Source organism: Bubalus bubalis, chromosome 6 (genome assembly GCF_019923935.1).
Source record: "Bubalus bubalis isolate 160015118507 breed Murrah chromosome 6, NDDB_SH_1, whole genome shotgun sequence".
In the NCBI taxonomy this organism is placed as follows: domain Eukaryota; kingdom Metazoa; phylum Chordata; class Mammalia; order Artiodactyla; family Bovidae; genus Bubalus; species Bubalus bubalis.
Genome location: NC_059162.1, coordinates 9,328,882 through 9,453,225, shown reverse-complemented (window position 1 = coordinate 9,453,225; position 124,344 = coordinate 9,328,882). Strand labels below are relative to the sequence as shown.

Below are 124,344 nucleotides of genomic sequence, written 5' to 3'. Positions count from 1 at the left end.
AGAGAGAAACACAACTAGGTGAAATAAATGGAGAAATCACAGCCTCTCCACAGTGCTCTGGCAGCACATGGAGGGGTTCAAGGCAGTGGTGATGGCATTTAGAAAGCTGCAGAGAGGAGGCACTTGGGCAGCAATTTAGAGCTCACCAGGTGTGGAAGCACAGAGCCAGGAAAAGGCATGGGTCACGTTTGAGAACTGTAGGTTGTTCAGTGTGCCTGAGCCATAGGAACTGAGGCAGTGAGGCTGGGGCAGGTCACAAAGATGCTTGGGTGGCATGCTAAGCAGTCTGGGCTCTGTCAGTGGGCATGTTGTAGACCAAAACGAGTAGTCTTACAGGCTTCTAGAAAGGATCTCTGTGTGCTAGGGAGGTACTCCAATTCCCTGGGTCCTCATAGGCAGAATTCGGGAGTATGGCAGAGCTGCTGGATGTTGCTGGGAAGGGGCTGAATCAGCTGAGCGTGGAAGCGAACCTGCAGGAGTGGCGCCTGAAGCCAGCCTTCTCCCCTCACTGTTGGCCAAGAGCCTGTCTCCAACGTGCGTGAAGACAGCAGAGATGGAAACGAACTGCCCATTTTCAGAGTCCTAAGCGCTCCTCTTAGTTTCCTGATAGAACTATTTACCTTTGCAAATCCTGCTGAGAGGAGGTGATTTTTCTCGAGGTTTCTCTCCCAAGTTCCCTCAGGGGGCTGTTTGGGGTTTGGGGCTGTGGGGGAAATAAAGCCCGCCGCCTTCCCTCCACCACACCCCTCCCGGTTTGAGCTGGAGAAGCTGCTCCGTGCTGGCGGGAGCTGAGCACAGCTGCCACCATCGCCTGGGCCCACGCCACGCCTCCCTCGGCCAACAGGTCTCCCAGCGGACAGAGTACTAAGCTCCCTCATCCTGCTGGCAATTTGGGGAAGTGGGGAAGTGGCTGAGAACCAGTGAGGGGGCTGAACAGGGAAGCAGAGGGTTGGGAAGAATCAAGGGATGGGGTGGGCAGGAGAGAAGGATACAGGATGTCAGTCCCTGCCGCCTAGGGAGGAATCTGCAGCGAAGCTTGTCTTTTGCCTTCCACACTATGCCTACCCCACCCTCCCTCCTCTCCCCGAAACTTACAAAACCAAAGAACATGGTTTGTGGGCTCCATGGAAGGGGCATAGACCCTCACTGGGGTCCCCTCTCTGAGACCACAGTCTGACTCCTCCCCTGGCTCCTCCTGTGTCCTGGAAACCACACAGGACTGACCAGCAGCATCGAAAGGCCACAGACTTAACTCCTTAGCCTCCCTCTTCTCTCTCGGTCCAAGGCCCTGCTCAGTCCTGTGCCTTCTGAAATTTGTCATCCCCTCCCCGCACCTTGCCTCCTTCCCTTCCCTGCCTGCATCCTACCCACTGCCAGTTCACACTGCGCCTCCTCCACCCAACCCTCGTGCACAGTTGAGTAACTGTCTACCCTGCTCCGGGACCCAGTCTGTTCTGTCTCCACTCTGAGACTCCTGGTCCCTGGAGACTAGACCGAAGGCTTTGCTCTTCCCTGGTTTCTCTTCCCAGCTTCTCCGAGTAGAGGGTTTACTCTCCTGTTTCCCACATCCGGGTCACTGCTCCCAGAGGTGCACCCTGGGAGGAGGTATTCCCATCCAGAGTCTAGTGTTCCACACCAACATCCCACCTTGTTCAAAAGGACTTTGTTTCTTCCAGGGACCATATACTAAGACCTTAGGAATTGTGTTTATGGTATAACTCATTTGATAGATGGAGAAACGGCAGCTCAGAGGAGTGACGTGGCTTGCTGAAGGCTCCACAGCATATTAGAGCTGTGTCAGACATTTCTTGTATCTGCACTGGCAGCTACAGCGGTAATAAACATTTATTGAGCCTGACAATGGGCAAGGCACTCTGTCCCAGCATCATAAAAGGGTATGAGATACGGCACCTTCCCATAGAGACTTGGGATCCAGAGTCTTGATGGCAGCATGGGATAAATAACCAGGCCAGGCAGCATTTGCTCCATGCAAAATCAGTGCTATAAACAGGTTCTACCTGAGTTCAGAGGATGGAGGGTTTGCTCTGGGCAGGCTTGTAGGGAGGAGTTTCAAGTACCTCCCGTGCTGTGTGTGACTGGAAAGGGCACTCCCCTCTCTGGGCCCCAGTGTTTTCATCTGTGTGCAGGCTGTCGTCTGAGGCCCTGCCCTGCTCTGGCCGCCTCTCTTCCCTTTTCCCTTTAATCTTAAACCCCTCAGGGCAGGGGATGGCTTGAAGGGTTGGCTGATTCGCTAGCTTTCTAAGGTAGTTAGTTCTCCCTTGGGAGAGTGAGCCCTCGGCGGGGGCCGGGTGGGGGTGGGGGGCTGATTGCCCTCTAACACGGAGACAGATGACTGTGGGTAGTGGCGTGGCGTGGTAGAAAAGCCATCCTGAAACTCAGCCTCCCCAACTCAAAACAAGCTTGGTGGGGCTTGCTGAAGTGACCTTTGGGAAGCAGAGAGCCTTGGAAGGTCAGGGTCAGGTGGGATCTGATTTCTTCCGGAGCCCCACACTCAGAAGGTAGAGGGGCTTGCACTTAGCTGTGGTGAAGGGGGCAGCTGGAGTCCCTGTCCCCATCCGGAGAGGCCATGGAGGCAGGAGGGGAGTGGGCACCTCAGGAGGCCTGAGGAGATGATGCAACTGTGAGTAAATGTTACCAGCGCTGGCTCTGGCTGGCTGGCTGCTCAGGGGCTGAGGGCCGGGACCCCAGAGTCCCCTCCTTCTTCCCCCATCAGCTGAGGAGGAGTTAAGAGAAACTGGAGGGAAAGAAGGAACAACGGAGCCGAAAGGTTATCTGGGAAAAGAAGAAAGGAGGGAAGGGCAAGTGGCAGTAGGCAGTCCTCGTTGGGCTGAAGGAGGGAAGGAGCCGGGGAGCCTGCGAGGGAGCTGAGCCTGAGGGGAGAGAGGCCGGGCGGGCGGGCGTGGCCAGGGGGAGTGGGCGCAGAGCTGGTGGTGACAGATGGGTGGACACAAAGAGGAGGGCTTGGGGGAGACAGATGGATGGGGGAGGGGGTAGGAGAGGCTGCGGGGGGCGGGGGGGTGGGCAGTGGTCGGAGGAAGCCCTAATGAGATTGAGGATGGGCTCGGAGCTGGGGAGAGGTGAGCGGAGAGGAGGGAAGACAAAGGCGACCAGGCCTAGGGGGTCGGGGGTGAGAGAGGGCGCAGGGGCTTCCAGCGGGCTGGCGGCAGAGAAAGGGACAGATTGCTGTCCGCCAGGGTGGTGGAGACCCGCTGTCACCTCGGGGCACAGGGGTGGAGACAGGGAGACAGAGGGAGAGCTCCTGGAAGCAGCCAAGGGAGGGAAGGAAGGAAGGAAGGAGATCCAAGACAGCCGCCGCTTCCCAGGCACACCGGCTCCTGCCCGAGGCTCCTGTGACCCCGAGCACAGCTGATAACAGCCCCGCCCCCCAGCCACTCCTGGGGAAGGGTCCGGCGGTGTGGCACAGCGAGGGTTAACGCCGTCTGCTCTCCCTGCCAGTCGCTTGCCTGGTTGGGTCCCCAGGGCTCCCCACATATGTCACCCCCTCTCCTGCCAAACCCACGGCTTCCAGCTCCTCCAGGCCCTACCCCCACCCTCAAGGAGCAGGCCCCTGCCCCTGTGTCTTCCCTACCCCACCACCCCCCCTTCCTCCCCCACCACCTACCTCACAGGCCTGCAGTGCGGTGATGAAAAGAGATGGTGAGGAACAATCTGAAAAAAGTGAATGCCTTATAAAATGCAAAACAGCAATGAAGCCACAGAGCCACACTGACCCTCCCACCCCCATCCCCATCCTCCTGCCCCCCACACAGCAAAGGCCCTTAAACAGCTCCCAGGGTTCTCCTCCCCACTCAGGGCCTGGGGCTGCTGGCAACCCAGGCTGACCTCCGCGCTGCCCCCAGCCTCCCTCAGTCATCACGCCTCGTATACATGTGCAGAGAAGCTTCTTGCCACCTTTGAGTCACAGTGCACGCCCTAAGGGCTTAGGGGGCCGTACACTTCCCCACGCGCAGGGGCACAAAGCCCTGTGAGGGAGGTGACACTGTCGCCCTTTCACAGATGACAACGTAGGTTCAGTCAAGGTTAATGATGTGCCCAAGGTCACCAGGACTCGGACCCCGGTCTGCCGGCCCCAAGCTCAGTAGAATTAGTAGCTCTGCCCACCACCGCTTGTTTTTAGCTCCTCATCATCGCGCGGTGGCTCAGCCGGTAGAGAATCCGTCCTCAGCACAGGAGACCCGGCTTCGATCCCTGGGCCGGGAAGATCCCCTGGAGGAGGGCACGGCGACCCACTCCGGTACTCTTGCCTGGAGAATCCCACGGGCAGAGGAGCCTGGAGGGCCACAGTCCTCAGGGTCGCAAGAGTCGGATGTGAATTAGCAAATAAACCACAATGACCATCTCATGCGCATGCGTACATGCTAAGTCACTTAAGTCCTGTCCAACTCTGCAACCCTGTGGACTGTAGCCCGCCAGGCTCCTCTGCCCGTGGGATTCTCCAGGCAAGAATACCGGAGTGGGTCGCCATGTCCTCCTCCAGGAGATCTTCCCGACCCAGGGACTGACGAACCCGTGTCTCTTGTGTCTCCTGCATTGGCAGGTGGGTTCTTTACCACTAGTGCCACCTGGGAAGCCCTCTTTATCACATGCTTATGTTCTTCTTAGCTGCTCTCCCAAGGAACAGAAACTGATCTCTGAGTGAAGACTGGGGCTGGAGGCTCCAAAGTGCAGGATCCTGGAAGGACAGCAGAGGAGGCAGAGGTGGTCCTGGAGCACTCTCTTGCCCATTTGTGCCCTCAGCCCTCAACTCACGCTGGGCACAGCCTGGGCGGGTGCTCCAGGGATGGAGGTTGCAGAGCCACTGTATCTGAGCCAAACTGCCTACAAGGCGGGAGGCTGGGAGCAGGATTTGGTTTCTGTCTCCCATCTCCACCCTACCACGGTTCCTTTCTGCCTCTCGGGTCCTTCCAGGCTCTGCTGTTCTTCTCGCCGTCTCAACCTCGAAGCCAGGCCTCACCATGTCAGTAATGTCCTCACTTTTGCTCTGTTTGTCCTGTCTCCCCGCCTTGTCTCCCTGTCTCCACTCATTTTTTTGTTTCCTCACAACCCTCTGCGCTCTGCCTCCCTCGTGTCTGTGTATCTCCATGCTGTCTCAGAGGCCCTCAAGACTCTTTCCCAGCATCAGTTTCTGTCCATCCCTGAATATGTTTGTTCTCCATATCTGCAGTTCACCCAGCTCTGTGTCTCCCTAACTGTCTCCTCTTTTCATGTCTCTCCCCACATCTCTGTCCCCCTATATCTTGCATCCCTGAGTCTTTCACAAAGCCTTGGCAGCCTGGCAGCTCTGCTCCCATCTTCTCTCTTTGGTCTCCGTCCCCTTTACCCCTCCATCTCCCCATCAGGAGTCTTCCCACTCCTCTGCATCTTTCCCGTGTCTGTGCCCTGACGACGCTGCTTTCTCATCCTTTCTCTGTCTCAGTGTCTCCCCATGTTTCCCGCTTCCTTTCCTCTGTCTCCTCTCCATTTCCCAGTCGTTCTGTATCTTTCCTCTCCTCCATGACACTCTCTCCTGAATCTCTTAGTTGCCCAATTTCCTTGGATGGGGTGGAGGGCAGGAGGGTGGGGGAGGTAGGATTGTTGTTGCTGGGGGCTCATTAGGTAGAGATTGGTTTTTAATCAGCACCATGGCAATGATGATGCAAGAGCTGAGATGCCACCTGATCCCCTGCCCCCCAGCCCCCCTCCTCAAACCTCCTTTCCCCTCCAGCTCAGCCCATCTGCTGGCGCCTGGGCACCTGTCTGGGCCTGCCCAGGTGGGATTTGGCACCTCCCAGACCTGGGAGTGGGGGTGGTGGTGGGGGAGCTTGGGAAAGAATTACAGGACTCCCCTTTGGGAATGCCTTACCCTGGAGAAAGCCCAGAAGAGGTTGATCAGCAACAGGGAAATGGCAGGTGCTTCCAGAAGCCTGAAGGTAGGCTGTGCGCCTACTAAGGTCCAGGCCCATGACATGCATTATCTTACTTAATCTCCCTGGCAACCTAAGCGGCAGCTATAGTTAACCCCATTTTACAGAAAAGAAAGGTTGAGGCTCAAGAGGGTTTCCCAGGTGGTGCTAGTGGTAAAGAATCCACTTGCCAATGCAGGGGATGCCAGAGATGTGGGTTCAATCCTTGGGTCAGGAAGATCCCCTGTAGAAGGAAATCACAACCCACTCCAGCATTCTCACCTGGAAAATTCCGTGGACAGAGGAGCCTGGCTGGCTACAGTCCAGAGGGTCGCTAAGAGTTGGACATGACTGAGGCTCAAGAGGTTAAGTTACTTGTCCAAAGTCACACAGCCGACAGAGCTTTCTTCACTGTAGCATACAGTCTCTGGGAGTCTTCCCAGCCACGGTTCATTGCTGGATCTTCACAAAGGTTCAGTGAAGACGTTCAACAGCTGAGTGGGGAAGAGAACTTTAGGTATTGAAGCATAGCCTACTGCCTCTCTGTGGTGCTTCCCTTGCTCCCTTGCTCCTGCCACCCTGCATCACACACACACACCCTCAGATACGCACACACATGCACACGCAGACTGGAGGCAGCTGAGCTATTGATGCGAACTCAATCAATGCCCATTTGCATATTGTTTTATAGCTGGTGTTCTGCATGGCTCATCTGATGCCCCAGCATGCTTGCCGCCTGCCTGGGTGCTTGCCCTCCTCCGCCAGTGTCCTTCCCACCCTGGTTCCTCCTCTCTCGGCACTCCTGTGCTCTGCTCCTTTTAGCCTCACCTCTTTCCTCCTGAGAGTCCCCAATTCCCAGTGGGTCCGATGGGGCCAGCCAGCCTAGAAAAACTCTTTGTAGGATCTGCGTCAGGCATCTGACCCCACTCCTCCTCTCGTGATGGGGTAGGTGGGAGGCTGGGGGCTGGGATAAGAGGGTGCGGTGAGTCCCAGGGGGTGATGAGGGCAGGGGCCTGAACAGTAGTCCCAGGTAGCCTGGCAAGGGGGCTGGTGGGAGCCAGCCTTACGAAGAATGAGAGCTTGGTGAGGGTAAGGACTCTAGGGTTCTCTTCCGTGCTTTAGTGCTGTCCACTTGCTCTTTTCTAGACTTCCCTGTTAGTACCTTGGGGAGTCTTTTTCCCAGGGAAAAGGAGACAGGGGAAGGGGCTATCATAGTCCAGCTGGGACTCAGAATGGGACCATGGTTTAACCTGGCTTGCCAGGGGCCTCTGTCCCTGCCGCCTCTGGTGTGAGAGACTGAGGGGGTTCATCTGTGATCCTGCCCTGGCTCTCGCCCCAGCCCCACCCCTTCCCCAGCTCTCCATTTCTTGCTTATGAAATATGCATGGAGAACAGATGTCCCTGCTCCCCCACTCCCCGCCCCCCTCAGGGCCAGCCCCCGCCCCCAGCTCCCAGGGGGGTTCCCAGATCTCTCTGCCAATGGCTGCCTGGCTTGACTGTTTAATATTGATGAGAAAGGGGGGCTGGGCCAGCCAATGGAGAGCTGGGGGTGTGTGTGTGTATCTCCATATATATACATAGGGCTGGGCCAGCTCAGGTGTGTGTCTGTGAGTGTGTGTGTGCATGTGAGTGTGGGTGGCCCCAGTACCTGGCTAAGCTCACCACCTCCACCTGGGCCCCCTATCCCCAACATGTGTACCCCTCTCATCTGCCCCGGAGCCTGTACAGCCATGCCACGCTGCCCTGGAGAGGTCTAGAAAGCTGGTCAGTAACTTTGCAGACGGATGAGCTCTGAGCAGCCAGAGGAGACTGGGGCTGTCAGCGCTGGCCCCCTGTCCTGCCAGTTTGGATCCCCTCACAGGGTTCTCCTAGGTAAAGGGGGAACCACGGGCTGGGAAGGCTGGGCGTGTCCCTCCCACTCTCTGGCTCAAGTCCCCACCCAGAGCCTCCCTTTAGTTCTGTCTCGTGCTGTGTCTCTCTGCATCCCTGGACCTCCCTCTTACCCACTTCTCCCCTTGGACTCTTTGTGCCTATCATTCTCAGTGGGGCTGGGGATGGCAGAAGCGGGGCAGGAAGTCCTTCCCTGGATGCTTGGAACTGCAGATCTTCGGAGCCTGGAACTTTGAGAGCAGAAGTGGATTTTGGGGCGAGGACTGACTTGATGGGTAAATAGACGCTGCTGTGCAGATTGGAGTTGGGGAGGACAGTGGGGCAGGTGGAAATGGGACTGGGGTCAGATTGGGAGCAGATGGAGTGGGCTGGGGGAAGGAAGGGTAAAGTGATCAGGGATGAAGGAATGTGGGGGCCAGGGAGAGGGGGAACCGGGCTGTGACTGGTGTGGAGAACCCGGCACTGAACTCCTGGAGCATGGAGTGGGGAGTTGCAGCATTAACACATACTGTGAGGTGCTGACTTCAGGGCCTCCTACGCTGTCGCCTAAATTTCAGCACTCACCTTCTGTTTTGTGTTATGGTTGTGTGTGTACATGCATCAGATGGTGATGATCTCACACCCCTCAACCCTCAGAGCTTACTGTTAGTGAGCTACTCGGTTGAGCCTCTTTTCTGCACGGTGGGGCGGGGCAAGGCTGGCGAGTCCTGACCCCTGTGAAGGTCTGCTTCAGGCAGGAGAACTCAGGCTGGTGAGGAAGGGGAGACGGTGATGGCGAAGGAGCCTCTGTGCTTCTGTTTCTGGAAGTTAAGTCCGCAGAGCCCACAGTGAGCGATCCGCTGTTTCGGCCTGATATTCCCCCAGAGCGAAGCCCTTTCCTCAGCCTTTCCCGGGCCATGTTCCAGCTGCCTCTCCCTGACCTCCTCTGCTCTCAGAGACAGACAAACCTTAGCCAAGCCCCAAACACAGGTCCCTAAAAGCTATCCCTATCCTCCTCTGCAGACCATCTCTGAACTGCCCTTGAGCTGGGGGAGGATGTGGAATGGAGAGCTGATTACATTCCCATTCTCCAGTCTTCCTTGCACAGTTGCCACAAGGGCCAGGGAACAGCAAGGTCGAGAGTGTTGATGACAGAGCTGGAGGAAGGGGCTGTCTTGGGCAGGGGGACTGTTGCCAAAGGAGCTACGTCCCCCTGATTCTAGTGGTCAGGGTGGTAGGATCTGACGTCTGCTATGGTCCTGCTGTGTGGGGTTTGGGGGCTGGGAAGGACTGAGCTGGGTAGCAGTGCTGAGCTCCATATGCCCCAGTCCACTCTACAAAGGGCAATCTGCGTGCTTATCACCCTCACCCCTCCACACACACGTACAGAAGCAGCCAGGGTGGAGAGGGGCCCTGGGAGGGAGGGGCTGGCAGGGCCAAGGCTTGCAACGTTCCCCTCACAAGTGGGAGAGGTTTAGAGCCATAGCCCATCTCTCTTGGAGCTGTGGCTCCTCCAGTCTTGCTTAGTTCTCTGTCCTTTTAATTATTAAACAATTTTATTGTGATAAAAACACATAACATAAAATTAGAAATTTTAAGTGTATGGTTCAGTAACGTTAAGTATATTCATGTTGTTGTGAAACAGAGCTCGGGAACTTTTTCATCTTGTAAACCTGAAATTCTGTAACTTTTTAGCAATACCTCCCATACTCCTGGCCTCAGACTCTGAAGCATCATTCTACTTTCTGTGAACTACTTAGATGCATCCTAGAAGTGGAATCATAGGATATTTGTAATTTTGCAACTGATTTATTTCACTTAGCATAATGTCCTCAAGGTTCTTCCATATTGTAGCACTGGTGATAGGATTTTCTTCCCTTTTAAGGCTGAATAATATTCCATTGTGAGTACATGCCACGTTTTTAATCCGTGCATCTTTTGATGGGCGTTTGGGTTGTGTCCATATTTTGGTTATTGTGAATAATGCTACAGTGAGCAGGGGGTGCAGACATCTCTTCAAGATCCTGATTTCGATTCTCTTGGACATATACACAGAAGTGGGATTGTGAGATCATGTGGTACTTCTATTTTTAATTTTTAAAGGAAACTGCATACTCTTTCCATAACAGTTGCACTATTTTACAATCCCACCAATAGGGCAAAGTGTCCCAATGTCTCCCTATCCCTGTTATGTGTGTGTGTGTGTGTGTGACAATAATCATCCTAACAAGTGTGAGGTTACATCTCATTGTGATTTTGATTTTCATTTCTCTGATGATTAGTGATGTTGATCATCTTTTCTTATGTTTGCTGGCCATTTGTATATCATCTTTGGAGAAATGTCTTCAAGTCCTTTGCCCATTTCTTGGTCAAGTTTTTTTTTTTTTTTTTTTTTCATTGAACTGTGGGAGTTCTTCATAATACTCTGGATATAAATCCTTTATCATCCATATTATTTGCAAACATTCTTTCCCTTTATTTGCAAATATTCTTGCCCTTTCAGTCTGCTGATTGTGTTCTTTGATGCCCAGGCGACTTTAAGTTTGATGTAGTCCCATTTGTCTATTTCTGCTTTTGTTACTTGTTCTTTTGGTGTCATGTGTGAGAAATCATTGCCAAGTCCAATGTCATGAAGTTTTCCCCCTGCGTTTGCTTCTAGGAGCTACAGCGTTAGGTCCTACATGTAGGTCTTTAATCCTCTTGTTTAGTTTTATCCTGCCCTGTATTCTTCTCACCGGTTCTCCTCCTTTCCAGTTGCTGACTTTCTGGGTCTCCTCCCTTCTTTCCAGCTTTCCTCTTACTTCTTTACACTGGGGCCACCTCTCCTCTATCTTGTGCCCTCCCCCTCCCCCAAATCCTCCCCATGTTCTGCTGTCCTTTCCCCAAGCTTACAGTACCTTCCCCCTCCCAGCCCATCTTAAACCTTCCTCCTGGCTCCGCATCTCTGAGCTGTCCCCTCCTTCCTGCCTCTGACCTTATTCATTTCCTCTTCTTTCTTCCAGACTCCCGACCAGAACCCTGACCATGGAACCCTGAAGTGGCTCTGACTTCCTGAGCTCAGTGGCAGACCTCCCCACCCCAGGCCCTTCCTGCCCCTCCCACCACCAGCTTTTAGGCTCCCAGAGGGAGGGGTGGGGAGGGGGTCCTGATCTCACAGGGCGGGGGGTATCCATCATGATGCTCAACTCAGACACCATGGAGCTGGACCTGCCTCTCACCCACTCTGAGACCGAGTCCGGCTTCAGCGACTGTGGGGGCGGGGCGGGCCCTGACGGGGCGGGGCCCGGGGGGCCGAGAGGGGACCCGGCCCGGGGCCTGGAACCTGGAGAGCCGGGCCGGAAAGACCTGCAGCACTTGAGCCGCGAGGAGCGCCGGCGCCGGCGGCGCGCCACAGCCAAGTACCGCACGGCCCATGCCACGCGGGAGCGGATCCGTGTGGAAGCCTTCAACTTGGCCTTCGCCGAGCTGCGCAAGCTGCTGCCCACGCTGCCCCCGGACAAGAAGCTTTCCAAGATTGAGATCCTGCGCCTGGCTATCTGCTACATCTCCTACCTGAACCACGTGCTGGACGTGTGAACGCGGCCTGCCTCCCCGCTGGGTTCACCCGTCTCCCCGGGCCTCGCTGTGGTCCCTTCTCACCCGCTCACTGCTTAGAACGGCCTCTCCTTCCTGAGCCCCTGTACCTCGGCATGGCATGTACCCACAGGCCCTGGGCCCAGGCAGAGTGCCCACTGGTGGGTCATGAAAGCGACTTTCTTTGACTCACCCAGGCACCCAGAGGGCTCCTTTCATTGGTACCTTCCACGGTTAGTGGTTGGGGCCCAGCTGGTTAGAAAAGTTTGCTGGGGTGGCGGGTATAGTCTTGGCGTCTCCCCCTTGGCTCGCTCATGGGCTGCTGCCTCTTCTACTCCTAGTCCCAAATTTTCAGAGACTTCCCTGCCCCTTCCCCAGACCCCAACTCTGCCTCCCACCCTCTTTCTACCCCGTTCCAGCTTCTCCTGCCCATAGTAGGGAGGGGGCATGAGAACAGGAAGGGGGAAGGCTGGGATTAGAGTGGGGTGGGCATTTTCTTAAGCATCTCAGTCTAGCCCTGGGAGGCAGGGGCTCGGGGAGTTAACTCCTCTGAGGGGCATCTCAGTAGCTGGGAACTGTGGGAAAACTCCCTGTTTTCTATGTCTCTCCTGAGGCTTAGCATATACAAACCTCGGTTCTTACTTGGTAGTGAGTGCCTTGCCCTCTCTGAGCTATTTGGCCCTCTCCCTTCCCCTTCCACCCAACCATCCCGATTTGCTTCTTCCTTGTGTGCAGCTAGAAGAAGGGAAACCTAGATCTTGGGGTAGGGGAGCATGTCCCCAGACTCAGCCCAGAGTATCTGCAAAAGGGCCCGGCAGTGGGTGGGCTGGATCTCATGTCTGCTTCCTCCTCCCCCGCCCACCACAAAGATGTGAGAAGCCCACACTGATTTCTCTGTCGGGTGCAGGGGTTATGCCCCATTATTGCCCTCTGGGAAAGCTCAGCTCTTCTGCCCCATGACTTGTTTATTGTATTGTTTTCTCTTTCCTTAAGCTGCCTTTAGCAGGGGAGAGACCCCTACCCCACCCCCACCTTGAGGCCTTCTTGTCCCCGCCCTCCCCCCAGGTTGCTGAGCCCACCTGCTCACTAGCTGGGGTCAGTGATGGAATGAAGGGCCAGAGAACCTGTGTAGAAGAGATGCGATCTCACACTCCCCATGTTCCACCTCCCTCACACCAAACTCCTAGCTCTACAAGGATGTTATTTATTTACGTATTTATTTATTCATCTATTTATTTACTTATTTATTTATAAATATTGCTATTTATTGCCGAGTCGTGCACTTTGGGGTAGAGTGAGGAGGCTCCTGGCAGCCCTCGCCTGGCCTCTCTTACTTCCTCCCTGGTTATTCCCTTCCCTTTCTTGTTCCTTCTGCAACTCCAGGTGTGTGGGGGATCCCTTTCCCTCACCACACCCATATCCCCTCCTAGGACCCATCTGTCCTGATACCCTAATCCTTGGGATGATACCCCCTTTACCTTTCCAGCACTCCTGGATCCTTCTTCAGCTTCCTTCATCCCCAGACAATCCCACCCCAGTCCTGCCTGCTTCTTTTCTCTTTCTAACCTTCCCCTAGGATCCTCACTTCTTCCTAAGAACCTCTCCCCAACAGTGGGCCCTCAGGGGTCTGTGTCCCATGTGTGAGTCCCTCCTGTTGAAATTCTGATTTCATATACAAGGAGAAATTAAAGTGACCTCATTCTAGCACCAGGTATGGCTGTGGATCATTCGACCGGGTTGGGACGCTGGCTTGCAGGTTATGGTAGGGCAGGCATTGAGGGTCCCAAGCTTTGAAGACTTCTTATGGGGTCACGAGAGCTCATTATGGTGGGAAAATGAAAAAAGAGAGAAGAGGGGTGCCAGAGTGTGTAGGGGAATGTGTAGCAGGTCCTAGGCTCCTCCACCTAGAGTGGAGTGCCTCCATCTTGATCCCCATCCAGGAACACCTACTGACTCTTCTGATGTTGTGCTTCTGCTCCTGTGCTCTGTGGATCAGAGAAGGAGCTGAGTGTCCTAGTGAAACCCATGGTAAATGTGTGTCTGTGGGTCCCTGCTGCTGGGCTATGCAACAATTCGTGCCGTGGCTATGAATCATTATTGCCTCTGAGCTGGGTCAAAATTCCTCGCGGTCACAGTTCTTGGCCCATTTTGTGTTCCTCAGCTTTTGGATGCCGGAAAGAACACAGTGGAGCCCCCGGGACTAAGAGGGAAATAGGGGCAGGGATGCAAAGGGGAGCTGAAGGAATAGCAAAGGAGTCCTGGGAGCAGCTCTAAAGCTACCTTATAGTTGAGGGAACTAGAGTCCAGAGAGGAAAAGAGCCTTGCCTAAAGTCACACAGCTAGTTAGGGGAAGAGAGGAAGTTCACACCCAGATTTTTCTGTGTCCTATACTGCCAGTACCTCTCTGTTTCTCTGAAGTGACCCAGCCTGCCAGGTGCTGCTCTAGGGACTCCTATTTTAACAGGAACTTCGATAAACTAGAGAGTATTCAGAGCTGTGTGGTCAAGAAGGCACCACACACTTCACGTCTGTGAAGTCTGGAAATAACTTCACAGAAGGAACAGGTGAAACACGGAGGATATGTGTCTTTACAAGTGTAGAAAAAGTGAATGTTGTTCAATTGTGTCCAACTTTGGTGACCCCATGGACTGTAGCCCACCAGGCTCCTCTGTCCATGGAGTTTTCCAGGCAAGAATACGGGAGTGGGTAGCCATTTCCTTCTCCAAGGGATCTTCCCAACCCAGGGATTGAATTTATTGAACAATCCAGGTCTCATGCACTGCCGGCAGGTTCTTTACCATCTGAGCCACCAGGGAAGCCCTTTACAAGTGTGGACTTAGGGATAATAGGATACCCATCTTCAAATATTGAAAGAAAAACAAAAACAGACATTCTATGAGGCCCCAGGAGGCAGAATGAAGACCAGCAGGTGGAAGTGACAGGAAACAGATTTTTAACTCCAAAAAACTTTGCAACATCTGGAGCTGTCCAGCAGTGGGAGTGCCTGCCTCAAGGAGGAGGAGTCCAAATAGGCAGAATTACCAGTGAGCCATTCCTGCCCAGATGAAACACTGGCTAGGTAGACTTGAAGACCCTTTTCAACCATAAGCTTGCAACACTGGGTGGAAAATGCTGGGATGTCCTTCAGCACGTGATAGGTGCTGTTGTCATCTCTGATGGGCAAAGGATGACATCAGCAGCAGGAGCAGTTTGAGTTAGACTCAGGGAGGAACTCCCATAGAGGAAGAGGCTGATATTTAGAGGAAATGTGTTCTGCCTAGAGCCCGGCAAGAGGGAGGGCTGAGCAGAGACCAGGGAGAATCTGAGGACTACAAGGGGCCAGGGCTGGAAGGGAACACAGAATTTGCGGACTCCAACACCCTTGTTAAAGAGCCAGTAAAATGCAAAGGTGATGGAACTCCTCCACGATGGTGGATTTAGAACCGGTGTCTTCCATTCCTGGCCCCGAGGTCGTTGTGCTTTCCCCTGCACAGCAACCTCAGTCCCCTGAGCGCCCTGCCTCTCTCTCAACACTGTGTCCCGCTGGAAAGCAGAAGGGGTTACTGGGCCCCTCCCCTCAAGGATCCCTGAGGGCCTGGAGGTGATGAGAGGGGGCAGCTGCAGCTGTTCTGCTGCTAGCTCCGAATTTCTTCAGATAATCAATTGGCCTCGGCTGCTGCTCTGCTCCAAGGGACTAGAGATGGAGGAGGTGGGAGTGGGAGGGGGAAGGGAGCAGGGGACCAGGCCCTGGGAGAGGAGACTCTCAGGGAGGTAGAAGTCCCTGGATGAGGGGAGAGAGAGCACTCTGGGGCTAACATTCAGGGAGCGGGGAGGAACAGAAGGTTAGAAGAGGAAGCATCTGGGGGGTCCTCATTTCACAACCTCCAAAATGCAGCACGTGGGGCCAGTGGGTGGGCAGGGCTGGTTTGGAGGCACCTGGCAAATGGGTCTTACCCATTCCTCCTCCAGCCCCTTCCCATCAAGCCCCGCCCCTTTCAGCTTTCCAAGTCCTCTGCCATCCCCGGTTGACTCCAGCCTTGACCCTCCCGTGCTGTCTGTCATAATTACTCCCCTCTGCCCTTTTATCCGTAAACTCCACCCCTAGTGACAGACAGCAGGGCCTCAGGGGTTTGAAAGGATGAAGGGGACCTCTTAGCCACTCCTCCCCTCCCTCACACACACACACACCCACACACACTGTGTAGGCTGCCAGGCATATGGCCCCTTTGTACCCACACAATGGAGACCCTGCCTGTGCCCCTTTCATCTGGGCACAGGGCTCCTCTCCCTCTTTCACTCACCTTCCTTCCTTCCCAGTGCGGGGCTGGCCTTCTTTGCCTTCTCTTTCTGACTCCTGCTTTCTTATGTCCTTTCCATAAGCTCTTGAAATCTGATTGAGTGAGGATTGGAGGCAGGAGAAAGAAGCTGACAGGAAGGTCACAATCCCTGAATGCTAGTTTGCCAGAGAGAAGAGGGAAGAGAGCAGAGAGGGAGCTGGGGAGAAGGGAGGTGGTGTGGTGGCCACAGCAGAACCAGCAGCGTTGTGCCGGAGGGGAGAGAATGCCCTGTGGCCTAGCCCCATCCTCGACTTTTATGCTTTGTGCCATAATGAGCAAAGCATGTGCCTCCCTGCGCCTCAACTTCCTCCTCTGCCACATGGGAAGGTAAGACCTGCCTCGCAGGGATGCTGAATCATCACTGATTCAATGGACACGAACTTGGGCAAACTCCGGGAGATGGTGAGGGATAGGGAAGCCTGGCATGCTGCAGTCCATGGGGTCGAAAAGAGTCGGACACGACTTGGCCCCTGAAAAACAACACAGGGATGTTAGGAAGGTTAAATGAGATCATCCTGGCGGTGCTTAGCATGATGAAGTGAAGTGAAGTGAAGTGGCTTAGTCGTGGCCAACTCTTTGTGATCCCATGGACTGTAGCCTATTAGGCTCCTCCATCCATGGGATTTTCCAGGCAAGAGTGCTGGAGTGGATTGCCATTTCCTTCCCCAGGGGATCTTCCCCACCCAGGGATCGAACCCAGGTCTCCCGCATTGTGGGCTGACGCTTTACCGTCGGAGCCACTAGGGAATACGTGCTCACTTAGGGCACCTCAGGGGCTGTAAGTAAGAGGGCCGACCTGTACTGTTGCCCGGTTTGTGCCGTGTACCGTGTGCCAGGCCAGAGAAGACAAAGGGCCACCAGACTAGCTGTGCCCTTGGTGCCAGGGAGGATGCATGGCTCCTCCAAGAGGTGGCCTTGGAATCAAGCTCCCTGTGTGGGTTCCTGGGCATCAGTCAGGAGTCCAACCAAAAACTCGAGAGTCCTGACCATCTTGGAAACCATGATAGAGTAGGAGGGGACTAGAGACTTGGTGGGGGGCACTAGAGAATGGGATCCCTTAGCCCAGGCTTCTCTGGAAAGTTGAGTAGAGCCAAAGTCTGGCATCTGCTAAACTGAGGATGGAGACAGTGCCGTTGAGGAGAAGAGGGAGTGGGTGCGGAGGAAGCTGAAAAAGAGGAAGTCCTGGGTCAGGGAATATGATCAGAACGCGGCGTTGGTTGGACCTCTTGCTCCTCCTCTTCCCTGGTCTTCACTTAAAGCAGGTTTCTTTAAGCCAGTTCTGATTGTTTCTTGTGGAGCACTGCCCCCTACTGGCCACAGTTAGGGAATGTTCTCACATTTATCCCTCTGGCTGGGACCTGCTGTGCTGTGCTTGGTTGCTCAGTCTTTGCGACCCCATGGACGATACTGCAACCCGCCAGGCTCCTCTGTCCATGGGATTCTCCAGGCAAGAATACTGGAGTGGGTTGCCATGCCTTCCCCCAGGGGATCTTCCCAAGCTAGGGATCAAACCCAGGTGTTCCACATTGCAGGTGGATTCTTTACCATCTGAGCCACCAGGGAAGCCCTTATAAATACACATATACATGCTGTGCTGTGCTTAAGCGTTTGAATGTGGGAGCTGCTAAGAAACAGGAAAAGAGAAGACCATGCTGGACTGGGGACAAAGGATGAAGGAGATGTGGTGGGACCTGCAATCCAAACTCCTGTTCTTGCCAGAGGTTTCTGGAAGGTGAATGTGGGTTAATTGATGTCTGGGGATAAATAAAGATAGAAATTCATGGGTGTTTCATTTACATATAACAGTGCTGTATAATTTTCAGATTGTTTTTTCCTGTGTTCCTTTTTATTCATTTTGTGTGTGTGTGTGTGTGTGTGTGTGTTTTCTGTGTCTGCGGACGCTTGGCTGCTGCTTTGGCAGCTGTATGTGCATGTCGGTGTGCTTGTTTTTCTGTCATTTTTCATATTGGAATCTAAGTGACAATTATCAGGTACGGTGCAGAGGCCCGAAGCTGTTTAACTTCCTCTCCTTCCCTCTAGGTCTTACTTCTGCCTCTCAGCTCCATCAGCCTCATGGTTATTTACAGGTGACAGTCTTCCTGCCCTGCTTTGATTATTCCAAGCAGGAGAGCCTTGTGTTGCTTTAATCTGGGACTCTTGGGTTTCACCTGGTTCCCAAGTGAAGTGAGAGGGACCTAAGACGAGTACCTCTCTGCCATCCTTACTGGCGATTATACTCCAGCCTTCTTTTATAACCTTGTAGCTGTCTCCTTCACGAGTCAATCCCATTTAATTCAGTACATTGTCCGTTTATTAGCTAGCCAATGTGGGCTAGACACTGTTGTAGTTTCTGAAATACAGGCCTACACTCTCCTCACTATCTGCTGGGGCGGCAGACATGGAAACATGCATTTCCTGAGGATGAAAAGCCTATGCAAGGAACAGAAGTCAGGCTTTATTCAGAGGGAGTGTTGATGAGGAAGGAAGCAGGTAAAATCTGAGCTGGGTTTCAAAGACTGAAGGGGATTTGCCAGATCTATGAAGGTGCTTGCAGAGAATTCTGCAGTGTGTTGCCAGGACCCCCCTTTACAAATCTCCTCCTTCCCTGGACAAAGCGTTCGCCTCCCCAGATACAGCAGTGTTGACCCACAGCCAAGCCTGTCCAGAGTTGCCTGTGGAGGAGGAAAGCCATCTTGCTTCAGGCTGCATGCCCTCCCTAGGCAGTGTGCACGCAAGGGCTGCTTGGTGTGTGGGTTCACACAGCCCCCTTCCAGGGACAGCCATGAAGGGCTAGCCCAGCTTGAGAATCCCCATGGGATTGCCGGATGCCTCTTCTGCAGTCGCAGTGTATTTCAACTTCTCTTGCAGCTTAATCCAGCCTCTCTCACACCTAACAGGTATTCCCGAGTTCCCTCCGGGAAGCGCCCTCCTGCGTATACCTCAGTGCGTAAGAATCTCTTTTCCAGGAAACCCAACTTGAGACAGCGGTATTCCAGGTAGAAGGCACTGTGCGTAGGAAGGCATGGAGGCCTGAAGAGGCCTTGTGAGCAACGGTACATTGTGAACAGTCTGGTATTGTTAGGACTTAAAAATACAGTGGGCTGGTGTGGCAGGAAGTGATGAATGGCAGTGGTGTTTGTTATGCTAGGGAGCATGTCCTTTGCCACATGGAGATGGGAAAATAGTAAATGCTGTCTGTGAGTGTGTGTTCAGTTGCTTCAGTTGTGTCTGACACTTTGTGACTCTGTGGGCTGTAGCCCACCAGGCTCCTCTACTCGTGGGATTCTCCAGGCAAAAATACTGGAGTGGGTTGCCATGCCTTCCTCCAGGTGATCTTCCTGACCCTGGGATGGAACACGTGTATCCTGTATTGCAGCCACCTGGGAAGCCCAGTAAATGTTATCTAGCAGGGTGGATAAACGCTCAGATTTGCAGTTTAGAAATATCACTCTAAGGTCAGTTCTGAAGGCAAACAAGCAGCAGTAGGCTCTGTGCTGTGAACAGTTTTAGAGGGTCAGGTGAGAGGAAAAGAGAGTCTCTTTAGGCAGTGGCAGAGGGCATGGAGAGGAGAGGACAGATTTAGGAAAGCTGTTTAAATGTAGATTCAGTGGGACTTGGTGATTTATGAAACGTGTTAGGTTAGGAGACAGCTGCCAGGTTTCTGGCTTGGGAGCCCGAATGAACGGTGGTACTACCTTCCAAAACCGACGACGTGGAGGGAGGGACCGTGGGAGGCTGCGGCGGGGATGCTGGCAGTGGTGGTGATACACTAAGGGCACGATGAACAAGAGCTGCCGAGGGCGGACTCCCTGGCGGGTCAGGGGCTAAGGCTCCACGCTCCCAGTTCAGGGGGCTCAGGCTGTCTCCCTGGTCAGAGAGATCCCACATGCGGCAACTAAATGTTCGCATGACACAACCGAGAGGTTCCCGAGTGCTGCAACTAGGACCTGCTGCAGCCACATCAATACATAGTTTTGTTTTTGTTTTAAGAGCCTTTGAGGAGCTGTCCAGAAAGAAGCTAGTTCTCTGGGTTTGTGACTAAAGAGCTGGGCCTCTTTACTAGGATAGCTCCCAGAAATCTCCACCTTCATAACCCTAAACTGGCCTCCTTATTCTCTCCACCCCTCAACCCAACTTTTCCCTTGGTATTCTTAAATGAATAATGAACCATCCACATGCAATTGCCCTGACTGTCACACTTTTCTTTCCTTCTGCTCCCACCTCCAATCCACCATCAACATCTATCCATTCTGCTTTCTAAAGCAGACTTGGAACTGTTTTTGTATTTCCACCAGTACCACCCCTGCTTTTGTCTGCCTGGACCATGGCAGCTGCCAAGCTGTTTCCTTGCTTCTTGGCTTCCTTTCCTTAAGTCCACCCACCAGACTGCCACCAGTGATCCACCCCCAGTGCATATCTAATCAGGACAGTTCTAGACTCAGATCCTTTCAGTTCAGTTCAGTCGCTCAGTCGTGGCTGACTCTTTGCAACCCCATGAATTGCAGCACGCCAGGCCTCCCTGTCCACACCAACTCCCTGAGTTCACCCAAACTCATCAGATCCTTTGGTGGCTCCCTATTATTTCTAGCAGACCCATTGGAAAAGACCCTGATGCTGGGAAAGATTAAAAGCAAAAGGAGAAGAGGGCGGCAGGGGATAAGATGATGAGATAGCATCACCAACTCAATGGACATGAATCTGAGCAAACTCTGGGATAGTGAAGGACAGGGAAGCCTGGTGTGTTGCAGTCCATGATCAAAGAGTTGGACGTGACTTAGAGACTGAACAACAACAACATTGTTTCTGGAATAAAATCCAAATTCTTCAACATGGCATGAAAGTCCCTTCATGGTGCAGCTCCTGCAAACCTTTCCACCCCAACTATTAATACTATCCCATCCTTCACACTTTGTGCTCTGATGTTCTAAGGAAGTCTCTGACACATTCCACATCGTTCCCAGCTTCTGTGCCTTTGCTCGTGTGGTTTCTCTGCTTACTGCACCTACGTCTGTCCTACTCATCCTTCAAGACAACAGAGATGTTTTCTCTTCCAGGACATCCCAAACTTGGCTCCTCCTGCTTCCTCTTACTTTCAATGCATGTTTCTGTGCACATCTCAATCACCAAGTTGAATTGTACTGAGATCATCTACCTACTATCACATGGGTTTTGGTGTGACCTGGAGTGAGTTACTTGAAATCTTCAAATATCTGTATTCTTATTAGAGATAACACGTAAAGCGCTTAACCCCATGTTAATGCATAACAAAGGTCAATATGCAGTGGTTATATTAGGAGAAATTATGCTTTTATTGTTGCTATATTGTCTGAACATGCACCTGTTACCATTTACCTTGAGAATATGTATTCATCTATTCCAGTCCATTTGACTTTTCAGATGAAGTTCTCATAAGTTATTTTCTATACTATTTCCAACCACACACGAGTGTACATTTCTTCATACCCTTCATAGCAAAGGATATTATCATTCTTTTTAAATTTTTTCTAACTTTATGGGCAAAAGAAATCTCAAATTTTTCTTCAACAAGAATTTTCCTTATCTGAGGTTGATGATAATTTCATATGCTTATTAGATGTTTGTGTTTATTCTGTGAATTGCCTGTTCATTTCACTGGCTTATTGAAAAAAGCTTCTTCATTTATCTTTTAAAATTTTTTATGCAATATTTTTGCTTTTAAAAATACAATTGAGGACTTCCCTGGTAGTTCAGTGATAAAGAATATACTTTCTAATGCAGGGGATGCAGTTTGATCCCTGGTTGGCGATCTAAGATCCCACATGCTGTGGGGAACTAAGCTGCTGTACTGCAACTGAGACCTGAAACAGCCAAATCAATGCATAAGCATAAAATAAAATAATACAGTTGATTTTAAGTAAAACAAAAATGTTTCTGTTCTGCTTTTGTTCAACTGCAATGATTTTATCAAATAAATGCCTCAGTTTGTGGCACACTGAATGATTTGTCCATGCCCCACTTTTTGTTGCACCCTCTTTCCCCATCCTTGACCCTATTTTCCTTGCCACCCCTCCCACAGGAATCTACGCATTTACTTAGTGCATGTCTTTGAATCTCCCTTTCATCCCCTTATTGATGCATGAGTGTATCCATGATCAGTGCATTACATTATTTGCATGTTTCTATATTTCAGGACAATACTGTGATGTATAATATATCTTATTTTTTTATTTTTACTGAACATTGTGTTTTAAAATCCTATTCCGCTGTTCCTGTGAGATGGAATCTAAAGCTCAATATATGGGCTTCAGAAAGTGAAGAGGAACTAAAAAGCCTCTCGATGAAGGTGAAAGTGGAGAGTGAAAAAGTTGGCTTAAAGCTCAACATTCAGAAAACGAAGATCATGGCATCCGCTCCCATCACTTCATGGGAAATAGATGGGGAAACAGTGGAAACAGTGTAAGACTTTATTTTTCTGGGCTCCAAAATCACTGCAGATGGTGACTGCAGCCATGAAATTAAAAGACGCTTACTCCTTGGAAGGAAAGTTATGACCAACCTAGATAGCAGATTCAAAAGCAGAGACATTACTTTGCCAACAAAGGTCTGTCTAGACAAGGCTATGGTTTTTCCTGTGGTCATGTATGGATGTGAGAGTTGGACTGTGAAGAAGGCTGAGTGCCGAAGAATTGCTGCTTTTGAACTGTGTTGTTGGAGAAGACTCTTGAGAGTCCCTTGGACTGCAAGGAGATCCAACCAGTCCATTCTGAAGGAGATCAGCCCTGGGATTTCTTTGGAAGGAATTTTGCTAAAGCCGAAACTCCAGTACTTTGGCCACCTCATGTGAAGAGTTGACTCATTAGAAAAGACTTTGATGCTGGGAGGGATTGGGGACAAGAGGAGTAGCGGACGACAAAGGATGAGATGGCTGGATGGCATCACTGACTCGATGGACATGAGTCTGAGTGAACTCCGGGAGTTGGTGTTGGACAGGGAGGCCTGGCGTGCTGCGATTCATGGGGTCGCAAAGAGTCAGACACGACTGAGCGACTGATCTGATCTGATCTGATGGCTCAGTAGTAAAAAAATCTGCCTGCAGTGCAGGTGATGCAGGAGACACGGGTTCGATCTCTGGTCAGGAAGAGCCCCTGGAGAAGGGCATGGCAACCCACTCCAGTATTCTTGCCTGGAGAATCCCATGGACAGAGGAGCCAGGCAGGCTACTGTCCACAGGGTTGCAGAGAGTCTAACACGACTGAAGTGACTGAACATATGTTGAACTAGTTCTTTTTTTATCTGCATATGCCATATGCATATACTATTGATACCATGTATTCATTATATAAGATCTTCCCCCAGTTTTTTCCTGCAATGGATATCCTTGAATATATCAGTTTATTTATCCTTTGCAGGGTCATTTTTGGTGATTATATCCCTAGGAATGGAACTGGGTTATAGACTACACACATATTTAATTTTATGAGACACCTCTAAACTGTACTATAAGATGTATCAACGCATCTTCATACCAGCAGCTTGTGATGGTCTCTAATTCCTACCACCTCACTAGCAAGTGACATTATTCTGCTTGTAAGTTTTGCTGTTCAGGTAGAGGTAAAGTGGTAAGTATTGTTTTACTGTTTTGTTTGATTGTTGGGGATTTTCTAATTGATTGTAGGATTATAGGATTGTAAAATCTATGGAATTATAGATACTAACTATTTTGCCATGCAAAACATTTTTATTTAGTCAAATTTATAGTTGTTTTCTTTTACGGACTCTGTATTTAAGCCTTGACCTTCCCTGCTCCAAGATCATAAGATAAAAAAGAAACTCCATGGCTTCCTTCTAGTATTTATATTATAATTATTGTTTTAGTGTTGCTGCTGTTTACCTTTGGCCCTTTGATCTACCTGCATTTCATTAGATATAAGAAATGAGATAGTAATCCAATTTTGCTTTTTCCCAATGATTAGCTAATTATCCCAATGCCATTTATTGAACAATCCATCTTTTTTTTAATTAAAAGAGCAATTTTATTTATACCTTTGCAGTATTTTTATATATCACTTCTTTTTTTTAATTTTGAGAATTATTTTTATAATCTGGATAAATTCTTTATCAAATATGTGATTTGCAAATACTTCCCCTGGGTCTGTGACTTATCTTTTCACCTATTAGATGTGTCTTTTGAAAGCACAAGTTCTTATATTTTGGTAAAGTCCAATTTATCATTTTATATCTTTTAAGGATCACATTTTGAATGTCATATCTAAGAGCTTTTTTCCCATCCAAATGTCACAAAGATTTTCTCATACATTTTCTCTGGAAGTTTTATGTTTTACATTTAGTTTTGTGATCAACTTTGAATTAATTTTTGTGTATGATGCAAGATATGGATTGATGTTCTTTTCCTGGATATGTAGATACCCAAATGCTCTATATTAGAAAGACTATCCTCTGCATGTTTATCAACGATCAGTTGATCATATGTATGTGGATCTATTTATGAACTCCTTATTCTGTTCCACTGATCTATTTATCTTTTTTTGCCTATGCTCTACTGTCGTGATTACTGTAGCTTTATAATAAATATTGAATTTATATAATATAAATTGCTCAAATTCATTCTTCTTTTTCAAAGTTGTTTTGACTCTTCCAAGTACTTTGCATTTCTATATCATGTTTAGAATCATATTGTCAGTTTATATTAAAAAAGATTGCTGTGATTTTGTTTGGGGTAGCATTGAATATTTAGATCAGTTTTGAGAGAACTGAAATGTTAACAACATTGAGTCTTCTGACCCATAAACAATGTTTATCCTCCCATTTATTTAGGTCATCTTTAATTCATCTGAGCAATGTCTTCTAGTTTTCAGTACACATCTTTTCTCAGACTTATCTTAAATATTTTATATTGTTTAATGCTATTATAGATTATAATTTTAATATTTTGAGTGTTCTTTGCTAATGTTATGGGCTAAATTGTATCTCACCCAAGAGTTATGTAAAAATTCTAACCCCCAGTTCCTATGAATGTGAACTTCTTTGGAAATAGACTCTCTACAGATGTAATTAGAGTTAAGATGAGGTCATACTTATTAAGTAGGGTGGGTCCTTAATCCAATATGGTTGGTGTCCTTATAAAAAGAGGGAAATTTGGACACAAACATACAGAGAGGGAAGATAATGTAAAAATCCACAGGGAACAGATGGCTATGTGAAAACAGAGGTAGAGATTGGAGTGATGCATTTATGAGCCAAGGAACCCATGGCTTGCCAGAAAACAACAGAAGCTAAAAAAGGCAAGGAAGGATTCTCTCCCAGATCCTTCAGAGGAGACATGGATGTGTCAACCGCTTGATATCAGACCTCTAGCTTCCAGAACTGAGTTGTTGTTCAGCTGCTAAGTGAAGTGAAGTTGCTCAGTAGCGTCTGACTCTTTGCGACCCCATGGACACCAGGCTCCTCTGTCCATGGGATTGTCTAGGCAAGAGTAGTGGAGTGGGTTGCCACTTCCTTCTCCAGGGATTCTTCCTGACCCAAGGATCGAACCTTGGTCTCCCGCATTGTAGACAGACACTTTACCGTCTGAGCCACCAGGGAAGTGTTCAGCTGCTAAGTCATGTCCAATTCTTTGCTACCCCATGGACTGCAGCATGCCAGGCTTCCCTGTCCTTCACTATCTCCCAGTGTTTGCTTAAACTCATGTCCACTGAGTCAGTGATGCCATCCAACCTTCTCATCCTCTCTCACCCCCTTCTCCTCTGGTCTTCAATCTTTCCCAGCATCAGGGTCTTTTCCAGTGAATCGTCTCTTCACATCAGGTGGTCAAGGTATTGGAGCTTTAGCATCAGTCCTTCCAATGAATATTCAGGGTTAATTTCCTTTAGGATGGACTGGTTGGATCTCCTTGCAGTCCAAGGGACTCTCAAGAGTCTTCTCCAGCACCACAATTCAAAAGCATTAATTCTTCAGTGCTCAGTCTTCTTAATGGTTCACGTCTCACATCTGTACATGACTACTGGAGAAACCATAGCTTTGATTATATTAACCTTTGTCAGCAAAGTGATATCTCTGCTTTTTAATATGCTGTCTAGGTTCGTCATAGCTTTCCTTCCAAGGAGCAAGCTTCTTTTAATTTCGTGGCTGCAGTCACCATCCACAGTGATTTTAGAGTCCAAGAAAATAAAATCTGTCATTGCTTCCACTTTTTCCCCTTCTATTTGTCATGAGAAAAGAGTTCCAAACAATAGCAAGGAGAGATAGAAGGGACTTCTCTGGTGGCTCAGATGGTAAAGGGTCTGTCTACAATGTGAGAGACCTGGGTTCGATCCCTGGGTTGGGAAGATTCCCTGGAGAAGGAAATGGTAACCCACTCCAGTACTCTTGCCTTGAAAATCCCATGGACAGAGGAGCTTGGTGCAGGCTACTATCCATGGGGTCGCAAAGAGTCGGGCACGACTGAGCAACTTCACTTTCACTTTTCACTTTCATGCATTGGAGAAGGAAATGGCAACCCACTCCAGTGTTCTTGCCTGGAGAATCCCAGGGACGGTGGAGCCTGGTGGGCTGCCATCTGTGGGGTCACACAGAGTCAGACACGACTAAAGCGACTTAGCAGCAGTAGCAGCAACTCTGCATATGAGTTAAATAAGCAGGGTGACAATATGCAGCCTTGTCATACTCCTTTCTCAATTTTGAACCAGTTCATTGTTCCATGTCCAGTTCTAACTGTTGTTTCTTGACCTGCACACAGGTTTCTCAGGAGGCAGGAAAGGTGGTCTAGTATGCTATCCCTTTAAGAATCCTCCCCAGTTTGTTGTGATCCACACAATCAAAGGGTTTAGCATAGTCAATGAAGCAGAAGTAGATGTTTTTCTGGAACTCTCTTGCTTTTTTGATGATCCAGTGAATGTTGGCAATTTGATCTCTGGTTCCTCTGTCTTTTCTAAATCCAGGTAGTACATCTGGAAGTTCTTGATTCATGTACTGCTGAAGCTTAGCTTGAAGGATTTTGAGCATAATCTTACTAGCATGTGATATGAGTGCAATTGTGCAGTAGTTTGAACATTCTTTGGCCTTTCCTTTCTTTGGGATTGGAATGAAAACTGACTTTTCCTGTCCTGTGGCCACTGCTGAGTTTTCCAAATTTGCTGGCCTATTGAGTACAGCACTTTAACAGCATCATCTTTTAGGATTTGAAATAGCTCAGCTGTTATTCCATCACCTCCACTAACTTTGTTCCTAGTGATGTTTCGTAAGGCCCACTTGACTTCACACTCCAAGATGTTTGGTTTTAGGTAAGTAACCACACCATCGTGGTTATCTGGGTCATTAAGATCTTTTTTGTATAGTTCTTCTGTGTATTCTTGCCACCTCTTCTTAATCTCTTCTGCTTCCATTAGATCCTTACTGTTTCTGTCCTTTATCATTCCCATCCTTGCATGAAATGTTCCCTCGATATCTCCAATTATCTTGAAGAGATCTCTAGTCTTTCCTACTCTATTGTTTTTCTCTATTTCTTTGCATTGTTCATTGGTGGTTCAGACAGTAAAGTGTCTTGCTTACAATGCGGGAGGTCTGGGTTCGATCCCTGGGTCAGGAAGATACTCTGGAGAAGGGAATGGCAACCCACTCTAGTACTCTTGCTTGGAAAATCCATGGAGGAGCCTGGTAGGCTACAATCCTTGGGGTCGGAAAGAGTCGGACACGACTGAGTGACTTCACTTCCACTTCACTTCTTATCTGTCCTTGTTATTTTCTGGAACTCAGCATTTAGTTGGATAATCTTTCCCTTTCTCCATTGCCTTTGGCTTCTCTTCTTTTCTCAGCTGTTTGTATGAAGTGAAGTGAGTTGCTCAGTTGTGTCCGACTCTTTGCAACCCCATGAACTGTAGCCCACCAGGCTCCTTGGTCCATGGGATTTTCCAGGCATGAATACTGGAGTTAGTTGCCATTTCCTTCTCCAGGGGATCTTCCCGATCCAGGGATTGAACCCAGGTCTCCCACATTGTAGGCAGATGCTTTACCGTCTGAGCTACCAGGGAAGCTTCAATCTTACTCAGCTGTTTGTAAAGTCTCCTCAAACAATTACTTTGCCTTGCATTTCTTTTTCTTGGAGATAGTTTTGGTTACTCCTCCTGTACAGTGTTATGAACTTCTGTCCATAGTTCTTCAGGCACTCTGTTTACCGGATCTAATCCCTTCAGTCTACTGGTTACCTCCACCATATAATCATAAGGGATTTGAGAACTGTGAGATAATACATTTCTGCTGTTTGAAACCATCTCAGTTTGTGATATTTTGTTGTTTTGACAGCTTTAGGAAATTCATATAGCTAGTATTCAGAAATGTAATTTATTTTTGCATATTGATTTTATATATTGAAATCTTGGTAAATGTAGTTATTAGTTCTAATAACTTTTAAAAAAGATTTCATTGAATTTTCTTTAAAGATGATTATGTAAGACAATGGCAACCCATTCCAGTACTCTTGCCTGGAAAATCCCATGGACAGAGGAGCCTGGTAGGCTGCAGTCCATGCGGTCGCGAAGAGTCGGACATGACTGAACGCCTTCACTTTCACGCATTGGAGAAGGAAATGGCAACCCACTCCTGTGTTTTTGCCTGGAGAACACTATGGGACTATGTGACTACGGGGTCGCACAGAGTCGGACACCACTGAAGCGACTTAGCAGCAGCAGCAGGAAAAATTATTCATTTATTTATTCCTTTATTTATTGACTGGGCTAGGTCTTCATTGCTGTGTATGGGCTTTTCTCTAGTTTCAAAGAGCGGGGGCTCCTCTCCGCTTTCAGTGCATGGGTTTCTCATTGCAGTGACTTCTCTTACTGCAGAGCATGGGCTCCAGGTGTGTGGGTTTCAGCAGTTGTGACACATGGGCTCAGTAGTTATGGCACACAGGCTTAGTTGCCCCATGGCATGTGGGATCTTCCCAGACCAGGGATCAGACCTGTGCCCCCTGTACTGGCAGGCAAATTCTTAACCACTGGACTATCAGGGAAGTCTGATTATGTCGTTTCTGAATAAAGACAGTCTTACTTCTTCCTTTCCAATCTTTCCAATGCTTTTTTTTTTTTTTGCCATATTACACTGGCTAGACTGGGAGGCTGCAGTCCATGGGGTTGCAAAGAGTCAGACACGACTGTGCGACTTCATTTTCACTTTTCACTTTCATGCATTGGAGAAGGAAATGGCAACCCACTCCAGTGTTCTTGCCTGGAGAATCCCAGGGATGTGGGGGGCCTGGTGGGCTGCTGTCTATGGGGTCGCACAGAGTCAGACACAACTGAAGAGACTTAGCAGCAGCAGCAGCAGAACCTCCAGCATAATGTTGAGCAAAAGTGGGAAGAACATACATCCTTGCCTTTTTCCTGATCTTAGGAGAACCAATCTTTAAATATGATGTTACCCATAATTTTTTGTAGATGCCCACTATTATCACTCCAAATTTATTAAAATTTTTTTGAAATTAAAAATTGATATTGAATTTTTGTCAAATGTTTTTTTGATAGATATTGAGATGACCATGTATTCCCTTTGCCTCCTTTTTAATCTTTTAAAATGTTTTCAATGTCTCAAACGTTAAATCCACCTAGAATTTTTTGGCCCAGATGTATTATCCTTTTTACATGATGTTGGATGTGACTTGCTAAAATTTTGTTAAGGATTCTTCAACTATTTTATATTGGATATTGGTCTGTAGTTTCCTTGTAATTTGTTTGTCTTATTCCAGGGTGTCAGAGTAATGCTGGCTTTATATAATGACTTGGAAAGTATTCCCTGTGTTCTACTTTTCTGGAAGAGCTTGTATAAAATTGATATTGTTTCTTTTTGAAATATTTGGTAAAAGTCACCAGTAAAGCCATTTACACCTGGTGTTTTCTTTGTGGGAAGGTTTTTAACTACAATTTAATTTCGTTAATAGTTACAGGGTGGTTCAGAAAATCTATTTCTTCTTGAGTGAGTTTGACATATTGGTACTCTCAAGAGATTTTTACATTCATCTAAACTGTCACATTTATTGGCATAGAGCCACCTTAATACTTATTTTCTAATATCCTTTTAACATCTTTAGAATCTGCAGTAATGCCATCTCTTTCATTACTGATATTAGTCATTCATATTTTTTTTTCTTGTTTTTCTGATCAGTCTGGCTAGATTTATCTATTTTGCCTATCTTCTCAGAGAACTAGCTGTTGGTTTCATTGATTTTCTCTATTAATTTTCTATTTCATTGATTTCTGCTTGGTTTTTATTACTTCCTTTCTTTCACTTACTTGGGGCTTAACTTGCACTCTTCACCTAATTTTGTAGAGTGGAAGCTGCTATCTTTGACTTGAGGATATTTCCTTTTCTATTAATAGGCTGATAAAGCTGTAAATTCCCTTTCAGTACTGCTTTAGATACATCCCACAGATTTGATTATGTTTGTGTTCCTATTTTCATTCAGTTCAAAAATTTTAATTTCTCTTTTGATTTCTTATTTTATCCATGAATTACTTAGAAATGTGTTACTTAGTTTTCAAATATTTCAAGATTTTCCAGCTATCTTTCTATTATTGATATATAATTTAATACTACTGTGGACAGAGAATATATTTTGTACCGTCTGATTCCTTTTAAATTTATCAAGCCTATTTTTATGGCCCAAGATATGGTCTATCTTTGAAAGTCTTCCATGTCACTTGAGAAAGAAGCGTATTCTGTTGTTGTTGAGTGGAATGGTCTATAAATGTCAATTAGGTCAAGTGAGTTGATAGTGATGATCAAGTCCTTTATATCTTTATTGATTTTCTGTCTTCTTGTCTTATGAGTTGAGAGATGTTTATTGACATTTCTGATTATAACTGTGTCAATTTTTCATTGTGGTTCTATCAGTTTTTGCTTCATGTACTTATTTCTGTTACTAGGCATACATGTGATTAGAATTATTATGTGTTCTTGATGAATTGACCTCTTTATTATTTAAAAATGATCCTCTTTATTTCTATTAATACCTTTACCTTGGAATCTACTTTGCTGCTAAGTCGCTTCAGTCGTGTCCGAGTCTGTGTGAACCCATAGATGGCAGCCCACCAGGCTCCCCCGTCCCTGGGATTCTCCAGGCAAGAACACTGGAGTGGGTTGCCATTTCCTTCTCCAATGCAGGAAAGGGAAAAGGGAAAGTGAAGTCGCTCAGTTGTGTCTGACTTTTAGCGACCTCATGGACTGCAGCCTACCAGGCTCCTCCGTCCATGGGATTTTCCAGGCAAGAGTACTAGAGTGCGTTGCCATGGAATCTACTTTAGCACAGTATTAATATAGTAACTCCAACTCTATTTTGATTAGTGTTAGCATGGCATATATTTTCCCATCCTTTTACCTTTAACCTATTCATAACTTTATATTTAAAGGTGTTTCTTGTAGGCGGTATATAGTTTAATATCACTCTTTATAATTCAATCTGACAAATGCTGCATTTTAATAGGTGTGTTTAGACCATTTACATTTAATATGATTATTGATATAGCTAGGTTTAAATTCTCCATCTCGCTATTTGTCATTTATTTGTGATATCTTTCCTTGGTTTCTTTCTCTCTCTTTTTCTGCCCTTTTCTCAATAAGACAACTGAAATTCAAAATAGAAAATATGGTAAGAGAGGTTCAGAGAAAAATTTAGGACTTTAGAGAGGGGAGAGATTAAATTGATCACATTGGTGGTGTCAGGAATAACTTAACAGAGAAAACAGCGCCTGAATTGGACCTTGAAATATTTTGGATAAGGGTGAATGTAGTGTAAGGTACGTGGGATGAACAAAGGGGATGGAGGCAGGAAAGTATGCATCTGGTTCAGGGAAAAATAGATCATCCAGATGGCCTGAGGAAGAGTGGGGGGAGTAGATGTGGAAGGTACTTGTGCTGTTGCCAGCTTCCTATAGATATCCCCACCCTGATGGCCTGCAGACATTTAAGACACCTGTCAAATGAGACACCTTATCTACCCTTCAAACCTGCTCTCTCAGCAGCTCCTAATTTGATGTGTGACATCACCATCTTCCTTAACATCTATACCAGAAACCTGAGTCGTCTTAAATGCTTCCTCTTTTCTCAGCTCTGTGCATCCCACCTGCAGGTCACATCTGAAAGCTGGACTTTCTTTTCTATCCCCCTACTCTTGCAGCCTGCTTGTTCTGTCTCACTCCTCAACTACTGCATTAGTCTTCCACTGGTCTCTCCATTTCTAGATTCTTCTTCCTTCCAGTCATCCTCCACTCAACCACTAACTTCCTGAATCCCCTGAAAATGGATGTGAAATCCTATGTGCAATTTTTTTTTTTTTTTTTTTTTTTGGGGAGAGAGCCTGTAGCTTTCACCAAAGTCTCAATGAGAGCATGGGTCCACAAAAAGCTAAGAGCCACTGCCTTGTAGCTTTATTTCAAGTGAAACAATGAATATTCAGTTAATGTGGTACAGTTGACAGACTACTGAACAAGAAATCAGGACATTTAGTTTCCAGTTTTGGTGTTGCCATTTAATTTGCTGTATGATTCTGGTACAATGAGTTACCTGCTCCACCCCTATTTCCTTATCTGTAAAATACAGAAAGATCCCTTTGACATCAAGCATTCTAGTTTATCTCCTCTCATACTCTTCTCCTTTCTGTTTCACTAGACAACATTTACTGCTGACTCTAACTTACTGAGCCAAGTTCTGGGTGTCAAAAGATACATTAGGCACTGCTTCTTTCACTCCAGAAGCTCACAGACCAGCAGGACAGAGAGAAAAGTAAATAGAAAATTACCATAGAATGTCGTAAAATGCAGAGCTCTGGGAGTGCAAAGGAGGCTCTCTGGGGAAGGGAACATCTAATTCTTGTCAGGAAAGTAGAGGAGGAGTCAACAAGGAGACGTAGGGCATCCCTGAAGTCTCCAGTGGTAAAGAATCTGCCTGCCAATGCAGGAGATGTAGGAGACGTGGGTTTGATCCCTGGTTTGGAAGATTCCCCTGGAGAAGGAAATGGCAACCCACTCCAGGCTGTAAGCGTTGGACACAGCTAAGCACACGTGCACAAAAAGAAGACCAAAGCCGAGTCCTGAAGGACATACAGAATCTCTAGGCAGAGAGTGGGGGGATGAGATATCAGGCAAAAAAAAAACATGATGTAAAGGGAGTACTTTGTTTTAGTTGCGAAGACTTTTGTGATACCATGTAAAGGCAGAGGCAGTAACAAAGCCTCAAGCTGGTAGATCAGTTGGTGGGTCTAGTTAGAAAATGTGCATGTTGCAAGTTTGAGATTTGAATACACAAGGAGCAATAGGAGATAAGGCTGGAGGGGGAGACTCAAGGTCCTTACACGGAGCGCCAAGAAGTTTTGACTTCATCTTGTGGACAGTGGGGAGTCACTGAATTGTTTTAGGCAATGGAGGGGTAGACTGATTTCTCTTTCAGAAAAATCACACTGGCAACAGAGAGAAAGATAGAGTGGAAGGGAGTGATCCAAGTTTGGAAGTGAGAAAGGTCTGAATAAGCCAAAGGACTTGGGATGGGGGAGGGAAGATAATATGTTTCATTTAAACCTATTACATTTAGTGGACCCAAAGAATAGGCAAGTTAAAATCTCCTAGAACTATGAGCTTGATGTTCAGAAGAGAGATCTGGATTTAGGAGCATCAATAAAAGACCCTGATGCTGGGAAGAATTAAAGGCAAAAGGAGAAGGGAGTGGCAGAGGATGAGATGGTTAAATAGCATCATCAGCTCAATGGACATGCATTTGAGCAAACTCCAGGAGATAGTGAAGGACAGGGAAGACTGCGGTGCTGTGTCCATTGGGTCACAAAGAGTTGGATACGACTTAGCGACTGAACAACAACAATAAGTAAGTACTGATTGAAGCTAAGGGAGAGAATGACATTACTTCAGGAAAGCATTTAAGGTAAGGAGTCAAGGGGCCAAAGGCTGCATTCTTCGAAATATAGATATGTGAAATCAGGAAAAGGGGAGTTATTGAGAGGAAGGCTGGTTATAAGGAGCTGAAGAGTGAAGGATGGGGGTAAGGAACCTATTCTTTTTTTAAAAATTGTAATCGGAGGATATTTGCTTTACAGTATTGTGTGGGTTTCTACCATACAACACGTGAATCAGCCATAAGTGTACACACAGCCCCTCCCTCTTGAACATCCCTCTCACCTCAAATGCCATGCCACACCTCTAGCTGTGACAGAGCACCCTGTGCTGTAAAGCAACTTCCCATTAACTATCTATTTTACATATGATAATGTGTGTGTTTCAATGCTACTCTTTCAATTCATTCCATCCTCTCCTTCCCCCACTGTATCCACAATTCTGTTCTGGGTCTGCATCTCTATTCCTGCCCTGCAAGCAGGTTCATCAGTACGGTTTTTCTAGATTCCATATGCATGCATTATTAGTTTTTCCCTCTTTGATTTACTTCACTCTGTATAACAAGCTCTAGGTTTATCCACCTCACTAAAACTGACTCAAATTCGTTCCTTTTTATGACTAATATTCCATTGTATATATGTACTACATCTTTACCCATTCATCTGTTGATGAATATCTAAGTTGCTTCCATGTCCTAGCTATTATAGATAATGCTGCAATGAACACTGGGGCACATACACCTTTTTTGATTACGGTTTTCTCAGGGTATAGGGCCAGTAGTGGGATTGCTGGGTTATATGGTAGTTTTATATGAAACAGAAAACTCTATTTAGTTTTATAAGAAATAGAGGAAAACCATAGAATGGGAAAGACTAGAGATCTCTTCAAGAAAATTAGAGACATGAAATGGGAATATTTCATGCAACGATGGGCACAATAAAGGACAGAAATGGTATGGACCTAACAGAAGCAGAGGATATTAAGAAGAGGTGGCAAGAATACACAGAAGAACTATACAAAAAAGACCTTCATGACCCAGATAACCATGATGATGTGATCACTCACCTAGAGCCAGACATCCTGGAATGTGAAGTCAAGTGGGCCTTAGGGTTAATCACTACGGACAAAGTTAGTGAAGGTGGTGGAATTCCAGTTGAGCTATTTCAAATCCTGAAAGATGATGCTGTGAAAGTGCTACACTCAATATGCCAGCAAATTTGGAAAACTCAGCAGTGGCCACAGGACTGGAAAAGGTCAGTTTTCATTCCAATCCTAAAGAGGGGCAATGCCAAAGAATGCTCAAACTACCGCACAATTGCATTCATCTCACATGCTAGTAAAGTAATGCTCAAAATTCTCCAAGCCAGGCTTCAACAGTACATGAACTGTGAACTTTCAGATGTGCAGGCTGGATTTAGAAAAGGCAGAGGAACCAGAGATTAAATTGCCAACATCCACTGGATTATCAAAAAAGCAAGAGAGTTCCAGAAAAACATCTCCTTCTGCTTTATTGATTACACCAAAGCCTTTGACTGTGTGGATCACAACAAACTGTGGAATATTCTTCAAGAGATGGGAATACCAGACCACCTGACCTGCCTCCTGAGAAATCTGTATGCAGGTCAGGAAGCAACAGTTAGAACTGAACATGAAGCAACAGACTGGTTCCAAATCAGGAAAGGAATCCATCAAGACTGTATACTGTCACCCTGCTTATTTAACTTATGTGCAGAGTACATCATGAGAAATACTGGACTGGATGAAGCACAAGCTGGAATCAAGATTGCTGGCAGAAACATCAATAACCTCAGATAACGCAGATGACACCACCCTTATGGCAGAAAGCAAAGAGGAACTGAAGAGCCTCTTGATGAAAATGAAACAGGAGAATGAAAAAGCTGACTTAAAACTCAACATTCAAAAAACTAAGATCATGGCATCCGGTCCCATCACTTCATGGCAAATAGATGAGGAAACAATGGAACCAGTGACAGACTTTATTTTCTTGAGCTCCAAAATCACTGCGGATGGTGATTGCAGCCATGAAATTAAAAGACACTTGCTCCTTGGAAGAAAAGCTCTGACCAATCCAGACAGCATATCAAAAAGCAGAGATATTACTTTGCCAACAGAGATTCATCTAGTCAAAGCTATAGTTTTTCCAGTAGTCATGGATGGATGTGAGAGTTGGACTATAAAGAAAGCTGAGCACCAAAGAATTGATGCTTTTGAACTGTGGTGTTGGAGAAGACTCTTGAGAGTCCCTTGGACAGGAATAAGATCCAACCAGTCCATCCTAAAGGAAATCAGTCCTGAATATTCATTGGAAGAACTGATTCTGAAGCTGAAACTCCAATACTTTGGCCACCTGATGTGAAGAGCTGACTCATTGGAAAAGATACTGATGCTGGGAAAGATTGAAGGTAGGAGGAGAAAGGGATGACAGAGGATGAGATGGTTGGATGGCATCACCGACTTGATGGAGATGAGTTTGAGCAAGCTCCAGGAGTTGGTGATGGACAGTCTGGTGTGCTACAGTCCATGGGGCTGCAGAGAGTCGGGTATGACTGAGTGACTGAACTGATGGTAGTTTTATTCCTAGTTTTTAAAGAAGTCTCCCACTGTTTTGGCTATATCAGTTTACATTCCTACCAACGTGCAAGAGAGGAACCCATTGTTTAGAGAACACAGGATGATAAGAAAATAAAAGAGAGGGCTGAAGCAAGAAGAGGCTGCAGAGTGGTGGGAGATGTTTTATTTTGCTACTAGAGTTGGAAGTTATAATCGATATAGGAGAGCCTGGGGATAAGAGTTGGAAATGGGAACGGACAGGATCTAATGAAATATGGAGGGATTAGTCCTAGGCAGGGGAGGTGGGGGCATTCATTGTGCCAAGAAAGGAGGAAGAGTATCACAAAGAGTTTGATTTAGTGGTTCTCACATTAGTATCACTAAGGTAACTTACCTGGGACTTCCCTTATGGTCCAGTGGTTAAGGATCTGCCTGCCAACGCAGAGGACATGGGTTTAATCCCTGGTCTGGGAATATCCCACATGCCACGGGGCACCTAAACTATGTTTTACAACTACTGAAACCTAGCACCCGAGAGCCCCGTGCTCCGCAACAAGAGAAGCCACCGCAAAGAAAAGCCTGTACACCACAACTAGAGAAAGCGCTCATGCAGCAACAAATGCCCAGTGTAACACACACACAAAACTGCTGATAGCTGGGCTACAACCTGGATGTTTCTGGTTTAATTAGTCTGGCATGGGTCCTGGGTATTGGTATGTTTTCAGAGCTTCCCTGGTGATTAAAATCTGCAGTCACGGTTGAGAACCACTGGTTTAATTATAGGCAACTTTTAAAACTGGTGATAATAGGATGGGATCTGAGGAAGCTCACACTTGATAAAGATTGGACGAATAGGGAATAGTAAAGCTTGGGGGTAGGTGAGGAATAGAGGGGCTTCCCAGGTGGTGTTAGTGGTAAAGAACCCTCTGGCCAATGCAAGAGACAAAGAGACGTGGACCAATCCCTGGATTAGGAAGACCCCCTGGAGGAGGGCATGGCAACCCACTCCAGTATTCTTGCCTGGAGAATCCCGTGGACAGAGGTGCCCGGTGGGCTATGGTCCATAGGGTTGCACAGACTCGGACACGACTGAAGTGAGTTAGCACACACATGTGCATGTGGAATAGAGAAAGAGAAGGAAAGTTAGATGGGAAGGAAACCAGTACTAACTTAGTGACTTTTATGTGACATTCATGTGGATATGAACGAGGTTTGGTCCTTGTTCTCAGAGAGATCAGGAGCTTATCTGAAAGAGACTCCTCACAGCAAACCTATTACATCTCACAGTTCTTAATCAAGTATGGGCTTTTTATTAGTTAGTTAGTTTGTTTCCTTTTTCACCAAAAGTGAAAAAAATCCAGTTATTTCACAATACAAACTGGGTCTGGAAATACTATTGTAAGCACTGAGACTAGCCTTTCTAGGAAAGTGGGTGCTGGGGAGAAAGCACGAGATAACCTGGGAGATTGAACTGTCTCCAGTTTTATCAACAGGGTTAAAAAGATGGTGGTTCTGGTCCTGCATGGGGTACATTACTGGGGTTCCCTGTACCTGGGAGGTAGCTGATATTATTAATCACAGACACTGGAAACCTTTGATGGCTATTCTATAGGCTGTGAATTCCATATCTGGTCAAGATACTAAGGATTCCTCTTTCTAAGCAGTGAAGCTGGGGAAAGGCCCTACTTTTCACCAAAACTGAAGACCTAACCTTTGCCACTCTGGTACGGGCCCTTACTTCCAGCAACAGCTTCACCTGCACGGAAAGCACACGCTTCTTCAGCGCTGACCCTTCCTTGGAGAGTGTCCACTGCCATGTCTTGAGCCCTTTGCATCTCTGCTGGAGACTCAAACTTCCAGGGTTCCGGAGGGGCCTGTGTCGGCCTGCCCCAACCCTGCTGCCTCAGGCCCATGAGCTGGTAAGGAGTTGAAAGGATTACTACTGAGGACCCTGGCTTTTGTCTGGATGCCCCCTTATTTAATCAAGATTCACCAAAGCACCAGGAATCCCCGAGGCACATAAGAGAATGGGGACGTTTGGCTGGGTGTGGACTGGGGCACTATGGCTTTGCTCGGGGGTTCCTTCTGTTACCTTATTAGTTCTATTTTATATGCAGAAGTTGAGGCTTGAAGAAATTAAGAAACTTGCCCACGTGCTCCAAGTTAGGAGCTGTGCATTTGGAGTCCAGTCTGCTCCACTCTGTTGTCCTTCAGGCTCCTGACCCTCCTCTGTCACTCTAGGTTGACCTCTTTGGGAAATCCTGTCACCTCAACATTCTCCTCCCTGCTAAAGAATTAGACTAGTTCCCTTGGGCCCCAAGGTGCATGGGCCTCTTCTTTGGGTCTCCATTTCTTCATTCTGTGAATTAAGGATATGTGAAGTCCAGATGGGCTTCCATCCTAGGGGTTAGGGTGGAGGGCAGTTCAGAGCATAGACACATGGGACACACACACACCAATCAGATTTAATGTCGGACCTCTCCTCTGTAATCCAGTGGTTTCGTTACAGAGCTAAAAGTGAAAGCCCCCGATGTCATCCTCAGAGAGAGAAGAGGGATGGAACTTATTCCAGTTTGATGCCTGATTTCTGTTAATCCTGAAGCTTCATTTGTTGACATCCTGACTTAGGTTTCAAGCTTTAGGTGGGAAGAAACTACAGAGTTATCTGTAATTCTGGCACCAGAAGTCACGTTTCCCATTCTTTGGGCCCTTTGGAGGTCTGTGAAACAGGCTACTGTCATGTTGAACACAGTTCACAGTAAACCTGCTGGATAGTCAGCCAGGGCTGTGGCAGCTAGGGCAAGCCTAACACTGTGTCAAATTACACACTTGCTGCCCAGCACGGGGGTGTGGGGGGTGCTCTGTGCAGAGCTGGTAGTACCCTAAGCCTACCTCCCTTTATCCTTCCCCAGCTCTCCTGCCAGCTATCCCCCATACAGCTAGCTGGTCATGGGCACTGCCAAGGCCCCCAGTGCAGCCCAGGGCCTGGCACGTGATAGGCACCCAGAACATGAGCACTCAGAGGCATGCAGGGACTTGGGTACCTGAAATGATGAATCTGCACATTTCATGTAGTCTTGGTGCTGAGTCACTTGCTGACCTGTGATGTGGGAAAGAGGATGAAGAAAGGCAAGTGTTTGGGTGAAGAAGGGAAGTGTATCCTAAGGCTCTCTTAAGACCTAAAGAATGACATATTGGAATGGTCACAGTGCAAGGGACAAAGATGACTCTGTTCTCATCTTTGGTCAGGTTAGAATGGATGACCAAAGGGAATGAGATTAAGTCTCAAAAAATTTTTTCATCAGAGAGGAGAAAAATCCCCAAACAAGTCAGGTACAGAGTCTGGGAGTCTCCTACTCTGAGACTTTTAATCACAAGGTTGGGTGAGAAGGTATCAAGATTGGAAGCCAGAGGATGTTGAGATGTGGAGAGACCTTGCCCTGCTGGAGAAGTGTGCAAAGGTGTTTTGAAGTATTACTATTCTAAGTAAGTGGAGAATTGCACACAATACTAATGATTTTGTAACAATACTTCCGTTTTCACTCACTCCAAGGGCTACATAGACTTCTCACAAACCCAGACTTTTATAATGGGGTCAGTCTCTTTGGGTTCAAAGCTGTTATGACCCAACTTCATGAACCTAACTGGTTTCTTGGCGTACTCTAAGGCAGGAATGACTGATTATGTTGGATACTGGTGATACCCTACAATCCTTGGTGTAGTGCTATGAACTCCAGGATATGTGAAACCCCTGGGGACGAGAGCCTTGCCTGCTTGGGGTTAGGGACCCGACAGGCCAACGCATTTTTACACTTGGAGGTTTCCTGGGAGAAGGGCCTCTCTCCCCGCCATCCAAACTCCCGGGCGCCCTCGTCGTCCCCCCCTCCCCCACTCCCCAAGGGCAGGGTTCCCTTTGTAATTAATCTCAACGCTCAAACCAGAGGGGAGGAAAAAAAGTGTTAATGAGAGAGCATCCCAGACTGACTGGGCGGTCGCCGCTCGCAGCTAGAACACCAAGTAATTAAATTATTTTGGGAAGCGGGGGGGACATGGTGGTGACAGTGTCAAAAAAACTCCCGTAGGAATGGCAAGAAGGGAGCGTTTCTCGCCAGTAATTAAAATCAAGGATGACTTTCTCTTCTCGCAGCCCTCGGGGGGTAAAACTCAATCTTTCCACGTCCCCGATTCCACTGCATTTCGTGTAGCCGGGTCTGTGGCACTAAGAATTGAACATCGCCATCCCCGAGGGTCTGGGGGCTAGGTCTCCCGCAGGCGGGTAGAGGGAAACAGCCCCAGGAGGGGATGCGGGCTGGGCCCAGGCCAGGAATCGAGGCATCTCCCAGACCCCGTCCTGGGCCGGGGTCACAGCCCCGCTGCTGATTCCCAGGATCCTGGGGGGCCGCCGGGCATCTGGATGCGAAAGGCTGGGGGGGAGGCGCCGACTCGGGGAAGAGCGGGGCCGCAGACAATGGACGCGGCGGCGGGCGGGCCGGCGGCTGCGGGAACAGCCGGGAGGCGGCACCCGGGAGCGCGCGCTCCCCCGCCCCCTGCACCCCCTCGGCTCCCGTCCCCTCCCCCTCTGCCCCCTCCCCCTCCTCCGCGGGCTCCCGATCTGATTCCTGATCCCTGATTCCTTGATCCGTGGTCCCGCCATGGGAGCTTGAGCGCCCCCCATTCCCCTCTGGCCCCCTGCCCCCGGGGCCCTGAGGGGGAAGAGACAGCGGTCTGGGACGGAAAGGGGGCGACCGGACTCAGGAGCCCCCCTCTACACCCCCCAACGTCCGCGCTGCCCGTCTACGAGCGCGGAGTTCGGAGCGACCCGAACGCTGCGGATACAAAGGCGCCGGGCCGAGCCGGGCGCCGGCCGAGCCCACCCGGCAGTTCGCAGCGGCGGGTGAGTGCCGGGCCGCGGGGGCGCGAGCAAAGTTTGAAAAAAAAAAAAAAAAGAAAGAGGGACAATCATGCAAGGGGCCAGGGGGTGCCCAGCCGCGGAGCGAGCGGGGTGGCTTATGGGGAAAGGGGGCGTGGGGTAACCCCCTTCCGGTCCATCCCCCCACTGCACAGCGGAGTGCCCCCCAACTTTGGGGAGAGGAAGGGGCGCTTGGGGAGGGGGCGGAGCCCGGGCCTGGAGAGCCGGGGACTTTCCTGGGCCCGGGGCCGGGGCGGGGGCCTCAGTGTTCCCAGGGGAGCCGGTTGGAGCTGGAGACTCGGGAGTGTGTGTGTGTTGGAGGTGGAGGCAGAGGCAGTGCAAGGATCGCGGTCTGGAGGTACTGGAAGGCGAGGATGTTTAGGGGTGCATACCCACCTCAGGAGTGTGGGGAGGACCCCGGGCAGGTATGCGTTCAGGGCATGAGGTGGAGTCCCGGGAGCCGCCCGAGGAGAGTGGAGGGGGCGTGTGTGTGGCTCGAGGATGGGGCTGGAGGCTGGAGACCCCGGCACTGTGTTCCGGGGCCCAGAGGACAGGCGCCGGCATCCTTCTCTCCACTTGTCTTTACCCGTCTAAGGGGCTGTGGGCTCTGCATCTGTGAGTTTTAGAGGCTTGGTGAAGCATCAGTGTGCGTGATTCTTTTGTTTTTGTGTATGTGTGCGCCTTGACATGCTGCGTGTCCCTGCAGGTGGGCCCCTGGATTTGGAGATGAAGGTGTTTATCTGTGCCTGAGTGTGTGTGCATGCAAGGAGCAGCTGATCATGCATGTGTGGTGTGTTTGGATATGTATTTATGGGTATACTCTGGGGAAGGGGTGTGTGTCTCTGTGTGTGAACTGGGGAGGGGTTTATGGGAAAGAGGTTCTGAGGAAGGTGGGTGTGTAAGAGCAAAATAGGGTGTACCTGGGTAGGTGTGTGTACACCTGTGTACTAGAAAGAGATGTGAGTGAATCTGTGTTCTCTTGTGTACGACCTGTGTTGATAGATAAGTGCCACCGTGTGCCTGCTTTAGGTGGTGTGTGTATTTCTGAGTGTGTGTTGGGGGTACTGCCACTTGGCTCTGCAGGCGGATTTTCTTGGCAGGGAGCCCAAAGGGAGGGCTGTCTGGAGGGGTTCTGAGGCTTCTTGGATGCCCTGCGCTAGTTTTGAGGGTAGTGCCTTAAGTATCTGAGACCCCTGAGGTACCTGTTTTGGGAAATGGGCTTTTCTAGATAAAGGTTGTGTGTGTGGTGGGGAATACAGAATAGGGATTTGGGTTGTAGTCCAAGGGGAGTCTGAGGGGTTGGAGAAGTCAGGGGAAAGAATCAGAGGGATATCCTCTTATTCCACCTTATAGGTTGGGTTCTTGTACTTGGAGAGGCCACATTCTTGGCTTCTTAGCCCATGTTCAGCTCCCCTCAGGCTCCACTTGTCCTATAAAGCCACCTTGGAGTTGGCTGCTTCAGAGCCCACTCAACTCTGCCCTGCCTCTGGGACCCTACAGTTCCTGAGGAGTCTGGGGATTCTGGTATGGGATAGAGGCGTGGGAAGGAGCACGCCTGGAGGGATGAGACCTGGTCCGGACATCTTCGGTTCTCTGTTGCACGGGGTTCAGAAGGTGGCATGGGAGGTCTGGGGAGAGCAGAGGGGGATGTTTTTTCAGGAGTTTGTACAGATTTATCCTCACAGTTTTCCCCTTTTTCCTGGTGAGAAGCATGATTGGGATGGAGATGCGATCTGGGGCCAGGTCTGAGGGTGATGGATAGGGGGCTCAACTTGCCAGGAGGGCGGTTGTCCCTATGTCGAGGAAGGGGCAAGCACCCACTGAGGGCTGTTTTCTCTCTGTTATTATTTCTCTTTTGGGATGAAGGGGAAGGGTAGGCATGCATGCCTTGTTTGCACATCTCACACTCAGTCATTTCCCTCTTGGTGCCAGAGGAACTGGTCAAGGCATCCAGCTTTAGAAGCTGAGACTGAATGCACAGGCCCGTTAGGGTCTCTGGGTAATTCCATAATGGGAGTCCTTAAGGGGCATGTGCAGTTGGAATGTTTGCATTTTAGCCCCCAGGGCTCCCCACCTTTCTTAAGTCCCCCTGATAAGAGCAGTAGGAGTTAGAAAATGGGTGGGGCAGAGAAGGAAAAGACTGGATTAAAGAAATGCACGATTGCCCCAAACCTGACACCCGTCCGTTGGGTAAGGTCCCCAGGGGCGAGTGCGGCACTTGTATCTGGACGGTGTGCTCTGGGGTGCCTTGTTTGCTTCTGTCCTCTGATCGAATGCATGATATATTATACTGGTGCGTTTGGGGGGTGGGGAGCTCTTCCAAGGAGGAGGACTTGTGGTCAGACCTTAGGAAAGGCTGCCTTTGAAAGTACTTCACACTGAAACTAGTGGTTGAGTTGGCCCCTCCTCCCACATTGTCTTGCTCCTCCCCTCTCTCTCCCTAATTCTTCTGGGGGCTGACCTCTCTGGTATGCCCCCCTCGGCTCCTTCTGCTTCTTCAAGATCTGAGAAAGGGTACCCTTCCCTGGCTCTAGAGCAGGACAGACTTTTATTTGCTCATTTGGTTTCCAAGACCCCTTCCCGTCAAGAAGGCATGAACTTGACTTATATAGAAGCTTCCAGCAGAACAGGGAAGACATCTGGGACCCCCACCCCCATCCCCTGAGTTTGCGGATCTCCAGTCTTCTTTGCTGTTTTTCCCCTGAGCATCTCACACTGTGAGGCCAAAATGAAGAGTCCAGCAGAGTTGGCTGGAATTAGGACTTAGATGTGTTAGGACATTGGGCAAGTTCTTAAAACCCATTCCTTAGCCTCTTAGATGTCTTAAGACACCATCTTCCTACCCCAGATTGGGCCTCGTGCCTGGGTGTCAGCTAGCTGTTAAATTCTGGTTTTGCCACTTCCTAGATCTGAGACCTTGGATAGACTAGATAACTTTTGAAGCCTCACCTGTAAAACGGAGTTAATAATAGGCCCGTCCTCTTAGGTTTATGAGGATTGTGCGTGTGTGCTAAGTCACTTCAGTCATGTCTGACTCTTTGGGATCCCATGGACTGTAGCCCACCAGGCTCCTCTGTCCATGGGGATTCTCTAGGCAAGAATACTGGAGTGGGTTGCCATGCCCTCCTCCAGGGGATCTTCCCTACCCAGGGAAGGAACCCGTGGCTCCTGCAACTGCTGCGCCGCAGGCGGATTCTTTACCACTGAGCCACCAGGGAAGCCCATTTATGAGGATTAAATGAAGTAATAGAGAGCACTTCGCACAGTGCCTGGCACTTGGGATGCTCTCACCAAGTGATAACTGGAATGGTTCAGGTTCTGATGGATGATTAGTAAGGGAGCGGGCTCTGGGTTGGAGGGGAGAACTAGACTTTGGTTCTGCACTTCTGGCAGACCATGTTGGGCACTGCCTATTCTCTGCCAGGTGCTGTGTGAAGTACAGGCATGGAAAGGTGAAGAAGATGGGCTTTCACAGGGGAGATGTGCATAAACATGCTGATTCATTGTAACCCCCTGAGTAGTATATGGAGGTGTGTTGAGGAGGCTACCAGAGCATGGAGCAAAAGTGCTTGGTCCAGGTGTGGGTGGCAGGGAGACTTCCCAGGGGACATGTGCCCTTCACTGGAAGTTTTTGTTGTTCTGTCGCCCAGTCATGTCTGACTCTTTGTGACCCCGTGGACTGCGGCACGCCAGGCTTGTCTGTCCCTCACCATCTCCTGGAGTTTGCCCACGTTCATGTTCTTTGCATCAGTGATGCCATCCAGCTATATTATCCTCTGATGCCCTCTTCTCCTTCTGCCTTCAACCTTTCCCAGCATCAGGGACTTTTCCAATGAGTCGTCTGTTCACATCAGATGACCAAAATACTGGAGCTTCAGCTTCAGCATCAGTCCTTCCAGTGAATATTCGGGGTTGATCTCCCTGAAGATTGTCTGGTTTGATCTCCTTGCTGTCCAAGGGACTTTCAGAAGTCTTCTCCAGCACCACAGTTTGAAGGCACCAGTTCTTTGACATTCTGCCTTCTTTATGGTCCAACTGTTACAACTGTACATAACTGTACGTGACCACTGGGAATTTTTTAACTGAGGTGAAATTCACAAAACATAAAATTAGCCAGTTTATTGATTTATTTTGGCTGCACATGCAACCTGTGGGATCTTGGTTCCCCCATCAGGGACTGAACCTGCACCCTCAGCAGTGAAAGCACGGAGTCCTAACCACTGGACCACCGGGGGATTCCCTAAAGTTAGCTGTTTTAAAGTGAACAGTGGCGCTTCGTACACCTATAGTGTTGTCACTGCCTCTTTCTGAAAACACTTTCATTATCCCCAAAGGAAACCTGTATGCATTAAGAGGTTGCTCCCCGTTCCTTTTCTCCCAGCCCTTGACAAATACCAGTCTGCATTCTATCTCTATGGATTTACCTATTCAAGGTATTTCATGTAAATGGAATGGTGCAATGTGTGACCCTTTGTGTCTGATTTCCTTCACTTAACATAATTTTTTCATGGCTCATCCACATTAGAGCATCATAACTCCACTCCTTTTTGTGGTTGAATGATATTCCACTGTGTGGATCAAACTTTGTTATTCAGTGGTTAAGTCATGCTCGACTCTTTGCAACTCTGTGGACTGCAGCACGCCAGACTTCCCTGTCCTTCACTATCTCCCAGAGTTTGCTCAAACTCATGTCCATCGAGTCGTTGATGCTATCCAACCATCTCATCCTCTATTGCCTTCTTCTCCTCCTGCCCTCAATCTTTCCCAGCATCAGGGTTGTTTCCACTGAGCTGGCTCTTTAAGTCAGGTGGCCAAAGTATTGGGGCTTCATCTTCAGCATCAGTCCTTCCAGTGAAGATTCAGGGTTAGCCCTGAGGGTCCACCTTAGCTGGATTTAAAGGATGAGTTAGGCAAGCAGGGAGGGACTTGGGAGGGCGCTGCAGGTAGAGGCTGAGCACGAGTAAGAAGGAGCAGGGGTGCCAGGGAGCCACACGCAGTGGCTGTTACTGGATCCTGAAGTATTAACTGGGGGGTTGGCCTCAGTTTTCCTGCCTATGAAACGAAGCCTTGTGTGGTGGGTGAGGTTGGAGGTATTAGGGAGAGGAGAGGCTGGGATGTTATTGGTGTTCTCAGAGTCTGGGTCGCAGATGGGACTTTTAAAAACTTGCTTTCTTTCCTCCTTCCTGGGCAGCTCCCTCCTGTATGCATCTGCCGTCTTCCCTGTGGGTATCCATCTTCTTGTTTTACTGGGCACTGACTTTCCTTCTCTCTGAATTGACCTGAAATTTCTCTCACAGTCTCCAGGTGGGTAACCCTGTTCATGGGGAGATTTTGATAGCAGAGATGAAGGAAAAGGCCTGGGAGTAAATCCTACTCACACCCATTCCCCAGAAGCCTTCCCTTTTTTTAATCCTGTCTTTTGCTGATCTGGCTTGGGCAGCCTTCTGTCACCTCTTCTCCTGTGTTCTAGAGGGAAATGAGGTGGGTCAGGAAGAATCCCTCCATCCTTCTCTCCACCCTGCTTGGTACAGAGTAGAGGCCTGGTATGGCCTCTACTTAGTTTCCAAGAGCACTTTGGAAATTAGGTGTTGCTGTGCCTGTCTGATGCCCCTGGCAAGGCTGGTAATTACAGACATGACAGCTGGGAACGGGCTTGGGAGAAGCGGCTTAGAATCAGCAGAGCTGAGGATATCCTGGTAATCAGGGTGGGGCAGTGAGAGGGGAGAGTGGGAAGAAGCTGGGGGCTTGAGTGGGGCGGGAGGCTTGGGGGCCCCTTCTACCACTGCACACACCGCTAGGCTTAGCACCTGCAGGAGAGAAGGAGGTGATTAGAGCCCAGGCCCTGCCTCACTCTAAATGTGGAAGCAGGGAGGGGACGAGAGAGGCTGGGGGATCCAGGAGCCTCCGAGGAAAGAGGCAGAGAGTGGGATGAAGGGTTTTGGTTGCTCTCTCAGACCTGGGTGTGGTCTAGGTTAGAGAGCGGCCGTCATATAGGGGCTGAGGCCAACACGGTAGCCAGAGTGTTGGTTCCATCTTATTCTGGGTGGGGTCTTACTTCTCACAGTGAGGTTTTGGGAACAGGGAGTGAGTGAAAGGAACTGGCTGCTCACCCTCTATTGGAGAAAGAGGTGGGAAACTAACATTTTATTGAGCATCTATTACGTGCTTGATTCTGGGATATTCTGTGTACATTATTTTGTTGAATCCTCAACCTTCTGAAGTTGTCACCATTATCCCCATTTTGCAGGTGAGAAAACTGAGGTTTAGAGAGGGCCAGCGGCTCATCTAAGATTACGTAGCTCGTCAGAGGCTGTGCCAGGTCTGTCTGATGTCATTTCTCTTCCATTTCCCAAGGCGCTCTTTCCGCCTTTCCATCCTCTCGTTTCATGTGTTCAGGTTTGCTCATTATTGCCTTTATTCTTGAACTTGAATAGTTTCTCTGTCTCCTGAAAAGCAGACATGAGTCCAGATGTCAGCCTGAGTTGTAAAAGAAGTCTGTCCTTAGAGAGGGTGTCAGTCTGCTGGAAGAATGGGGGTCTCCCGGGTAGAGCAGCTTGCTGGCACAGCCTGGGGCAGGCCTGCCGCCTGGACAGAACGTCCTCGGGGGCTGGTCTCTTCCTCTCTGCTGGGTCACTTCGCACGTGGGGGCTCCAGCACCGTGACCCAAGGAGTCTTGTTTGGAAGGGCCTGGCTCTCCCTGGAGAGTTTTCTAGCAACCCCCTAACAGTATCCCCTCAGACCCCAGAGAGTTTCACCAGAGAGCTCCTGGCTCCCCAACTCTGGCTAGAAGAGAGGGTGTGTCTGTGTAGGGAGTCCGGGGAGTGGGGGTGCACAGAAGCAGGTGCTGAGCCCGAGGAGGCGTGACTGCAGTGTCTCAAAAAGCAACTGAGTATGAACAGAAGCACTGACTTTGTCACCTACTTGACTCCAGGATTGGGGTGGCAGATACAAGGGTTGGGGCATGTTGAGGCTCCTCCGAAAGAGTGAAAACCTCAGGTTGTGGGTTTGTCAAGATGGAGGAGGTTGGTTGGTGCTTGGGCCTTTCAGCTGGCACGGTTTTCCTGGATAGGAACTGGCTGATTTACCAGGTCAGAGGCCCTGGAATGAAGCAGGAGGAAAAGGTTTTCAGAATGGGGAGACCCGGGTCTGCCACCCCTGCCCCTAGTCACACTGCGTCTCGCACCCTGCTGCTTTTGCCATGCAAACTGGCCATTGTTGCCCGTGTCCCCACGCCACAGCTCTTCCCATCCACGTGTAGACCTAAGGGTGGCTGACTTCTCATCCTGAAAAACTGCTTTCTATTCCCGCTGACCCCACCCCGAGGCGGCGGCTAGGTGAGCAGGCTTTGTAGGTCTCAGGGTTAGGGGCGGTTGGGGCCCGCCTCGGAGAGCAGGCTGAGAAGAGGGAGAGGCGTGGCCTCTGGGTCAACCCAGCTTGTCTGCCCACCATGGTCCACCTTCTCCTGGCCCTGAGGACAACTCACGGGGCCCGCTTTCCTGCCTGACTCTTCCACAGCTTCCTTGGTGGGCACGCAGGGGTTGGGCCTTTGCTCCAGCTGAGGGAGGAAGAAGTTCAGAGCCTGGTGGGTGGGAATTAGGGGGCTGCTCATGGGTGAGAATTAAACAGAGGATCCAGCCACCTAGAAGCCCTGGTTCCCTTCTCGCCAGCTCAGCATCCGACTCCCTTCTGGCCTGCCCCTGGGAGAGATGCCAAAGGGATTACTCACCCTTTCTGCCCCATGCTCCATCCTCCCACCCAGGGTTCCCTTCCAGACGGACTGGGAATGGGTCTGGGGGAGTCAGGGAATGGACCGCGGTGGTGTGTGTGCAACATGCGTGTACTTGTGTGCAGTGCTTTGGGAGCAGGGCTTTGAGCGCCGGGGTGGGGGTGGGGGTGCTGGCGAGAAAGCGGAGCAGGTCTCTACAGAACCTGCCTGGCCAGGGCGGGTGGAGCTGGGTGGGGCAGTCAGGAGCCATTCCAGGTTTCCGAGGGGGAATATGAGTGTGGGGGTGCACGTGCGTGTATCTGTGTTCAAGTGTGTTTGTGGACTTGGAGGGTACTCAGCCTCCCCCTTGCTTGAGATAGAGGGAAGTGAGGGAAATAGATGGAGAAAGGCCTGCCTCTGGCTCCCCCAGCTCCTTTCAGCTAGAACGCCAGCTTAGGTATCCTGGCCAGGAGCCCAGTCTGAGGCTCCCCCACCCCCCTCCCTGGCAGGCTCCTTGCACCGGGGTCTGGTGGTGAACAGCCGCATGGGCTGTCTGGGTGACCCAAGCATAGGCCTTCCCTGCTACTCAGCCCAGGGAGGAGAGGGATCGTGCCCCCTGCCCCAGGGCTCTCAGGATGGTGAGCTCATGTCTGGGGCTGCCCTGGGAGAGTGCTGGGTTTATAGGGCGGGGGCGGGGCTCGGTGCCAGCTTTTAGACTCCTGGGTCCAGCTCTTTCTTACCCCTCGGTCCACTGAGGTCCAACTGTTCTCTCTGGCCCCCTGGACGGTATTGTCACTTAAGGACATTGGTGTTTTTTTTCAGGGTACAGGAATGAGGGTGGGGGGTGAAGCCCCCTTTTGGTCTAGGGCTTGGGGCTGGTCCTGGCCCACTCTGTGCCTCAGCTGTTTTTGTAGTAGAGAGAACCCAGCATGGGCCTTCTGGGATGGAGGGCTTGTCCCCAATGCACGGCTAGATGGGAATGACGAGGAAACGTGGAGATCCTCAGGCAGGAGTGGTTGCTGGGTGGGGAGGGGAAGGGGCAAGGGGCAGGGGCTCTTCAGTCTCAACTATCTCAACAAGCTGAGCCCTGTCCAGTCTCTGTCCCTATGTCACTGGAGAGAAGAAGGGACAGGGCAGGAGCCAGTGAATTCTCTCCTGTCCTGGCCATCTTCTAGTCTTGGCTGTTTCAAGAACCAGAGTCTGGAAGGAGTGCCAGGGAGAGACCTGGTCTCACTCTGAGAGGAGCACGCCTGGGTCACAGTGTCAGTGAGGACTTTCTAACAAAGAGGCCAGAAAGGGCTGCCTCAGATGCAGTACCAGGCGCGAGCACCCTTTTTTCTCTTGGCCCTACCTTTTCATCTGTGAAACTTGGGGTCGCACCTTGGAAGGCCTCTTCTGTGTTAGTGCTGGAGCCTACCAAGAGTTGCATGGGTCAGCCCACTGTTCCTCCTGTGGTGGGTGGGGTGAGCATGGGGAATGATGAGGGCGCAATCAGACGCCCTGGCACTCCCCTCTCCTCTGTGGGAGTGTGTTAGGGGCTGCCTCCCCCAATCCCAACACCAGACACTTCCTGTGTCCACCAGTGTCTGAGAGGGAGGCCTGGATTGAGCATGCCCGTGAGACTCGGAGCGATGTGGCAAGGGGAGGACCAAGCTGGACAGTCAGCTGTGACTTGGAATCTGCCCTGCCTCCCACTAGCTGATGTCTTGGCAAGGGGCTCCGTCTCTGTGGACAGACATCTAGCTCCTTGGATACTGGGCTGGGAGGCGGGCCTTCTGGAGGGTGGGCATCCAGCATTTTGGGTGGAACTCACATTGATATCCTTGGACACTGAGGCTGTGGTGGGTGACGCTTAGGGAGCCATGAGGCTGGGGGCCCACATGGCCACACCTCCCATGGGTTTTAGTGGGGAAGGGGGTGCACGGTGCATGCAGTAAGACCTAGGTTCTTGTGTAGGAATCAGACACTTTAAAAAAATTGAAGTATAGTTGATCTACACTGTTGTGTTAGTGTCAGATGTACAGCACAGTGATTCAGTCTTTTTGAAGGCTACAGGAACCAGAGACCTTTCGTGGGCAAGGGTCCACAGACTCCTCTGCAGGAGGGGTCTGAAGGGGTGATCACGTCCATTTCCTTGCATTCAGGCAGGACCACACTTCTCTGTCCTGGGCTGAGGAGAGGAAGGCCATTTGTTTAAAAGATGGTCCGATCCAAGTGCTGCCCCTGTCAGAGGAGAACTTCTGGCTTCCTGTCCTCTTTCTCTTCCTCTTGCCCGCTCCAGCTGGAAGTTCATTCTGAACTCCTCTGCGAGTGCCTTCCGTGGCAACACTGGTCTGGAACTCCCAGCCCTGTCTTCTGTGTGCATGTCTGTTCTGTCCTTCCCCATCATCTTCTCCACCTGGTTGCCCTGCCCCCACGGTGCTTTCCCCAGCCCTGTCCGGGTGGTCCTCACTGCCCTCTTTCCCCACTCCTGACAGGGGCTGGGACTGGTGGTGTGGTGGCCTTGAGCAGTGGGGAGAGGTGGGGACCCGAGCCGCCTGCCTTCTGGTCCTCAGCCCGCGCCTGGCCAGAGGCTGCCGGGTCTGTGTCCAAGGTCTCATCCACCTAGGCTGCTCCTCTGGGTGGGGCAGTGGGGAAGGGTCTAGTCTTGGTCTGCCTTTTGGCCAACACCAAGCCCTCCCATGCCTCCCTGTCTACCCAGGGCCTTACTCCCTCTGCCTGTTGCCAGGTTCTGAGTGTATTTTTTCCAAAGGCCTCTGATTGTTTCCTGAAGAAACCTGATCCCAGAGCTTATACAAAAGCTGGGGCCGCCAGAGGAGAAACCCCATTCTCTCCCGCTCTGTCCCTACCCCCCCACCTCCATAACCTCTCTCGCTTTGGATGCTGGGTATGGGTTCCAGGACCTGGCTGCCATCACCTAGGCAACAGGGGGCTTTGGTTGCCATGGTGATCAATGTGGGAGAAGCTGGGCAGCGGGGACAAAAGCCCCCACATTTCTCCCCCCTGGTCCTCACCCCAATCCTCACGGGATGATACTGAGACACATTCCATTAATTTTATTTCTGAAAGGCCTTTGGAGGGGAGAAGGGTCTCCTTTTTGTGACAGACTTTCTCTTCCTTCGCTTACTCCTCTCTGGCCTGTTTTTAACCCCAGATAATCCATGGTTGGCTTGAGCAGGGGACCGAGTCTCTGTGTTTTTGTTCCTGAGGTGGGGTTGGGGGCATGGTGAAAAGCAACAGAACACATTCCCTTTTACAGCCTCCCACCCTTTAAACCAGGGCCCTCCCTGCCCTGGACGAAGTCCGGACTTCCCTCCCGGTCCGTCATGCCTCCCATATTTCCACTTGTTGATCCCATCCAGTGATCCCCTCCCCCACCCTCTTCCCTGGGAATGCTGCCCACCCGGGAGACCCTCCAAACCCTTGATTCCTGGGTCCGATTAAACAAGGGGAACTTCTGCCCTTCTCGTTTCTCACCTTAAGTCCCTCCCCATAGCCTCTCCAGTGCTTGGGTTAGATTCCTGGGGTGCTCCATGAGACAGTAGGCAAAGGTCTCAGAAACTGGGTTCATTTTTGGCCTCTCTGTTTGGCAGGGGAGGGAGCAGCATGTTTGGGTGCTTTCTGAGTACCTTGAGCTGGGGTAGGGGTGGGAGAAGCAGGCCAGGGGAGCCAGGTTTATGTTGGGCCTTTAATCAGCAGCTGGGAGGAAGGTAGGGAGCTCTAGGCTGGAACAGTTTAGAACAAAGGGTTGGGAGGGGACTGGCACCCTGTCTGGTTTGAAATTTATCTGTAGGGGAAGCACAATGGCATCAGCTTCCCTCCTGGCTGTGTTTGAAGTGGTGGTTCTGATCTGCTGTGTGTGTGTGACTTTAGTTGTACAAGCAGCAAGATTTATTTATACCACCTTTTTCCCAAGTCTCAGAGGAAGTGTCTGGGGATTGGAGCAGGAGTGACCCTGAAGTCAGAGTGTATTAATTGCTTAACTTATTACTTGCTGAGCAGTTTGTTAAAGTACTTCTTTTATCCCCAGTATACTTAACAACAACCCCATGAGGTATTGATGTAAAACATCATTTCCCCTGTTTTACCAATGAGCCTACCAGGCTGCCAGGCACAGCAAAGTTAAGTAACTTGCGCATGAGCACACAGCTCCTCAGTGGGAGAGTTAGGTTTTAAACTCAGATACTCGGGTTCAAATCCCAGGCTCTTTTTGCTCTTGAGTCCTCTGGCAGATGTGAGAATTCAGAGAGTCTGGGTTATTGTGTCTCTGTCTAGACTCGAGTCCATGGCAGTCCTTTTCCTCTTTATTTTTCCACTTCCCTCACCCTGTCACCCACGTGTTCTCTTTGAACCTCCTGGTGAAATTGAGCTTGTAGGTGGAAGACCAGAAAGAATGGGCTGAACCACAACAGGAGAGATACAGGCGATGTGTCTGAACCGTATCAGGGACGAGACCAGTAGAATGGGTTCTTGGGAGATGGGGTAGAGGAGTCCAACATAATTTGCAGATAAGAAGGTGAATAGGGCCTTGTTTGTGGCAAAGGTTTCTAGAAGGGTTTAGGGTGGGTGGGTTGAGATATTGTCTCCGTTGCCTGCCTGCGTCTTTGTCACATACTTGTCTTGATATGGGGCTGTGGACAAACATCACCAGGCCATGGAGTGTCTCCACATACCTCTGTGAGGAAGATAAATGAATGAGGTAGCATCTATTTCCTCTCCCTGCAGTGTTTGCAGTTTCCCCGAGAGTCAGGCGGTATCAGTTACTAGCCGTGTGCCAGTGGAAAGGTGGTGGATACAGGTCCGTACCAATCATGGTTCTTATTCTCAAGTTACTGATGGTTCAGTTCGGTTGGAGAAAAGTTAACAACTACATAAAGCAAATTCATTTTAGTTCTTAGCATAATTGACCTCGTGGCAGCGCTTGACCTGGCTGATTCTGTTCCTACCTTGAAACAGTAATTCTTGGCTGCATGAGAGCCCACTCTTCTGGTCTCCTTGCTCCTCTGGCCTCATGGCCTCACCCCTTTGCCTGTTCTGTGTCCTCGGACATGTTTACATGTTGGGGTTCTAAGGGACCCCCATTTAACCCTCTCGCTGGGTGATCCCATTCATTCCCTTGACCTTGCACACCATCCATACCTCCAGCTCAGACTCTTGTCTGAGTCTAGCTCCTCTGACACTCAGCTGCCTGTTTAACTGCCTGTCTCACAGCCGTGAACTCAGCATGCCGGAAACCAAACTCACCAATTCCTCCCCAGTCTTCCCACCTGATAATGGCACTGCCACCTCCTCTCATGCTCAGGCCAGAGATCTTGATGCTCCCCTCCCCCTCCACTGGTCCAATTAAGTCCTGCTGGTCCTGCCCAACCTGTGTCATGAAGGTGACCATTTCACACCTCCTCTGCTGCTCTGCCCCATCACTGCAGTCCCCTCTTTCCTCATCTCCCTACTTCTGCCTTCCCTTCTTTCCAGTCTCTGTCTGGAGAGCTAACACCCTTCCCAGGCTTCCCACTGAATGAACCCAGCTCTTCCCCCAACCCGGGGCTTCCCCGGTGGCTCAGCAGCGAAGAATCTGCCTGCAGTGAAGGAGTCACAGGAGACGCGAGTTTGATCCCTGGATCGGGAAGATGCCCTGGAGGAGGGCATGGCAACCCACTCCAGTATTCTTGCCTGGAGACTTCCATGGACAGAGAAGCCTGGCGGGCTATAGTCCATGGAGTCGAAAAGAGTCTGACGTGACTGAGCAACTTAGCATACACGCACACTTTCCCTGACCCATGGGGTTTGCAATACCCTGACCCCTGGCCACCTCTTCAGCCTCACCTTCCATTGCCTCTCCCTTCCTCACACCCAGTTGGCTCCACTGGGCCACCCAACTCTCTGCTGCCTTTGGCCTTCCTGTGGGTGGCTGTCTGCTCTGCAGGCTTTCCCCTCCACTCTACCTGCTTAGCCCCTGTGCTCCTTCAGGCTTGGTTGTTGTTCTATCAGATTTTCCAGAACCACTCAGTTTAAAGGAGCCCTGCTCCCCAGGCTTGTCTGTCATACTGTCCTTGTCCTTCTCCTTTCATCACTGATGTAGTTAGTTCTTTATATACCCCTGTTTACATGCACCAACCCTGCTGGGCCATGAATCCGGGGTTTCCTCCCCACTGTACTCAGGGCTTGGCAGGGGATATGGTTTCTAGATGGGGCCTAAGCAAAAGGCGATGACTCAGTGAGTGAAGGTGGGAAATAACTGCTCAGTGCCCAGGGATGTACCATTGGGTGCTGGGGGTGAAGGGGGCTTTTGTGGAGGGGTCAGGGCTGGGTTGTGAGGTGGTAAGCAGGGTTGGGTGAGAGTTAGGGAGGACGGGAGAAGGAGAGGTCCTCTCCTCTGCTGAACTGGAAGGTGAAAATGTAGAAGAAAGACGCTGCCCCTTGATCCACAGCCGTCAGACAAGCTCCTGACATTGCCTGGTTCAGGATGTCAGGTTTTTAGAGAATGGTTTCTGCTTACCTTCCCCTCCTGCCCCTCACCATGTGATTTGTAGTTTACATTCTTCACCCTGGCCATGTGAGCACATTTGTGCATGCACACAAGTTAGGCCACTCACAGACAGACAGACAGACAGACACACACACACACACAGCCTTAAGGGGAGCAGCCAGCTTAACCTCACAGTAACTGTGGGTATGTTTGACATACATGCTGGGGAGACAATGCCAAGAGAAGCAGCCGTAGGCAGCCCCCTGTGGGCACTCAGACATTAAGAATGGGAGGAGATGAGAGGCCTGGGGTAGCCTCTGGACTGAAGCTAGCTGCCTCCTGCTGTGGTCTACACTGGACCAGCCAGTTGGCCTGGCCAGAACCCACGTTCCCCGTTCCTGGCTGAGAATAGGAAAGTGCTGCCCAGCTCTCCCCTGCAGGGGGTCCAGAGTTGGGTCATTCTGGGTGGCCTTTGCTGTCATCTTCCCCACCCCAGGGCACAGTCTGGGGCTGCTCTTTCTAGGAGGCAGGGCAGGAGGAACTGGGCTCACTGGAGAGAGCAGGAGCCTGGGGGGCGGTGCATTCTCAGGTGGGAGTGAGGCTCCCCTGAGCTTCCTGAGGCTGCTTCCTGGGCACGGCCTCCCTCTCTGCTCTGACCCCACAGAGAGCTCCAGCCCCACCCCGACCAGCTGCTTCTTTTCCTCAGGAGCGCCGCTTGATTTTCTCTGAGACAAGCCCACCTGTCCAGCAAAATAGAGTCCCTCAGGGTGACGGTTGATTTCCTGAAGGTGCCCCTTGGCCTGAAGAAGCCAGTGCTGAAGGAGGTGGCAGGGGGGCCCCCCAGAAGGCCCCAGCCTGTGGCCCTGGAGCGCTACAAGGCGCGGCGTTCGGAGGCCATGGACACCGAGTCCCAGTACTCGGGCTACTCCTACAAGTCTGGCCACTCCCGCAGCTCCCGCAAGCACAGGTGGGTGTGCATGAGGGCTGACGCAGGTCGGGGAGCGGGGTGGGAGCACCACAGGGCTGGCGGGCTGAGGCTGGCCGCTGAGAAGCACGGGTCCTCCCCTTGACCTTCCGTGCCCGTTCCCCTGGCCTTCTGCTGCAGGGACCGCCGGGACCGACACCGCTCTAAGAGCCGAGACGGGAGCCGGGGGGACAAGTCGGTGACGATCCAGGCTCCAGGGGAGCCCCTGCTGGACAATGAGTCCACGAGAGGGGATGAGCGGGTGAGCGTCAGGGGCTGAGGTCTGGACCAGGTGTTTCCACTTGGATCCCTCGAGAAGCTGGAGGTCCAGGGAAAGGGACTGGAAACCTGGCCTCTTTCGACAGAGAGAGGAGGGCATTTTGGGTCATACTTCTGTTAAGGGTCCCAAGGTAGGACCTCGTCTCAGTAGAATTCTGTAGAACCTTGGTAGAATTCAGAGATCCCTTTGGAAGCAGCAGCCTCCGTCATCTTTTATGACCCATGTGACCTGGGCTGTGTAATGGGAATTGCCTCTTCTCTGGGCTCATGCCAGCCAATTAGGGCACTGGGAATCTGGAGTGGGAGGATGGTGGTGGGTGGGGGCTGGAGGTGTGGCAGCCCTAAGTTTCCCTTGGGCACTCTGGTGCCCTCTGGTGTCCGACTGTAGAATAGCACCCGCTAGTCAGAGGGAGGAGTTGACAGAGAAAGGGAAGTGTGCTTGGGGAGATGGAAGGGGGTTTTCTGCTGGTTGTTCTTGCTCCGGCCTCTCTGGCCCACTGTGCGCCCCTGGAAGGGAGGGCAGGAGGCAGCGCCCAGTGCTAGAAGAGGGAAGAGGCAGGATTTGGGTGACTGAGGTGGTCCATGTATCATTCCTCCTCCTTGGGAGGATCTTAGGGAGCTGGAGACCTCACAAGACATCTCTATGACTGACCCTGGGGATTCCTGGGGCTTGGAAGCAGATCAGTACCTGAGGGAAATGATCTTTCTCCCTCTTTCCCAATCCCGTCTTCTCCCAGAGACCTGGCCTCCTGAGTTCTTGAAGTGAGCCTGATCAGCTCTTCTGTTGTTGGGGGGTGTGCCCAGGCTCTTGAAACTTGGAGCACACTTGTAGGTCTAGTGGTTGTGGTTACTCACGGATTCCCTGAGCTGAGACAGGCAGTGCCTCCACTTTCCGCCTTCTGTTCAGACTCCGCTTTCCTTGGGGAAATGCCCATGTGGTGGGCATTCAGATGGGCCAGAAGAGCCAGCCAGGCAGACCAGAGACCCAGAGTGGCCCTGAGTCTGCACCATGTCTTGCATGCCCTGCACTAGTCTCTCACCTTCCCCATCCCTTCCTCTCAGTGTCCTCTTCTCTCCCCCATGCTGCCTTGGTCAGGTCACTCCCTTAACCAGATACTCAAGTGGCTCTCTGTACTCCGAGGTTAGGTGCCTATTGCCTACTCTGGCCTTGGGCTTCCCAGGTAGTGCTAGCGGTAAAGAACCCTGCCAATGCAGGAGATGTAAGAGACTCAGGTTTGATCCCTAGGTTGGGAAGATTCCCTGGAGGAGGGCATGGCAACCCATTCTAGTATTCTTGCCTGGAGAACCCCATGGACAGAGAAGCCTGATGGGCTACAGTCCACAGGGTCGCAAAGAGCTGGACATGGCTGAAGCGACTTAGCACAGCACAGCATGGTTCATCCTGGCCTTGCAAGTGGGTTGCTCGAGCCTGCCTGCTTTGCCTGGGAGTCTGACCTCAGATCCCATCCTCTGACTGAGCAGCTCCCTGGCGTCTCTCTTGGACCCTGTGTTCTGAGGGTGCATGTTTTTCCTGGTTGGCTGACAGCATGAAGCTCCCCGAAGGCCCAGGTCTCAGATGTGCCATCCCTGCAGAGGCCAGACTTGGGCATGCAGGGAAAGTGTTAGTCTCTCAGTTGGGTCCGACTCTTTGTGACTCCATGGACTATAGCCCGCCAGGCTCCTCTGACAGTGGAGCTCAGTAAATACTTGGATGGCTGCGTGTGTGTTGATTACCCTCTTTTCTCCTCTCCCTGCTTTGCTCTCTGTCTTCTTCCCACTCACCTCTTCTCCCATGTCCCTGCCTCCTCCTCCTCCTCTTCTTCCCTTCACCACGGCCGCTCCGGCTGTAGGACGACAACTGGGGGGAAACGACCACAGTGGTAACGGGCACCTCAGAGCACAGCATCTCTCACGATGACCTCACGCGCATCGCCAAGGACATGGAAGACAGCGTCCCGCTGGACTGCTCCCGGCACCTGGGTGTGGCGGCGGGGGCTACGCTGGCCCTGCTCTCTTTCCTCACTCCTCTGGCTTTCCTGCTGCTGCCCCCACTGCTGTGGCGGGAGGAGCTGGAGCCGTGCGGGACGGCCTGCGAAGGCCTCTTCATCTCCGTCGCCTTCAAGCTGCTCATCCTGCTGCTGGGCAGCTGGGCCCTGTTCTTCCGCCGGCCCAAGGCCTCTCTGCCCCGCGTCTTCGTGCTGCGCGCCCTGCTCATGGTGCTCGTCTTCCTGCTCGTCGTGTCCTACTGGCTCTTCTACGGTGTTCGCATTCTGGACGCCCGCGAGCGCAGCTACCAGGGCGTGGTGCAGTTTGCCGTGTCCCTGGTGGACGCCCTGCTCTTTGTGCACTACCTGGCCGTGGTCCTGCTGGAGCTGCGCCAGCTCCAGCCGCAGTTCACGCTCAAGGTCGTGCGCTCCACCGACGGGGCCAGCCGCTTCTACAACGTGGGCCATCTCAGGTGCCGGCGCGTGGGGACAGGCAGCCCGGCCTGGGGCGGGGGCGGAGGGGGCTGCAGGGCTTAGGGCGGCGGGGTGTGATGGCGGGCCCGAGGTGGCGCGCTCGGAGGGCTGGGTGGGCAGTTGTGTGCTCTGCACATTCTAGGTTTTCAGAAGTGTTTGCTGCTTGATGGTGGGAGCATGCTGAGGGTCCTGGAGCAGATAGGGTGGGAGTTAGGAGCTGGAGTGAATAGATGAACAGAGACTGGGGATCTTATAGAGGGATGGACCAAAGAGGAGATAGGTGTGATTCTCTGAATCAGCACGCTTCTAGCTCTTGGAGGCACAGCCTCTTGAGGGCACTCAGTGAGCAGTCAATGAGATGCGCTGGCCAGAGGAAGGGCCCCCCCAGGGAAAAGATGACGAGGAAGGTTTTTCGGCCCCCCAGACTTGTGGGCAGGATGCCCCCCCGCCACCCAGATTGTCATCAATCCTGCAGGGAATCTTGAGGGGAATGCTGGAGGGGAGGAGGTGACCCCTGGCTGGGGATCCTGGCCCCCTGCCCTTTCTCCCCTGGGCTTCAGCACAGCAGGGAAGGAGTAGCAGGCCCAGCCCTGGGGAAGGCTTAGGGGCCTGGTGAGTAGACCGCAGGCCCCGAGCCAGGCTTCTTGGAAGCAGCTTATCCCTACCCTCTGTCCTCTCCTGCCCTGCTGACCTGCCCTGCTGTGTCCCTCCCCTGCGCCCCTTGTCTGTCTTCTCTGCCTCCCCCTCCTGCCGTCTCCCCCACAGCATCCAGCGTGTGGCAGTGTGGATCCTGGAGAAGTATTACCATGACTTCCCTGTCTACAACCCTGCCCTCCTCAACCTGCCCAAGTCCGTCCTGGCCAAGAAAGTGTCTGGCTTCAAGGTGTATTCCCTCGGAGAGGGTGAGCGGCCCTGCTCCTTGGTCTCCTGGTCTCCTCCCAAGCAGGACTCCCAAGTTCCTGCCTCCCGTTCCTCTTTCTCCCATCTTCCCATGCTTTCTCCTTCCTCGGACTGTGTCCCAGCCCCTCCTGTTCTGTCCTCTCCCTCCACACCAGGTGGCTAGTTTTAGCTGCTGAGTCTCCTCTCTTTCCCTTTATGCTACGGTGTGTCCCTTGCTCTGGCTCCACTGTGTCTGCTCCTCAGCCCTCGCTCTCGGAGGCCCGAATCTCCCGCCCTGGGGAGGAGCCCGTGCGGGACTCCTGCTCTCTGGTGCCCTCCTGGTGGCCTTCCTGTGGGCCTCGCCCAGACATCGTGGCCAGGAGGGATGGGAAAGGGGGGTGTTTCTTGGGGGTGGACACAGCTTCCTCTGGACATGTTGGGGGGCTGGCCCCAGCCTTCCTGGAGTGGGAATCAAGGCGGCGCTCTGAAGGGACCAGCCTCTCTCTCTCCTGCTTCTGCGCAGAAAACAGTACCAACAACTCCACGGGTCAGTCCCGAGCTGTGATCGCAGCGGCGGCCCGCAGGCGGGACAACAGCCACAACGAGTACTACTACGAGGAGGCCGAGCATGAGCGGAGGGTGCGCAAGCGGAGGGCCAGGTGGGTCTTGGGGAGGAGTGGGGCTGCTGGGGGGCTGCTGGGGAGGCTGGGGAGAGGAGGACCACCTAGCTTCTGTAACCGATGATGATGTGGATGCGATGTGTGCGTTCGTTTTCTGTTGCTGCCTTCACAAGTCACCATGAGCTGGGCGCTGTGAAACAACTCACACTTACTGTCTTGCAGTCCTGAGAGTCAGGCGCAGGTGAGCTGAACCCTCCTCCACTCAGGGTTCATGGGCTGAAATCGAGAGCAAATCTAGTTTTAGCCCGAGTCCCCTTCCAAGCTCACTGGTTGCTGGCAGAATCAATTCCTGGTCACCTGGACCCAAAGGCAGTTTTCCTTGAGGCCAGCAAGACCAGGTCTCTGACTTCTGCCACCAGCTGGAGAGTAATCTCCTTATTTTAAAGTCAGCCAACTTGGCACTTTCATTACCTCTGCAAAACATACCAAGATTATTGGATGACCAGGGGACGGGGATCTGGTGGAGGTGGATGGGGCCTTTGAGTTCTGCCTGCACAGTGGGGCAGGGACCGTTAAAGCCCGTGAGCCTCCCTGGCAGTGGCAGGGACCGAGGCTGGACCAGCCCTCCTTCCAGGAGATCTTGGAGGCTTGCTCAGCAGATGGTACATTTTTATCTGCAAAAAATGAGGTTCTAGTGCCCATATCCTGGTAAATTCTTAAACACTGTCCTCATGCTTCCTTTTTTCCTGTTCACATTGTTATGTGAATGTTGTTCATGCCTGAAGATTCTTTCTTGGTGTCGACTGCTTGCCAGGGCCCTTCATCTGTTGGTATTTCTACAGGGGAGGAACAGAGGGTCTTGGGACTGCCCTTCCTCACACATGATCTACAGGCTTCGAAGGAGGAAGGTAGCCCTGACCCTGTACCTTTTTCCATTGAGTCGGTGATGCCATCCAACCATCTCATCCTCTGTCATCCTCTTCTCCTCCTGCCTTCAATCTTTGCCAGCATCAGGGTCTTTTCCAATGAGTCAGGTAGCCAAAGTATTGGAGTTTCAGGTGTACTGGAGTTTCAGCGTCAGCATCAGTCCTTCCAGTGAATATTCAGGACTGATTTCCTTTACGATTGACTGGTGTGATCTCCTTGAGGGACTTTCAAGAGTCTTCTCTGACACCACAGTTCAGAAGCATCAATTCTTCAGTGCTCAGCTTTATAGCTCAACTCTCACATCCATACATGACTACTGGGGAAAACCATAGCTTTGACTTATACGGACCTTAGTTGGCGAAGCTAATGTCTCTGCTTTTTAATATGCTGTCTAGGTTGGTCATATGGACATGGGTTTGGGTGGACTCTGGGAGTTGGTGATGGATAGGGAGGCCTGGCGTGCTGCGGTTCATGGGGTCTCAAAGAGTCGGATGCGACTGAGTGACTGAACTGAACTGAAGTTGGTCGTAGCTTTTCTTCCAAGGAGCAAGTGTCCTTTAATTTCATGGCTGCAGTTACCATCTGCAGTGATTTTGGAGCCCAAGAAAATAAAATCTGTCACTGTTTTCATTGTTTCCCCATCTATTTGCCATGAAGTGATGGGACCGGATGCCATGATCTTAGTTTTTTTAATGTTGAGTTTTAAGCCAGCTTTTCCCTCTCCTCTTTCACCTTCATCAAGAGGCTTTTTAGTGCCTCTTCACTTTCGGCCATAGAGTGATTTCTGATTTCTGCCAGAAGGTGCAGAAAGTGGCAGAGATCGGCCATAATCATGCATATATCGCCTCCCTCCTCTCCCCCTAGTCTACCCTCTAAGTCGCCAGGGAGCGCCAGGCTGGATTTCCTGGGTTATTCAGCAGTTTCTCACCAGCTATCTGTTTTATGCATGGCAGTGTGTATATGTCAGTGCTACTTTTTCTGTTCATCCCACTCTTTCCTTTCTCCAGTGTGTCCATAAGTTCATTTTCTATATCTGCATCTTCATTCCTTCCCTGCAAATAGATTCATCAATACCATTTTCTAGATCCCATATATATATACATTAATATACTTTATTTGTTTTTCTCTTTCTGACTTACTTCACTCTGTATAATCGGATCTAGGTTTAGCCATCTCACTAGAACTGACTCAAATTCATTCTTTTTTATGGCCTAGTAATATTCCATTATACACACACACACACACACACACACACACACACACACATACATACCACATCTTTATCTCTGTTGATGGACAAATAGGTGGCTTCCATGTCCTAGTTATTGTATGTACTAGTATCTACTATGAATATTGGGGTACATGTGTCTTTTTGAATTATGGTTTTCTCAGGGTATTCACCCAATAGTGGGATTGCTGGATCATATGGAAGTTTTATTCCTAATTTTTTAAGGAGTCTCCATACAGTTCTCCGTAGTGGCTGTATCACTTTACATTCCCACCAATAGTGCAAGAGGGTTCCCTTTTCTCCAGCATCTGATCCTGTTTTTACACGAGGCTGCAGTAGATGGAAGATTAACAGCCCCATTTCTGTGACATTGCAGCAAGTCTCCAGTTGCTGTGGGAAGGAAGCTGGAAAAGTTCCTGCCTCCTCTGCCTTCTGCCTTGACCATGATCTCTGGATCTCCTGGGCTGCTGCTACCATAGGGGACCCTTTCCTTCCCCATTACCTTGGTTGTAAACAAGAGAAAACTTTCCCCCTTGTTCACCTCAGACAGAGGGATCTTTTCTAAAGGAACTTTATTGAGACCCTCAGGGAGACAAAAGAATAAACAGAGATACAGCAGAATTACACAGATCCACATGTGTACTTGGCCCAGAATGCTATCCTAAGCTACTTGAAGTCCCCAGGTTCCTGGGTTTCCCCAATACTGGTGTTCGTTTGCACGTCTCTATACTTTTAATGTAAATGGGCTTCTTTTTCCTGCTTCCCTCTTACTAACATATTTTTGAGATTCACTCTGTCTGTATATCTGGTTTGTTGCATCTTATTGCTGTCTAGTACTCAGAGAATACTTTCAACATCCTGACCAGTATTTGGATGATAGTCATTTGCCTAATTTTTTTCCATTTTGATGAATAAGTAGTATCCTATTAACATTTAATTTTCTTAGTTCTGTCTAGTAACAGCATCATCTTTTTTCAGCCTTTCAGGTCTCTTATGAATTATTGGTTCACTTCTTTGCCCATTTTCTATTGTGTTCTTACCTTTTCCTTCTTGATTTGTAGCACATTGTTTTGCCTTACCTTTGCCCACCCCAGGTGTTAGTTAATGTTGCTCATGCTATCACGGTTGAATAGACATGTGTGATTTTGATGTAGTTATATCTAATAATGTTTCACCCACTGAAGTGCAGTTCAGGGGGGCTCTTAATTAAGAAGGCTTTTTCTAGGGCTCAATCTATAGTTGTCTCTCTGACACTGAATTGTCCTCTATGGGTTGCGGGCTGGGCTCACTGAGCTCTACAGCTGTTTCCTACTTCTAGAGGGGTGAAGACCCTCTGCCTCCCACCCATACACATGCATTCTCATATGCACAAACACAGCCTCCAAAGCCTGGTTCTTGAGTCCAGATGAGAGCCTATAGCTTCAGGCAGAGCACAAAGGCCTGACCTCTCTCAGGCTGCTGGAGGGCTGAAGCTGGGGGGAAGATGAAAGGTGGGAGCCTGGTCCACACCCCTTGTCTCCCCCAGGCTTGTGGTAGCAGTGGAGGAGGCCTTCACTCACATTAAGCGGCTGCAGGAAGAGGAGCAGAAGAACCCCAGGGAGGTGATGGACCCCCGGGAGGCAGCCCAGGCCATTTTCGCATCCATGGCCCGTGCCATGCAGAAGTACCTTCGCACGACCAAGCAGCAGCCTTACCACACCATGGAGAGCATCCTACAGCACCTTGAGTTCTGCATCACACACGACATGACGCCCAAGGTTGGTCCACCTGCCCCAGCATCCTTTCTCTCTCCCTGGCTCTGGCCCCTTCCCTTCTGCTTCCTCTCCCTGATTCTTTCACTTCCTTCCCTATCCTCCATCCCTCTCCTGTCCCTACCTCCTTACAGTCTCTCATCCCTACTCCATCTCCTCCATCTCTGAATGGGGTAGCATTCTTAGGTGCTGAGAAGAGGGAGTTTGCGGACCATTTGGGGAATAACTGAGACCTATTTTTCATCTCTGTAGAGGTTCCAGAATTTTCAGATCCAAACTCCCACCAGATGTTGTTTGCTGTATGCTCTTTTTGAGCCAGTTCCACCGTCCAGTTCTGTGGCCAGCTTCCTAGAATTGCCTCCCCTGAGCCATCTTTGGGGACCAGGTCACTACAGATGTTGCACTTCAACTGTGAGGCCTCTGGCTTTCTGCTGGTGCAGCTCTGTTGAGTGCTATCCACTCGAGCAGAAAGAGGAAGGAGGACAAGGGAGGGTTTTCCCGGGTCATAGCAGGTACCTGGGAAGAGCAGGAGATGTAGGGGTCAGGAGAGCCAGTCCCAGACCTGACCCTGCTGAGCCACACCACCGCTGTGGGCTCCCGCTCCTGCATTGATAAACCAGGGTCCCAGGCAGATGATCTCAGGCTCTTTCCTGCTCTAACATTCTGAGATCGTTTTCATAGAGTGAGCTTGGGACATCTTGGTGGTCTTTGGAAGCTTTACCCCCAGAGGGGTAAAGGGGAGGTGGGTAGGTGGGAGGGAAAACTTCCTGAGAAGTCCCCTTTCGCTTCCTCAGGCCTTCCTGGAGCGGTACCTGGCGGCTGGACCCACCATCCAGTATCACAAGGAACGCTGGCTGGCCAAACAGTGGACACTTGTGAGCGAGGAGCCGGTAACCAATGGGCTCAAGGATGGCATTGTTTTCCTCTTGAAACGCCAGGACTTCAGCCTGGTGGTCAGCACCAAGAAGGTCCCATTCTTCAAACTCTCCGAGGAATTTGTGGACCCCAAGTCGCACAAGTTTGTCATGAGGCTGCAGTCTGAGACCTCCGTGTGACCGCAGCGGCAGAGGGCCTGGGAGGCGCGGGGGCTCCTGCGGTGGCGGTGGGGGCGTGGCTCCCAGGCCCTGCCGTGCCCGCGGCCCTTCTTCCTCTTGCTCTAGTGTTTTTTTTACTTGAATTATCCCCCTCCCCATCCCATCTCCTCCCCCGTCCTTACTTACCCCATGCGAACCTGGAGAGACCATCCTGCCGTCAACAGTGCCTGGGAAGTCCCCCTCCCTCCTCCCACCCCCTCACTTTTGTGTCACTCCGGGCCCTGCAGGAATCAGTGCCTCTCGCCCTCTCCTTTCCCCGCCAACAGTCTCTTCTGGAAGGGCCCGGCAGGGCCCCACTCGAACCCAGGTTCTTAGAGCAGTTCTCTCCAGTGGTTCCCCAAATGATTTCTCTGGGGGTTGCGGGGGGCAGGGAGCGCAGATCTGACTCCAGAGAGCCACAGTGCCAAACCCCCGGGCAGCGCTGCCCACAGCCTCCTGGCGGCAGATGGACCTGCTCCCCCGTTGGCTCACCCCACCTGAGCAAACCCGGAATTCTTAAGCAGGGACCCCCCGTGTCCTTCCACACAACCCGAGTTGGAGCCTCCCAACAAGTGTTGTTTGCTTCCAGCTCTTCGAACCTCTTCCCCATCCACATGTTCAGAGCAGGGGAAGTTCCTGGGCCCTGGGGGGGCAGTATCTTTCTTCCACGGGGTCTTTCCTAGGCAGCCCCTTGGGGAAGGTCAGGAGAGAGCCCCGTGAACATCGCTGACCACTACCCTCTGAACTCCCCACACCTTTGCTCCCACCATGCTGGGGTGGGTCTCCCCCTTCCTGGTGAAGGGTGCCACGTAGACTTCTGTACAGATTTAGTGGCTTGGCTGGACCCTGACCCACCCCAGTGGTCTCAGACAAACGTTTTTCTTTTCTTCACCAGCCACCCCCCCACCCCATTTTGCTGTCTCTTCTCTCAGCTCCAGAGACCTGTTGCCTCATCACTTTTTTGGGGGGTAGCCAGCAGCTCCTCCTCATCCCCTGCCTTAAGTCCACTTCTTTGCCTCAGGGGTCTCTTCTCCTTGGCTGGCCAGGGTACCCCCCCCTCCCCCCCGTTCCCTCTCTGCCTGGTTTTCTGGGCTCTGGTCTCCCTCTGTAAGGGATGAGGGACCAAGACTGCTGCCTTTGTTGGGTACTTAGCCCCTCACCCCATTTAGCTTCCATAGTCTTTGCACCCAATCTGAATTCTTGAGAGGTTCACTCTCATTTTGAGCAAAAGTTGCTGGCCTTCTAATACTTAATTTCACTGTAAATCTGAGCCTTGAAATCAGACATCCCTAAATGATATAGTTTTAGCCAAGGGGAATAGAACTAAGGAGTACTCACACACCTCCAGCCAGCACCCAGGTCAGGGAGTGTCCTCGTGGCCCGGCTGGAGCAGTCCCTGGGCCCGTCCTCAGAGTAACTCACAATGCCCCTTGTTGGCCCATCTCTCCCCTGGAAAACGCATTGGTTCTCGCCTTGCAGAGGGCACCCTGGGATAAGACCCCCATTGATCTCTAGGAGAGGCTTCCTCTCTGTATTGGCAACCCTGGAGCCTGGGGATTGTTTGTCCTGCCGTCCTTTCTGGAAAAGCACATCTGTCCACACACCACTTCCTCGAGAAGGGCTCTTCAGCCAGTGCTTACTTTGTCTGCACATGGGTGGGTTACACGGCTGACTTAGGCAGGACCTGGAGGGCAGCCTTGGGCTGGGGCTGTGGGTTTGAGGATACACATCCTGTCCTGGGGGTCCTGGGAAGGTATTTTTTTTTCTTTTCTTCAAAGACCTGGTTTCAGAGGAATCCCTTCTGGGTCACATTTCTAAATACCTCACTATCCTGGAAAAGGGGGCCTGGATGGTGACTGGGGTCACTGCCGTTGTGGGCAGGAGTGGGATGTGGTGTGGTTTGGGGAAGAGTTGGGTGGGGAGAGGGAAAGTATTTGTGATCATAGTTGCTGCCCTAGATGAGGGGTGGGGGAGTGTTTATTTTAAGAACCTGCCATGTTTTTTAATCACTGTGATTTTTTCATTCCTTTTAACTAAAACAAAAAGACATTCCCCCCTCCCACCCCCAACTCTCTCTCTAAGCACTAAGGGCTGTGACTGAGACTGGTAGTGTTTTGGTCCTTTGCGTCAGAACTGTGGTATCCTTGTCTTCTTTGATTACTGTTATTGTTATTTTTTAAAATGTCAGGATGAACTGTCACGTGTATGGCTGTGTTTGTCTTTTGCTTCTCCTGTATGGGAAGTTGTCTCCATACTGTGAACTGAGGTAGGGTTTGTAGCTGCCTCGGTCCCTCTGACCAGTGTCCCCCACTCTGTCTGTCCCATCACAGGCTGGATTTTCTCATCCTTCCCTCGTGGGGGTGTGCCCACCCATTACCACCCCCACCCCGCATACTGTCATCACGGATGCTGTGGCTGCGTCTCTCCAGTGCTCTTTTCTGTGGCCCCATGGCGTCCTAGCTCGTCCCCACCACAGCTCCCAGGCCTTCCTTTCCACCGCCTGGGAAGGCCGGTGGTCCTCCCCTCCACACCCAGATGCTGTGCCTCAGTCCTGCGCCTACCTCACCTCTCTGCCGCTGTCCCCACTGGTCTCTGTGTCTTCCGCTCCTGTTCGTGCTCTCTATTTCTGTTGTTTATTTCCCTCTCGCCTCTCCTTTTTTCTTCCTACCGCATCCCTCATCTCAGCCCTTTCCTTTTCACGTCCCCTCCCCACTTCAGTTCTGTTGCCAACCCTGTTGCAATACCTGTGATGAGACATTGGGATCCCTTCTCATCTGAAACAGCTGTTTCCCAGAGTTGAAGCCTCTGTCCTTCTCTTCTGGGCCTGGATGAGCTCCCTTTGCCCCTCTGTGGTGTCTGTCAGTCTGTCTTCTCTTTCCTCTGCCTTCCCCACGGGGCAGCATCTGCTGATGGAGTTGGTCCTGGTGTGTGATTGTTGTGATTTGTTCTTTTGTGTGTGCAAGGAAGGGGGCTTTTTGAGTTCCTTCCAAGTGAGATTGTAAATGTAGAATTTTCCACTGTTGGATCTAGATTTTTTTCCCCCCTTTTTTTGGGTTACAGAGCTGAGACCTTGTGCATGCATGTAGAAAGTTGTAAAATGTAAATTCTTTTTTTTTTAATATATAAAAAGCTTGTTTTTACAGTTTGCAGTGGATCTAAACATTATGGCAATTTTAGGTTTTTTTTTTTTTTTTTCTTAAACATAGGAATTAAAACTGTACAAATTTTTTTTATATATAAAATAAAGGCATTTGACTTTTGTGGGGGCATTCTGTTGGTTTTTTTTTCTCCTCTTTTTTTTTTTTTTAACAGGAGTGAAAACGGCCTGAGAAGGTCAGGAAGGAGTGCATGTATGTTCCTTGTTAGGGAGTGCGTGGACCAGGAGGGGGCAGTGTGAGCTCGTCACTGCTCCACCCTTGTCAGGGTGAATGAAAAAGGAAGCTGCTTATTCTGAACTCTGATTCTGAGAAGAGAAACACTTGGGAAGGTGAAGACTTAGCTGTTCTCTGGGGTGGTTGTCAAGATAAGGAGGAGGGAAAGATTCCTTTCTGGGTAAATTCATGGGAATTTCAGAGAACAGTTGATGATTTCATTCAATAGTGACAGCCCCTCACTTGTTACTAAGACACATTCCTGAAGTGTATCTCATATTTCTAAGGATCGCTTTATTTCTACCAGTATCTCTCTAATCTTTCAGATACTGTACAAAAGAATATTCCAGCAGGAGTCATTTATTTAAAATGGGAATTTTAAGTTGACACTGTGCTTGTAATCAAGCCCTGGAATTATTGTTGAGAGATGAGGGGCTTTCTCTCAGCTCTACCCAGACCCAAGCTTCTCTGTGACTTTGGCCAAAATGCTTAGCACAGAAAATTCTTTCTAAGGTTAAAAATAAACAAACCAACAAATGAAAACATCCCTGTGTGAAGTTAACCCATTTACTACTGGATTTTGTCCTCTTCTCCCCTGTCCCCTCCTTTGCCATGCTCTGAGGATGCAAAGACCAGAGTCTTGTCCTTGTCCTGGAGGAAGATCTGAGTTACAGGGAGGTGACAAGCCAGATAACCTAACACAAGACTGTGTGGCCTGTTCACAAGCAGAGCACAGGTTAGCCCTAGCAGGTTTCCAAGGAGCTCAGAGAGCCTACCTTTAAGAAATTTAAGTAATTTGTTTAAGAACCAACACCAGTAACAGTACTTTCTTGAGGGGAGGGACTTTCTCTACTTTGTTCATATTCCTAGCATCTATGTCAGTTCTTCACGTACAGTCAGTGTTCAATTAAAAAGTGTATTGAATGAATAATGAATTATAAAGAACTAATGATACAATGTGTGTGCTCTGTGCTCAGTCACTCAGTTGTGTCTGACTCTTGTGCCACCCCACGGACTCTTGCGACTCATGCAGCTCGCCTGGCTCTGGTGTCCATGGAATTTTCCAGGCAAGAATACTGGAGTGGGTTGCCATTTCCTCCTCCAGGGTATCTTCCTGACCCAGGGATCGAACCCCCATCTCCTGCATCTCCCACTTGCAGGCAGATTCTTTACCACTGAACCACCATGGAATAGGGACATGTAAAAAGGATCATATATTTACTTCTCCCTTTAAAATTGTGGTCAGGTCTTGTGAGAATGAGTTAAAAAATTTTTTTCTGGACTTCCCTGGTGGTTCAGTGGTCAAGAATCCTGCCAATGAAGGGGACATGATTTGATCCCTGGTCTAGAAAGATTCCACATGTAACTAAGCCTTTGTGCTACACCTACTGAAACCCATGTGCTCTAGAGCCCGTGTGCAGCAATGAAGACCCAGCACAGCCAAAAGAGCAAAAATAAATGTAAAAAAATTTTTAGAAACTTCCCTTGAAACTATAGCCCCTCATTCTTATGGCTCTGTTCCTTCTGTAACTAGGCTTTTAATTTCACGTACTGTTTTCATCTCAACTGTTACTTCCCTGGTGGCTCAGACAGTAAATCATCTGTCTACAATGTGGGAGACCCGGGTTCAATCCCTGGGTTGGGAAGATCCCCTGGAGAAGGAAATGGCAATCCACTCCAATACTATTGCCTGGAAAATCCCATGGACAGAGGAGCCTGGTAGGCTACAGTCCATGGGGTCTCAAACAGTCGGACACGACTGAGTGACTTCACTTTCACTTTCATCTCAAAGCCAGCTTTTGACTTACTGTGACCAAATTTCTACCTTACCATGCCTCTGAAGTTATTCCTATTTTTACTATGATATTCCCAGCCTGGGACTAAAGGTTGGTAAGAGTGGATATGTTCCTGGCTTTGTTGAATCCATCTTTGTGGACCCTGGAGGAGTCTACTTAACCTCATGAACCTCTTTCTCTAACGCCAGCCCTAGGAATTAACAGATTTAAGGTCAGATTGCAATATTTAATCTATGGAATTGTATTTTCTCTTGGCGTTTTCTGAAGGCAAAGGTGCTTTCAGATAATCCCACTTATTGGTCATATAACAAAGAATATTTGTAACTTAGCTGAAAAGACACATTCTTTTTTTTAATGGAAGTACTGCATCTATCACTGAAGTTAGGAACTCACCTTGATGGATAGTCAGGATAGCCCCCAATCACCGCAACTAGACAAACCCCGCATGCAGCAATGAAGACCCAGAATAGTCAAATAAATAAAAAATAAAGCTATGGTTAAAACAAAACACCCCCTAATGTAACCTATTGACTTTGGGAGGTCAGTGTAGGTTCATCAGTTGTAACAAATGAACCACTCTGATGGGGGAGGCAATGCATATGTGGGAGTAGGGTCCATATGAGAACTTTATGTACGTTCTGCTCAATCTTGCCATGAACCCAAAACTGCTCTGAAAAATAAAGTCTGGCCAAAAGGTATGAACTTCTGTTAAAAGATAAATAAGTGCTGGGAATGTATTAATACAGCAACACGGTGACAATGGTTCGTATTGCTGGGCAGTATTCTTGAAAGTTGCTTAGAGAGTAGATCCTACAAGTTCTCATCACAAGGAAAAAAAAGGGGTTTTCTCTTTTTTTGTTCTTGTATCTACATGAGATGAAGGATGTTAACTAAACTTATTGTGGTAATCATGTCTCAATACATGTTATTCAACTCATTATGCTGTATACCTTAAACTTATACAGTGCTGTATGTTAATTATATCTCAATAAAACTAGGAGGAAAAATAAAGCCTATTAAAAACAAAGCAAAACCAAGCATAATCTTAGTTCTAGACACAGACCTAGCAATAAAAGAAATAATATAGGCACTTGTGATTCAGAAGAAAGCCTGTACTATTTCGCCAGGATTCCTCAGGTGTTTCCATGAAGTTTGGAAATCTGATAAAGGTAACGGAAGAGGAGGGTCTGGTGACCCATTAGCAGGGTGACAGTTGAACATTTGCATGAGTCCACAGCGGTTTAACTTAGTTACAGTTTTGATGCCTTTCAAGTTCCTGTTAATGCTTGTTCTTATTTTCATAAGAATGTGTGACTTGAGGGCGAGTTGACTAGAATAGTTTTTACTGCAGTAAAGAGTTGTTGGAGGATATGCAGGGAAGAATTGTTGGAGGATATGTTGCCTCCGTTATGAGACAAAGAAGCTCTGGGAGTCTAATGGACTGCATCGTGACTGTGTGTTGTGTACTTGAAACTTGTGATGAGTGTAGATCTTAAGCTTTATCATCACACACATTTAAAAAAAAAAGGTATGTCAGATATTGGATGTGTGAACCCGATTGTGCTAATCATTTCACAAAGTAGATATGTCAAATCACCACACTGTCCACTTTAAATATATAACATTTTATTGGTCAGTTATACTTTAATAAGGCTGAAAAAACAGTTGTTGAAAACCTACTTGTCTTCCGCCTGTTTGCCTACATCTTAACACTTTACTTCTGACCCCAAAGATGAAATCCAGTTTAAAAAGAAGCAAGAAAAACTGATTCTGGAGATTTCATTTTCAAGGACCTGTCTGTGGTTTGGTACTTCTGGTTGGGACAATACTGAAGAATTTGACACCCCAGAACCTACTTCCTAGAATTGAAATGTTAAGATGGTTTTTATTCTATCTTGGGGGAGGTCCTGAAAATAGAGCTGCTCAAACTTTAATTGTGCCATGTAGCAAGGATGAAAATCACTTGAAGTTTTAATAAAAATGCAGATTCTGATTCAATCGGTCTGAGATAGGGTCTAAAATTCAGCAGTTCTAACAAGCTCCCAAGTGTCAGCTCGGTTTGTCATAGAATTACCTTAGACTGGATGGCTTAAACAACAGAAATTTATTTTCTCACAGTTCTTAAGGCTGAAAGTCTGTGACCAAGGTGCTCGTGTGGTCAGATTCTGGTGAGGGCTTTGGTGGCAAGTGAGTGAGGTCTGGACTCTTCCTCTTCTTATACAAAGAATAATCTCACGATGGGGCTTCTACCCTCAAAACCTCATCTGAACCCAATTAACTCTAAGAGGCCCCAACTCCAAAACCATCACATTAGGAGTCAGGGTATCAACTTATATCAGTTTGGGGGAGAACACAATTCAGTCCACAGTGCCAGGTGTTGCTGCTGTTGTTCTGTAGAACAAGACCCTAAAAGAAGCTTTTGTTTCTATGACAGCTTCAGGGGCCCACATATGCCTTAACACTCAGATACTTGGTCCAGGAGATCTGTTGAGATCTAAATTTCATGAATATAGTAAGAAAGGTCGGGGCTTCCCAGGGGGCCCAGTGGCAGGCAGGATCTGTTTGCTAGTGCAGGAGACATGGATTTGATCATGGGCCCAGGAAGATCCCACATGCTGCCAGGCAACTAAGCCCTTACCACAACTATTGAGCCTACATGTGGCAACTACTGAAGCCCTTGTAGTCCAGAGCTTGTACTTCACAAGAAGAGAAGTCACCCCATCAAGAAGCTCTTGCATCACAACTAGAGAGTAACCCCCACTGGTCACACAGAGAGAAAGCCAGCACACAGCAACCAAGATCCAGCACAGGCAAAAAGAAAATAAATAAAATTTAAAAATAAAAGTTAAAAAAATTAAAAAAAAAATAAATAGCTTGGTAAACTCATTGTTATTTGTTTTATAGAACTGCACCATCTACATCAAACTGTTATTTATGGCACTCCTGAATGACATGTTGTGGTATAGCCTTATGTGTAGAGTTTATGCAAACCAATTCAATGGACCACATAACTGACCCAGAGAGACATTTATAATGACCTAAAAAGAGCCAAGCTGATTAGACTTTATCACTAGAGGCCATAGAAATTAAAGGAACAGTTTACAATATAAAGTATCTGACCATAAATTTTTGCCAATATGATCAATAGAACAGAGGAAATTCAAGAGTTTTACCAAGTGTGGAGAGGCTCAGATAAGCTTCCTTAGTGTATTAGTACTTCAATGCTATATTAATTGCTATGGTGTAGTCCCCTTTGGGCTTCCCAGGTGGCTCAGTGGTAATGATTCTACCTGTCAAAGCAGGAGATGCAGGAGTTGCTGGTTCAATCCCTGGGTTGGGAAGATTCCCTGGAGGAGGAAATGGCAGCCCACTCCACATTCTTGCATGGAAAATTCCATGAGAGAGGAGCCTGGCTGGCTACAGTCCATGGGGTCACAAAGAGTCAGACATAACCGAGAACTCACACACAAATCACAGTCTTGTTGTTGTGAGGGGGCTTGCATAACTCAACAAAGCTATGAGCCATGCCACCCAAGCTGGACGAGTCGTAGTGAAGAGTTCTGACAAAATGTGGTCCACTAGAGAGGGAGACACAAAATCACTCCAGTATTCTTGCAGATAGAACCTGATGAACAATATGAAAAGGCAAAAAGATATGACACTGGAAGATGAGCCCCCTTCAGGTCAGAAGGTATGCAAACATACTACTGGGGAAGAGCGGAGGGCAATTACTAATAAATCCAGGAAGAATGAAGTGGCTGGGGCAAAGTGGAAACATTGCTCAGTTGTAGATGTGTCTGGTGGTGAAAGTAAACTCCAATGCTGTAAAAAATGACATTGCATAGGAGCCTGGAATGTTAGGTCCATGAATCAAGGTAAATTTGATGTGGTCAAGTAGGAGATGGCAAGAGTGAACATCAACATCTTAGGAATCAATGAACTAAAATGGACAGGAGTGGGAGAATTTAATGCAGATGACCATTATATCTACTATTGTGGGCAAGAATCCCATAGAAGAAATGGAATATAGCCCATATAGTCAACAGAAGGGTCTAAAATCCAGTACTTGGGTACAGTCTAAAAAAACAACAGAATGATCTCTGTTCTTTTCCAAGGCAGACCATTCATTATCACAGTAATCCAAGTCTATGTCCATCCACTAATGCTGAAGAAGCTGAAGTTGACTGGTTCTATGAAGACCTACAGGACCTTCTAAAACTGACACCAAAAAATGATGTCCTTTCATTATAGGGGATTGGGATGCAAACGTAGAAAGTCAAGGGATACACAGAGTAACAGGCAAGCTTGACTCTGGAGTACAAAATGAAACAGGGCAAAGGCTAACAGAGTTCTGTCAAGAGAGCATGCTGGTTATAGCAATCACCCTTTTCCAACAACCCAAGAGACTCTACATGTGGACATCACCAGATGGTCAAGGGATTCGATCTGGTAGACAGAATGCCTGAAGAACTATGGACAGAGTTTCAAAACACTGTACAAGAGGCAGTGACCAAAACCATCTCAAAGAAAAAGAAATTTGCTCACACACCAAGTGCAGTGAGTGCAGTGAGAAATTTGCCTCTCAAGAAGGCAAAGTGGTTGTCTGAGGAGGCTTTACAAAGAGCTGAGAAAAGAAGCAAAAGGCAAGAGATGAAGGGAAAGACAAGACAAAACTCTACCCAACTGAATGTGGAGTTCCAGAGAATAGCAAGGAGAGATAAGAAAGCCTTCTTCAATGACCAATGTAAAGAAATAGAGGAAAGCAATAGGATGGGAAAGACAAGAGATCTTGGGAAAGACAAGACAAGAAAATTGCGGGTATCAAGGGAACATTTCATGTAAGGAAGGATGCAATAAAGGACAGAAATGGTAAGGACCTAAGCAGAAGCAGGAGACATTAAGAAGAGGTAGCAAGAATACACAGAACTACACTAAAAAGGTCTTAATGACCTGGATAACCATGATGGTGTGGTCATTCGCCCAGAGCCGGACATTATGGACTGTGAAGTCAGGTGGGCCTTAGGAAGCATTACTATTAACAAAGCTAGTGGAGGTGACAGAATTCCAGCTGAGCTGTTTAAAAATCCTAACAGTTAAAGTGCTGCACTCAGTGTGTGAGCAAATTTGGAAAACTCAGCAGTGGCTACAGGACTGCTGCTGCTGTTGCTGCTAAGTCTCTTCAGTCATGTCCGACTCTGTGCAACCCCATAGGTGGCAGCCCACCAGGCTCCCCCGTCCATGGGATTCTCCAGGCGAGAACACTTGAGTGGGTTGCCATTTCCTTCTCCAGTGCATGAAAGGGAAAAGGGAAAGTGAAGTCGCTCAGTCATGTCCGACTCTTAGCGACCCCATGGACTGCAGCCTACCAGGCTCCTCCGTCCATGGAATTTTCCAGGCAAGAGTACTGAAGTGGGTTGCCAGTGTCTTCTCTGACTAGAAAGGGTCATTCATTCCAATCCCAAAGAAGCAAGTAAGGAAGGAAGTGTTAGTTGCTCAGTTGTGTCCGACTCTCTGTGAGCCCATGGACTGTACCCACTAGGCTCCTCTGTCCATGGAATTCTCCAGGCAAGAATATTGGAGTGGGTTACCATTCCCTTCTCCAGGGGATCTTCTGGACCCAGGGATCTAACCCAGGTCTCCCACATTGCAGGCAGATTCTTTACTGTCTGAGCTACAGGGAGGAACCATGCCAAAGAATGTTCAAATTACTGTACAACTGTGCTCATTTCACATGCTACCAAGGTTATGCTCAAAATCCTTCAAGCTAGACTTAAGTAGTATGTGAACCAAGATTTTCCAGATTCCAAGCTGGATTTCAAAGAGGCAGAGGAACCAGAGATCAGGTTGCTAACATTCACTGAATCATGGAGAAAGCAAGGGAGTTGCAGAAAAACATCTACTTCTGCTTTGCCTTTGACTGTGTTGTTCAGTCACTCAGTCATATCTAGCTCTTTGTGACCCCATGAACTGCAGCACACCAGGCTTCCCTGGCCTTCACCATCTCCCAGATCTTGCTCAAACTCATGTCCATTGAGTCAGTGATGCCATCCAACCATCTCCTCCTCTGTTGTCCCCTTCTCCTCCTGCCTTCAATCTTTCCCAGCATCAGGGTCTTTTCTGAGTCTGCTCTTTGCATCAGGTGGCCAAAGTATTGGAGCTTCAGTTTCAGCATCAGTCCTTCTAATGAATATTCAGGATTGATTTCTTTTAGGATTGAGTGGTTTGATCCCGTTGGAATCCAAGGGACTCTCAAGAGTCTTCTCCAACACCACAGTTCAAAAGCATCAATTCTTCAGTGCTCAACCTTCTTTATGGTCCAACTTTCACATCCATACATGACTACTGGAAAAACCATAGCTTTGACTATACAGACATTTGTTGGCAAAGTGATATCTCTGATTTTTAATATGCTCTCTAGATTTGTCATAACTTTTCTTCCAAGAAGCAACTGTCTTTTAATTTCATGGCTGCAGTCACCATCTGCAGTGATTTTGGAGCCCAAGAAAATAAAGTCTGTCAGTGTTTCCATTGTTTCCTTAGTTATTTGCCATGAAGTGATGGGACCAGATGCCATGATCTTCATTTCTTGTGGATCACAACAAACTGTGGAAAATTCTTAAAGAGATGGGAGTACTAGACCACTTTACCTGTCTCCTGAGAAGCCTGTATGTGAGTCAAGAAGAAACAGGACTTGGAACAACAGACTGATTCAAAATTGGGAAAGGAGTACATCAAGGCTGTATATTGTCACCCTGCTTATTTAACTTAAAGGCAGAGTATATCATGTGAAATGCTGAGGTGGATGAATCACAAGCTGGAATCAAGATTCAGTTCAGTTCAGTTCAGTCACTCAGTCGTGTCCAACTCTTTGCGACCCCATGAATCGCAGCACACCAGGCCTCCTTGTCCATCACCAACTCCCGGAGTTCACCCAAACTCATGTCCATCGAGTCGGTGATGCCATCCAGCCATCTTATCCTCTGTTGTCCCCTTTTCCTCCTGCCTCCGATTCCTCCCAGCATCAGAGTCTTTTCCAATGAGTCAACTCTTTGCATGAGGTGGCCAAAGTACTGGAGTTTCAGCTTTAGCATCATACCTTCCAAAGAACACCCAGGACTGGTTGGATCTCCTTGCAGTCCAAGGGACTCTCAAGAGTCTTCTCCAACACACAGTTCAAAAGCATCAATTCTTCGGCGCTCAGCTTTCTTCACAGTCCAACTCTCACATCCATACATGACTGCTGGAAAAACCATAGCCTTGACTAGACAGACTTTGTTGGCAAAGTAATGTCTCTGCTTTCTTTTTTTTTAGCTAGAGAATGTATTTTTATTCTTGTAGTTTTATACTAGGAAGTCAACATTTAATAATCCATTATTTACAATTGAATTATAAAAATTTTTAATCCTTAAATTGTACATCAATATTCTATGACTCCAAATTTTATCACTCTCCTTCAAGTCTGAAGAAAACGATCATGTAATTTAGTAACTTCTACAGACAGCAAAGTCCCAGTGATATAACATTTAGTCTGAAGTCCTACACTCAGATGAGAATTAAGAACAGCCAGTATCTAACTGTGGAGAAGGCAATGGCATCCCACTCCAGTACTTTTGCCTAGAAAATCCCATGGATGGAGGAGCCTGGTGGGCTGCAGTCCATGGGGTTGCTAGAGTTGGACACGACTGAGCGACTTCACTTTCACTTTTCACTTTCCTGCATTGGAGAAGGAAATGGCAACACACTCCAGTGTTCTTGCCTGGAGAATCCCAGGGACAGGGAAGCCTGGTGGGCTGCCGTCTATGGGGTCGCACAGAGTCAGACACGACTGAAGTGACTTAGCAACAGCAGCAGCAGCAGCAGTATCTAACTAGCCTGAAACCTGTGTTCCTGGCTCAGGATTCCTGTGATAAATCTGTAAGTCCACACTAAGACACAAAAATAAACTAGGGTGTGTATGTCATATAAAAACTTCACAGTAAAAATAACAAAAATGTTACCAAATTTCAACCATATTACAGTTTTCATCCATTAGCTTTCAAAATGCCCGATTAACTGAATTAAGTGCAATTTTAAAAAATGTTTGCCCAGCATTTCAAAATGGTAATGGAGTATAACTTTTAAAATGTCAAAGTATGTTGTACATATTGCACTTTTCTGCTAGGCTGGGCTAGTATCCTCCATGGCAAGATACCAAAACTACTGAATAAAATACACTTTATTTTTTTTTTAATTTTATTTTATTTTTAAACTTTACATAATTGTATTAGTTTTGCCAAATATCAAAATGAATCCACCACAGGTATACATGTATTCCCCATCCTGCACCCTCCTCCCTCCTCCCTCCCCATTCCATCCCTCTGGGTCGTCCCAGTGCACCAGCCCCAAGCATCCAGTATCGTGCATCGAACCTGGACTGGCAACTCGTTTCATACATGATATTTTACATGTTTCAATACCATTCTCCCAAATCTTCCCACCCTCTCCCTCTCTCACAGAGTCCATAAGACTGTTCTATACATCAGTGTCTCTTTTGCTGTCTCGTACACAGGGTTATTGTTACCATCTTTCTAAATTCCATATATATGCGTTAGTATACAGTATTGGTGTTTTTCTTTCTGGCTTACTTCACTCTGTATAATAGGCTCCAGTTTCATCCACCTCATTAGAACAGATTCAAATGTATTCTTTTTAATGGCTGAGTAATACTCCATTGTGTATATGTACCACAGCTTTCTTATCCATTCACCTGCTGATGGACATCTAGGTTGCTTCCATGTCCTGGCTATTATAAACAGTGCTGCGATGAACATCGGGGTACACGTGTCTCTTTCCCTTCTGGTTTCCTCAGTGTGTATGCCCAGCAGTGGGATTGCTGGATCATAAGGCAGGTCTATTTCCAGTTTTTTAAGGAATCTCCACACTGTTCTCCATAGTGGCTGTACTAGTTTGCATTCCCACCAACAGTGTAAGAGGGTTCCCTTTTCTCCACACCCTCTCCAGCATAAAATACATTTTAAAATCATAGGTAATTGATTCATTTCCCTGAAATCATCATCATCATCACCAAAATCTTCCAGAATTTTGTAAGATTTGATTCCTTAAATACAATTTTAAAGTTTAACTTAAGGAGGGGAAAAAAAAAAGACCCTCATATATTTGACTTATTTCCTTTTTTTGGTCATTCAGTGACCAAAGAGAATTTTAAACAAATTATGTTTCATGTTTTCTGGCTTAATAAAAAGTTAAAATTTCTATTATCCAAATTAAGAAAAATTATACTAATCAGAAGCTATTAATTTTCAAAACTCTATGTCTGTCTGTCTGTAGGTCCTCTTAGAACCTTTCCAAACTTTCATAAACAATAGACTTTAATCAATTATGTATTAGAATCAAATTAGGTAAGGAAAACATTTTGCAAAAATAAAATCACTTCCTAATATGCTTGACAGAAACAAGCTATTCATTTTCATTTGTGTTCCATTGAAGACATTACTGAAATCTGTCCAGTGGTTTATTTCCAACTGGTCCACTATGAAATTCTTCAGAATGTTTTAAGATTGGCTGTAGCTAGAGTTCTGACTTCCGTTTGGACCCTGCTCTCCTTCACTGTTTGGAGGAGGTTTTGGTTTCGGCATCTTACTAAGAATAGTTGCCTCTCTTTTCTCTCATCAAAAATTTTCCACTGCTCATACAACTTTAAAATAACCCTGATTATTTCCAAAATCTTCTCCATATCCACAGAAAGCTCAGCAAACCAATGTTTGGCATCATTCTGCTGTACAACACAGGCTACATGCAGGCAAGCTAAAGCTATCATGAAAGGAGGATACAGTAGGCAAAGATCCATTCTGTAGGTATCATTTACTATCCTCCAAGCAAGGGGAAGCAGTATGTCTTCTTGGCCCATGTCCTGCACATACTGGAACAAAGGTCTATAAGGATGATACACTATCAAGCAACAATCCATTAATTCTAAAAGATAGAATTCACAGTCTAATACATGGTTCATCTTATAAGGAAATTCCTTTAGAAAGGCATATGAAAATCTAGTTTTCAATACAGAAGTAGCAGCAGCAATCAATCTTGTATTTGATACTACTCCAAATTCCTCTACTTTGGATGCCAAAAACACACATGTAGGACTCATTAATACAGGATCTATACTTTTCAGAGAATACCTTGCATAGAATCTCTTGAAATAGACTGTAGCAGTGGCAATAACTTGTCTTAATTTAAGATGTTCACCTAATGCTTGGATAACGTTTGTAAAAAATATCTGTAATTTCCCATACTCTTATTCCGAGAGAAACTTTAAATCTTTTTGGCATTCCTTCAACAGATCTTGTTTGTCCAAAATCCATTGTAAATAGTGGGAGCTCTGCCAAAAGTTCCCTGCCATGGAACACAGCTTGCTCTGATAAAAAAGCGCCAGCCTCTGGAGCGGTGCACAGAGAGACCATAGACCCAACCCTTCCCGTCACTGCGCTCCTTGATCTGATGGCCTCAGGTCCGCTCTGCGGCGGTGACCTGTCTCTGCTTTTGAATATGCTATATAGGTTGGTCATAACTTTCCTTCCAAGGAGTAAGCATCTTTTAATTTCATGGCTGCAATCACCATCTGCAGTGATTTTGGAGCCCAAAAAAATAAAGTCTGATACTGTTTCCACTGTTTCCCCATCTATTTCCCATGAAGTGATGGGACCAGATGCCATGATCTTAGTTTTCTGAATGTTGAGCTTTAAGCCAACTTTTTTACTCTCCTCTTTCCCTTTAATCAAGAGGCTTTTTAGTTCTTCTTCACTTTCTGGCATAAGGGTGGTGTCATCTTCATATCTGAGGTTATTGATATTTCTCCCGGCAGTCTTGATTCCAGCTTGTGCTTCTTCCAACCCACCATTTCTCATGATGTACTCTGAATATAAGTTAAATAAGCAGGGTGACAATATACAGCCTTGACGTACTCCTTTTCCTATTTGGAACCAGTCTGTTGCTCCATGTTCAGTTCTAACTGTTGCTTCCTGACCTGCATACAGGTTTCTCTAGAGGCAGGTCAGGTGGTCTGGTATTCCCATCTCTTTCAGAATTTTCCACAGTTTATTGTGATCCACACTGTCAAAGGCTTTTGCATAGTCAATAAAGCAGAAATAGATGTTTTTCTGGAACTTTCTTGTTTTTTCGATGATCCAGCAGATGTTGACAATTTGATCTCTGGTTCCTCTGCCTTTTCTAAAACCAGCTTGAACTTCTGGAAGTTCACAGTTCACATATTGTTGAAGCCTGGCTTGGAGAATTTTGAGCATTACTTTTCTAGTGTGTGAGATGAGTGCAACTGTGCGGTAGTTTGAGCATTCTTTGGCTTTGCCTTTCTTTGGGATTGGAATGAAAACTGACCTTTTCCAGTTGATTCTCCAGGAATGAAGATTACCTGGAGAAATATAAACAACCTCAGAAATGCAGATGATACTGCTTTAATGGCAGAAAGTGAAGAGGAACTAAAGAGCTTCTTGATGAAGGTGTAAGAAGAGAGTGAAAGAATTGGCTTGAAACTCAATATTTAAAAAAACCCAGCTAAGGTCATGTCATCTGGTCCCATCATTTCATGGCAAATAGAAAGGGGAAAAGAGGAAGCAGTGCCAGATTTTATTTTCTTGGGCTCCAAAATCATTGCATGTAGTGACTACAGCTTTGAAATTAAAAGACACTTGCTCCTTGGAAGGAAAGCTATGACAAACCAAAGACAGCATATTCAAAAGCAGAGATATCAGGTCTTTCTTGGTGGCTCAGTGGTAAAGAATCTGCCTGCCAATGTAGAAGACATGAATTTGATCCCTGCTGCAGGAAGATTCCACATGCCATGGAGCAACTAAGCCCATACACCACAACCATTGAGCCCGTGTTCTAGAGCCCCAGGGCCACAACTACTGCACTACAACTATTGCCGCAGCTTATGAAGCCTGCAATGCTCTAAAGCCAGTGCTCCACAACAAGAGAAACCACCACAAAGAGCAGCCTGTGCACTGCACAACTTCTCACGACTACTGGAGTAGTCCCTGCTTGCTACAACTCGAGGAAAGCCCAAGCATCAGCAAAGACCCGGCACAGCCAAAACTTACTAACTAATTAAAAAACTAACTATATTTATATATGATATCACCATAGTTTGGTCCCAGGTCAAACAACAGGGAGGGAACACAGCTCCACCCTTCAATAGAATATTGGATTAAAGATTTACTGAGCATGGCCCCGCCCATCAGAACAAGACCCAGTTTCTCCCACAGTCAGTCTCTCCCATCAGGAAGCTTCCACAAGCCTCTTATCCTTATCCATCAGAGGGCAAACAGAATGAAAACCACAATCCCAGAAAACTAATTAAAGTGATCAGAAGGACCACAGCCTTGTCTAACTCAATGAAACTATGAGCCATGCTGTGTAGGGCCACCCAAGATGGATGGGTCGTGGTGGAGAGTTCTGACAAAATGTGGTCCATTGGAGAAGGGAATGGCAAACCACTTCAGTATTCTTGCCTTGAGAACCCCATGAACAGTATGAGAAGGCAAAAAGATTTGATACTGAAGGATGAACTCTCCAGGTTGGTAGTGCCCAATATGCTACTGGAGATCAGTGGAGAAATAACTCCAGAAAGAATAAAGAAACAGAGCCAAAGCAAAACAATGCCCAGTTGTGGATGTGACTGGTGATGGAAGTAAAGTCTGATGCTGTAAAGAACAATATTGCATAGGAACCTGGAATGTTAGGTCCATAAATCAAGGTAAATTGGAAGTGGTCAAACAGGAGATGGCAAGAGTGAACACTGGCATTTTATGAATCAGTGAACTAAAATGGACTGGAATGGGCAAATTTAACTCAGAATACCATTATATCTAATACTATAGGCAAGAATCCCTTAAAAAAAAATGGAGAAGACCTCATAGTCAACAAAAGTGTCCAAAATGCAGTTCTTGGATACAACCTCCAAAATGACAAAAGATCTTTGTTCGTTTCCAAGGTAAACCATTCAATATCACAGTAATCCAAGTCTATGCCCTCACTAATATGCTGAAGAAGCTGAAGTTGAATGGTTCTGAAGACCTTCTAGAATCTTCTAGAACTAACACCCCCAAAAGATATCCTTTTCATTATAGGGGACTGGGATGCAAAAGTAGGAATTCAAGAGATACCTGGAGTAACAGACAAATTTGGCCTTGGAGTACAAAATGAAGCAGGGCAAAGGCCTACAGAGTTTTGCCAAGAGAATGTACTGGTCATAACAAACACCCTCTTCCAACAACAAAAGAGAAGATTCTACATATGGACATCACCTGATGATCAATACCAAAATCAGATTGATTATATTCTTTGTAGCCAAAGATGGAGAAGCTCTATACAGTCAGCAAAAACAAGACCAGGAGCTGACTGTGGCTCAGATCATGAACTCCTTATTGCCAAATTCAGACTTATATTGAAGAAAGTAGGGAAAACCACTAGACCATTCAGGTATGACCTCAATCAAATCCCTTATGATTATAGAGTGAAAGTGAGAAATAGATTCAAGGGATTAGATCTGATAGATGTAGTGCCTGAAGATCTATGGATGGAGGTTCATGACATTGTACAGGAGGCAGGGATAAAGACCATCCCCAAGAAAAAGAAATGCAAAAAGGCAAAATAGTTGTCTAAGGAGGACTTACAAGTAGCTGAGAAAAGAAGAGACATGAAAGGCCAAGGAGAAAAGGAAAGACAGACTCATCTGAATGCAGAGTTCCAAAGACAGCAAGGAGAGATAAGAAAGACTTCCTCAGTGACCAATGCAAAGAAATAGGAGAAAACTATAGTATGGGGAAGACTGGAGATCTCTTCAAGAAAATTAGAGATACCAAGGGAATATTTCATGCAAAGATGGGCACAATAAAGGACAGAAATGGTATGGACCTAACAGAAACAGAAGCTATTAAGAAAAGGTGGCAAAAATACACAGAAGAACTGTACAAAAAAGATCTTCATCACCAAGATAACCACAATGGTGTGATCACCCACCTAGAGCTAGACATCCTGGGAATGTGAAGTCAAGTGGGCCTTAGAAAGCATCACTATGAACAAAGCTAGTGGAGGTGATGAAATTCCAGCTGAGTTATTTCAAAACCTAAAAGATGATGCTGTGAAAGTGCTGCACTCAATATGCCAGCAAGTTTGGAAAACTCAGCAGTGGCCACAGGACTGGAAAAGGTCAGTTATCATTCCAATCCCAAAGAAAGGCAATGCCAAAGAATGCTCAAACTACCGCACAATTGCACTCATCTCACACGCTAGTAAAGTAATGCTCAAAATTCTCCAAGCCAGGCTTCAACAATATGTGAACCATGAACTTCCAAATGTTCAAGCTGGTTTTAGAAAAGGCAGAAGAGCCAGAGATCAAATCACCAATATCTGCTGGATCATCGAAAAAGCAAGAGAATACCAGAAAAACATCTTCTTCTGCTTTATTGACTATGCAAAAGCCTTTGACTGTGTGGTTCACAATAAACTGGAAAATTCTGAAAGAGATGGGAATACCAGACCACCCGAGCTGCCTCCTGAGAAATCTGTATGCAAGTCAAGAAGCAACAGTTAGAACTGGACATGGAACAACAGACTGGTTCCAAATCGGGAAAGGAGTACGTCAAGGCTGTATATTGTCACCCTGCTTATTTAACTTATATTCAGAGTACATCATGAGAAACGCTTGCCTGGAGGAAGCACAAGCTGGAATCAAGATTTCCGGGAAAAATATCAATAACCTCAGATATTCAGATGACACCACCCTTATGGCAGAAAGTGAAGAACTGAAGAGTCTCTTGGTGAAAGTGAAAGAGGAAAGTGAAAAAGTTGCCTTAAAACTCAATATTCAAAAAACTAAGATCATGGCATCTGGTTCCATCACTTCATGGGAAATAGATGGGGAAACAGTGGAACCAGTGACAGACTTTATTTTCTTGGGCTCCAAAATCACTGCATAGGGTGACTGCAGCCCTGAAATTAAAGGACGCTTGCTCCTTGGAAGAAAAGCTATGACCAACCAAGACAGCATATTAAAAGCAGAGATATTACTTTGCCAGCAAACATCTGTGTAGTCAAATTATGGTTTTTCTAGTAGTCACGTATGGATGTGACAGTTGGACTATAAAGAAAGCTGAGCGCCAAAAAATTGATGCTTTTTCACTGTGGTGTTGGACAAAACTCTTAAGAGTCCCTTGGACTGCAAGGAGATCCAACTCGATGGACATGAGTTTGAGCAAGTTCTGGGAATTGGTGATGGACAGGGAAGCCTGGCATCCTGCAGTGCATGGGATCTTAAAGAGTCAGACATGACTGAGTGACTGAAATACTATATATATATATATATATATATATATATATATATACACACACACACACACACACACACACACAGATATCACCACTGTGCTGACAAAGTCCATATAGTTTTCCAGTAGTCATGTACAGATGTGAGAGTTGGATCATAAAGAAGATTGCGTGCCAAAGAATTGATGTCTTTAAACTGTGGTGCTGGAGAAGATTCTGGAAAGTATCTTGGGGTGAAAGGAGATCAAACAGGTCAATCCTAAAGGAAATCAACCTTGAATATTCATTGGGACGGCTGATGCTGGAAGCTGAAATTCCAGTGCTTTGCCTAACTAATGTGAAGAGATAACTCATTGGAAATGATCCTGTTACTGGGAAAGACTGAAGGCAAAAGAGAAGTGGGCAGCAGAGGATGAGATGGTTAGATAGTATCACTGACTCAATGGACATGAATTTGAGTAAATTCTGGGAGACAGTGGACAGAGGAGCAACAGACTGGTTCCAAATAGGAAAAGGAGTACGTCAAGGCTGTATATTGTCACCCTGCTTATTTAACTTATATTCAGTGTACATCATGAGAAATGGTGGGCTGGAAGAAGCACAAGCTGGAATCAAGATTGCTGGGAGAAATATCAATAACCTCAGATATGCAGATGACACCACCCTTATGGCAGAAAGTGAAGAGGAACTAAAAAGCCTCTTGATGAGAGGGAAAGAGGAGAGTGAAAAAGTTGGCTTAAAGCTCAGCATTCAGAAAACTAAGATCATGGCATCTGATCCCATCACTTCATGGGAACTAGACGGGGAAACAGTGGAAACGGTATCAGACTTTATTTTTTTGGGCTCCAAAATCACTGCAGATGGTGATTGCAGCCATGAAATTAAAAGACACTTACTCCTTGGAAGGAAAGTTATGACCAACCTAGATAGCATATTCAAAAGCAGAGACATTACTTTGCCAACAAAGGTCCGTCTAGTCAAGGCTATGGTTTTTCCAGTAGTCATGTATGGATTTGAAAGTTGGACTGTGAAGAAAGCTGAGCACCGAAGCATGATGTTTCCGAACTGTGGTGTTGGAGAAGACTCTTGAGAGTCCCTTGGACTGCAGGGAGATCCAACCAGTCCATTCTAAAGGAGATCAGTCCTGGGTGTTCTTTGGAAGGACTGATGTTAAAACTGAAACTCCAATACTTTGGCCACCTCATGCAAAGAGTTGACTCATTGGAAAAGACTCTGATGCTGGGAGGGATTGAGGGCAGGAGGAGAAGGGGATGACAAAGGATAAGATGGCTGGATGGCATCACTTACTTGATGGACGTGAGTCTGAGTGAACTCCGGGAGTTGGTGATGGACAGGGAGGCCTGGCATGCTGCGATTCATGGGGTCGCAAAGAGTCGGACACGACTGAGAGACTGAACTGAACTGAACTGAACATATGTATAGAATGAAAGTAAACTACCACCATGCATCAAGAATTGAATATACCAATAAATGCCTTCTCAAGTTTCTTTATGAAAGTCATTGCAATTACTATGCAGTCTTTGAGATCATAATGATCTTGTGGTTGATGCTGTGGAAGCTTCTTTATATGTGTCCAGTGTTTTTCACTCAACAAATAATTGTTGAGTATCTTCTATGTGTCAGGAACTATGCTAGGTATTGGTGATATGGCAATGAATACTACAGATGTGGTCTTTGTTCACAGGTATTGATAACAAAATACTGAATGTAATGAAAGAGTAATGGGACCTTATAATAGGAACCTAACCAAGAGGAGCCAACTTGGAAGGTTTCCTTTGATAAAAATGTCATTTTAGCTCCATGGAAAAACTTCTGCTTGAAAACAAGGGATACAAAAACTTTTTGACCAGGAAGAGCCTCTCTTTCTCTTCAATAAGGAAACTGTGTCCAAATAATTGCTAAAAAGTGAGTGTTAAAATCATGGGACTTTAGGACTTTGTCAATAGGTTTCCTTGATTAATGAAGGAGTTACTTTATTCAGGTCAGCAATGGTAACTAAAATAAAAGTTTTAAACAAATAAACCTTTTGTTTTAAGAATAAAATAAAAAAGAGAGAGGGAAAGAAGAGAATATCTAGGAATAAACTTATCCAAGGAAGTGAAAGACATATACTCTGAAAACCATAAAACACTAATGAAGGAAACTGAAGATAGTACAAGTAAATGGAAAGTTATATCATGTTCATAGAATGGAAGACTTCTTAAAAATTAATTAATTAATTTTAATTGTAGGATAATTACTTTACAACATTTTGCTGGCTTCTGCCATACATCAACATGAATTGGCTGCAGGTATATATGTGCCCCCCTCATCCTAACCCACCTTCCTCCCCACCTTATCCCTCTGGATTGTCCCAGAGCACCGGCTTTGGTTGCCCTGCTTCATGCATGGAATGTGCACTGGCAATTTGTTTTACGTATGGTAATGTACATGCTTCAAAGCTATTCTCTCAAATCATCCCATCTTCGCCTTTTCCCACTGAATCCAAAAGAATGGAATAATTAATATTGTTAAAATGTCCATACAACTCAAAACAGTCTACAGATTTAATGCAATCCCTATCAAAATAGACATGACATTTTCCACAGAACTAGAAAAATAATCCTGAAATATATATGCAACTACAAAATACCCTGAGTAGCTAAATCAACCTTGAAAAAAAAGAACAAAGCTGGAGGTATCATACTCCTTTACTTCAGACTATGACTACAAAGCTATAGTAATCAAAACAGTATGGGTCTGGTATGGTAATAAAAACAGTCATAGAATAGAGAGCTCAGATATAAATTCATGCACTTAGGGGCAATTAATTTATGATAAAGGAAGTAAGGGGAAAAGACAACCTCTTCAGTATGTGGTGCTAGGAATATTAGCTACATGTAAAAGAATGAAATTAGAACACTTACACCACATACAAAAATAAACTCAAAATGGAATAAAGACTTAAATGTAGAAACAGAAACCATAAAACTCCTAGAAGAAAACAGTATGCTTTTTGACATAGGTCTTAGCAGTATCTTTTTGGGTCTGCCCCTCAGGCAAGGGAAACAAAAGCAAAAATAAACAAATGGGATCTAACCAAACTCAAAAGCTTTAGCATAGCAAAGGAAACTGTTAACAAAATGAAAAGGCAGTCTACCGAATGGGAGAAGATGTTTGCAAATGATATGTTTGATAAGGGGTTAATATCTAAAATATATGAAGAACTAATACAACTCAATATAAAAAAACTCAGTTAAAAAATAGAGGACCTTAATAGGCATTTTTCCAAAGAAAACATACAAATGATCTACAGGCACATGAAATGATGCTCATCATCATTAATATTCAGAGAAATGCAAATTAAAATCACAATGAACTATCACCTCAAACCAGTCAGAATGACCGTCATCAAAAAGAACACAAGTGACAAATGTTGGCAGGGGGGTGGGGGGGATAAAAAGGAACTCCTGTATACTGTGGGAATGTGAATTGGTGCAGCCATTGTAGAAATCAGTATGGAGTTTCCTCAAAAAACTAAAAATAGAACTACCATAGAACCCAGCAATTCCATTCCTAAACAGATACCCCCCCCAAAATGAAAACACTAATTTGAAAAGATACATGCACCCCAATGTTCTTCTAAAAGTCTGAGAAAGTAAAAGTGTTAATCACTCAGTCATATCCAACTTTTTGCCACCCCATTGACTGTAGCCCGCCAGGCTCCTCTGCCCATAAAATTCTCCAGGCAAGTATACTGGAGTGGGTAGACAGTCTCTTCTCCAGGGGATCTTCCTGACCCAAGGATCAGACTCAGTTCTTATCAGTATTATTTACAATTTCCAAATATGAAAGTGACTTAAGTGTGTGTCAACAGATGAATGGATAAAGAAGATGTGATATACACACACACATAATGGAATTCTACTCAGCCATAAAAAATAATAAAATTTGTCATTTGCGACAGCATGGGTGGATTTGGAAGGTATCGTGCTAAGTGAAATAAGTCAGACAGAGAAAGATAAATACTTTATGATATCGCTTATATGTGGAATCTAAAAAATAGAACAAGCTAGTGAATATAATAAAAAAGAAACAGATACACAGACATAGAGAACAAACTAGTGGTTACCAGTGAGGAGAAGGAAGAAGGAGGGGCAAAATAGGGGCATTGGATTAAGAGGACCAAACTACTATGTATAAAATAAATAAGCTACAAAGATATATTGTACACACAAGGAATATAGCCAAAATTTTATAGCAACTATATGTGAAATGTAACCTTTAATATTGTGAATCTTTAATATTGTGAAACTAATATAATGTTGTAGGGCAACTATTCTTCAATTAAAAAAGAGAAAGAGACTGAAATTTCACCATTTGCAAATATAACCAATATATTGGGTAGCAATATAACCAATATTTTGTAATGACTGTAAATGTAAACGAACTTTTAAAAATTGTGTGAAAATTAAAAAAAATTCAAATCCAAAATAAAAATAAATAAATAAATAAATGAACAAAAACTCTCTTTGGAAATTTAAAGTGAGAGAGAATTGGAGCATCTAATGTGCCCTGCTGATATATATATATCTATATAACAATTGCTCAAAACTAAAAGAAAGAGAGGCTTCCCCTGTGACTCCATGGTAAAGAACCCGCCTGCAATGCAGGAGATGCAGGAAATCAGAGTTCAACCCCTGGGTCAGGAAGATCCCCTGGAGGAGGGCATGGCAATCCACTCCAGTATTCTCGTCTGGAGAATCCCTAGGGCAGAGGAGCCTGGCAGGCTACAGTCCATAGAGTTGCGAAGAGTCAGACATGACTGAAGCCACTTAGCATGCATGCAAAGGAAAGAGAGACTATGGAAATCCCTCATGCTTAGACCGCAGAATCCATAGGGCAAGCTTTTTGCCTTGCAAAACTTATAAATAGATGATAAAACAGTGTGCACTGTTTGAGGAAATCCTGAGTTAAGAATTGTTAGTTCAGAATTTTATTTTCCTTGAATTTTTAACAAGCCACATGGAAATCCTATTTTCCAGAATTCCTGGAAAGATAAGAGAATCAATTCCTAGGTAGGTCAATAGTAAGTCTGGAGTCTTGAGGAGGAGAGAGGGGTCTGGAGTTCTCAAAGAGGAGAAAAGGACAAACCTTTTTTTCTTTAAGTCCAGAGCTGATGATTACACAATGAAACAACTCAGTTTAGACTCTGTACTAAGGCTTATATAACAACAATGGATCCTGCTCTAGGACATGTTTCTCCTTCATGGATCTGGTAAGACCTTTACAACCTTGAGACATTCTTTTGATTTACTGTAATAACCAACTGAAAAATTATATAACTCCCTTTCTAAGACTTGCAAGGGGGGCACTCTCCATCCCCCCTCCTGATGTCTGTGTCAGAAGCTTTCTCTGTTCCTTTTTCACTTTAATAAAACTCTGCTACACAAAAGCTCTTGAGTGATCAAGCCTGGTCCCTGGTCCCAAAGCTAAATCTTCTTCGGAGATCACGAATCTGACATCATTCACCATAAGCCAACATCTTGGGGGCTCATCCGGGATCTTCAGGACAAGGTAAGAACACTCAAGAACTCTAGCCTCTCTGCTTTCTCAGTATACATGTTTCTCCTCTTAACTCTACTAATTCTACTGGGTGCTTGTGTGAATGAATGACACACCCTGCGTGAAACAAGTGATGAGCCCTGCTCTGTGGTTTTTGAGGTGCACATAATGACTGAAGGAAGCCCAAAAAGGGGAGCATTGTTGTGGGTTTATACTGACCTGCCAATGCCAAGAGACACCCAACATCTGTCCAAGGGGAGTGGCCAGAGATGGGCAAATCTTGTGGGCCGAACTTTCTTTTCTTGGTCACATTTTCCTGATCTCTTTGACCATTTTGTAATTGCGTGAGGGAATTAAAACTACTAACCTAATCTATCAGGTTATAGACTTTCAAGGGAATTGTGATCCATACCATGTGCTTTTACTTAGACCCCATGTATGGAAGTGTCTAGCCTTGCTAGGAGCCAAAAGTTACAAGAGCACGTTTGGGAGTGAGATGGAGCTCTAGCTCTAGGAATGTCTCTCAGGCTAGAGGGGCTTTGGAAGCGCTGCTAGCGAGCGTGAGGTTTCTAAGAATAAAGGCAGAGAAGTCCGGACTGGAAGTACAGCAGGCTTCTTCCTTCGGTAGTGCTGTTAGTGGATCAGAGGAGGCTCTCTGGTGGCTTTTGTCTCAACTCCTTAGATACTTCTTTTATGGAATCTGTGGGAATGAACTGGAAGGATCGGCCCTAGTAGCTTGAGGACAAAAATCGCTTTTTCCTCACTGGTGACCCTTTTGCTATCACATATACCGGTGTGGTGCCCCTCAGAAGGGACATCTTGGTTGTTCATCCCTTTATGACTGACTGCTGCTACTGCGGAGAGGACTATACTCAGGAACGTGCATGGGCGCATGGAAGACGGATGTTTCCCCTGCTAGTCCTACCTCGGAAAACATTTCCAGAAACGCTACTCTGCTCCGTCCCTGGTGGCATCAGAGGAAAAGGCAAATCAAGCAAAGGTCTTGGTGGTAAGGAACCAGAAATCAATTTGAGATGTCATCAGATCCACCCCTGGTGCATCTCCTCCCGCCTTGGTGGTAAAACCGGGAGGGACGAGTAAGGGCCTGCGTTGGTCAGGGACAGACTAAGTCCAGCTAGGGAAGGAAAACTTTGGGGGAAAGTCTGTCTACACCCTCATCTGGAGCAGGGAGGGACGCCTCTGGTGGAAAGAAGCCACGGCTGTGGAGGCCACTTTTTTCTCTCTTACAGATAAGTGATCAAGAAGGAAAGGTATCTTTTAAAGAGTTGTCTTGTTGATGCCAGGAAAATGCTGCTCTTTATGGTTGAACAAGTATTCCTGCTGATGAGGGAGATTTGGTCAGTGCATGATGTGGATATGCAATGCATAGTGCTAGGAGAGTTAGTTAGTTAGTGCTAGTCGCTTAGTCCTTTCTGACTCTTCGAGGCCCCATGGACTGTAGCCCACCAGGTTCTCTGTCCATGGGATTTCCCAGGCAAGAATACTGGACTGGGTTGCCATTTCCTTCTCCAGGGAATCTTCCTGACCCGGGTCTCTTGCATTGCAGGCAGATTCTTTACTGTCTGAAGCACCACCATTTGTCCGAGGCTGAGTGTTGGGAGAGCAGAGGTCAAAGGGCAGAGAAGAATTTTTATGTTTATATTTTTCTCATCTTGCCATAAAATATGAATTTTATTTCACACTGGTGGTTATGTGTCATTAAACAGCATCACCATCCACTTACATGCTCAAGCTAAAAAACATATGGGTTATCTTTTTTTCATTCTCCACATTCAGTCCTTCTGTCTGTTCCTGGAACACATATTCATTTTTAGTGAAGGGTCTTTGTATTAGGTATTCTCTGCCTGAAATGTAGATCACTTGACTTTCCTTTGCCAGATTCTTGTCATTCAAATGTCAGCTTAATGTCACCTCCAAGAGAGGATTTCTATAAACAGTTAATACAAAGTAGCTCAACCTCTAATAACCTTGAAGGACAAAGCAAATGTTTCTCTGTGGAGCAGAGGGCAATGATTTAACCAGACACTTGAGAGTGGCTCTGTGTCAGTTGGGCTTCTCAGGTGGCTCAGCGGTAAAGAACCCGCCTGCCAATGCAGGAGACATAAGAGATGTGGGTTCAGTCCCTGGGTTGTGAAGATCCCCTGGAGGAGAGTATGGCAACCCACTCCAGTATTCTTGCCTGGAGAATCCAATGGACAGAGGAGCCTGGCGGGTTACAGACTGACGTGACTTAGCATGTACTGAGTCAGGAATGTGAGGTTTTGCACTTACTGTTTCATGTGATGGACCCAGGCTTGAGGAACTGAACTTCTGGTTTTGGTCTACCAAAAACCCTTATTTCCTTACTACTGACAGCATTAATTTTAACTTTGTGGATACTTTGATTAAGTGAACACTTCCTTATAGCCTTTTGGCTAATACTTGTGGGGCTTGCTGTTACGCTGCTGCAATAACATCTCTCTCTCAGCAGAAAAGGAACAGCCAAACACTATTTGAACAGCTTGCCTCAATCTTAACTCTCACATCTCAGCTGCATGAACAGGTAGAATATGGGGGACTCTTACTCCTCAATTCTTGTCCACCACTTGCTCCAAAGTATGGGGTTCAGAGAGAGTCTGAGTTGGTGAACACATTCACCATTTGGGAGAGGGGACCACCCCAATTCCATGGGACCTTCCCAGACCTCACCTTATGTCTTCATCTAACTGTTCATCTGTGTCTTTTCTAATATTCTTTATTATATAATAAACTGATAAACATAAGTGTTTCCCTGAGTTCTGTGAGAAGTTTTAGCAGGTTACTGAACCCAAGAAGGGGTCCTAGGAACCCTGGTTTATGGCTGATTGTTCAGAAGCACAGGTGATAACCTGAGACTTGTAAAGTGGGGGTAGTTTCATGGGACTGAGCCCTTCATCTGTGGGCTTTAATGCTAACTCCAGGTAGACAGTGTCAGGACTGAAATGACTGCAGGACACACAGTTGGTGTCATAGAGAATTGCTTGACATGCAGGAAACCCACACGCTGGTGTCAAAAGTGTAGTGTTTTGAGTGTAATAGTGTTTTGAATTTTAAAAAAGTATAAAATTGAAGCATTCTGTAGGGCAGATGAAGAGTCTTTTTGTTTCTGCATATTCTGTGAGGTGGCAAAATATTGTCTTACCAAAGTGGGTGCTCTTCTCAAAATTAACTTTTACACTGAATCTGGCTATGCTTTTGGGCACTGCATTAATTGTAAAAACAGGGGTTTCTCGCTTCTGGACAAATAAACATTTCTCAAATTCTTTTCTAACTTTGTTTTGGTCATTATAAAATGGTTTCTTTGGTTAATAACACAACCAGGGCTGCGGTCATTTTCTAATCATAGGTATCTTTTTAAAAAATATTTATTTATTTGGCTGCCTTGTGTTTTAGTTGTGGCATGAGGGATGTTTCATTGTGGGGTACAGACTCTCTAGTTGTAGCATACAGGCTTAGTTGTCATGCAGTACGTGGGATCTTAGTTCCCCGACCAGGGATCGAACCTGCATCACCTGCACTGCAAGGCGGATTCTTAACCATTGGACCACCAGAGAAGTCCTGCTATCTTTGTTCTTATCTTTATCAACTGACTGTATTCTCCTGACAATTCTCTCAAATATTGCTCTGTTCCAAAGTAAGATCCCATGTTCCGAAATCTTAGGGACGCCTGTGGTGCTTTGTCTTCTTTTTCTTTTGACACCAGATCATATTTAGGGCCTCTTAAATGGGTGCTGGGTGGCCCCAGGCTTGTATAGCCTATCACATGGCACACATTAACAGAAGGGTTCTAGGAATGATCAGGCAGGCTAGTTTGCCCCATGGGTCCACAGCGTCCAGTGGTATTGTACAAATTATGCTCTGTCAGGCCTCAAAGGAAAGAAGGCAGCTCATCCTCACTCATGGTGGCTTTGGTAAAGGTTTGGGTTGATTGTACAGAAGACAGGAATCAAGACCATCCCCAAGGAAGAGAAATACAAAAAAGCAAAATGGCTGTCAGAGGAGGCCTTACAAATAGCTGTGAAAAGAAGAGAAGCAAAAAGCAAAGGAGAAAAGGAAAGATATACCTATAAGAATGCAGAGTTCCAAAGAATAGCAAAGAGAGATAAGAAAGCCTTCGTCAGCGATCAATGCAAAGAAATAGAGGAAAACAATAGAATGGGAAAGACTAGAGATCTCTTGAAGAAAATCAGAGATACCAAGGGAACATTTCATGCAAAGATGGGCTCAATAAAGGACAGAAATGGTATGGACCTCACCATTCACCAGAAGCAGAAGATATTAAGAAGAGGTGGCAAGAATACACAGAAGAACTGTACAAAAAAATCTTCAAGACCCAGATAATCACAAAGATGTGATCACTCACACTCACCTAGAGCCAGACATCCTGGAATGTGAAGTCAAGTGGGCCTTAGGAAGCATCACTATCAACAAAGCTAGTGGAGGTGATGGAATTCCAGTTGAGTTATTTCAAATCCTAAAAGATGATGCTGTGAAAGTGCTGCACTCAATAGGCCAGAAAATTTAGAAAACTCAGCAGTTTCCCAAAGGTCACTTTTGGAAAAGGTCACTTTTCATTCCAATCCCAAAGGAAGGCAATGCCAAAAAATGCTCAAACAATTGCACTCATCTCACACGTTAGTAAAGTAAATGCTCAAAATTCTCCAAGCCAGGCTTCAGCAATACGTGAACCGTGAACTTCCAGATGTTCAAGCTGGTTTTAGAAAAGGCAGAGGAACCAGAGATCAAATTGCCAACATCTGCTGGATCATGGCAAAAGCAAGAGAGTTCCAGAAAAACATCTATTTCTGCTTTATTGACTATGCCAAAGACTTTGACTGTGTGGATCACAATAAACTGTAGAAAATTCTGAAAGAGATTGGAATACCAGACCACTTGACCTGCCTCTTGAGAAACCTGTATGCAGGTCAAGAAGTAACAGTTAGAACTGGACATGGAACAACAGACTGGTTCCAAATAGGAAAAGGAGTACATCAAGGCTATATATTGTCACCCTGCTTGTTTAACTTATATGCAGAGTACATAATGAGAAATGCTGGACTGGAAGAAGCACAAGCTGGAATCAAGATTGCCAGGAGAAATATCAATAACCTCAGATATGCAGATGACACCACCCTTATGGCAGAAAGTGAAGAAGAACTAAAAAGCCTCTTGAGGAAAGTGAAAGAGGACGGTGAAAAAGTTGGCTTAAGGCTCAACATTCAGAAAACTAAGATCATAGCATCTGGTCCCATCCCTTCATGGGAAATAGATGGGGAAACAGTGGAAACAGTGGCTGACTTTATGTTTTTGGGCTCCAAAATCACTGCTGATGGTGATTGAAGCCATGAAATTAAAAGACGCTTACTCCTTGGAAGGAAAGTTACAACCAACCTAGACAGCATATTAAAATGCAGAGACATTACTTTGTCATCAAAGGTCCGTCTAATCAAGGCTATGGTTTTTCCAGCATCATGTATGGATGTAAGAGTTGGACTATAAAGAAAGCTGAGCGCCGAAGAATTGATGCTTTTGAACTGTGGTGTTGGAGAAGACTCTTGAGAGTCCCTTGGACTGCAAGAAGATCCAACCAGTCCATCCTAAAGGAGATCAGTCCTGGGTGGTCATTGGAGGGACTGATGCTGAGGCTGAAACTCCAATATTTTGGCCACCTGATACAAAGAACTGACTCATTTGAAAAGACTCTGATGCTGGGAAAGATTGAAGGCAGTGGAGAAGGGGATGACAGAGGATGAGATGGTAGGATGGCATCACCGACTTAATGGACATGGGTTTGGGTGGACTCCGAGTGTTGGTGATGGACAGGGAGGCCTGGCGTGCTGTGGTTCATGGGGTCGCAAAGAGTCAGACAAGACTGAGTGAGTGAACTGAACTGAACTGAACTGGGTTGATTGTATACAAGAGAAGTGAATTTCACCTGCAGATGCTTTAGTGACCTTATGTACCTTTATGCCTTTATAACATGTGTTCATAAGTAATCACTTAGGACTGTTGTAAATTATTTCTGTAAATCATTTAGAAATCTTTAGGAATCAGTAAATGATTTCTAAAGACATTATCTCTCACTTTGCAATATCTTTGTCTAATAATAGTCATCAGGGCACACATTCGGTGGGAGAGATGATGAAATTTGTAAACCTTGAGATTCACTGCCTTGAAATTCAATGATTTCACTGCCCACCTCTCCAGAAGGAAAAGAGAGCAATAAAACATCAATATAGAACTTAAAAAACAAAATGGCCCAGGGTTGTGTCAGTTTATTTATCCAAACCACAATGGCCAGATGTTCTGTACATAACTTTAATGAACCTGAATGTTATAGCAAATAGAAAGCTAGAACTCTTCCCAAATGAAATACCAATGGGTAGGCCCATGACAGGTCTGGTCACTCATGGCCACAACTGGTGAAACACCCATACATGATGGATAATGTGGCATTAAATTATTATAAGGTGTTACTGCTGCTGCTGCTGCTAAGTCGTTTCAGTCGTGTCCTACTCTGTGCGACCCCATAGACGGCAGCCCACCAGGCTCCCCCATCCCCGGGATTCTCCAGGCAAGAACACTGGAGTGGGGTGCCATTACCTTCTCCTATAAGGTGTTAAGGGCAATTCATTCACAGGTTTAAGAAGCCCTGACTCAATGGGTTCAGATCAAGTTGCATTTTCAGAGGACATTGCTTGAACTTTGCAGAGAGCTTTCAATTAAAAAAAAATGCATTTATTTATGGCTACATTGGGTCTTCATTGTTATTCGAGAGCTTTCTCTAGTTGTGGTGAGCAAAGGGTACTCTCTGGTTGGAGTATGTGTGCTCCTTATTGTGGTGGCTTCTCTTGTGCAGAGCATGGATTCTAGGATATGCAGGCTTCAGTAGTTGGGGTAGGTGGGCTTAATTGCTGTGTGGCATGTGGAATCTTAGTTCCTGGACCCTATGGTTCATTGAACCCATGTCCCCTGCATTGGCAGGGTGTGTCACCTTGTCCCTGGGTCACACCAGGAGAACACCAGGGAAGTTCCTCTACTTGTCTTTTGTTGAAAATCTCATTTTTGACTTCATTTATTTGTTCCTAAAGTGTAATCTAGATTGTAACTAGATTCATTTATTTATTCTTAACTAGACTGTGTACCTATTTCTTCCCTTGAACAACATTTACACCACTATCCTCCACTTGAAAGTTAATTGTTGTTGCTGTTCAGTTGCTCAGTCATGTCTGACTCTTTGTGACCCCATGGAATACAGCACACCAGGCTTACCTGTCCTTCACCATCTCCCAGATCTTGCTCAAACCCGTGTCCACTGAGTCAGTGATGCATCCAAATATCTTGTCCTCTGCCGTCTCCTTCTCCTCCTGCCTTTAATCTTTCTCAGCATCAGAGTCTTTTCTAATGAGTTGGCTCTTTGCATCAGGTGGCCAAAGTACTGGAGTTTCAGTTTCAACATCAGTCCTTCTAATGAATATTCAGGATTGATTTCCTTTAGGATTGACTGGTTTGATCTCCTTGCAGTCCAAGGGACTCTCAAGGGTCTTCTCTAACACAACAGTTCAAAAGCATCAATTCTTCCGTGCTCAGCGTTCTTTATTTTCCAACTCTCACATCCATACACGACTGCTGGAAAAACCATAGCTTTGACTTATATGGACCTTTGATGGCAAAGTAATGTCTCTGCTTTTTAATATGCTGTATAGATTTGTCATAGCTTTTCTTCCAAGGAGAAAGCGTCCTTTAATTTCATGGCTGCAGTCACCATCTGCAGTGATTTTGGAGCCCGAGAAAACAAAGTCTGTCACTGTTTCCATTGTTTTGCCATCTATCTGGCGCGAAGTGATGAGATTGGATGTCATGATCTTAGTTTTTTGAATGCTGAGTTTTAAGCCAGTTTTTTCACTCTTTTCTTTCACCTTCATCAAAAGGCTCTTTAGTTTCTCTCCACTTTCTGTCATAAGGGTGGTCATCTGCATATCCGAGATTACTGACATTTCTCCTGGCAATCCTGATTCTGGCTTGTGCTTCATCCAGCCTGGCATTTTGCGTGATGTACTTTACGTATAAGTTAAATGACCATGGTGAGAATATACAGCCTTGACATACTCCTTTCCCAATTTGGAACTAGTCCATTGTTCCATATCTGGTTGAAACTGTTGCTTCTTGGCCTTGCCACGAGCTTAGTACCACTATCCTCCACTCAAAAGTTAATGCTTTATTGCTTATCCTTCCAATCTTTCTGTGTGTCTAGGAAATACATTTATATTTTCTTCTCTTCTCACTTTTCATACAGATGATAATCTACTGTATCTAAACTACTTTGTTATCTTGTGTTAAAACACAAAACAGATAAGCTGTATGATAAGTTTCACTGCATTAAAATAAAACACCTTTTGTTTGTCAAAAAAATTCTTTGAAGAGAGTTAAAAAGATGCATCATAGATTGGGACTTCTCTATTTGCAATGTGTATACGTGTGTTATGTAAGGGATATATACGTATATGAAAAGTGAAAGTGTTAGCCACTCAGTTGTGTCCGCCTCTTTGTAGACCCCATGGACTGTAGACCTCCAGGCTCCTCTGCCCATGGAATTCTACAGGCAAGAATACTGGAGAGGGTTGCCATTCCCTTCTCCAGGGGATCTTCCCAACCCAGAGATCAAACCTAGGTATCCCACATAGCAGGCAGTTTTTTTACTGTCTGAGCCATCTGGGAAGCCCATATATGTACACACGTGTGTTAGTCACTCAGTTGTGCCTGATTGTGTGACCTCATGGGCTGCAGCCCGCCAAACTCCTCTGTCCATGGAATTCTCCAAGCAAGAATGCTGGAGAGGGTTCTCATTCTCTTCTCCAGTTATATGTGTATAAGTTCAGTTCAGTTCAGTCTTTCAGTCGTGTCCAACTCGTTGCGACCCCATGAATCGCAGCATGCCAGGCCTCCCTGTCCATCACCAACCCTTGGAGTTCACTCAGACTCACGTCCATCGAGTCAGTGATGCCATCGAGCGATCTCATCCTCTGTCATCCCCTTCTCCTTCTGTCCCCAATTCCTCCCAGCATCAGAGTGAGCTGGAGGGGTTGAATTATATTTAGCAAACTGATAGATAAATACCTTACTTATCACTGTGGCCCTCGTCCACTGCAAGCTAGTGACTAGCCCAAGATAACAGTGCAGATTTCTATGGGACCCTGAAGTGGTCTGATGAAGGGTAGCTGTCACCAAGATTTGCCAGATTTCCCATCACTTGCAACATGGCATTCTAAGCTCAGCAATTGGACACCCGTCAAATGATTAATGGGATAATACCTCAATTTTAGCATCATGATCACTATGTTAGACTGGAATAAGAATTTAATAGACAAGAATCTTCTCCATATGCTGCTATGTCTGTAGCTGGACCATAGTATTCACTCAATTTTAAACACTGGAGTTGGTCTATGTGAGTAACAGCAGAACTGGAGCAACATGAGTCTTGGCCAGTGCAACTGAGGAGCTAAGGCCTTTTTCACACAGGCTCCAGGACTGAGAAGAATCCCTACAACACTTTCATAGGTGTTTCCTTACAAGGTAACTCACCACACAGCAGTGAAATCATCCACAATTTTCCACTTCTGGGCCATGCTTTGTGGGGTTTACCAGCTTCAAAAGAAGTAAGTAATCATCGATGACTGGTTTCACCACCGCAACTCAAGTCACACATACCCACACAAGTATCCTTGAAAAGGGCATCTTTTGAGTAAAAGGTAATGTAAGCTAAATGTGGGAAGATAATATGCATGTTCAGTATAAGTATTTATTTTCATTTTGAATTAAAAAAAATTCATGTTTAAGTTTCTTTAGAGTTTCTGAAGTAGTACTGGGCCATAATTTATGGTGGGGTTACCAAGGGGACTTTTTGTATTATTAAATGATTAATTCAAGAACACAGAGGCCCAGGGATTAGATGTTAGATATCTGTGACACCACAGGCTGAGGGTATCTTAGGAATTTTTTAAAGGATGCAGCTGGGCACTTGGCTCTAAATTTTGGGAAGCCCATTGTTTTGTCTGAATTTTAAAAAATTTTATTTATTTTTTGGTTGTGCTGAGTCTTTGTTGTTGTGTGGGCTTTTCTATAGTTGTGGTGAGCGGGGACTACTCTGCAGTAGTGATGTGCAGGCTTCTCACTGTGTGGCTTCTCTTGTTGTGGAGCACAGGCTCTATGGCTCACGGGCTTCAATAGTTGCGGCACATGGGCTGAGTAGTTGCACTTCCTGGGCTCTCAGGCAGGGCAGGGGCTCAGTAGTTGTGGCATACAAGCTTAGTTGCTTTGGGGGATGTGGGATCTTCCCTTAGGGATGGAGCCCATGTCTCCTGCATTGGCAGGTGAATTCTTTACCACTTAACCACCAGGGGAGCCCCCTTCGCTTCATCTTAATTCACTTGTGAGTACCAGCCAAACTATAATGTGAAACCTGATGTCCTTTCCTGAAGTTTGAAAAAGAGAGCCACACTATGTTTACACTTCTGTATAACTGGACTTCTGTCCATATGCTTTTTTGTTTTAATTAGGCTGGTTGAAACAGAATATAAAATAAGCCAGAGATTTTTAAGCTTTCTTCTGGTTCCAGGTTTCAGCTGAACTTCCAGTCTTTGGTACCTCTTGATGATGGAGAGTGGGGTGGGGTAACTTAAGAAGATGGAATGTGGACAGTTTGGCAAGGTCCATCCTGATTTTGCATGGCTACCTCCCACTTCCTATTTATTTTTTAACGTTCTATACAAAATAGCACAAATCCAAATTTTAAAAAGTTTCAGAGTAGAAAAACCAAGCCATCTGCTGACTCGGATGAGGCAGAAATCCACTCTGGTCTGAACAGCCTGTAGCTCTGTTTGAAAAGGGACTGCTCCTACTGCTCCCCTGGAAGTCTGACCAAGCCTCAGTGGCACAGCTGGGTCTGTTGGAAAGATAGGTTGGCATTTGTTGTAGATTCCTTTCTGGGCTTTGGTTCTTTGTGAATTGAAGGGATTCGACTGGTTGACTTCTAGGTGACTTTTTGAAGTGTCCTGTTTTATTGAGTTCAGGGATCTCAATTTTGCACTCGGATGTTAAGGTTAGGAAGAATATGATTTAATTCTCTCTTGAGGAACTCAAGTGCTGTGTTCACGTTTACTATGTGGAAGTGGTGGTAGCTCTGTCCTAACTCCTAGTAGCTGCTTTCCCTTCAGTGCTGTCAGGGTGATCAATGATAATGGACTAAGGTGGACATGCAAGAGCATAAAAATAATCATAGCACTTGCATTGGGAATGTGCTCTTTAAACATGTTCACATAACTTTTTGTATATTTCTGAAGTTTTCTGAAGAAATATGAGGAAAGAGAAAGGGATTCAATAATATGACTAACATCAGTTTATTTCCAAAGTGCCAGGCATTGTGTTAAGCTATTTATATACACTGTTAACACCTTTTTCATTTAAATTTATGTCTATCCTTCATACTTGTGGTGGTCGTTTTGGCTCGTCTCAGGTCAGATTTGGAGAACGAAACGGCAGCCCACTCCAGTTCTCTTGCCTGGAGAATCCCATGGACAGAGGAGCCTGGGAGGTCATGGTCCACGGGGTCGCAGAGTCGGACACAACTGAAGTGACTAAGCATGCACATATACCTCATAACAGCTTTGTAAGATAGGTGCTATCACTACAGCAGTTTTACAGATGAGGGAATCAACACCTTAATAACAATCCATCAGGTTACAGGGATGCAGCTCGCGAGCAGGCTGAGATTTAAACCTAAGTCTGTCTGACTCCAGAGCCCCAGTGCTTACCCACTCGGGCTCTAGAGTATGTAGGTTTCTGTGGTTGCAGCACATAGGCTCAATAGTTGTGGTCCCTGGGCTCTGGATCATTGGCTCAATAGTTGTGGTGCATGGGCTTTGTTGCTTCGGGGCATGTGGGATCTTCTCAGACCAGGGATGGAACCTGTGTCTTCTGCATTGGCAGGCAGATTCTTTATCGCTGAGCCACCAGGGAAGTCCTGCATTGTGTCTTAGTTGTGGCACATGAGATCTTCCCTGTGTCATGCAGGATCTTTCATTGCATCGCACAGACTCTAATTGTGGCATGCAGGCTCAGTAAATGGGCTTAGTTGCTCCAATGCATGTGCGATCTTAGTTTCCAGACCAGAGACCAAGCCTCCATCCCCTGCATTGCAAGACAGATTCTCAATCACTGGATCACCAGGGAAATCCCTCTTCTTCATTTTTTGTTGTGATATATATCCTACTCAGACTGTATTGCGTAAACTCATATTCATATGTGCATTTTATATCAAACCATGTAAAATATCAATATATTCTCAGATTTGACATATAAAATGGCAATTTCATGCTTTAACATACTATATACTTTTTAATGAACTAGTTTAAACTTAAAGCAAATTCTAGCATATACACCATCCAGTTTTAAAAATAGAGCATTGTTTTCTGTGTCCCTCCCTGGTACCTGCTCCTTTTTCCGCTTTCTAGGTAACACTGTCCTGACTTTACGATTGTCATTTTTTTCCCTTATGGCTTAACAACTTTTAAACTTCAGGGTTGTTGAGTCAGTGAGTCAAAGTGGCTCAGTCGTGTCCAGCTCTTTGCAACACCATGGATTGTAGCCCACCAGGCTCCTCTGTCCATGGAATTTTCCAAGCAAGAATACTGGAGTGGTTTGCCATTCTGTTCTCCAGGGGATCTTTCCAACCCAGGGAATGAACCCAGGTCTTCTGCATTGTAGGCAGGTTCTTTACCATCTGAGCCACCAGGGAAGCCCTTAGGGTTGTTGGCATCCCCTAAAAAATATAGCTTCTTTTTGTTTGGTTATATCTTTATATAAACAGATCATACCACACATGTTATTTTGACTATCTTATTTCATGCATCACTATGCTATGAGATTGAGATAGATAGTTTTTTTTTTTAAATGTAGTTATTTATTTTATTTTATTTTTTCGGTAAATCATTTATTTGGCTGCTGTGGTCTTGTGTCATGCAGGATCTTTTCTTGTAGTGCATGGACTCTCTAGTTGTGGGACAAAGGCTTAGTCATTGTGGCACATGGGCTTTGTCGCTCCATGGCATATGGGATCTTAATTCCTCGACCAAGGATCAAACTCAAGTCCTCTCCACTGCAAGGGGGATTCTTAACCACTGGACCACCAGGGAAGTTCCCTATAGATTTTTTTTTTTTTACTATTGTATAATATTGTATTATGTGAATAAACCACAGTTTATTTATGCATTTTATTGTTGAAGAGCATTGGGGTTGTTTCTGGGTTTGAGTCAGTAAGCGCAATGCTTCTGTGAATATTCTCGAACGTGTCTTTTGGTGCACCTGTCAGGGATTCCTTCAAGTCTAGGGTATACGATTATGGGTAAACTTTCTAAGTGGAAGAAAAGGTGAAACTATTTATACCAAATTTCTCTGCATCCAGCATGTATAACTTTTACCAAGTTTCCACTGCTCTGTGTTCTCTTTTACACTTGATATTATCAGACATATATTTTTGTTATTTGAAGGTGTGAATGTGAAGTCAAGTGGGCCTTAGAAAGCATCACTACGAACAAAGCTAGTGGAGGTGATGGAATTCCAGTTGAGATATTCCAAATCCTGAAAGATGATGCTGTGAAAGTGCTGCACTCAATAGGCCAGCAAATTTGGAAAACTCAGCAGAGGCCACAGGACTGGAAAAGGTCAGTTTTCATTCCAATCCCAAAGAAAGGCAATGCCAAAGAATGCTCAAACTGCTGCACAATTGCACTCATCTCACATGCTAGTAAAGTAATGCTAAAAATTCTCCAAGCCAGGCTTCAGCAATATGTGAACCGTGAACTTCCTGATGTTCAAGCTGGTTTTAGAAAAGGCAGAGGAACCAGAGATCAAATTGCCAACATCCACTGGATCATGGCAAAAGCAAGAGAATTCCAGAAAAACATCTATTTCTGCTTTATTGACTATGCCAAAGCCTTTGACTGTGTGGATCACAATAAACTGTGGAAAATTCTGAAAGAGATGGGAATATCAGACCACCTGATCTGCCTCTTGAGAAATTTGTACGCAGATCAGGAAGCAACAGTTAGAACTGGACATGGAACAACAGACTAGTTCCAAATAGGAAAAGGAGTTCGTCAAGGCTGTATATTGTCACCCTGTTTATTTAACTTATATGCAGAGTACATCATGAGAAACGCTGGACTGGAAGAAACACAAGCTGGAATCAAGATTGCAGGGAGAAATATCAATAACCTCAGATATGCAGATGACACCACCCTTATGGCAGAAAGTGAAGAGGAACTTAAAAGCCTCTTGATGAAAGTGAAAGTGGACAGTGAAAAAGTTGGCTTAAAGCTCAACATTCAGAAAACAAAGATCATGGTATCTGGTCCCATCACTTCATGGGAAATAGATGGGGAAACAGTGGAAACAGTGTCAGACTTTATTTTTGGGGGCTCCAAAATCACTGCAGATGGTGACTGCAGTCATGAAATTAAAAGACACTTACTCCTTGGGAGGAAAGTTATGACCAACTTAGATAGCATATTCAAAAGCAGAGACATTACTTTGCCAACAAAGGTTCGTCTAGTCAAGGCTATGGTTTTTCCTGTGGTCATGTATGGATGTGAGAGTTGGACTGTGAAGAAGGCTGAGTGCTGAAGAATTGATGCTTTTGAACTGTGGTGTTGGAGAAGACTCTTGAGAGTCCCTCGGACTGCAAGGAGATCCAACCAGTCCATTCTGAAGGAGATCAGCCCTGGGATTTCTTTGGAAGGAATGATGCTAAAGCTGACACTCCAGTACTTTGGCCACCTCATGCGAACAGTTGACTCATTGGAAAAGACCCTGATGCTGGGGGGGATTGGGGGCAGGAGGAGAAGGGGATGACAGAGGATGAGATGGCTGGATGGCATCACTGACTCGATGGACATGAGTCATGGTGAACTCCGGGAGTTGGTGATGGACAGGGAGGCCTGGCAGTGCTGCGATTCATGGGGTCGCAAAGAGTCGGACACGACTGAGCAACTGATCTGATCTGAATGGTACTTCACTGTGCTTTTAATTTGCATTTCTGTGATTATTAAAGAGGTTGGGCAATTTCTCATGTCTTCACCGAACATTTGATTTTCTCCTTTGCCCTTTGGGAATTGCCTGCTTTTATCTTTTGTCTCTTTGTCTTATTGTTTTTCTTTCTCTTTCTTCATAGGAGGTTATTATATATTTCCAGATATTAGTCCTTTGTCATTATATATGTTAAAAATATCTGGTCCCAGTTTGTGACTTGGCTTTTTAATTTCTTGGTGATTTCTTTAGGTGAACAGATTGAAAAAAATTTTAATGTGTGAGTATGATTAGTGCATTTTATGTTTTGCTTAAGGAATCCTTTCTTTTGCCAAGATCATTGATATGTTCTCCTGTATTATCTTGGAAATCATTATATTTTTGCCTCGATATTAAGGTCTTTAATATTCCTGGAGTTATGCTTGTGTATGGCATCAAAGAGGTGGGAAGGGTCTAGTTGTTTCATTATAATTTATTTAAAAAGCTCATCTTTATCCTAGTGATATGCACCACCACTTTTCACCATAGGTAATGAAAGCCATCCTGTTCCAGATTTGGGAACAATGTAATTATTAACTTTGTAAACCTGCTGTTTCCTCCTCTCACTTGTTTCTGTGTGGTTATTTCACAAGTGTACTATTATGAAAATACTACAGTGTAATAAATTTTGACTACCTCTTAACTTCGTCTGCGTTGAGGACTAACACAATCATAATGACTTGTAAATTCCCCTGGATCCTGCCCCATCTGTCTTCTTGCCCCAAGCCACACAGATTGAGATGCTGTGTGGTGACTGTTGTCTATAGCTGACTCTCAGGTTTACAGAGTAACCAAGCAAAGAGTTTAGGAAGGGAACCAGGGCAGCCAAGTTGCATTCTGGGCCTGGAAGCAAGAAAGCCTGGGTCCCCTCTGTAACTGTTTTCTGTGTGACCTTGGGCTGACCTCAGATTTCTTATATGTTGGGCTACATGAATAACAATGACAGTTTCACTCCTAAAATTCAAATAAGACTAAGTCATTACCTTTCTGTGTGACTATATGTATATATGAGGCTTCCCAAGTGGTGCTAGTGGTAAAGAACCCTCCTGCCAATGCAAGAGACACAAAAGATTTGGGTTTGAGCCCTGTGTCAGGAAGATCCCTTGGAGAAGGAAATGGCAACCTGCCAGGAGCCAGCACGGGAGTTCCCACCCATGACAAGGTCATGTGGGAGAGCCCTGATGGGCAAGGCGAGTCAGGGCTCAAGAGGCCCCCTGGACCTGTCTGAGCATCTACCCTAAAACCAAAATCTGTCTGTTTTACTATTTCATGACTTTCACCAACTCTTCTGACATTAACAGGGGGCTATCCCCGACCACCTTTCTCTGAAGAAAATCAACTTAGAGCTCTAGTTAATAATTCTCTTGGGTATAATAGGAGTGTTCAATTCAAACCCCTCTGATGACTTTCTAGCTTGCCTGACAGATTTGTTCGGACTCGTGCAGCTACGCATGTGATTGCTCACAGCCTCCCAACCACAAGAGGCACGGGAAGTTTAAGATATTCTAACAAGCAGAGTTTCTCAGAGAATTAAAATTGTTAGAATAGAACTAGTAGAGGATTTCTTTGTTGAGCTAATTCTTGCTGCCAAGTTTCCATATCCATTACCTACTGTGTCCCTGGGAGTGTATTGATTAATTTAGTTGGTGTATAGAAATGTAAGTAGTAGCTTTAATGTTTGTAGCCATGGACCCTTGAGTTAATTCTTTTCTTGTCATAGCCCACCACACTTTTGCCCTATAGGAATGCAACTTTATCTAATGCTTTTGGAGGGTGGTGCCTGACTTTAGAATAATCACCTTTAGAGAAAAATAAGTTTTCTGAAGAAAGGGTCATAAAATGTTAACAGGCCTCCTGGCCAGAAGATGGTGTAAATCACCTAAAGCTTTTGCATATGATAAGATTGCAGAAAGAAAGCCTGGCTTCGATAAGGATCAAGGACTGCTGACCTTGCATGACTCTACCACCACCACCCCACCACCCCCATTATCCTCTATGCACAACTTAAGGTATAAAAACTACTTTGGAAAATAAAGTGTGGGCCTTGCTCACCGAAGCTTGGTCTCCCCATGTCCTTCTTTCTCTTCTTTTCCTTTTCAGGCTGATTCCCTGGAGTGCAGGGGCCCTCTGCATTCACTTTCCTGCCTGGGCTTCTAAGACCCATTCGGCACCTTCAGCTATTTGAGAGGGCGCCTGCGGCCTACGTGAACAGAGCAAGTCCCGTGCTGGGGCTTTATTGGCTTTCTGCATAAACCAAGGAATATCAGCCTCTTTTCTCTCCTCTATTTCCTTAACTGCAAAATTCTTTCCCTGTCTCTTTCTCCTTTTATCTACCCTTTTAATAGCCAACGCCGTCCTCCCAAGGGAATCCCTGGATCCAACTGGGGCTGGACCCCAGCAGCAACCCACTGCAGTATTCTTGCCTGGAGAATCCCATGGACAGAGGAGCGTGGCGGGTTGTAGTCCATAGGATTGCAGAGTTGGACACTACTAAAAAGACTTAGCACACATGCATATGTGTATACACATATATAGATTTTAGCTTCTTTTTCTATAGCTCTAGTTTTTCTTGAGTGCTTATTCAGTGTGAGTGTTTAATCAACATCTGATTTCTTACCCATTTGGGGAGAATAGCACTGGTGTATCCATAGCAGAAATGGAAAGAAGGTATCCCACATGGTGAGAGATGATCAGAAGTTTACAAGAAAGGGAAAGGCCCACCATTCTGCCCCCTCAATCACCATAAAGTTCTTTAACAAAACATTTACCTCTCTGAAACTGTTTCCTTCACTTGCAAGTGAGGATAACAGTACCAGCTTCATTACTTTATATACTTATTGAGAAGATCAAAGGAGATACTCCAAATGTAAATAATGATGTATTTAAAAAATGGAAGTAGTTACATACACACTCTCTGGGTACTCTCTCCAATCCTGCAAAGACAACACATAATCAGTTTCAGGCCTCTGGAGCTCACAATCCACAGAGACAACACGGTATAGAGGAAAAAATACTGCTGTAGAAAAAGAAGCCATGCTCCTAGTATTATATATGTTGTGTAACCTTGGACAAGTCTTTTAACATCCCCAAACCTGATCTCATTTATTTACAAAATGGGCAGGGAAAGATTAAACCATACAGTTGATAACATCTCTTTTAAATCCTCTGGGCCCTTGGAGAAACTAAAACTATTCCTCCTCTTTTTTTTTTTTTTTCCCCTTCTTAAAAGAAAAATTGTGGGTCAAGAAAGATGTGCAGAGGGACTTTGAAATCTTAGGGGGCTGTGTGAATGTGATGTGTGGTTATTTCTATCTTCCCCACTTTATACCCCTGGTATGTGTAAATGGGTTTCATGAGTAGCTATGTAATTTGCAGGCCTGTTGCAAGATGAAAGCAGGGTCTCTTATTAAAAAGTTATTAAGAATTGCAGGACAGCAACCAAACAAAGGGACCTTCTCAGTATGTGGCTTTGTGACTGTATAGGCCACGAGCCCGCGAAGCCACTGGTGGTTTTGTAATTTCCCCAGCATCTAACTCTCCTAGTACCCCTTGGTGGATCATGACCCACCCACTCATCTTTTTACTCAGTGTAATACACAAGGATCAATCATACAAGTTATTACTTAGTAGAAAGTGAGAGAATTCATGGCGTGGGGTAATATACTAAAATGTAAGTATTCTTAGTTTCATTTAAAATTACACAGTAGTGTTTTTGATCTACTTTACTGATGCATCCCCTTGACTTGGTTGACTTCAAAATTCTGCCTTGAATGGTTTTAAACAATCTCTTGGACTTTTCCTTTGGTGTCACCTAACTTATTCAAAAAACTAAGATCATGGCATCCGGCCCCATCACATCATGGAAAATAGATGAAAAAACAATGGAAACAATTACAGGCATTATTTTCTCAGGCTCCAAAATCACTGCAGATGGCGATTGCAGCCATGAAATTAAAAGATGCTTGCTCCTTGGAAGAAAAGTTATGACAAACTTAGACAGCATATTAAAAAGCAGAGACATTACTTTGCCAACAAAGGTCCATCTAGTCAAGGCTATGGTTTTTCCAGTGGTCATGTATGGATGTGAGAGTTGGTCTATAAAGAAAGCTGAGCACCGAAGAATTGATGCTTTTGAACTGTGGTGTTGAAAAAGACTTTTGAGAGTCCCTTGGACTGCAAGGAGATCCAACCAGTCTATCCTAAAGGAGATCAGTCCTGGGTGTTCATTGGAAGGACTGATGTTGAAGCTGAAACTCCAATACTTTGGCCACCTGATGTGAAGAACTGACTCACTTGAAAGACCCTGATGCTGGGAAAGATTGAGGACAGGAGGAGAAGGGAATGACAGAGGATGAGATGGTTGGATGGCATCACTGACTCAATGGACATGGGTTTGGGTGGACTCTGGGAGTTGCTGATGGACAGGGAGGCCTGGCGTGCTGCAGTCCATGGGGTTGCAGAGAGTTGGACATGACTGAGTGACCAAACTGAACTGACTGAAACCTTCCCTGGTTCTTCCCTTGGATAATAGTTTAATGCTCAGCTCCAGAGATCCCAAACCTTTTCCTAGAATAGAGATAGTTTTGACTTTTACAGTCTTAAGTTTTCTGGAGTTAGGACTTATTGAGATTTTTAAGCTGAGGGTTAGGGCTTATGGGAGGTGGCCCATGTGAGGCTTCAAAGCTTTAAAGAATAACTGCAATAAGCTGACTTGCCCAGGAATGAAATGGGTTGCTAAGTAAGGCAATCACTTCTCACTGAAGGTTGTCCAACTAGGCTCAGTAACTACAGAGGCATTTGAGCATGTGGGGGAAGTGTGAGCAAGATGGTATTAAGAGCTTTACAATGCTGAGAGTCTGGTGATTCTGTGTTAGCAAAGTCATTATCAGGTTGAAAAATCCCTTAACTAACACCCAAAAAGTTGTCCTTTTCATTATAGGGGACTGGAATGCAAAAGTAGGAAGTCAAGAAACACCTGGAGTAACAGGCAAATTTGGCCTTGGAATATGGAATGAAGCAGGGCAAAGGCTAATAGAGTTTTGTGAAGAGAACGCACTGGTCATAGCAAACACCATCTTCCAACAACACAAGAGAAGACTCTACACATGGACATCACCAGATGGTCAACACCGAAATCAGATTGATTATGTTCTTTGCAGCCAAAGATGCAGAAGCTCTATACAGTCAGCAAAAACAAGACCAGGAGCTGACTGTGGCTCAGATCATGAACTCCTTATTGCCAAATTCAGACTGAAATTGAAGAAAGTAGGGAAAACCACTAGACCACTCAGGCATGACCTAAATCAAATCCCTTATGATTATACAGTGGAAGTGATACATAGATTTAAGGGCCTAGATCTGATAGATAGAGTGCCTGATGAACTATGGACTGAGGTTCATGGCATTGTACAGGAGACAGGGATCAAGACCATTCCCATAGAAAAGAAATGCAAAAAAGCAAAAGGCTGTCTGGGGAGGCCTTGCAAATAGCTGTGAAAAGAAGAGAAGCTAAAAACAAAGGAGAAAAGGAAAGCTATAAGTATCTGAATGCAGAGTTCCAAAGAATAGCAAGGCGAGATAAGCAAGCCTTCCTCAGCGATCAATGCAAAGAAACAGAGGAAAACAACAGAATGGGAAAGACCAGAGATCTCTTCAAGAAAATTAGAGATACCAAGGGAACATTTCATGCAAAGATGGGCTCAATAAAGGACGGAAATGGTATGGACCTAACAGAAGCAGAAGATATTAAGAAGAGGTGGCAAGAATACACAGAAAGGATATTCATGACCAAGATAAGCATGATGGTATGATCACTCACCTAGAGCCAGACATCTTGGAATGTGAAATCAAGTGGGCCTTAGAAAGCATCACTACGAACAAAGTTAGTGGAGGTGATGGAATTCCAGTGAAGCTATTTCAAATCCTGAAAGATGATGCTGTGGAAGTGCTGCACTCACTATGTCAGCAAATTTGGAAAACTCAGCAGTGGCCACAGGACTGGAAAAGGTCAGTTTTCATTCCAATCCCAAAGAAAGGCAATGCCAAAGAATGCTCAAACTACCACACAATTGCATTCATCTCACACGCTAGTAAAGTAATGCTCAAAATTCTCCAAGCCAGGCTTCAGCAATACATGAACTGTGAACTTCCAGAAGTTCAAGCTGGTTTTAGAAAAGGCAGAGGAACCAGAGATCAAATTGCCAACATCTGCTGGATCATCAAAAAAGCAAGAGAGTTCCAGAAAAACATCTATTTCTGCTTTATCAACTACGCCAAAGACTTTGACTGTGTAGATCACAATAAACTGTGGAAAATCTGAAAGAGATGGGAATACCAGACCACCTGACCTGCCTCTTGAGAAACCTATATGCAAGTCAGGAAGAAACAGTTAGAACTGGACATGGAACAACAGACTGGTTCCAAACAGGAAAAGGAGTACATCAAGGCTGTATATTGTCACCCTGCTTATTTAACTTATATTCAGAGTACATCATGAGAAATGCTGGCTGGATGAAGCACAAGCTGGAATCAAGATTGCCAGGAGAAATATTAATAACCTCAGATATGCAGATGATGCCACCCTTATAGCAGAAAGTGAAGAGGAACTTAAAAGCCTCTTGAGGAAAGTGAAAGAGGAGAGTGAAAAAGTTGGCTTAAAGCTCAACATTCAGCAAACGAAGATCATGGCATCTGGTCCCATCACTTCATGGGAAATAGATGGGGAAACAGTGGAAATAGTGTCAGACTTTAGTTTTTTGGGCTCCAAAATCACTGCAGATGGTGACTGTAACCATGAAATTAAAAGACGCTTACTCCTTGGAAGGAAAGTTATGACCAACCTGGATAGCATATTCAAAAGCAGAGACATTACTTTGCCAACAAAGGTCCGTCTAGTCAAGGCTATGGTTTTTCCACTGGCCATGTATGGATGCGAGAGTTGGACTGTGAAGAAAGCTGAGCACCGAAGAATTGATGCTTTTGAACTGTGGTGTTGGAGAAGACTCTTGAGAGTCCCTTGGACTGCAAGGATACCCAACCAGTCCATTCTAAAGGAGATCAGTCCTGGGTGTTCTTTGGAAGGAATGATGCTGAAGCTGAAACTCCAGTACTTTGGCCACTTCATGTGAAGAGCTAACTCATTGGAAAAGACTCTGATGCTGGGAAGGATTGGGGGCAGGAGGAGAAGGGGATGACAGAGGATGAGATGGCTGGATGGCATCACCGACTCAATGGACATGAGTTTGAATGAACTCCGGGAGTTGGTGATGGACAGGAAGGCCTGGAGTGCTGCAACTTATGGGGTCGCAAACAGTCGGACAATACTGAGCAACTGAACTGAACTGAACTAAACTGCAAATAGGTATAAGGGATCTTTTTGGGATGGTGACATGTGTTCAAACTAGATTATAGTGATGATTGCACAAGTTTGTAAATTTACTAAAAATAATTGAAGTGTACACACTTGAAACAGATGGATCTATGATGTGTAACTTACTTCAATAAATCTGGTTTTTTTAAGTTCTTGAGAAATACACTGTATTGAGAAATACATTTTAAAAACAATGTATTTTATTTTTTATTTTTTTATCAAGCTTGTAACAATTTTATTCATAATAGGAAAAAAATTACTTACATGTATATACAAAAGACATTTATTTTCTTACTCTGACATAAAAAACACAGAAATATTTACATATGTACAAAATATTAAAACATACAAACTTTACAAATAAGGAAAACAAGCAAAACTTCACAAAGGATACTTTTTTGGGAAATACACTCTAAAAAAGAGGCAAAACAAAGGTGACAAAACATTTACATGGAAACACCAGAAGTTGATATTTCAATAGATGTTATTAATTTGGTAAAGCAAATAAAATAATCTGTTAATAGATGGTAAAGAAGATTTACTTTTAAGACTGTCTAGGTAAAATGACATGGTCTTTCTTTACCATAAAATGGAATGAATTTTACCTCTGAATCACAATCATCATAGTTTCCCTTTTTTTCTTAAAATATATATATATTTTCTGATTTACATTGAGAATTTTAAATTTTTAAAATATTTTACAATTTAATAGTGAAAAAATTTAAAATTATCAATGTAAATCAGAAAATATAAATATTTTAAGTATTTATTTTAAATTACACATTATATATGTTTGAAGTATATGCTAAGATATTTTTAAGAGACTAGATTTTCAAATGAGAAGTTAAATCTAATACCTGGAAAGTTACCTGGAATATGTTAAAATGATGTAAACTTTAAAGGAAAGAATGTGAATCACCACTGAAATTATTCACTCATTCTTTAAAGACTTATTTAATTAGTTTTAAATTTACATATGGTAAAATTCAATCTTTGTGATATATACTTCCGTGGGTCTTCTCAAATGCATATAGTCATATAACCACTACCACACTCAAGATATGAAACAGTTCCATCACACTGAAAAATCCCCTTGTGCTGCCCATAGGTAGTCAGCCTGTCTCCCACTCACAAACCCTGGCAACCACTGAGCTGTTCTCTGTCCCTATCGTTTTGCCTTTTCAAGGATATTAAATGATATATAAATTTTGAAAAGATTTTCAAACTTAACAATTACTAATTTTAATTTTTAACTGAGACATAGTTGACATATAACATTATGTTAGTTCTAGGTGTACCAAATAATGATTCAATATTTGTTTGTCTTGTGAAATGATCACTACAATATGTCTAGTTAACATTTGTCACCATACAAAAAAAGTAGTTACAATTTTTTTTCTCGTGATGAGAACTTTTAAGAACTACAGTTTTAGCAACTTTCAAACATACAATAAAGTATTATGAATTATAGTCACCATGTTGTACATTGCCTCCTGATGACCTATTTATTTTATAACTGGAAGTGTTTATTTTTTGACCCCCTTCACCTATTTTGCCGCACTCCCATCAAATGACACCACCAAATCTCTCTTCTGTATCTGTAAGCTTGTTTTTGTTTTTGTTCTTTGGAGGTGGGTGAGGGGAAGGTTTAGATTCCACATGTGAGTGAGATCATATGATATTTGTCTGATTTATTTCACTCAGCATAGAGCCCTTAAGGTCCATCTAGCTTGTTGAATTTTAACTTTTGAATTAAAAAAATAATGGCTATTTTGGGGTTGTGGGAATTTCCCTACTGCTAACGAGTCAGACTGAGAGGGCCGAGATAGTCACAGACAGGATGAGGTTAGCCTGAATTCAGCTGTATGTATAGATTCACATGAAGTTAGAACTGGAAGGAGTTTTAGAGACATTTAACCAAAATCCTAATTTTAAATATGAAGAAACTGAGATCCAGAGAAGAAAGATTTCAAGTTTATCTAACTAGCTGTAACATCAACCTGGCAGTCAGGTTCTTTCTTTTTTTTTTTTTAATTTAATTAAAAAAATTGAAATATAGTTGACTTACAGTGTTTCAAGTGTACAGCAAAGTTATATGTATATGATTCAGATTCTCTTCCATCATAGATTATTACAAGTAATTGAATACAGTTCCCTGTGATGAAAGTGAAAGAGGAGAGTGAAAAAGTTGGCTTAAAGCTCAACATTCAGAAAATGAAGATCATGGCATCCGGTCCCATCACTTCATGGGAAATAGATAGGGAAACAGTGGAAACAGTGTCAAACTTTATTTTTTTTTGGGCTCCAAAATCACTGCAGATGGTGATTGCAGCCATAAAATTAAAAGATGCTTACTCCTTGGAAGGAAAGTTGTGACCAACCTAGATGGCATATTCAAAAGCAGAGACATTACTTTGCCAACAAAGGTCGGTCTAGTCAAGGCTATTCTTTTTCCTGTGGTCATGTATGGATGTGAGAGTTGGACTGTGAAGAAAGCTGAGCACTGAAGAATTGATGCTTTTGAACTGTGGTGTTGGAGAAGACTCTTGAGAGTCCCTTGGACTGCAAGGAGATCCAACCAGTCCATTCTGAAGGAGATCAGCCCTGGGTGTTCTTTGGAAGGAATGATGCTAAAGCTGAAACTCCAGTACTTTGGCCACTTCATGTGAAGAGTTGACTCATTGGAAAAGACTGTGATGCTGGGAGGGATTAGGGGCAGGAGGAGAAGGGGACTACAGAGGATGAGATGGCTGGATGGCATCACTGACTCGATGGACGTGGGTGTGAATGAACTTCGGGAGTTGGTGATGGACAGGGAGGCCTGGGTGCTGCGATTCATGGGGTCGCAAAGAGTCAGACACGACTGAGCGACTGAACTGAACTGAACTGAACTGTGCTATCCAGTAGTCTTTTCTGGTTATTTATTTTATATGTAGTAGAATGTATCTGTTGATACCAAATTCCTAATTTATCCCTCCCCATTTGGTAGTCATAAGTTTGTTTTTATGTCTGTGAGTATATTTCTGCTTTGTAAATAGGTTCATTTATATAATTTTTTTAGATTCTGCATATAAATCATAGCATATGATATCTGTCTTTCTCTGACTTAGTATGATAATCTCTAGGTTCATTCATGTTGCTGCAAATGACATTATTTCATTCCTTTTAATGGCTGAGTAGTATTTCACTGTATGAATATACCACATCTTCTTTATCCATTCATTTGTTAATGGATATTTACGTTGCTTCTGTGTCTTGGCTATTGTAAATAGTTCTGTTATGAACGTTGGGGTGCATATATCTTTTTGAATTACTGTTTTCATCTTTTTTAGATATATGCCCAGGAATGGGATTGCTGGGTCATATGATTACTCTATTTTTAGTTTTTTAAGGAAGCTCCATACTGTTTTCCCTAGTGTTTGCATCAGTTTGCATTCCCACCAACAGTGTAGGACAGTTCCTTCTTCTTCATACTCTCTTCAGCATTTATTATTTGTTGACTTTTTGATGATGTCCATTCTGACTGTTGTTAGGCGATATCTCATTGTAGTTTTGATTTGCATTTCTGTAGCAATTAGCAATGCTGAACATCATTTCATGTGTCTGTTAGCTATCTGTATGTTCTTCTTTGGAGAAATGTCTAAGTCTTGTGCTTTTTTTTTCTCTTGATACTGAACTGTATGAGCTGTTTTAAACCCTTGTCAGTTGCATTATTTGCAAATATTTTCTCCCATTCTGTAGGTCGTCTTTGTTTTGTTTATGGTTTCCTTTGCTGTGAAAAAGCTTTTAAGTTTAATTAGGTCCCATTTGTTTATTTTTGCTTTTGTTTCCATTTCTCTATGGCGAGTGTGTGTGCTAAGTTGTTTCAGTTGGGTCTGACTCTTTGAGACCCTATGGACTGTAGCCTCCTCTCTCAAGGGGGGATACTCCAGGAAAGAATACTGAAGTGGGTTGTCATGACTTCCTCCAGGGGATCTTCCCAAGAAGGGGATTGAACCAGTGTTTCTTATGTCTCCTGCATTGGCAGGTGGGTCCTTTACATTAGCACCACCTGGGAAGCTCATTACTATAAGAAAGTGAAGGTGTTAGCCACTCAGTCCTATTGACTCTTTGCAACCCCATGGTCTGTAGCCCACAGGCTCCTCTATTCTTGGGATTCTAAAGGCAAGATATTGGGGTGGGTTGTCATTCCCTTCTCCAGGGGATCTTTCCTACCCAGGATCGAACGTGGATCTCCTGCATTGCAGACAGATTCTTTACCACCTGAGCCACCAGGGAACCCATTACTATAGGAGATGGATCCAAAAAAATGTCAGAGAGGGTTCTGCCTATGTTTTCTTCTAGGAGTTTTATAGTATCCTATCTTATATTTAGGTCTTTTATCCACTTTGAGTTTATTTTTTCATATGGTGTTAAAGAATGCCCTAATTTTATTTTTAATTATTTTTTCCATTTTTTAAAACTATTTTTTTAATTGGAGTATAGCCAATTAAAAATGTTGTGATAGTTTCAGGTGCACAGCAAAGTGACTCAGCCATTCATATACATGTATCCATTCTCCCCCAAAGCTCCCTCCCATCCAGGCTGCCACATAACATTGAGCAGAGCTCCCTGTGCTGTACAGCAGGTCCTTGTTGATTATCCATTTAAATATAGCAGTGTGTACATGTCCATCCCAAACTCCCTAACTGTTGGTTCACCCATCCCTTCCCCAGTTCAGTTAGTTCAGTCACTCAGTCATGTCTGACTCTTTGCGACCCCATGAATCGCAGCACGCCAGGCCTCCCTGTCCATCACCAACTCCCAGAGTTCACTCAAACTCATGTCCATTGAGTCGGTGATGCCATCCAGCCATCTCATCCTCTGTCATCCCCTTCTCCTCCTGCCCCCAACCCCTCCCAGCATCACAGTCTTTTCCAATGAGTCAACTCTTCACATGAAGTGGCCAAAGTACTGGAGTGTCAGCTTTAGCATCATTCCTTCCAAAGAACACCCAGGGCTGATCTCCTTCAGAATGGACTGGTTGGATCTCCATGCAGTCCAAAGGACTTTCAAGAGTCTTCTCCAACACCACAGTTCAAAAGCATCAATTCTTCGGTGCTCAGCTTTCTTCACAGTCCAACTCTCACATCCATACATGACCACAGGAAAAACCGTAGCCTTGACTAGATGAACCTTTGTTGGCAAGGTAATGTCTCTGCTTTTGAATATGCTATCTAGGTTGGTCATAACTTTCCTTCCAAGGGGTAAGCATCTTTTAATTTCATGGCTGCAATCACCATCTGCAGTGATTTTGGAGCTCCAAAAACTAAAGTCTGACACTATTTCCACAGTTTCCCCATCTAGTTCCCATGAAGTGATGGGACCAGATGCCATGATCTTCGTTTGCTGAATGTTGAGCTTTAAGCCAACTTTTTCACTCTCCTCTTTCACTTTCCTCAAGAGGCTTTTAAGTTCCTCTTCACTTTCTGCCATAAGGGTGGTGTCATCTGTATATCTGAGGTTCAAGAAGATTCTAATTTTATTCTTTTAAATGTAGCTGTCCAGTTTTACCGTCACCACTTATTGAAGAGACTTGCCTCCTTTGTTGCAAGTTAATTGACTATAAGTGTGTGAGTTTATTTCTAGGCTTTCTATCCTACTCCATTGATCTATGTGTCTATTTTTGTGCCAGTACCATACTGTTTTGATTATTGTATGCTGAAGTCAGACAGCATGATTCCTCCAGCATCATTCTTCTTTCTCAAGATTGTTTTGACTATTTTGGATCTTTTGTCTTTCCACACAAATTTTAAAAATTTTGTTCTAGCTCTGTGAAAAATGCTATTGGTAATTTGATAGGAATTGCATTGACTCTGCATATTAGCACTTAGCTTCTTAAGAGTCAGATTTCAGTATGCTTTTATCAATTACATAACATGGTTTTTACTATTGGTGTTGTCTGACTTTCAGTTCCAGCACAAATTCTGCCTCATTGTAGTTCCTCTGCCATATTCCCCATTGCTGATGATCAAAACAATACTTGGAATATATCACTAATGCTGGAAAAGGATGATTTTAGACTACCATCTCATTGTTAATTCCTGACTCTTTGCATTCTAAAACTGCATTTCAGTAACTCACTCACTAATAAACATAAATATTTATTTATATTATCTGATGGTTGTTCATTCTGCTTGTAGGAAAAGTGCCCAAGAGAAAACACAACCCAGAATCAAGTCACTTTAAATGGTAAGGACTAGAAAGACCTTTCTAGATCACTTGAGATGGTACTGAGGCATTGTTAGGCATCTCTTGAGTCCCCACCTGGAGCACCTTAATAAAGGGGAAAAGAAAGGGCCTGAGTGGTAGCTGTGCTACCTCCTCTGATTAAACCATTTGGTATCATTATCATTATTCCTGAAAGGCTTTCTTTAACATTTCTTGTGGTGCCAGTCTGCTGGTAGTGATTCAGCTTTTGTATGTCTGAAGAAGTCTTTATTTCAGCTTTGTTTCTGAAGGCTATTTTCACTGGGTATAGAGTTTTAGGTTGATAGTTTTTTTCCTTTAAATCATTTATTTATTTTTGGCTATGCTGGTCTTTATTGCTGCCCTCGGGCTTTCTTTAGTTGTGGTGAGCAGGGGCTATGTCTCACTGTGGTGGCTTATCTTGTTGTGGAGCATGGGCTCTAGAGAGCACATGGGTTTCAATAATTGTAGTGCGTGGGTTCAGTAATTGTGGCACATAGGTTCAGTTGCCCCGAGTCATGCGGAATCCTCCCAGTCCAAGGATCAAAGCTGCATCTCCTACATTGGCAGGTGAATTCTTAACCACCGAGCCACCAGGGAAGTCCACTAGGTTGACAGTTTTTGTCTCTCTTTCTCAAGGTGTTGCTCCACTGCCTTCTGTCTTGAATTATTTTCAGTGAGAAGTCTGCTTTTGTTCTTATCTTGATTCCTCTGTACATGATATGCCCCTTTTCCTTGGGCTGCTTCTAAGCTTCTTTCTTTATATCAGTGGTTTTAAACAAATTTGATTGATATATCTTGGTAGAGTTTTCTTAAGTCTTTTTGTATTTGGATTTTATTGACTATCTTGTATCTATGAGTTTATAATTTCATCAAACTTGAAAAATTTTACTGCTATTTCTTCAAACTTTTTGCCCCTTCTGTTTTCCTGGACTCAAGTTACATGTATACTAGTCGATTTGAAATTGCCCTAAATGTCAATAACTCTTGATTATTTTGCTTTCAGTCTTTTTTCTATGTTTCATTTTGGTAGTTTCTGTTGCTATGTCTTTAAGTACCCTAATCTTTTTTTAATGCAGAGTTTAATAAATTCTTAATTTCAATAAGTGAATGTTTTCATATCAGATGTTGCACTTTTTCATATTTAGAAGTTCAATTTGGGCCTGTTTTATATCTTCCATGTCTCTCCTTTTTTTTTTTTTTTTTTTTTTTTGGCTATGCCACATGACTTGCAGGATCTTAGTTCTCTGACCAGGGATCAAACACAGATCATGGCAATGAAGGGCTTCTCTGGTGGTGCTAGTGGTAAGCAAACTGCCTGCCAATGAAAGAGATGTGAGAGACTTGGGTTCAATCCCTGGGTAGGGAAGACCCCTTGGAGGAGGGCATGGCAACCCACTTCAGTATTTTTGCCTGGGAAATCCTATGGATGGAGGAGCATGGGGGCTACAGTCCATAGGGTCCCAGATTTGGACATGACTGAAGTGACTTAGCACACACTCACATGGAAGCAAAAGTGCTGTGTCCTAACAGGGAATTCCTTTCCATGTGTCTCCTTAACATACTCATGCTTTTTTCTACCTTCTTGGACATATAGAATATGTTTATAACAGCTGTTTGAATTTCTTTTTCTATTATTTTAATGATCTGTGTCATTTTTTGGTTCTGTTATTTTTTTGTCCTCATAATGGGTCATATTATTGCATGCCTGATAATTTTTTTTTTTGGATGTCACATACTGTGAATTTTAGGTTATTGGAAGTTTTTGTATTTTTAAAAAATAATTCTAAGTTGTGTGTGCTATTAATTTACTTGGAAGCAGTTTAATATTTTGAGTTTTCCTTTTGAGCTTTGTTAGGTGAGATCAGGGCCAGTTCACTTTATTCCTTAGTATATACCTGAATTTCCATCTAAAATCTTTAAGTTTTAGCCTTAAGAACTTGATTTTGTCCTTTTATTTTTCTTAAAAGTCTATTTTCTAGGCCTTCTTTTCTGAAAGGCATTTTCTCTGGATAGAATTCTAGATTTAGTGTTTTTTCTTTCAATACTTTTAAAGATGTTGTTTGTTTGCTTGCAATTTCTTTTTAATAGACATCTGCAATAATTCTTATCTTTCTTCCTCTGTATGTAAAATTCCTTTTCCCATGACTGCTTTTAAGATTTTTTTTTCTTATCACTGGTTTTCAACAATTTGGTTATGATATCACTTTTTTGTGGTTTTTATGTGTATCTTGCTTGGGGATGATGGAAATTCTTGGCTCTGTAAGTTTATAGTGATAGTTTTACCAGATTTGGAATATTTTGGTCCATTATTCCTTGAAATAGCTCTTTGCTCCTCCCTTCTTGGGTCTCTGACTACATTTATGTTATTCTGCTTAATGGTGCCATACTTCACTGAAGTACTGTCTTTATCTCTTTCTTAAAGTATTTCGTCTATTATTAAATTTGGATGGTTTTTATTACTATGTCATCAAGTTCACTGATCATTTATTTTGTAAGTGTTAAGCCCAACAAGGGAATTGTCATATCAAATCTTGTATTTTTCAACGCTACAACTTCCATTTGATTGTTTCCTGTGTCTTTCATTTTTCCCCCCATGAAAACAATAAGAATATAAGTGGAAGATAGAGAAAAGAACCAAATGCAGCATCAGTTTAAAACCAAAAAAATGAGGTAGTCATGAAAGTGTGCCACTGAGATCTTTTGTTGCACGAAGGTTAATTGATTGATAGTTCTAGCAGCATGCTCTGAATCCAACATTGTGCTTATAATGGAGTCATGGTTTTCATGGGCTGCTCTTTTTCAATGATTGAATGTGATATGAATACTAATGCAGGCTTTTCTTTGCAAGATTCAGACTCCTCTGATGGGTGACTTTAACTTGAGGATTCATCAGCCTAGCTGAGACTGTCTTAGAAGCTGAGACTGTCTTAGAACTGCATGGCAGTCAGTCAGAAACTCTATTCACACAATTCTTTTTCCTTTCCTCTCTCTTTTCCTAAGGGTCTGGTCTACAACATGGTCTCAAGAGCTTCCCTCTTTCTCCAGTTCTTTCTCTTAAAAATCTCCCCCAATAAATCTTTGACATCTTGTTCCTTGGAGGATCTGAACTAGTATATTTATTATTATTTTATTTTTGTTTTCAACAGTATAGATTTCATTTAAAGAAAAGATTCCAGATATAAATTTTTTTGAGATCTAGTGATCTGTTTTATGTCACTTATAGTTTAGATACTGGAGCTTAGAGGTTCCTTCTGAAAACTGAGTTTGCAAACCTAAACCAACCTATGTTATGGCAATAGGTCATAAAGAGTTTTGCTCTTATCTGGTGATCTGAGGTCCTGGACAAAGACGCAAGAGCCCTGACACACTACTAACTCTTTTTTGAACCTAACAAGCTACTCAACTTCTCTAAGCTTATTAAAGGTTTGGGCTAGCTCACCTATATAGATCTTTTAACTCTAAAATGTAATTTTATAGCTGAGAAACCTTAAATAATTAACCTGTCCAATTATCCAAAATGTTGTTAAGGAATATCTGGAAAGAAAAGATATACTCATCTGAATGCAGAGTTCCAAAGAATAGCAAGGAGAGATAAGAAGGCCTTCCTCATGATCAGTGCAAAGAAATAGAGGAAAACAGTAGAATGGGAAAGACTTGAGATCTTTTCAAGAAAATTAGAGACATGAAATGGGAACATTTCATGCAAAGATGGGCACAATAAAGGACAGAAATGGTATGGACCTAACAGAAGCAGAATATATTAAGAAGAGATGGCAAGAATACACAGAAGAACTGTACAAAAAAGATCTTCATGCCCCAGATAACCATGATGGTGTGATCACTCACCTAGAGTCAGACATCCTGAAATGCAAAGTCAAGTGGGTCTTAGGAAGCATCCCTACGAACAAAGCTAGAGGAGGTGCTGGAATTCCATTTGAGTTATTTTAAATCCTGAAAGATGATGCTGTGAAAGTGCTTCACTCAATATACAGCAAATTTGGAAAACTCAGCAGTGGCCACAGGACTGGAAAAGGTCACTTTTCATTCCAATCCCAAAGAAAGGCAATGCCAAAGGATGTTCAAACTATTGCACAA

At 45.9% G+C, this 124,344-nt stretch overlaps 2 protein-coding genes and 1 pseudogene across 3 annotated transcripts; 2 read left to right on the top strand and 1 right to left on the bottom strand.

Moving 5' to 3' along the window:
• Positions 1 to 10,178: 10,178 nt before the first annotated feature.
• Positions 10,179 to 13,068, top strand: NHLH1 (nescient helix-loop-helix 1). Its single transcript, XM_025287530.3, has one exon. It carries the CDS (start codon positions 10,968 to 10,970, stop codon positions 11,367 to 11,369), a length of 402 nt encoding a protein of 133 aa, XP_025143315.1. The 5' UTR covers positions 10,179 to 10,967; the 3' UTR covers positions 11,370 to 13,068.
• Positions 13,069 to 15,218: 2,150 nt separating this feature from the next.
• Positions 15,219 to 68,679, top strand: VANGL2 (VANGL planar cell polarity protein 2). 2 transcript variants are annotated; one of them, XM_044944133.2, is made up of 9 exons: positions 15,219 to 16,030; positions 37,904 to 38,078; positions 55,946 to 56,206; positions 56,345 to 56,465; positions 58,333 to 58,940; positions 59,707 to 59,843; positions 60,344 to 60,479; positions 64,121 to 64,352; positions 65,141 to 68,679. In XM_044944133.2, the coding sequence occupies exons 3-9, from the start codon at positions 56,136 to 56,138 to the stop codon at positions 65,399 to 65,401; spliced, it is 1,566 nt and encodes a 521-aa protein (XP_044800068.1). In that variant the 5' UTR covers positions 15,219 to 16,030; positions 37,904 to 38,078; positions 55,946 to 56,135; the 3' UTR covers positions 65,402 to 68,679. The 2 variants fall into 2 exon arrangements, with proteins under 2 accessions (XP_044800068.1, XP_006047610.1); XM_006047548.3 differs by lacking the exons at positions 15,219 to 16,030; positions 37,904 to 38,078 and adding an exon at positions 40,747 to 41,053.
• An 11,093-nt stretch (positions 68,680 to 79,772) lies between these two features.
• LOC102394942 lies at positions 79,773 to 80,991 on the bottom strand (annotated as a pseudogene).
• Between the last annotated feature and the right edge of the window lie 43,353 nt (positions 80,992 to 124,344).

Bases quoted from the DNA above. Each gene is read 5' to 3' on its own strand.
- NHLH1 (XM_025287530.3), top strand. From the start codon at position 10,968: ATGATGCTCAACTCAGACACCATGGAGCTGGACCTGCCTCTCACCCAC.
- VANGL2 (XM_044944133.2), top strand. From the start codon at position 56,136: ATGGACACCGAGTCCCAGTACTCGGGCTACTCCTACAAGTCTGGCCAC. The intron at 59,844-60,343 runs GTGAGCGGCCCT...GCTTCTGCGCAG, and splicing joins GGTGTATTCCCTCGGAGAGG to AAAACAGTACCAACAACTCC. The intron at 60,480-64,120 runs GTGGGTCTTGGG...TGTCTCCCCCAG, and splicing joins GTGCGCAAGCGGAGGGCCAG to GCTTGTGGTAGCAGTGGAGG.